The 143,370-nt window shown below is 33.5% G+C and overlaps 18 protein-coding genes and 1 pseudogene across 23 annotated transcripts; 11 read left to right on the top strand and 8 right to left on the bottom strand.

Annotated features, from left to right (window-relative positions):
* Nucleotides 1-18,216: 18,216 nt before the first annotated feature.
* LOC131619651 (desmethyl-deoxy-podophyllotoxin synthase-like) lies at nt 18,217-19,912 on the bottom strand. Its single transcript, XM_058890725.1, has 2 exons — nt 19,016-19,912; nt 18,217-18,843 (listed from the first exon to the last, which is right to left on the bottom strand). The coding sequence occupies exons 1-2, from the start codon at nt 19,910-19,912 to the stop codon at nt 18,217-18,219; spliced, it is 1,524 nt and encodes a 507-aa protein (XP_058746708.1).
* A 3,676-nt stretch (nt 19,913-23,588) lies between these two features.
* Nucleotides 23,589-25,115, bottom strand: LOC131615719 (uncharacterized). Its single transcript, XM_058886877.1, has 2 exons — nt 24,585-25,115; nt 23,589-24,436 (listed from the first exon to the last, which is right to left on the bottom strand). Exons 1-2 carry the CDS (start codon nt 25,045-25,047, stop codon nt 24,195-24,197), a joined length of 705 nt encoding a protein of 234 aa, XP_058742860.1. The 5' UTR covers nt 25,048-25,115; the 3' UTR covers nt 23,589-24,194.
* A 931-nt stretch (nt 25,116-26,046) lies between these two features.
* On the bottom strand, nt 26,047-31,036 carry LOC131615714 (uncharacterized). Of its 2 annotated transcripts, XM_058886870.1 has the most exons (3): nt 29,726-31,036; nt 28,336-28,404; nt 26,047-26,629 (listed from the first exon to the last, which is right to left on the bottom strand). In XM_058886870.1, exons 1-3 carry the CDS (start codon nt 30,849-30,851, stop codon nt 26,295-26,297), a joined length of 1,530 nt encoding a protein of 509 aa, XP_058742853.1. In that variant the 5' UTR covers nt 30,852-31,036; the 3' UTR covers nt 26,047-26,294. The 2 variants fall into 2 exon arrangements, with proteins under 2 accessions (XP_058742853.1, XP_058742854.1); XM_058886871.1 differs by lacking the exon at nt 28,336-28,404.
* Nucleotides 31,037-34,229: 3,193 nt separating this feature from the next.
* LOC131615718 (uncharacterized) lies at nt 34,230-38,318 on the top strand. The gene is made up of 5 exons (XM_058886876.1): nt 34,230-34,447; nt 35,679-35,854; nt 35,961-36,083; nt 37,258-37,476; nt 37,688-38,318. Exons 2-5 carry the CDS (start codon nt 35,699-35,701, stop codon nt 38,132-38,134), a joined length of 945 nt encoding a protein of 314 aa, XP_058742859.1. The 5' UTR covers nt 34,230-34,447; nt 35,679-35,698; the 3' UTR covers nt 38,135-38,318.
* A 677-nt stretch (nt 38,319-38,995) lies between these two features.
* Nucleotides 38,996-40,845, top strand: LOC131615717 (2-alkenal reductase (NADP(+)-dependent)-like). Its single transcript, XM_058886875.1, has 5 exons — nt 38,996-39,328; nt 39,412-39,589; nt 39,791-39,957; nt 40,174-40,256; nt 40,353-40,845. Exons 1-5 carry the CDS (start codon nt 39,089-39,091, stop codon nt 40,729-40,731), a joined length of 1,047 nt encoding a protein of 348 aa, XP_058742858.1. The 5' UTR covers nt 38,996-39,088; the 3' UTR covers nt 40,732-40,845.
* A 127-nt stretch (nt 40,846-40,972) lies between these two features.
* On the top strand, nt 40,973-45,194 carry LOC131615715 (meiotic recombination protein SPO11-1-like). Of its 2 annotated transcripts, XM_058886872.1 has the most exons (15): nt 40,973-41,608; nt 41,701-41,800; nt 41,899-41,972; nt 42,081-42,182; nt 42,599-42,672; nt 42,851-42,867; nt 43,314-43,383; nt 43,464-43,500; nt 43,630-43,677; nt 43,780-43,838; nt 43,912-43,943; nt 44,103-44,208; nt 44,380-44,500; nt 44,589-44,652; nt 44,746-45,194. In XM_058886872.1, the coding sequence occupies exons 1-15, from the start codon at nt 41,542-41,544 to the stop codon at nt 44,870-44,872; spliced, it is 1,098 nt and encodes a 365-aa protein (XP_058742855.1). In that variant the 5' UTR covers nt 40,973-41,541; the 3' UTR covers nt 44,873-45,194. The 2 variants fall into 2 exon arrangements, with proteins under 2 accessions (XP_058742855.1, XP_058742856.1); XM_058886873.1 differs by lacking the exons at nt 44,589-44,652; nt 44,746-45,194 and having other exon boundaries at nt 44,344-44,418.
* Nucleotides 45,195-46,361: 1,167 nt separating this feature from the next.
* On the bottom strand, nt 46,362-50,483 carry LOC131615708 (pentatricopeptide repeat-containing protein At3g06920). Of its 2 annotated transcripts, XR_009287909.1 has the most exons (3): nt 50,336-50,483; nt 47,349-50,215; nt 46,362-46,905 (listed from the first exon to the last, which is right to left on the bottom strand). XR_009287909.1 is itself a non-coding variant. In XM_058886866.1 (2 exons), exons 1-2 carry the CDS (start codon nt 50,358-50,360, stop codon nt 47,526-47,528), a joined length of 2,715 nt encoding a protein of 904 aa, XP_058742849.1. In that variant the 5' UTR covers nt 50,361-50,483; the 3' UTR covers nt 46,912-47,525. The 2 variants fall into 2 exon arrangements, 1 of the variants encoding a protein (XP_058742849.1); XM_058886866.1 differs by lacking the exon at nt 46,362-46,905 and having other exon boundaries at nt 46,912-50,215.
* Nucleotides 50,484-55,032: 4,549 nt separating this feature from the next.
* LOC131615705 (receptor-like protein 7) lies at nt 55,033-58,063 on the top strand (annotated as a pseudogene).
* A 2,972-nt stretch (nt 58,064-61,035) lies between these two features.
* Nucleotides 61,036-64,113, top strand: LOC131615707 (receptor like protein 28-like). The gene has a single exon (XM_058886865.1). It carries the CDS (start codon nt 61,036-61,038, stop codon nt 63,997-63,999), a length of 2,964 nt encoding a protein of 987 aa, XP_058742848.1. The 3' UTR covers nt 64,000-64,113.
* Nucleotides 64,114-69,290: 5,177 nt separating this feature from the next.
* Nucleotides 69,291-72,629, top strand: LOC131615716 (receptor-like protein 9DC3). The gene has a single exon (XM_058886874.1). It carries the CDS (start codon nt 71,333-71,335, stop codon nt 72,419-72,421), a length of 1,089 nt encoding a protein of 362 aa, XP_058742857.1. The 5' UTR covers nt 69,291-71,332; the 3' UTR covers nt 72,422-72,629.
* Nucleotides 69,302-71,293, top strand: LOC131615720 (receptor-like protein 9DC3). The gene has a single exon (XM_058886878.1). It carries the CDS (start codon nt 69,302-69,304, stop codon nt 71,291-71,293), a length of 1,992 nt encoding a protein of 663 aa, XP_058742861.1.
* A 2,222-nt stretch (nt 72,630-74,851) lies between the features above and the next one.
* On the top strand, nt 74,852-77,821 carry LOC131615706 (receptor-like protein 6). Its single transcript, XM_058886864.1, has one exon. The coding sequence runs from the start codon at nt 74,852-74,854 to the stop codon at nt 77,819-77,821; it is 2,970 nt and encodes a 989-aa protein (XP_058742847.1).
* Nucleotides 77,822-78,995: 1,174 nt separating this feature from the next.
* Nucleotides 78,996-82,862, bottom strand: LOC131615712 (uncharacterized). The gene is made up of 3 exons (XM_058886869.1): nt 82,161-82,862; nt 81,475-81,668; nt 78,996-80,479 (listed from the first exon to the last, which is right to left on the bottom strand). The coding sequence occupies exons 1-3, from the start codon at nt 82,702-82,704 to the stop codon at nt 79,622-79,624; spliced, it is 1,596 nt and encodes a 531-aa protein (XP_058742852.1). The 5' UTR covers nt 82,705-82,862; the 3' UTR covers nt 78,996-79,621.
* Nucleotides 82,863-89,242: 6,380 nt separating this feature from the next.
* Nucleotides 89,243-90,376, top strand: LOC131619649 (UPF0496 protein At4g34320-like). Its single transcript, XM_058890724.1, has one exon. The coding sequence runs from the start codon at nt 89,243-89,245 to the stop codon at nt 90,374-90,376; it is 1,134 nt and encodes a 377-aa protein (XP_058746707.1).
* A 1,356-nt stretch (nt 90,377-91,732) lies between these two features.
* LOC131615704 (receptor-like protein 7) lies at nt 91,733-94,911 on the bottom strand. 2 transcript variants are annotated; one of them, XM_058886863.1, is made up of 2 exons: nt 94,587-94,911; nt 91,733-94,376 (listed from the first exon to the last, which is right to left on the bottom strand). In XM_058886863.1, the coding sequence occupies exons 1-2, from the start codon at nt 94,876-94,878 to the stop codon at nt 91,897-91,899; spliced, it is 2,772 nt and encodes a 923-aa protein (XP_058742846.1). In that variant the 5' UTR covers nt 94,879-94,911; the 3' UTR covers nt 91,733-91,896. The 2 variants fall into 2 exon arrangements, with proteins under 2 accessions (XP_058742846.1, XP_058742845.1); XM_058886862.1 differs by having other exon boundaries at nt 91,733-94,911.
* Nucleotides 94,912-102,098: 7,187 nt separating this feature from the next.
* On the bottom strand, nt 102,099-106,807 carry LOC131615710 (protein MAIN-LIKE 1-like). Its single transcript, XM_058886867.1, has 4 exons — nt 105,955-106,807; nt 104,668-104,873; nt 103,901-104,578; nt 102,099-103,807 (listed from the first exon to the last, which is right to left on the bottom strand). Exons 1-4 carry the CDS (start codon nt 106,568-106,570, stop codon nt 103,310-103,312), a joined length of 1,998 nt encoding a protein of 665 aa, XP_058742850.1. The 5' UTR covers nt 106,571-106,807; the 3' UTR covers nt 102,099-103,309.
* A 5,512-nt stretch (nt 106,808-112,319) lies between these two features.
* LOC131615711 (uncharacterized) lies at nt 112,320-115,453 on the top strand. The gene is made up of 3 exons (XM_058886868.1): nt 112,320-113,169; nt 113,833-113,996; nt 114,323-115,453. Exons 1-3 carry the CDS (start codon nt 112,560-112,562, stop codon nt 115,166-115,168), a joined length of 1,620 nt encoding a protein of 539 aa, XP_058742851.1. The 5' UTR covers nt 112,320-112,559; the 3' UTR covers nt 115,169-115,453.
* Nucleotides 115,454-123,359: 7,906 nt separating this feature from the next.
* Nucleotides 123,360-126,547, top strand: LOC131615702 (uncharacterized). The gene is made up of 3 exons (XM_058886859.1): nt 123,360-124,335; nt 124,522-125,428; nt 125,987-126,547. Exons 1-2 carry the CDS (start codon nt 123,601-123,603, stop codon nt 125,407-125,409), a joined length of 1,623 nt encoding a protein of 540 aa, XP_058742842.1. The 5' UTR covers nt 123,360-123,600; the 3' UTR covers nt 125,410-125,428; nt 125,987-126,547.
* A 956-nt stretch (nt 126,548-127,503) lies between these two features.
* LOC131615703 (serine acetyltransferase 1, chloroplastic-like) lies at nt 127,504-128,920 on the bottom strand. Of its 2 annotated transcripts, XM_058886861.1 has the most exons (2): nt 128,465-128,920; nt 127,504-128,383 (listed from the first exon to the last, which is right to left on the bottom strand). In XM_058886861.1, the coding sequence occupies exons 1-2, from the start codon at nt 128,834-128,836 to the stop codon at nt 127,802-127,804; spliced, it is 954 nt and encodes a 317-aa protein (XP_058742844.1). In that variant the 5' UTR covers nt 128,837-128,920; the 3' UTR covers nt 127,504-127,801. The 2 variants fall into 2 exon arrangements, with proteins under 2 accessions (XP_058742844.1, XP_058742843.1); XM_058886860.1 differs by having other exon boundaries at nt 127,517-128,918.
* Nucleotides 128,921-143,370: the final 14,450 nt, after the last annotated feature.

Raw genomic sequence — 143,370 nt, 5'->3', positions numbered from 1 at the left:
TATAAATCAAAATATCAAAATATTGGCCACATATTTAATATTTTAAATTATCAAAAATAAAATAATTATGTATATAATGAAATAAATGGGATGGGTACCAGTGTCCCAATTAAAAGAGGAATTATCTCTCAACAGCAGGATGTTGTCTGTGTTTTTTGTCAATTGGTGGAAGAAGACTTGAACCACATTATGCCGTGCTGCCCAAGATTGAAGCCTTTATGGTTGAAGATTTGTCGATGGTTGGAGTTAGACTTGTCTTTAACCTAGGACTGTTGTAGCCATTTGATTATTAGTATTGAATTAATGGCAAGTAAAATGACTAGGAACATGGCAGGTTGCAATTTGGTTAACAATTTGTTGGGGCATTTGGAAGCATAGAAACAATATAGTATTCAATAATGCCGTTGTCGATATTGAAGAATTGTTTGGCATGATCATTTTGTTCTCGTGGTGGTGGTGGTTGGCAATAGAATCTAGGGATAGAATTAAATCCAATTTTTATGATTGGTTCCATAATCCTTATATGTGTTTGTAATCTAGTAGGATCGTTTTGCGTTGCGTTGATCTTGTAAGGGCTGGAGTACCCCTAGTACTCCATTCTTTCTATTCAAGAGTTGCTTATTAAAAAAAACTAGTGTCCTAATTATCCGATCCATTTCCATATTTTGTAATCGGAGAAAATCCAACCCGAACTCAAATTCAATTAAAGAGGATTTTCTCCGTCAACTTTAGGTGGATACTTGTGGGTATGGGTGGCAAAACGGGCCCGGTCCGCGGGGAAAGCTCGTTTTACCCGCACTTTTTCGCAGGGCGGGGCAAGGTTTTAGGCCCGCTCTCTTTAATGTGCCCGCCCCATTTTATTTTGGGCTTTTGCGGACATTTTTTCATAGAATTTTACTATTTTTAGGCCTACAAAGCCGAATGCCCGCGGGCTTTCCCCGCCCCGCCCTCACTTTTTTGCGGGGCGGGGCAAGGTTTTAGACCCTCACTCTTAAAAAAGTTCGCCCCGCCCCGTCCCATTTTTCCCACGGGCTTTTGAGGGGCGGGCCTAAACGGGACGAGCATGCCCGTTTGCCACCCCTACTTGTGGGTATGAGTTTTGTTGTCTTGCCTACATGAAACTGTGATTTGATAGAGCAACATTGAATAAGACTCTATTTAGATAAATATTTGAGTTAAATGTTTATAAAGACATGAATATAATGTTTATTTTGTATATTTAATTAATTTTTCAGATTTGCCCCGATGTAAATGAAGAATTGAGTATTAGCAAAAAATAATAATTTATTATTACTAAAATAATAATTTATTATATCTCTCATTTAGTTCTAAACAATAATTTTTGTTCAATTAAATATCAATAAAGTATTTTAATAAATTTAACATACATTTTATACAAATTCTGAAAAATATTGAGTGCTATTAACTAATATCTTTATTTAATTTAAAATTAATTATTTTTTAAATATTTACTGCAAAAAGTACCCTATGTGGAAAAAAGGTACTCTATGGTGCTGAGACCTTAAGTTTTTAAAATAATTTTTATCTATTTTTTAATTATATGGCTGTCACATGTTATTTTGAATTATTATATTTAATAAAAATTAAAATTAAAAGAATTAATAAAATTACCAATTTAAATATTTTTACATAGTAAATAATTTTTGTATTTTTATATAAATTTTTTTTAAAAATTAATGAAATAAAAATTAATTAAATTAAATGCTTATTTTGTAATTCTACATATGTTTATTTTGTATATTTAATTAATTTTTCAGATTTCTAGAAATATTTATTTTGTGTATTTAATTAATTTTTCAGATTTTCCCTTTATGGTAAATATATAAATAAATTTTTACAAAAAAATTTATTTTGTGTATTTAATTAATTACTAAAAAAAATTAAAATTAAAATTACTAAACATAGAAAATATATAAATAAATTTTATTATAATATTTCAAATTTATTAAAATTATTATTTAAACAATGAATAATTAAAACATAGTTACTGAAAAAATTATAATAGATAATAGATAAGTCATTAAATAAATTATAAAACATATATATATATAGCAATACATAATAGATAAGTCATTAAATAAATTATAAATCAAGTCAACTCATTAAAAAATTATACGTAGTTTGAAATCTTTACTGAAAAAACCTTAAATATTAGGCAATCCATTAATTAATATTGGTATATATCTCATTTAATTCTAAACCAATTTTGTCCAATTAAATATCAATAATTTTTTTTACTAAATTTAATATATATTTTATACAAAATATGAAAACATTAATTGCAATTAACTAATTCCTTTAATTAGTATAAAGTTAATTATTTTCTTTAATATTTATTGCAAAATGTACTATATATATCGGAAAAAATACTCAAACGAAAAACAGTTGTGGTTTGTTAGATTTTTCATTTTGTTCCATTTGTCATTTTAATATGGCTTCTTCATCTTCTTCTTCCATGAACCATAACAACTTGGAAGACAAGTCGATTCAAGATCTAGTCGGTATACTGCGTCGAACGTGTCAATTTTCAACTTTAGAACAAGTTGAAGATGTTTTGGTGAGTAGAGATATGAGACTTAGACAAGAGATTCATCGGTTGCAACAGAAAGTTGACATAGAGAGACAAAAGCTTCACTTTGAGAGTCTCTCGAGGATTCAGACCGAGGAAAAATTTAGGAAAAGGGAAGAGTTTTTCGAGAAAGAGAAAACAAGATTGGAGGAAAGTTCTGAATCTTTGTTGAAAGAAGTTTTGGAGTTGAGGAAGATGAAGGAAAAATGGGAGGAAGATAGGAATGAAGTTGGTGCGTTGAGAAAAATGGTTGGTGATTTTCATAACGAAGTTATGGAGTTGAGGAAATTGAAGAAAAAATGGTTAGATGATAGTGTTGCGCTGGACGATCTTAAAAGGAAGGTTCGCGCAATGGAGGATGATAGAAAAGATGAAGATGCCCACCATTCTGTTGGAGTTGCTGCTGGTATTCAGCTGCAGAACAAAGGAGATGCATCATCGAGTATGAAAATTATGCATGACATTTATTGAATGCTAGTACTTTATAAATCTTTTTTGTGATTTCTTCTTGATGTTATTTGACAATGTTATGTAAGCTTAAATATATATCTCTTTTGTGTCAGGTAAGGGAACAATGAAACCAACAAAGAATATTGAGATCATAAACCTTGAAGATGACGATGATGAGTGCATGCCTCGAAGAGTACCTGAAAAGAAAGCTGTTTCTGGAATTGCAAAGAAGATTCAGGATCCAGCTCCAAGCTCTTCAGTAGCATGGCAGCATGCAAATCCAATTGACATGGTAAAAAGAAAATTTTCTTTCAGCGACAGTGAAAGCTCTAGTTCTTCTTCCTCCGATGATTCATCGTTTCTTGATAAAGTTGGAATATCACATGCTAAAAAGAGAAAAATGTAGCAGGATTAAACTACATATCCCAGTCAGCCATGACCTCTTCTTGCTAATATTTTGTTTGGTTTAATCAACAATGGACTCATCTTTATGTTGGTTCTTAGTTTTGAATCTCATCTTCCTATATTGTACTTTCTCTAAAAAAATGAATGTTCTCAATTATGTTTGTTTGATTATGTTATGTGTATAGTTTTATTTTATCCACTTTGAAGAAACCAAATTCTCATTTTATCAACACTTGAAACATATGAGAATGAAGTAGAATAGACTCTCATTGCATAAGTACAACATAATGCACACAACACATATATTACAGAAATATAGTAGTTATCCTCTATACAAGTAAATCAATATATAGCCGTGTTAATGAACTTAACAAATTCAACGGTTCGCATTGAAAGTGACTCCTGGAAACACCACTGCAACAAATCCAAATCCCTTACAAAGCAGGTACATTATTGTAGCAAGAAACAGGAACTAGTATCAGATCAGTTTTCCTTCTTGACGAAGAACTTAAAGATTCGGTCATTTCTAGATTTTCCTTAGTTACTCCACTAGGAAGTTCCCAATTAAAATGATAAAGAAGCTCTGCAAGAGACAGCTCAATACTCGACACACTAAATAAACGTTCCTCAGTGTTACAAGACTAGAGCATAACACCGACACGACCGAACTAAACGAAGTAACTCTACGAGTTATCCTCACCAAGCACAAGCCGCTACTCCTTAACAGTATGGATGAGTCTCATTCACAATTAATCAATGTTATAAATCCACCAATATCAAGATATCATGCATACTATTCACCCAATCGAATATATTCAGGCATTCCATAAATAATACATCAAACACAACAATTAAATCAATCACACCACATTATAATATTGGACAACTTCCATTCATGTTATAATCATACATACAACCTAACGCAATGCAACTTTACATGCATGTGGTACCAATCCATGGGATTAACCCATCTCACCGATCCACCATCGTTAAGGATACGACTACTTCCACTCACTAATTCCGCACAATGGGAATTAGCTACCGCTGACCAACACCACCAGGACAGTCACAATTATAATTATGTATGCATGCACCATCTTAAGCATGCTAATCATCAACAATAACAATAAATGTACACCATTTATCGCAATTCAACTCACCTAGTTAACAACGAATAATGCATCTATCATTTAACATTATTCAACCATCATGTATTAATTATGTCACGCCAACCACACATCAGCAGAGCAAATATATTGCCACAACACCGATACATAAACACATATATTTCTTGTACATACAAGTATAGTTCACCACCACAAAATACCGAGTTTTTGAAATAAAATTGAGCTACTGCTCACTAAGCCATTTTATTAGATAGAAAATTAAATTAGATTTTCAACGCCCAAAACGGCATCCAAAACGGACTTACGGTTTAAAAGATATGAGTTTTACAAAAATAATTTTTCTGAAAGTTGTCAAGTGTAACCGGTTACAGTAGGGTTGTTACCCGGTTACACATCACCGTCACTACATTCGCTATTTGTTACGTTCAGCTTTAACCGGTTACAGCAGGGCTGCTACCCAGTTACAGTACCCCAGAATACCTAATCTGCCTATTTTACAACGCTGCAACCGGCTACAGCAGGGCTGCTACCCGGTTACAGCGTAACCAGAACCAAAAATTACAGTTTGACAGCATTTCAATTCCTCTACTCATTACCCATTCATTCCAATACGAATCCACATCAAAACATGACCAATTTCAATTACCAAACACCATCATAACACACTATAATTCATATCTAACAACATCCATCATTCGCAGTAACCAATTGCATCATTAATCATGAATTGAACCTAGAGTTTCAAACCTAACCTATATCCCAATTGAATCAAACAATATACAATTCAATCCTACTACTCATGAATCGGTAAAAGAGAGTAATCGGAAGAGTACCCCCCTTACCTCGAAGTTGATCTTGGGTTCTCCCTCTTCTTCGCACTTTCGAACTCCTTCAACTTTTACGTTCTTCACTTTTCTCCAACAACGTTCTTTCTCTTCTATTTTTCCAATTTCTCTAATTTTCCTTCTTTATGAAAAATAAACCCACTTTAGTAAAAGACTCAACAAATGACACCCCCTCTTTACTAGCTACAACTCTGACCCAATTATGCTATTTCTCAATTTCTCCATTTAATTTAATTAAAATACTAAACAACTCCAATTAATTAATTTAAATTTTTATTAAATTAATATAAAGAAAATATGGGGTGTTACAGTACCAACTCTGCCTCTACCTTTCTATAACAACCTTGCCTTCGCCTCCAAAATGAGTTGGAGGTAACGATTTCCATCCACTCCCACTCTTTTCCATATCACTAGCATAAATTATAATTTTTTAAAATGCATGTTTTTTTATAGTGACAAAAATCAATAGTTAAATTAAATTCTTTTTTATTTTAAGAATAATCATAATACTTTATTATTTTAACTTAATCTATATTTAAAAAAAAATTCTAATAAATTTGATATCTTAAGGTTAAGAAGGATAAATAGATGTTAAGAGTCTCATATCGGATAATATATGGCATGCACATGTGTTTATAAGTAGGGACAACCCTCACTTTACAATAGTCAGTTTTGTAGGGATGAGTTAGGCCCAATCCAAATTCTAAGATAGTGTCAGAGTCTCATTTAAGATCTGTTGGGCCACCGACTATTGGGCCACCCACCATTTAGTTCCATGTTATCCTAGGCGTGAGGGCATGAGCATATGTTTATAAGTGAGGACAATCCTCATCTTACAAGTCAATTTTATTGGGAAGAGTTAGGCTCAACCCATATTCTAAGAATAGGTAATAAACTTTTTAAAAATAAGAATAAAAAATTAAAAAGCTGGTCCTATTTTTCCTTTTAATCAAAAACCATGGAAAATAACTTAACAGCTTAAGATTCTACAAATCGAAATTGAAACCCTAAAATTATTTCACAAATTAAAATCGAAATCGAAACCTTACATACAAATCAAAACTGAAGTCCAAAAGATCAAATTGAAACTGAAATCTTAATCGAAATTGAAATCTCTATCGAGATTGTTCATCATCATCCCCAAAATGCTTTTGCTGAAATTACCATCGCAACACTGATTGTATCTGTTATGAACATTACATAATCGGGAGACATGATTGTTGTTCATTAATTTGAGTTGTTTTGGTGAGATGAGGTTCTTCAATAGAGATAAAGGTGGAACTTTTTGGTCAATTATGAGAAAAGGAAAATGAACAAGTTAATGAAGACGAACATTGAAGCTGAAAGGAACAAAATTGGCGATGAATTTGAAGAGCATTGAAATTTCAACTTCACAGATTAAGCTTCTGGGTCATAAAATTGTGATTTGGCATAGCAACATTGAAATTTCAACTTCACTGAATCAGCTTTCGGGTCATGAAAATGCATGGCAATGGGCGGGTTGGAGACGGTTATTACCTCCCTAAACCCAACTCGAATCTCCAAACAACCCCGTTCCCCGCCCAAACCCAAACAGAGATGAAGAATTAAAACTCAAACGAGTTCGGGTTGGATTCAAGTATCTCCGCTCTGCCATAATCCATTTAGTGAAATCAAATTTTTAAATAGAAATACTTATTTTTTCCAAAATAAAATTACATTATAAAAAGTAAAATAAAATAATTTCAAAAAATTCCATAAATATATTTCAAATATATTAAATAATAAATATAAATCAAAATATCAAAATATTGGCCACATATTTAATATTTTAAATTATCAAAAATAAAATAATTATGTATATAATGAAATAAATGGGATGGGTACCAGTGTCCCAATTAAAAGAGGAATTATCTCTCAACAGCAGGATGTTGTCTGTGTTTTTTGTCAATTGGTGGAAGAAGACTTGAACCACATTATGCCGTGCTGCCCAAGATTGAAGCCTTTATGGTTGAAGATTTGTCGATGGTTGGAGTTAGACTTGTCTTTAACCTAGGACTGTTGTAGCCATTTGATTATTAGTATTGAATTAATGGCAAGTAAAATGACTAGGAACATGGCAGGTTGCAATTTGGTTAACAATTTGTTGGGGCATTTGGAAGCATAGAAACAATATAGTATTCAATAATGCCGTTGTCGATATTGAAGAATTGTTTGGCATGATCATTTTGTTCTCGTGGTGGTGGTGGTTGGCAATAGAATCTAGGGATAGAATTAAATCCAATTTTTATGATTGGTTCCATAATCCTTATATGTGTTTGTAATCTAGTAGGATCGTTTTGCGTTGCGTTGATCTTGTAAGGGCTGGAGTACCCCTAGTACTCCATTCTTTCTATTCAAGAGTTGCTTATTAAAAAAAACTAGTGTCCTAATTATCCGATCCATTTCCATATTTTGTAATCGGAGAAAATCCAACCCGAACTCAAATTCAATTAAAGAGGATTTTCTCCGTCAACTTTAGGTGGATACTTGTGGGTATGGGTGGCAAAACGGGCCCGGTCCGCGGGGAAAGCTCGTTTTACCCGCACTTTTTCGCAGGGCGGGGCAAGGTTTTAGGCCCGCTCTCTTTAATGTGCCCGCCCCATTTTATTTTGGGCTTTTGCGGACATTTTTTCATAGAATTTTACTATTTTTAGGCCTACAAAGCCGAATGCCCGCGGGCTTTCCCCGCCCCGCCCTCACTTTTTTGCGGGGCGGGGCAAGGTTTTAGACCCTCACTCTTAAAAAAGTTCGCCCCGCCCCGTCCCATTTTTCCCACGGGCTTTTGAGGGGCGGGCCTAAACGGGACGAGCATGCCCGTTTGCCACCCCTACTTGTGGGTATGAGTTTTGTTGTCTTGCCTACATGAAACTGTGATTTGATAGAGCAACATTGAATAAGACTCTATTTAGATAAATATTTGAGTTAAATGTTTATAAAGACATGAATATAATGTTTATTTTGTATATTTAATTAATTTTTCAGATTTGCCCCGATGTAAATGAAGAATTGAGTATTAGCAAAAAATAATAATTTATTATTACTAAAATAATAATTTATTATATCTCTCATTTAGTTCTAAACAATAATTTTTGTTCAATTAAATATCAATAAAGTATTTTAATAAATTTAACATACATTTTATACAAATTCTGAAAAATATTGAGTGCTATTAACTAATATCTTTATTTAATTTAAAATTAATTATTTTTTAAATATTTACTGCAAAAAGTACCCTATGTGGAAAAAAGGTACTCTATGGTGCTGAGACCTTAAGTTTTTAAAATAATTTTTATCTATTTTTTAATTATATGGCTGTCACATGTTATTTTGAATTATTATATTTAATAAAAATCAAAATTAAAAGAATTAATAAAATTACCAATTTAAATATTTTTACATAGTAAATAATTTTTGTATTTTTATATAAATTTTTTTTGAAAAATTAATGAAATAAAAATTAATTAAATTAAATGCTTATTTTGTAATTCTACATATGTTTATTTTGTATATTTAATTAATTTTTCAGATTTCTAGAAATATTTATTTTGTGTATTTAATTAATTTTTCAGATTTTCCCTTTATGGTAAATATATAAATAAATTTTTACAAAAAAATTTATTTTGTGTATTTAATTAATTACTAAAAAAAATTAAAATTAAAATTACTAAACATAGAAAATATATAAATAAATTTTATTATAATATTTCAAATTTATTAAAATTATTATTTAAACAATGAATAATTAAAACATAGTTACTGAAAAAATTATAATAGATAATAGATAAGTCATTAAATAAATTATAAAACATATATATATATATATAGCAATACATAATAGATAAGTCATTAAATAAATTATAAATCAAGTCAACTCATTAAAAAATTATACGTAGTTTGAAATCTTTACTGAAAAAACCTTAAATATTAGGCAATCCATTAATTAATATTGGTATATACGTCATTTAATTCTAAACCTATTTTGTTCAATTAAATATCAATAAATTTATTTTACTAAATTTAACATATATTTTATACAAAAAATGAAAACATTAATTGCAATTAATTAATTCCTTTAATTAGTATAAAATTAATTATTTTCTTTAATATTTATTGCAAAATGTACTATATATCGGAAAAAATACTCAAACGAAAAACAGTTGTGGTTTGTTAGATTTTCATTTTGTTCCATTTGTCATTTTAATATGGCTTCTTCATCTTCTTCTTCCTTGAACCATAACAACTTGGAAGACAAGTCGATTCAAGATCTCGTCGGTATACTGCGTCGAACGTGTCAATTTTCAACTTTAGAACAAGTTGAAGATGTTTTGGTGAGTAGAGATATGAGACTTAGACAAGAGATTCATCGGTTGCAACAGAAAGTTGACATAGAGAGACAAAAGCTTCACTTTGAGAGTCTCTCGAGGATTCAGACCGAGGAAAAATTTAGGAAAAGGGAAGAGTTTTTCGAGAAAGAGAAAACAAGATTGGAGGAAAGTTCTGAATCTTTGTTGAAAGAAGTTTTGGAGTTGAGGAAGATGAAGGAAAAATGGGAGGAAGATAGGAATGAAGTTGGTGCGTTGAGAAAAATGGTTGGTGATTTTCATAACGAAGTTATGGAGTTGAGGAAATTGAAGAAAAAATGGTTAGATGATAGTGTTGCGCTGGACGATCTTAAAAGGAAGGTTCGCGCAATGGAGGATGATAGAAAAGATGAAGATGCCCACCATTCTGTTGGAGTTGCTGCTGGTATTCAGCTGCAGAACAAAGGAGATGCATCATCGAGTATGAAAATTATGCATGACATTTATTGAATGCTAGTACTTTATAAATCTTTTTTGTGATTTCTTCTTGATGTTATTTGACAATGTTATGTAAGCTTAAATATATATCTCTTTTGTGTCAGGTAAGGGAACAATGAAACCAGCAAAGAATATTGAGATCATAAACCTTGAAGATGACGATGATGAGTGCATGCCTCGAAGAGTACCTGAAAAGAAAGCTGTTTCTGGAATTGCAAAGAAGATTCAGGATCCAGCTCCAAGCTCTTCAGTAGCATGGCAGCATGCAAATCCAATTGACATGGTAAAAAGAAAATTTTCTTTCAGCGACAGTGAAAGCTCTAGTTCTTCTTCCTCCGATGATTCATCGTTTCTTGATAAAGTTGGAATATCACATGCTAAAAAGAGAAAAATGTAGCAGGATTAAACTACATATCCCAGTCAGCCATGACCTCTTCTTGCTAATATTTTGTTTGGTTTAATCAACAATGGACTCATCTTTATGTTGGTTCTTAGTTTTGAATCTCATCTTCCTATATTGTACTTTCTCTAAAAAAATGAATGTTCTCAATTATGTTTGTTTGATTATGTTATGTGTATAGTTTTATTTTATCCACTTTGAAGAAACCAAATTCTCATTTTATCAACACTTGAAACATATGAGAATGAAGTAGAATAGACTCTCATTGCATAAGTACAACATAATGCACACAACACATATATTACAGAAATATAGTAGTTATCCTCTATACAAGTAAATCAATATATAGCCGTGTTAATGAACTTAACAAATTCAACGGTTCGCATTGAAAGTGACTCCTGGAAACACCACTGCAACAAATCCAAATCCCTTACAAAGCAGGTACATTATTGTAGCAAGAAACAGGAACTAGTATCAGATCAGTTTTCCTTCTTGACGAAGAACTTAAAGATTCGGTCATTTCTAGATTTTCCTTAGTTACTCCACTAGGAAGTTCCCAATTAAAATGATAAAGAAGCTCTGCAAGAGACAGCTCAATACTCGACACACTAAATAAACATTCCTCAGTGTTACAAGACTAGAGCATAACACCGACACGACCGAACTAAACGAAGTAACTCTACGAGTTATCCTCACCAAGCACAAGCTGCTACTCCTTAACAGTATGGATGAGTCTCATTCACAATTAATCAATGTTATAAATCCACCAATATCAAGATATCATGCATACTATTCACCCAATCGAATATATTCAGGCATTCCATAAATAATACATCAAACACAACAATTAAATCAATCACACCACATTATAATATTGGACAACTTCCATTCATGTTATAATCATACATACAACCTAACGCAATGCAACTTTACATGCATGTGGTACCAATCCATGGGATTAACCCATCTCACCGATCCACCATCGTTAAGGATACGACTACTTCCACTCACTAATTCCGCACAATGGGAATTAGCTACCGCTGACCAACACCACCAGGACAGTCACAATTATAATTATGTATGCATGCACCATCTTAAGCATGCTAATCATCAACAATAACAATAAATGTACACCATTTATCGCAATTCAACTCACCTAGTTAACAACGAATAATGCATCTATCATTTAACATTATTCAACCATCATGTATTAATTATGTCACGCCAACCACACATCAGCAGAGCAAATATATTGCCACAACACCGATACATAAACACATATATTTCTTGTACATACAAGTATAGTTCACCACCACAAAATACCGAGTTTTTGAAATAAAATTGAGCTACTGCTCACTAAGCCATTTTATTAGATAGAAAATTAAATTAGATTTTCAACGCCCAAAACGGCACCCAAAACGGACTTACGGTTTAAAAGATATGAGTTTTACAAAAATAATTTTTCTGAAAGTTGTCAAGTGTAACCGGTTACAGTAGGGTTGTTACCCGGTTACACATCACCGTCACTACATTCGCTATTTGTTACGTTCAGCTTTAACCGGTTACAGCAGGGCTGCTACCCAGTTACAGTACCCCAGAATACCTAATATGCCTATTTTACAACGCTGCAACCGGCTACAGCAGGGCTGCTACCCGGTTACAGCGTAACCAGAACCAAAAATTACAGTTTGACAGCATTTCAATTCCTCTACTCATTACCCATTCATTCCAATACGAATCCACATCAAAACATGACCAATTTCAATTACCAAACACCATCATAACACACTATAATTCATATCTAACAACATCCATCATTCGCAGTAACCAATTGCATCATTAATCATGAATTGAACCTAGAGTTTCAAACCTAACCTATATCCCAATTGAATCAAACAATATACAATTCAATCCTACTACTCATGAATCGGTAAAAGAGAGTAATCGGAAGAGTACCCCCCTTACCTCGAAGTTGATCTTGGGTTCTCCCTCTTCTTCGCACTTTCGAACTCCTTCAACTTTTACGTTCTTCACTTTTCTCCAACAACGTTCTTTCTCTTCTATTTTTCCAATTTCTCTAATTTTCCTTCTTTATGAAAAATAAACCCACTTTAGTAAAAGACTCAACAAATGACACCCCCTCTTTACTAGCTACAACTCTGACCCAATTATGCTATTTCTCAATTTCTCCATTTAATTTAATTAAAATACTAAACAACTCCAATTAATTAATTTAAATCTTTATTAAATTAATATAAAGAAAATATGGGGTGTTACAGTACCAACTCTGCCTCTACCTTTCTATAACAACCTTGCCTTCGCCTCCAAAATGAGTTGGAGGTAACGATTTCCATCCACTCCCACTCTTTTCCATATCACTAGCATAAATTATAATTTTTTAAAATGCATGTTTTTTTATAGTGACAAAAATCAATAGTTAAATTAAATTCTTTTTTATTTTAAGAATAATCATAATACTTTATTATTTTAACTTAATCTATATTTTTTAAAAAAAATCTAATAAATTTGATATCTTAAGGTTAAGAAGGATAAATAGATGTTAAGAGTCCCATATCGGATAATATATGGCATGCACATGTGTTTATAAGTAGGGACAACCCTCCCTTTACAATAGTCAGTTTTGTAGGGATGAGTTAGGCCCAATCCAAATTCTAAGATGGTGTCAGAGTCTCATTTAAGATCTGTTGGGCCACCGACTATTGGGCCACCCACCATTTAGTTCCATGTTATCCTAGGCGTGAGGGCATGATCATATGTTTATAAGTGAGGACAATCCTCATCTTACAAGTCAATTTTATTGGGAAGAGTTAGGCTCAACCCATATTCTAAGAATAGGTAATAAACTTTTTAAAAATAAGAATAAAAAATTAAAAAGCTGGTCCTATTTTTCCTTTTAATCAAAAACCATGGAAAATAACTTAACAGCTTAAGATTCTACAAATCGAAATTGAAACCCTAAAATTATTTCACAAATTAAAATCGAAATCGAAACCTTACATACAAATCAAAACTGAAGTCCAAAAGATCAAATTGAGACTGAAATCTTAATCGAAATTGAAATCTCTATCGAGATTGTTCATCATCATCCCCAAAATGCTTTTGCTGAAATTACCATCGCAACACTGATTGTATCTGTTATGAACATTACATAATCGGGAGACATGATTGTTGTTCATTAATTTGAGTTGTTTTGGTGAGATGAGGTTCTTCAATAGAGATAAAGGTGGAACTTTTTGGTCAATTATGAGAAAAGGAAAATGAACAAGTTAATGAAGACGAACATTGAAGCTGAAAGGAACAAAATTGGCGATGAATTTGAAGAGCATTGAAATTTCAACTTCACCGATTAAGCTTCTGGGTCATAAAATTGTGATTTGGCATAGCAACATTGAAATTTCAACTTCACTGAATCAGCTTTCGGGTCATGAAAATGCATGGCAATGGGCGGGTTGGAGACGATTATTACCTCCCTAAACCAAACTCGAATCTCCAAACAACCCCGTTCCCCGCCCAAACCCAAACAGAGATGAAGAATTAAAACTCAAACGAGTTCGGGTTGGGTTCGAGTATCTCCGCTCTGCCATAATCCATTTAGTGAAATCAAATTTTTAAATAGAAATACTTATTTTTTCCAAAATAAAATTACATTATAAAAAGTAAAATAAAATAATTTCAAAAAATTCCATAAATATATTTCAAATATATTAAATAATAAATATAAATCAAAATATCAAAACATTGGCCACATATTTAATATTTTAAATTATCAAAAATAAAATAATTATGTATATAATGAAATAAGTGGGATGGGTACCAGTGTCCCAATTAAAAGAGGAATTATCTCTCAACAGCAGGACGCTGTCTGTGTTTTTTGTCAATTGGTGGAAGAAGACTTGAACCACATTATGCCGTGCTGCCCAAGATTGAAGCCTTTATGGTTGAAGATTTGTCGATGGTTGGAGTTAGACTTGTCTTTAACCTAGGACTACTGTAGCCATTTGATTATTAGTATTGAATTAATGGCAAGTAAAATGACTAGGAACATGGCAGGTTGCAATTTGGTTAACAATTTGTTGGGGCATTTGGAAGCATAGAAACAATATAGTATTCAACAATGCCGTTGTCGATATTGAAGAATTGTTTGGCATGATCATTTTGTTCTCGTGGTGGTGGTGGTTGGCAATAGAATCTAGGGATAGAATTAAATCCAATTTTTATGATTGGTTCCATAATCCTTATATGTGTTTGTAATCTAGTAGGATCGTTTTGCGTTGCGTTGATCTTGTAAGGGCTGGAGTACCCCTAGTACTCCATTCTTTCTATTCAAGAGTTGCTTATTAAAAAAAAACTAGTGTCCCAATTATCCGATCCATTTCCATATTTTGTAATCGGAGAAAATCCAACCCGAACTCAAATTCAATCAAAGAGGATTTTCTCCGTCAACTTTAGGTGGATACTTGTGGGTATGGGTGGCAAAACGGGCCCGGCCCGCGGGGAAAGTTCTTTTTACCCGCACTTTTTCGCGGGGCGGGGCAAGGTTTTAGTCCCGCTCTCTTTAATGTGCCCGCCCCGTTTTATTTTGGGCTTTTGCAGACATTTTTTTCATAAAATTTTACTATTTTTAGGCCTAAAAAGCCGAATGCCCGCGGGCTTTCCCCGCCCCGCCCTCACTTTTTTGCGGGGCGGGGCAAGGTTTTAGACCCTCACTCTTAAAAAAGTCCGCCCCGCCCCGTCCCATTTTTCCACGGGCTTTTGAGGGGCGGGCCTAAACGGGACGAGCATGCCCGTTTGCCACCCCTACTTGTGGGTATGAGTTTTGTTGTCTTGCCTACATGAAACTGTGATTTGATAGAGCAACATTGAATAAGACTCTATTTGGATAAATATTTGAGTTAAATGTTTATAAAGACATGAATATAATGTTTATTTTGTATATTTAATTAATTTTTCAGATTTGCCCCGATGTAAATGAAGAATTGAGTATTAGCAAAAAATAATAATTTATTATTACTAAAATAATAATTTATTATATCTCTCATTTAGTTCTAAACAATAATTTTTGAGTATTAGCAAAAAATAATAATTTATTATTACTAAAATAATAATTTATTATATCTCTCATTTAGTTCTAAACAATAATTTTTGTTCAATTAAATATCAATAAAGTATTTTAATAAATTTAACATACATTTTATACAAATTCTGAAAAATATTGAGTGCTATTAACTAATATCTTTATTTAATTTAAAATTAATTATTTTTTAAATATTTACTGCAAAAAGTACCCTATGTGGAAAAAAGGTACTCTATGGTGCTGAGACCTTAAGTTTTTAAAATAATTTTTATCTATTTTTTAATTATATGGCTGTCACATGTTATTTTGAATTATTATATTTAATAAAAATTAAAATTAAAAGAATTAATAAAATTACCAATTTAAATATTTTTTACATAGTAAATAATTTTTGTATTTTTATTTAAATTTTTTTTGAAAAATTAATGAAATAAAAATTAATTAAATTAAATGCTTATTTTGTAATTCTACATATGTTTATTTTGTATATTTAATTAATTTTTCAGATTTCTAGAAATATTTATTTTGTGTATTTAATTAATTTTTCAGATTTTCCCTTTATGGTAAATATATAAATAAATTTTTACAAAAAAATTTCTTTTGTGTATTTAATTAATTACTAAAATAAATTAAAATTAAAATTAATTACTAAACATAGAAAATATATAAATAAATTTTATTATAATATTTCAAATTTATTAAAATTATTATTTAAACAATGAATAATTAAAACATAAAATGTCTATATATATATATATATATATATATATATATATATATATATATATATATATATATATATATATATATATATATATATATATATATATATATAACTCATTAAATAAATTATAAATCAAGTCAACTCATTAAAAAATTATACGTAGTTTGAAATCTTTACTGAAAAAACCTTAAATATTAGGCAATCCATTAATTAATATTGGTATATATCTCATTTAATTCTAAACCAATTTTGTCCAATTAAATATCAATAATTTTTTTTACTAAATTTAATATATATTTTATACAAAATATGAAAACATTAATTGCAATTAACTAATTCCTTTAATTAGTATAAAGTTTATTATTTTCTTTAATATTTATTGCAAAATGTACTATATATATCGGAAAAAATACTCAAACGAAAAACAGTTGTGGTTTGTTAGATTTTTCATTTTGTTCCATTTGTCATTTTAATATGGCTTCTTCATCTTCTTCTTCCATGAACCATAACAACTTGGAAGACAAGTCAATTCAAGATCTCGTCGGTATACTGCGTCGAACGTGTCAATTTACAACTTTAGAACAAGTTGAAGATGTTTTGGTGAGTAGAGATATGAGACTTAGACAAGAGATTCATCGGTTGCAACAGAAAGTTGACATAGAGAGACAAAAGCTTCACTTTGAGAGTCTCTCGAGGATTCAGACCGAGGAAAAATTTAGGAAAAGGGAAGAGTTTTTTGAGAAAGAGAAAACAAGATTGGAAGAAAGTTATGAATCTTTGCTGAAAGAAGTTTTGGAGTTGAGGAAGATGAAGGAAAAATGGGAGGAAGATAGGAATGAAGTTGGTGCGTTGAGAAAAATGGTTGGTGATTTTCATAACGAATTTATGGAGTTGAGGAAATTGAAGAAAAAATGGTTAGATGATAGTGTTGCGCTGGACGATGTTAAAAGGAAGGTTCGCGCAATGGAGAACGATAGAAAAGATGAAGATGCCCACCATTCTGTTGGAGTTGCTGCTGGTATTCAGCTGCAGAACAAAGGAGATGCATCATCGAGTATGAAAATTATGCACACATTTGTTGAACGCTAGTACTTTATAATTTTTTTTTTGTGATTTCTTCTTGATGTTTGACAAATGTTATGTAAGCTTAAATACATATCTCTTTTGTGTCAGGTAAGGGAACAATGAAACCGGCAAAGAATATTGAGATCATAAACGTTGAAGATGACTATGATGAGTGCATGCCTCGAAGAGTACATGAAAAGAAAGCTGTTTCTGGAATTGCGAAGAAGACTGAGGATCCAGCTCCAAGCTCTTCAGTAGCATGGCAGCATGCAAATCCAATTGACATGGTAAAAAGAAAGCTTTCTTTCAGCGATAGTGAAAGCTCTAGTTCTTCTTCCTCTGATGATTCTTTGTTTCTTGATAATATTGGAATATCACATGCTAAAAAGAGAAAAATGTAGCAGGATTTAACTACTAGCCATGGCCTTTTGTACTCATCTTTAGGTTGGTTCTTAGTTTTGAATCTCATCTTCCTGTTGTACTTTCTCTAAAAAAAAGGAATGTTCTCTATTATGTTTGTTTGATTATGACTATGTTATGTGTATAGTTTTATCCACTTCCAAAAAACCAAATTGTCATTGCATAACAATGCAAACATATACAACATAATGCACACAACACATATATAACAGAAATATAGAATAGTGCATTAAAACTGACTGTTGGAAACTCGACTGCAACAAAATCCAAATCCCTTACGAAGCAGGTACATTATTGAAGCAAGAAACAGGAACTAGTATCAGATCAGTTTTCCTTCTCGACGAAGAACTCAAAGATTCAGTCATTTCTAGATTTTCCATAGTTACTCCACTAGGAAGTTCCCAATTAAAATGGTAAAGAAGTTCAGCAAGAGAAAGTTCAATACTCGACACGCCAAACAAAATCCCCGGACAAATTCTCCTTCCAGCACCAAACGGTATATATTCGATATTCGAACCTTTATAATCAATTCCAGAATCCAAAAACCTCTCTGGAAAAAACATCTCTGCTTCAGTCCAATACTCAGGATCTCTTCCAATCGCCCATGCATTTACTATAACTTTGTTTCCTTCAAGTATTGTGTATCCATTAATCTCACAAGTTTCTCTGCATTCTCTTGGGAGAAGAAGAGGGAAAGGAGGGTGTAATCTAAGTGTTTCTTTGATGATTGCTTTTAGATATTTGAGTTCTTGAAGTGATGTTTCATCTATGTAACCTTTGGTGCCAAAATGTTGTCTTACTTCTTGTTGAGCTTTGATCATCACTGTTGGGTTTTTCAGCATTTCTGAAATGGCCCATTCTATGATTGCAGATGATGTATCACTTCCTGCAACAAACATGTCCTACACCATAGAAATGAAAAAACATTAGTATTTATTATAAACTAAAAGTTTGATGCGAAAGAAGAAAACATATAATCAGCGCCCTCTCAAACTTTTAAGAGGCCCTGTGACGCTCTGTATGTCGTTCTTGCACATCCTCAAAGACGGTCTGCATGTAATTCATACAACTTACCAAAATAACAGCTTTGATGTTATCGATAGTTAAAGGACACTCAAGAGCATCATCATCATCTTTAATCCTAAGAAGAACAGAAAGAAACCCCTCTACTGTCTCTCCTTCATCATAACTCTTTTCCACAGCCTCTTTGATAATATTTTCAATAATATTATCAAATTTTTTATGCAACTCCTCCAACTTAGGCTTCATTCCACTAATCACATGCAACCACTTTTGAGAAGGAAACAAATCAACAACAATAAAACCTTCAGCAAGTTTTATAAGTTTCTTAATCAACAAAAGAAACTCTTGTTGATCTTTACATATTTTACCAAAAGCAGCTCTTGAAGTTATTGCACTTGTCATGCATGTAACTTTTTCACTTACGTTAATGCATGATCCAATGTTGTTAGAAATATATTTTATTAAATGAGATACTTCTTGTTCTCTAATTGATTGAAATGATCTCACACGTTTTGTACAAAGAAGCTCTTGTGAACATATTCTTCTTAGTTGTTTCCAATAGCTCCCGTAAGGTGCCGTCGCGATGTCGGTGGAACCGTAACACATGATGTCTGCTCCTATTTGATGTGGTCTTTGAGCAAAGATGGAGTCATAGGTTTTGAGAATCTCTTTGGCATATTTAGGTGAAGAAATTACTATGGTTGATACTTCACCTAGTTTAAGGTGCATGATAGGGCCATGGATTTTGGAGAGATGTTTCAAACGGTGGTGAGGTAGAGAGCCAATAAGGTGGTGGATGCTTCCTATGATTGGAAGGTTCCATGGACCAGGTGGTAGGATTTTGTGTGTCTTGTTTGTGACCTTTGGTATTCTTTTTCTTGCTTTTAGAATTTGTATGAGGAAGAGAATGAAACTAGTTGAAAATAAAAGGAAGGGTAAGAATTCCATGAGGGAAATGTATATAGGAGGAGAGAGCAAATGGTGATATGCAAGAGATTCATTGTTGGTTATATATCTATAGATATTAGGAAAGAAAACAAAAGGATAAATGCATAGTACAAAAATAATGTATTATATGTATAGAGTATATACCTATACATTTGAAAAGAGAAGGAAGTTATTGAAACTAAGTCAACTTATTCACTAAAAATTGTGCCAAAGATGGTTTCATTATATGTAGCCTAGTTATTAATTATTTTAATATAATATCGAATGAACATCTAAATATGAATGTGGAAAGGTTTAACATTATCAATATTAATTAAATTTCTATGCAAGACATATTAGTTTAGAGGGCCGGTTTAGATCTTCAAAGAAAAATGTGAGTAATTTATATTAGTGGAATGTTCAATAATCGTAAAAAAAAAATGGAAATTCTCAAATCTAATAAATGATGTTTTTAATTTTATTTAAATTTTTTATGATTTCAATTTTTAAAATATATCTTTTATGTTTTCAACCAAATGCTCATATTGCAGTTCTTAACCCGACTCTAATACCATGTTAAATATGCTTGAATCTCAACCTCAAAAGCTAGCTCAAGAGGTGAGGTTGCCCTCACATATTTATACACCCAACAGTTCAAAAACCTAAGTAATGTGAGACTTCAAACAAACTTTAACAAATACAAATACCAACCTCAACAACATTCATATCATTGTCAAAAAATTTATGTCATTCTTGTAATATTCATACCATTTTCCAGAAATTCATCTCATTTCCAAAACCTTTTTTTTAAAACTACAACAAACTTTATAGTGTTGACATGGTGGAAACAACACATCTTCCTCAAACCCATCTTCCTACGGTAACTTTTGGACTAGGCGTAGGTTCTTTAATATGATACCTTCTTGTATTGAACCTTGTTTGATGAATGAAATGTGTTAAGTTTGATTATGTAAAAAAAAATTCACTTAATGGATTAAACTCAAAAAAATTATATGGACAATTTGTGCAAAATAGTTGAAGAAAAAGTGTTTGTGCTTGAGTATTGATGTTTAAATATAAATAAATTGGATAAAAATTCCAATTGGAACAATGAAGGATTGCTCAATGGGACAAAATATACAAAGATTATAAATAAAAGTAAAATAAATTGAATGCTATGATTAAAGAATTGCGAAAGGGGCACAAATTCATACATGTTAACAAATTCGTTTCTCTTTGTGATTTGGATACTTTGAGTTCTATAAGGATTAATGATAAAATTTGCAAATTTTGATTACACAAATTTAACTAAATAGGTTTATAAAAAAAAATTAGGTCTTTTCTACTTAAAAAAAACCTATGTAGGTTAGGCTGTAAGCTACAGTTAATTGGTCTGACATGTTCCCACCATTACTCACCATCCTAGTCAAAATAATCATTATGTCAAAACTCTAAGTTGATCATCTTATACTTAGCAATTTCACTCATTTCTTGCATTTTCTATACCGAAAATTGAAGTTAAATTTTCAGACCAACGCATTCCTATGATACTATAGTTAAAATCAATAAAGATTTCTAGCTTGATTTGAAATGTTTTATCATGTGAGCATGAAATCCGATGATGTATTTCATAAGTCATATAAAATATTTATATTGTATGTTAAACATATGTGAAAGCCGTACGATTTAACTATATTAGATTCTTCAGAATAATAAAAATATATATTTTTAATGAAAATCTATGTTAACCATTTTTAATTTGATATACATGGTGGTTGTACATGTAGACTTAGTATTCATTTGTATTATTGGCATGATGCCCTTGTCTTGATTATTGAGAGAAAACATTTAGAACCAGCTAAAACACTTAACTCGTATGATTGTAATTAAGTGCAATGTTAAACCTTTCATTTTCATTTCATATGTATTACCGTTGCTTATGCTGCCGGCTCTAATCTTAACATTGCAAATGTCTCTTATTAGCTAGCATTGGATTTATATTTGTTCATAATTCTTTCTTCTCATATCTATAGATACAAACAAATATCTCACATTTCTAAAAAGAAGTGTTATATTGACATGCTGTCCTTTTGTTTTCTTCTCATATGTGTATTTTTGTTAATTATAAGATAAAGAAAATACCACAGAGTAGATATTTACGAATATATATATATATATATATATATATATATATATATATATATATATATATATATATATATATATATATATATATATATATATATGGTGTTATTCAAACGTTCAAACACAAGATATTTAAAAAACAAAAAATCATAAATGTGTGTTTGATTTTAAACTTCGTATTTTGAAAATATACTTTTGGGCAATACAAAATATATGTGTTATTTGTTTTAAAACGCAAGGGTCTATTGAATGTGTATTTTTTATTTCCACAGAAAAGAGGTGAATTCTTATTTACCCACTTCAAAAAGGTGGGTAAGGTTACCTTTAGTGTAAATTGCATTGAAAACATCAAACAATTGTTCTATATGATAAATAATTAAATACATAAAAATTAAATGGTGTCATTTAATTGGTGGAATGTACACTACCCATCTTTTTGTGATGGGTAGAGAAGTTGTCCCCCAGGAAAGATACTATTAATTTATTGTTAGATGAAATGACTTGGTCCAAGTTTAAAGAATGAAAGCCCACCTCGAAACGGAAAAAAAATTCATGATTTGCTCACACATATAGGAGAAATTACAAAAGTGTTTAATGAAGATGTATTGACAGTGCAAAATTTTTTTACACTGTCATCTAATAGAAGTATATTATTATGGAGCAATTCTTGCATGGACACGGTCATAAATCTATATTCTTAGGCACAACCAATAAGAAGAGAGTAATTTTTAATTTATTTTTATTTTAATTTTGTTTTTAATTGGATTCATGGGGTGGTTGAGATTATGAAGGAGAGAGAAAATTCTTAATTTATTTTTAATTAATTAAAATTATGTGATTGGTTGTGTGTAAAACAATTTCTTAGGTCCGTGTACACCTAAGAATTTTCCTATTATTATGTCATGACATATAAGTAATTTAAAATTTTTTAGTCTGACTTTGACTTAATAGTAAGATACATGATCGTTATTGATTGACATTGTAAAATTAATTTACACGATAAATGCATCATCCATTTTCTTAGTACGAAAATATATTGCAAATTTAGGATTTTAAAATTTAGTCACCATATATTCAATCTCAAAACCATGCATTTTAAAACAAATGTGAATTTAAACACAAAATTCTTACTAAGATTGAAATTCAAATGCGTCTCATTTCACCACATATATGCCCGCCTAGTCTCCACGCATTGAAGAACATACAAATTTCAATATTCAAAATATCCACTGTCTTTAGAATATAGACTCTTTTGTTATCTTACTTTGTATTTTAACATTAACATTTTGACATTTTGTATTGGGATTCGTTGTATTTTATATACAGTGATATGTGATTTACTAAATTTTTTGTTTAAATATTTGATTTTATCATTAAATAACAAATGTGCATGATTTATTGTGAGATTGGTTTATAAATGACTTATAAAATAAGAGTTTTTAAAAAATATTAAATTTCTTCTACTTTAGTGTCTAAGGATGCAAAATATTGTCATAGGGAGACGCCATATCTCAACCTAAAACCTTAAGGTGTTAGGTGAATGGATCTTCTCTCTTAATATCCAACATTCCACCCATTCATAAGCAATGTGGGACTTTAATCACTCACACTTGCACTCAACATTCGGACCTTGTCTGAAATCCCGTTTGATATATTCATGGTTTCAAGATTACTCCTGTTAACTCGTATTTTAACACTAGTGATGCAATTTGACACTTTCCACTTCTTACTGGACGTGTTTATAACTTTGGCTCATAAATATCTCCCATGTGTTCCACGACATAGCATATTTGAATGGATGTGTGCATATGACCACATAAGGCGCATATTTAGATTAGCATTTGCTAGATACTCGGCTTGCCTAGATTAGTAAAACAACTTGAAGGAAGGTTATTTATTTTACCAAAGGAATTAATGTGTCTATCCCTACTTCAATCAGGAGCCTCATTACTAAACTTCAATCATGTGTTAATAAAGTGAAAATTTTACATGCATGACAAGTGCAATAAAGTGAAAAACCACAATAGAAAACATTCATTTTTTTTAGTGGAAATACAATAGGAAGATGAGATACAATCTAACAATTGTTCATATTTTCAAAACTAGGAACCAACCAACATTGTTCATTAAACCTAACAAAAAGGCCATGGCTGTGTTGCTACATTTTCATCTTTTTAGCATGTGGTACTGCAGACCATTTTCTAAGATTATCAAGAAACGATGAATCATCAGAGGAAGAAGAAGAACTCGAGCTATCACTGTCGCTGAAATCAATTTTTCTTTTTACCATGTCAATTGGATTTGCATATACTCCTCGTGCCATACCCTGATGCTCATCATCATCATCATCTTCAAGGTTTATGATCTCAATATTCTTTCCCACTTTCATTGTTCCCCTACCTGGCACAAAAACATGAGGAGGAAATCACAGATCTGACTCAACTTTTATTCAACAATTCATATTTAATTTAATAATTATATAAAGTACTAGCATTCAATAAATGCATATGTTTTATATGAATAAGTGATGCATGCATAATTTTCATACCTGATGATGTACCTTCATCAACCTTTTTCCCTTTGCTCTGTGGCTGAATACTGGCACCAACTCCAAGAGAATGCTCAGCATCTTTCCCATCATTAACACATTTTTCCTTCAACTTTTCAACTTCCTTTAACAAAAATTCATAACTTTCCTGCAGTCTTCTTTTCTCTTTCTCATGCAATTCTTCTCTTTTCCTATAATTTACCTCAGCCTGACTCCTTGAGAGTCTCTCAAAGTAAAGTTTTTGTTTCTCCCAGTCAACTTTCTCTCGCAACCGTTGAATCTCTTCTCTCAGACTCGTATCCCTACTCACCAAAACACCTTCAACTCGATCAAAAGTTTGATATTGACGCGTATTGCACAGTATACTGACTAGATCTTGAATCGTCTTATCTTCAAAGTTGTTAGGGTTTGTGGAAACGAACTTCGGTGATGAACCAGATTCGATTTTGGATTGAATGTTCATGAGATTGGGTGAAGATGGGACAAAATAAAAATCTAACAGTTTAGTTACAAAATAATGTTTTTTTGTTTGTACTTGTTTTGGTTATAAATACTAGAAATAAAATTTTAATTTTTGACTAATAAAAGAAATTAGTTAATTGCAATTAATGTTTTCAAAATTTCGTAGAAAATAAATGTTAAAATTTAGTAAAATATTTGTGTTGATATTTAATTGAACAAAAATGGTTCAGAATTAAAATATGGATATATTAAGAATCTTGATAGTAATGTTAAATTTATTAATTTTTGTCTAATATTGACTAAAATTTAAGAGATTGCAAACTTCAATACATTGAATATATTGTTTTAATAAATTTTCTTAGTTTATTATTTACTTAATGACTTACTTTATATGTATAATTATATTTTTACTATAGCTATTTTAAGTATTGATTTTATAAATAATTATTTTAATATTTTTTTTTTAAATCAAGATTTTATTAATAGAACCAAAAGTTCTAACAACACGATTACAAAAGACGGGGCATAAGACAAAAACCCCGAGGAAAATTACACACCAAATACACCCTATGAAAAATACAACAAAAAAGCATTGTTAAGATCATTTAAATTATAGTTGGTGCGAGTAATTTTCTTGATGAAAGACTATTTCTTTTTAATAAATTAGTAACATTATAATTATTTTTATTTTTATATATTTGTTATATTTAATAATTAATATAGGCTGTATGTTATTTTCTTATTTAGTTATTATTTAAATATGATAGCATTTTAATTATAATACTTTAACAAATACTAATTAATTATAAATAAATAAAAATATGTTATGTTAACTTAGTCCTTTGTTAAAAAGAAATGGAGTATAAAAAGTATGTGTTATGTCGCAAATGTTTTAATTCTGATAAAATGAGAGTCTATTCTGCTACATTCTCAAATGTTTCAAGTGTTGATAAAATGAGAATTTGATTTCTTCAAAGTGGATAAAACTATACACATACCATAATCAAACAAACATAATAGAGAACATTCATTTTTTTTTTTGGTTGAAGTACATCTACTAGATACAAATGTACCATGACTCCCATGTTTGCAACATACAATCTAACATTTGTACATATTTTTCAAAACTAAGAACCAACATAAAGATGAGTTCATGGTTCATTAAACCTAACAAAAGGTCATGGCTGAGTTGGATATGTATTTATGTAATGTTATAGGCTGGTTACCTTGGCTAGTGGTTTTATCCTGCTACACTTTTCTCTTTTTAGCATGTGATACTGCAGAGCTTATTGCAAGATTATCAAGAAACGATGGATCAAAGGAGGAAGTAGAACTAGAGCTTTCACTGTCGCTGAAAGAAATTTTCCTTTTTAACATGTCAAGTGGATTTGCAGGCTTGATTTGTTGTTGCCATGCTACTGTAGAACTTGGAGTTGGATCCTCAATCTTCATCGCATTTCCAAAAACAACCTTCTTTTCATGTACTCCTCGAGACATAGACATACACTTATCATCATCATCATCATCATCATCAACAAGATTTATGATCTCAATATTCTTTTCCAATTGCATTGTTCCCTTACCTGGCACAAAATATTTGTCAAACATGAGGAAGAAATCACAGAAAAGATGTTTACCAGTTTTCGAAGAGAGCAAGAATATAAAGACACAATCAAAAAGTAGATGCTTTAGGCTAAGAGAATCAATAACATCTTCCTAAAACATTTTATTCACTGGCGCTATCAAACCTCAACCAACAATCCAAAAAGAGCAGAAATGGTTTTGTATTATTTTATTAGAAAAGCAAATGCAGATGGGAACGCACTTACAATCCACCCTAGAGCTGAACACCTCAGAGAAATCACAATTCTCTGCCAACAAACAGAATAACAACTTCTGCCTCCACCTCTCACCTCCTCCTCACACCTCTTATAACAGAATTCATAACTAAATCATGCCTCTCACACTGACCCTACTGCCACATCAGCATTGTTATTGTCTATTCTTTCTCACAAAGACTTTTCACACTTTGGGCTCACTTTGCTGATCCAATACCCTTGCATCTCTATCAATACTCCCTCCTGCAGAATCAGACTTGTCCTCAAGTCTGAAAGCCGTGGAATTGACTACACATAATGAATTCATCCTCTCAAGTTGCTTCTTCAACCGGTCTGTCCTTCCAGTGTATCAGCAGTTGTTTCACAGTGTCACCTTCCTTGATCACTGCTCTGGTAGCCAGCACTTCAATGTTGGACGGATAACGTTACAGCCATAAGCTCTTTCTCATAAGCTGAGTTTGTTAAATTGCTCTCCGCTAATGCTTTGCTGAAATAAGCAATTGGTCACCCCTCCTGCAAAAGAATTTCCCCCAATAGACATGTACAACCAATCCACATCATACCTCGACCTTGTTAAGAAGCTTTGTAAAGCGCCTTGTTGCTCCAATTTACTACTAGCTCCACTCAACTCCACCCACTCTCCATTAAACTTAAAACGCATCAGTTGTTGCATTCAGTCAACCCGCACACATCTCACCCAATTTAGTCAACCACGCCATTCCCAAAACCACATCTATGTCATCCAAGTCAAATAACAGAGCTGTTACTGTTAATTTCACTTTTCCATCCTCGATGATAATATCCCTGCATTCACCTTGAGTTTTGGCTTGAAACTCATCACCCATTTTCACAGGTAGTGGAATTGTATCTTCCACCTTTCCATCCCATTGCATGAACTAACTTCTTGGATATAAAATTGTGTTGCTCCACTATCAACTAACATTAGACTAGGTACCCCTTGAATTTCTCCCTTCAGCTTCATGGTACATAATTTTGAATTTCTTCCTCTTCAATCTCCGTACCCACAAGCATCTCGTGTATCGCTCCTTCCTTACCCTCATAACCCTCCGTCACCATGACTCAAATCACCTTCCGGACTTCCTCTTTTCAGCAACATTTATTACAGTAGTGATTTTCACATTACAGATACAACTAAGTTCCCTTTTTACCAATGGCCTTATTGGTCTTGCTTCTTCACCAAGTGAGAGCATCCACAATTAACAGTAAAAATCATTTAAGGAAATGCAGAGTATTAAACAATATATGGTTTCCGAAGAACAAAAAAGAATAGAAATACAAAAGAGCTACTGTATGATAAGTGCTAACTAATAATTTCCCAGACAAAAGCTCCAAAAGAGTACTACATATTCACACTGTCTCTTCTTTGACTAACCTAAATAACTATTCTAATTCCACTACGCCTGCCTACTGTATGCTACTAAATAACTTACTTTCGCTAGACCCTGTCATCTTAATTGTATTCTTGGGCCTTCTTGTGTATACCATCCAACTATTTTCACCTGCAGAAAATGTTCCAAAAAACTGTCTGAAGGAACAGGTGAGATGAAGCAAAAATACAGGTTTAGAATCACTCAATTATCCTATAAAAAGTCTTGGATTATATCTCTACAATAGGAAGTACAAAACTGAAGAACATACTATTATATTCTAAATAAGCTTCAAAGTAATAGCTATAATTGGTTTCAGAAGAGAAAAGAACAAAAATAGAAAATAGCTGCTATATAATGTATTCTAATCACTCAGAAAATAGCTGCTATATAATGTATACTAATCACACAGACTGTCTCTTTCTAAGTTATAAGTAACTCGCGTTCCACTACTCTTTCTCGACACTACTGAATAACTAGCTCCCACAAGACCTGACCATCTCAACCACTTCCTTGGGCCTTATTGCGTATACCATCCAACCCTTGACCTGTGATCCTGCAATCATGACACAATCAATCTTAAATCCATTCTCTAGGATCATGGCTCTCTCTTATTCTAGTTGCTAAAATTTCCGGGTTCTTATTGCACGGCTCTGTCCTGTCCTCAAGGCTGAAATTAGAGCTTCGCCTCATGAATTTATCTTCCAAAGTAGCTAGCTTCCGCAGCATGTCTGTTATGCAACAGAATCAATATCATACCAGTCTTATCAATTTATTATCGCGAAAGAAAAACCTCCCTAGAACCAAGATTTGTTTGAGGTTCCACTGTTCCATTTCCATAGGAAAACCACTCAGCAAAAGGTAATAGCTTGCTTGGGCTGAGAAACATGGAATAAACATGAATCCGGGCGAGGAAAAAAGAAGCTTCAAAAGCCACAATTCAAATTCCATCAGGAGAGAACCATAATATTTTGGTTCAAATTGAGTTTATGTAATAGGAGCCAAGATGAGAAGGTGGACTCAAAGAGACTAGTAGTCACTGCTAATTACTACAATACCTCAATAATAAACTTAGTTATTACTAGTCTCTTTGAGTCCACCTTCTCATCGTGGTTGCTATTATTATGTTGGTTATTGTATACTCGTGTTGCAAAATATGATGATCAGTTATAGGTATTTCAATGTGGTTTGGTTCAATCCCTAGTAGCCCAACTAGTTCAAAGAAATTATAAAACATAATAATAGCTACTCTTGCTTCATTAAATCAGGAAAATTAAGGTTCGAGGGCCAATCTACCAAGCAATCTGACCGAAAATTTATTCCACCACCCATATTTAATTCAATAACTATAAAATAACAATCAATAAATGCATATCTTTTAAGCGAATAAGCGATGCAATCAATAAATGCATATCTTTTAAGCGAATAAGCCATGCATGCATAAATTCCTTACCTGGTGATGCACCTTGAGCACCCTTGTCCCCTTTGCTCTGTGGCTGAGTACTAACAGCAACTTCAGGAGAATGGTGAGCATCTTCAGCCTCCTCCCCGGTGTCATTTCGGAACTTGTTGTCACGAACATCTCTATCTTTGTCTTCAAAATCAGCAACAACAGGTTTCACAGAAGGTCCCCCCTCATTCTTTCTATCACCAGAAGCATCAACACTCAGCAAAGGGATAATATCATTCTCCAATTTTCTAACTCTTTCACTCAGTCCGCGAAACCTCGTGTTCGAAGACTCGAGCAATTCCTCAACTCGTCTCTTCTCATCCGCCAATTTACCATTTTCCTTCCTCAACTCACTTATAGTTCCCAAATTCTTCTTCACTGATCCCTCCAATTCATCTTTTTTAACCTCTAGTTTAACCAACTCATTTTTATCATCCTCCATTACACGAACCTTCCTTTTAAGCTCATCGATCGCAACACTATCATCTAACGATTTTTTCCTCAATTTCCTCAACTCCCTTACTTCATTCTCTAAATCACCAACCATCTTTCTCAACACACAAATTTCATTGCTATCTTCCTCCCATTTTCCCTTCATCTCCCTCAACCCTAAAACCTCAACCTCTAACCCATCATTCTTCACTCTTAACACCTCAATTTCCTTCCCATCTTCAACACATTTTTCCTTCAAGTTCTTAACTTCACACTCCAACTTACCATTCTTCTCTCTCAGCTCTCTAACTCTAACCCCTTCAGCTAACCCATTTACCTTAACTTCCCTCATCAAAGATTCATAACTTTCCCTCAATCTTCCTTTCTCCTTCTCATAAAATTCTTCCCTTTGTCTAAAATCCACCTCAGCTTGAATCCTCGAGAGTCTCTCAAAGTCAAGATCCTCTAGAAGCTTTCCTCTTTCCAAATCAACATTCTCCTGCAACAGTCGAATCTCTTCTCTGAGACTCGAATCCCTACTCAACAAAACACCTTCAACGATATCAAAAACTTCAAATTGATACGTTCCGCGCAAAATGCCGATAAGATCTTCAATCGACTTGTTTTCGAAGTTGTTAGGGTTCGTGGGAATGGACCACGGTGGTGAACCGGGTTCGGTTTTGGGTTCAATGTTCATGGTTTGGTGTGGAGAGAAACGAGTGAGAAAAGAGAAAGAAGATGAAAATGGCGCTTAGAGAAGAAGAAAGAGGGAAAATAGTTATAATAGAGTGAGGAAGAAGAAGATGAAAACGATGTCGTATCGAAGGCAAATGGGACAAAAATGAACATGAAACAAACAACGACTGTTTAGTTATAAAGCATGTTTTTCGTTTCTAGTACTTTTTCTCACATGAAGTACTTTTGCAATAAATATTAAGAAAAACATTTAATTTTACACTAACTAATCAAAGAAAGTAGTTCGTTGTAATTAATTTTTTTGAATTTTGCATAAAATATAAGTTAAGTTTAGTAAAATAATTTTATTGATATTTAATTGATAAAAAAATGTTTTTGAATTAAATGATGGATATATAAAAGAAGGGTCATACTAACATGTGCCTTAAGGGCATATGTTAAGGATACTATAATTAGAAAAAGTTAAATATAATTAAATGCAATAAAGTCATATTTAAAGTTTCGATACATTGAATGCACAAGTTCCAAAAAAAACTTTCTATAAATATTTTATTAACTTGTGCCCTTGGGGCACATGTTAGCTTTTCCCATAAAAGAATACTAATATTTTCTCCGTACCAAAATATAAGTAAAAAAATAAAAATCACACTTATTAAAAAAAATAAAAACATAATATTTTAGCTTGTGATTTTATTGAAATAAATTGCTTAGGAAAATGTGAAAACAATTCTAATTAACGGTTGGTTATATAAAAGGTAAGAGAGAGGATACATTAAATTCAAGTTACATTTAATTTTATCTTGGAAAAGATTAAAGTTGTTTTTTTTTAATATTTTGAGACAAAGCAAAATACATTTTTTTTTCTCTTATCTTTTAGAACGAGGGAGTATTAATTAATGTAAAAGATATTATTGTAATAAATGTATTAAAACATACTCCAATCCATTATTTGAATAAATTTTCTTAATTTATTATTTACTTAATGACTTGGAATATGTATAGTTGTATTATAATTATGTATAGATATTGTTATATTTTAATTAATAATTTTGATAAAATAGTAATATTGTGATTAATTTTATTTATTTGTAGATTTTCTATGTTTTGGTAAGTTTATGTAGATTTATTATATTTAATAATCAATATAGAATGTTAGTGTTAAAAAAAAATTGAAGCAAAGAAATATTATTATTAACCAAAAACAAGTAAATACACATGATCGCTAAGATTTCGAGAATATACAAGAAAGACAACAACTAAGCAAGATTCCTTATATGTATGCCTTGGAATAATTATGCAGATTTGAGTCCTATTGCTTTAGATTGTCAAACTTTAATGTCTGGATTCAAAAGTGTTGGTATTATGTTTATTAGTAGAAATGAAAATGGAGATGCCCATCAGCTTGTTGGTGTTGGTAGATCCTTAGGATCAAGAACCTGGACAGGACATATTCCAAACTTGAGTCCTGTAGTTTGTAATTTTCCTTTGATTTCCAATTAATGAAATCTGTCTTAACATCAAAAAAAAAAAAAAACTATGCATATTGCATCTAACTTTAATGGTTTGTATAATTACAACTTTTATTTTATGCTCCATGTTCTTTTGAGTGAAAATCATCTCATTTCTAGTTCTTCTAATTCCTTATTGTTTCCACTAAGGCAATCTTTAACACTTGTGTTTGTCAACCTTTCTTCTTTGTCTCCTTGTTTGTCACATAACCTCTTTGTTCCAATCCATTGGACACCTAGTCAGTGGCGAAGCCAGAAAAGTTATAAAGCCTGGGCAAAAAACATTTAACTACCACAAATTCATTATATATAATATATAAATAGTTATCAAACAGAATCTTTGCACCCATAACTTTGAGGCAATTTTACAAATTAATCAGACATTATATCAGATTCATTGTAGTAACCCCTAAAAATGCAAGAACCACTAACATATAACTAACCCTCATTTGATACATTATTATCACCAATGAGCATTACATCACAGTTAGTAAAATGGAAAGGAAAAACAAAGGCGTGATTGGTATTAGCCCATGACAGTGATGGAAAAGACTAGGAAAGTGCAATATATGAACAAACTTTCTCTCCTTATTTTCACAACAAAAAAAAAAAGACCAATCACCCTTCCTCTTCACTGCTCACGTAGCACCACACAATTTTCAAGCTCTCCAGAACAAGTTCATAACCATCTTCTTTTTCTCTCTTCATCAACATAATGAACAAACTTTTCCATACTTACACTTCACCCTGCACCATTAAATCTTCTTGAAAAAAACCATGCTACCACTTTTCATACTCACCTTGCAGCAACAAACATGACTACTGTCGAAATCGGCTGCTCACATCCAAACCGCAAATGTTAACAACCATAACATAAGCTTCATGTTTTCCATTTCATCGTTAGAATAACCAGATTCATTAGTTTCCTCCGTTCAACACCAAATATCTCACGGTTACACCATACACTTAAAACGCCCCACAAAAACTAACCTCAAAGCCGGTTATGTTGCCATCACCACCACAAACATAACCATATCCTCCATACAAACCTTCTTCTCACCACTGTTAATCTTCTTCCACCATTAAATAACAACACCGTAAGCATCACCATTCCACGACAACATCAAAACTGCATCACCATGAACCAACTACGTAACACCGCATGAAATCCACCATGACAACATTCTAAAACAACCACGTAATCTGCTGCCACAACAACAAAGCATCCACCTCAAACACTTTCAGCCTCTCATCATCTCACCATACGACACAACAACTTCAAAACCGCTTCACAACAACAACACGGTGACGCTTCGTAACAACAACACCATGATATTTCGCAACAACGTCAAGCCTTATAACACATTAACATATGAATTTAGTTCAGTCAAAAAAGATTTCAACACAGATAAACAAAAGAAATTAGTTCATTCATTCCACCGAACACTTGGCATGCAAGTATGAAACGGTAAATACGTTAGAAAATTTGGCACCGATTGACATACCAGAATTGAACAACAATCACACAACATCAATCAAAGAAGATAGAAGAAAGAAGATTGCAACCAATAGGATCTTCTACTTGGCGATGGTGAATTTAGCGGTAACAACTTTCGAAAATGGAGTTAGATGGAGAAGAAACCAAACCACAATCATTTCTTCCACCGAGATAGAGGAAGGAAGAGCCCGGGCAGCCGCCCGTCCTCGCCGTTCTAAAATTTCCAAACAATGGAATGGTACATTCGTTCCGCTCCGTTCCACTCCGCTCCATCCCACTCCGCTCCATTCCATTCCGCTCCGTTCATTTCGTGATATCCAAACATACCCTAAGTTTAGTTAATAATATAAAAATCATAGAACAAATATTTGCAACATAAAAATCAGTAAAAGTTAAGATTTTCCCCCTTTTCATGTCTGTGATTTCTAGGTTTTCTATTCCGCCATTGCCGAGCTCCCGCGAACTCTTCTCCATTGGCTCTGCTCTTAGATAATCTCAATCCCCCAATCAAACTCAATCCCTCGATTTCTCCACCCTTCAATTGGAAATATTGTGGCTTTCTTGCTGAATCCGTTTTTGTAGCAGTTCGAGGTAGGGTTCTTCTACTTTTCGCGATATCTTTTCAATTTTCGACTGGTTATTGTTGTAATGCGTGTTGTTTCTTGTGCTCGTGCTTCCCTGGTTGGCATCACTCCCTTCTCATCTGCCGCATTATTTGAGTATTACCCTAAATTTGTGTACGTTGCCTCGATTTTTCGCATGTTTACTTCATCATTAGTTCGAATTATTCATCTTTCTCGTAGCTTCTCAGTTTAAATTCTATATGAAGTTTTCAGACAAGCCCTGTTTGGATAAACAACTTTTATGTGGCTTACAGCCCTTATCACAATAAGTGTGTATGTATAAACTATTTCTATAACAAAAGATTAAGTTAAATTGTTTTCGTGTCGTGCTATAAGGCTTAAGCTGTTTTCAATTAGCTATCTTGGAAAAGTTATAAAAATAGCTGAAAACAACTTAAGAACAATCTCATAAGCTGTGTATGTTTGGTTTGCCTTTTGGAAGAGCCTAAAGCAATTCTAGAGGTGTCGAATTGATTTTGGAATGATTTGTAGGTGTTTGATTCTTCTAAAGTAGAATTGAGTCGGCCTCCAAAAATGATTCTATTTGAAACTAGAATTTTTAGCTTTTGAGTTTAAACGTAATTTTTACATTGACATTTAGTATTCAACTCGATTTTGCATAAAGTTTTCCAAACATAATTCACTTTACATTCGACTCACTTTTAACCAGAATCAATTTTACATAATCAAATTCACTCAAAATCATTTTTTTTTTCAACGCAGAGCCAAACATATGCTTCATAAATTTCCCAAACAGTCTTTCAAAACTTATTATGATAGTAGATAAACTCAAATAAGTCAATTCAAATAAGCCCTTAGCCCCTTAGCCATTTGATCTTTTGCATCACCAAGTTGTGTGTTTTTGTTTGTTGAACTTGCTTGAATTTCATAAGGTTTCAAACCTTTGTTGCCGATATTATTAATTCTAGGGATTTTATCTGTTAAACACCGATGGAATATTTTTAAATTTTGTTTTCATATTTACTCTGCTGTTCCGGCTACTTAAAAAATTTGGCCACAACTAGGTTGCTACATATAATCTGATGCTTAAATGCACTTATATTGCTAGTTGCTTGCTGGCTTCTTGTTGTTATTTTTGTGTTAATATATTTCTTCAATGATTGAAACTAGTTGCTTTCATACTAATAGAATTGGAATGATACAAATAATGATTGTTTGACGTTGTGTTAAAATTGCAGTGAAGAAGAAGCTGGTTCAAATGAGCAAGTATGGCTTGAATCTCAGGCCAGCAAAGCCTAAAAAACAGCTTCTAAGGCCTTCAATTGCCCTTCCTTTTGGCTTTAATGAAGACGATGATAATAATGTTGAGAGAGAAATCGCTATCCAAGCTAGCAAGACTAAAAGTCTCAAGGATGTACGTTGACCTTACATTTTAATCGTGTGGTGGTTGTTATGAATATTGTGTTTTTACAGATTATAATCTTACTTTCCGTTGGTTTGGTTTTTTATTCCATTTTAAGGTCGAGGAGCAGCAAAAGAAAGCCTTGGAAGAAGATCCAACCATATTTGACTATGATGGTGTCTATGACAAAATGAAAGAGAAAGTTTCCCGTCCATTGTTACAAGATCGTGAAGAGCGAAAGGTACGGTTGCAGTTCTTAGCATTGTTTTCAAAGTTCATTCAACCATTTTATCATGATTATAGTTTTAGTAGAGATAAATAATTTGGATAGAAGCATGGTCCTTGAAAGAACATTATGATGAAAGTTGATCCATGTAGCCGACCCACTTAGTGGGATAAGACTTAAATGTTGTTGTTGTTTAGTTCAATAGAGAATAATTAAGGACAACCTATGCCAAGTTTCATAATAGTTGTGTCTCATGTGATTTGTGATACTGGCTGGCTGGATATTAGAGAGATTGTCGGGGTAGCACACATAATATAAAAGATTGTGGAAGATAGATTTAGGTGGTTTGGGCATGTAGAGAGAAGATTGATAGATTCTGTAGTAAGGATAAAACTTAATTGTTGTTGTTGTTGTTGTTGTTGTTGTTGTTGTTGTTGTTGTTGTTGTTGTTGTCGTTGTTTAGTTCAATAGAGAAAATTAAGGACAACCTATGCCAAGTTTCATAATAGTTGTGTCTCATGTGATTTGTGATAGTGGGTGGCTGGATATTAGAGAGATTGTCGGGGTAGCACATATAATATAAAAGATTGTGGAAGATAGACTTAGGTGGTTTGGGCATGTAGAGAGAAGATTGATAGATGCTGTAGTAAGGAGAGTAGACCAGATGGAGAGAAGACAAGCAATTAGAGGAAGAGGAAGACTTAAAATGACTATAAAAGAAGTTACTAAGAAAGATTTCGAGAGGAAGAGGAAAACTTAAAAAGACTATAAAAAAAGTTATTAAGAAAGATCTCGAGATAAATGATTTGGGTAGAAGCATGGTCCTTGATTGAACATTATGGTGAAAGTTGATCCATGTAGCCGAGCCCATTTAGTGGGATAAGGCTTAGTTGTTGTTGTAGTTATTGTATGTGATTTGTGATAGAAGGTGCACATTCACATACTTAAATGACGGATCCTAGTAAAATTGATTGTATCTTTCTTTTTGTTTTGCTGTTTTGTTTTCTTTTTGATGAAAAAAATGTTTTCATTGGTCTAGAGAGGGATGAAAGTAGTGAAAATAGTCATGTGTATATTCCTTTCCAATAGCTCGGTTTATCTTTCTTGAAGGGTAATACTGAAATTTGTTCATTTTGGGTCATTTGTAAAATAACATTGTTACTTATTAAACTTTAATCATTTGATGCAGCCAAAGTATATTCAAAACCTGATTCAGAAAGCAAAAGAGCGAGAGCAGTATCGTGAGATTGTATATGAGAAGAAGATTGCCAAAGAGAGAAGCAAAGACGATCATCTCTTTGCTGACAAAGACAAATATATCACAGAAGCATATAGAAAGAAGCTTGCTGAACGAGAGCAACAGATGGAACTGGAACGTCTAAGGGAACTTCAAGAGGAGAGAGAGGATGTATGTTCCTGCTTTTTTAATTAATCCAAAAATTCTTATTGTTTTCATATCTCTTCTTGTTGCTGATCTGATTGGTTATGCATTTTAAAATGGTCTATTGTTTTCCTTTCTTCCTCATTTTTTTCAATTTATTTGGTAAGCTTGTTTATAGTTTAATTCATATATCTATTTTTAAATTGTTGACATCTTTTGTTTTTAATTATTTGCATAGGTTACAAAGAAAAAGGATTTTTTGGTTGATTTTTATACAAACCTTGATAAAAATGTTGCTTATGGTGCAAAAGATGCCCTAAGGAGAAAACACGACAATCGAGCTGAGAATAGAGTTCCAGAGACAACAGAGGAAATGAACCCTGATGCATCAAGTCAGCACCAGCATGGTAATACAGATGAGGAACATTCATTGGCTAAGGAAACTTCACCGGCAGAGTCTTCAGGGAAAAAGATTGAGGACCAGGGCGAAACCTCCCATCTTTCTAATAAAAGTGCCAGTCCCTTGGATATGAAGCCAAATCTTGCAGCTTCTTCAGAAGAAAAAAGTACTGTTGAAGAGCCGTCAGCTTCACAACCAAATCCGGAGCATCACAAAAGAAGTCAAGATGCCGTGGCTGCGGCAAAAGAACGTTTTCTGGCTCGTAAACGAGCAAAGCAACAATGAACATATCCCACCTGTTGCTCAGAGATGTCTAGTTACACATACAAGTCCTTTAGTCTTTTGTATTTGATTTAATACCCATAATGTTATGTTACCTTCAATCCTAAGGAACTTAAAAATCCTAGAATGAACTGTTGCGCCCGGTTGTAATGTAAGATGTTTTGCCAATTTTATGGGTTTTCTCTCTTCTATGGTGTAATTTTTCTTTCTGGAACAAACTCCAAATCCTCACGTGGTTGAGTAACCCGAGTGCATAGTTGAAGGTGCTGCTTATGTCTATTCTGCACTGAATAAATCTTTGGTTTAGAATTTAGGGGTGCTTTATTGTTGTTGACAGGACGAAACTAAGTCCTTATATAACACATAAATACAGAGATGTTCCTGTCATGCCATGTTGTCTTTTACCTTTCTATTTTCAATGCAGAGTTGTTAAGAGTTTCCATAAATTAAGTTCATGCATGTATTTTTGGAGTAAGCATACTCTCCATTTTTCAAAAATGTACAATTTCATTATTTTATGATTATTAACTTGTTAAGGCTGGTTACTATGGTAGTTTATGATTATGCTTAAGTGTATAATTTTTCTTGTAAGGAATAAACCATATGCAACCACGTGTGAACTTATGTTATACTCACTATCCTATAGGAAGTGCACACCAATTTGTTTGTGTAATTTCCTAGCTGTCTTAAAAGTTGTTTATTTTGACTTGATTATTTCTAATGGAGTATGCAGTGACGTATGTGAGCAACAACACTAGAAGACAAGTCTAAGTTAAACAATAATACTAATAATATCTGATAACAATCAATGAGCCAGATATGTTTGATGACCAAAATAAAACTCAAGTTAATCAAAGTAAATTATTCTCATTCTTTGACTATAAATACATAGGCAAAAGAAGCAGCCTCAAATATCTACACAACAACTAGGAACAGAGATTCTACAAAGGAAGAAAAATGGCACAAGTGGAAGAACATGTGAGCAACAAACAGATTCTAGCTTCACGTTACATAACTGGCTACCCAAAACAAACAGACATGTATTCGAAAAACTCTACAATTACTTTACAACTTCCTTCAGATGCTGCTTCAGAATCTGTGTTGGTTAAAAATCTTGTTTTGTCTTGTGATCCTTACATGAGAGGAAGTAAAAGAACAGACAGAAATAGCCTCTTTTCTTCGCTCTCTCCTGATTCAGTAAGTACATATAAGGATTCATTACATATGTTGTTTGTTGTCTCTTCTAAAGGATTAATCTTGTGATAAAATGTTTATTTCAGCCAGTTGTTGGATATGGAGTATGCAAAGTGTTGGATTCTAAACATCCAGATTTCAAAAAAGGAGACTTGGTTTGGGGAATCACCAAATGGGAAGAATATAGCATCATAACAAAAACTGATAGTTTTATCAAAATTGAGCATACTGATGTACCTCTTTCATATTATACAGGATTGCTTGGTAAATTATTTGAGATTTTTATTCTTACTTAGTTGCAATAGTATACTCCATTTGATCTATTGAATAACCATGTATCTCGTCTTTATATAGTCCAGAGACATTATTTATTCAATAAATTTAAAAATAAATTTTTTCTTAGTATATGCATGAGAAGTATATAATGATTTTTAGATGTTATGTTAATTTTATATACATGTGTAGGTATGCCTGGTATGACTGCTTATGCAGGTTTCTATGAAGTTGGTTTCCCTAAGAAAGGAGACTATGTGTTTATCTCTTCAGCATTTGGTGCTGTTGGTCAACTTGTTGGTCAATTAGCAAAATTGTTGGGATGTTATGTTGTTGGAAGTGCTGGAAGTAAATATAAGGTACAGATTTGCATTTTATTATGTTTGTATAGTATAACTACACTCTATGAGTACTAACATAAACATTAGAGAGACATTGACACGTTGACACTGATAATATTTTGAAAAAAAGAATAAATCAAACGCAGTCACATGTGGCAAACACCAGACACACATTTGCTCAGAGATGTATTGAGATCATAATTGATTGTTTTGTTTTCATCATATGTAAATAAGGTTGACATTTTGAAGAACAAGTTTGGGTTTGATGAGGCTTTTAATTACAAGGAGGAACAAGACCTAGATGCAACATTGAAAAAGTAAGTGCATAACTAGCATTTAGCTTAGTTATTCATAAACTAATTATCTTGCTTTAGGTCTCACTCTTTTGTTGGGCCTGTTTTACTTGTTGATAGGTACTTTCCTAATGGGATTGACATATATTTTGACAATGTTGGTGGAGACATGCTTGAAGCAGCACTAGTTAACATGAGACGGCTGGGTCGAATTGTGGTGGCCGGAATGATCTCGCAGTATGAACTTGATGAACCTCAGGGCATTAAAAACTTGGTCAACATTGTATTTAAGCAGATCAAAGTAGATGCATTCACAGTATATGATTACTATCATTTATATCCAAAGTTTTTGGACACAATTTTGCCTTATATTAGGGAAGGGAAGATAACATATGTGGAGGATATAGCTAATGGCATTGAGAGTGGACCAGCTGCATTAGAAGCAATGTTCACTGGCAAGAGTAGTGGCAAACAAGTGATTTTACTTGCTAATGAATAACTTGGTTTTGCCTTAATTCCATTTCATTTTGGTTTGTGAGTAATAAATAAATTGCTATCCCGTGTAAGGCATTAAACATATATACTAATAAACTTATGCTTTTCATTTATTTAAGTAAGTAACTTCACATCATGTTTGAATTTTTGGTGATTGTATATGAGTATTTGGTGATTGTGTAAAAGCATAAGTTATACCTAAATGACAAATGATAATATATCTATATCAAACAACTTCAAACTCGGAACTTCACATCATGTTCGAATTTTTGGTGATTGTATATGAGTATTTGGTGATTGTGTAAAAGTTAGTGAGACCAATGTTTTAAATCTCGGCAAAGTTACGAGATAAGGGAATTGTGTAAAAGTTAGTAAGACCATCCAATTCCATCAATTTACGAAAGTCTATTTGTGTGTTTGGTTTTGCGGTGACGATAATTGATTCTAAATGAATGAATTTGGTATAATTGATTTTGAATAAAAGTGAATTAAATATATAATAATTTATTCTTATTTTTTTATCAAATAATTTATGTTTGAATTCATTTATGTAAAACTGATTTGAATAACAGTTTTCAATATAAAAATCATATTTAAACACAAAAACCACTCATCCTAACTTTATTATAACCCATTCTTAAACCAAAATCACTTCTACTTTTGAAAAAGCAAATATCAAAAAATCAATTTTCACTTGTCTCTTCCAAAATGGAAATGATGTACTAAGTAACGCCTATACAAAAAGAAACGTTATAATTTGCGCGCGCTCGCATAAAAGTTGATCAACTTTGAAGAAGTAAGAGATTGAAGAAAAATGGAGGGAAAGTTGATGAAGTCAGAATCACAACCAGAGAGCACGATTCTACTCACCAAAATCAAAGGTTCTTCTTCTTCTTCTTCTTCTTCTTCACAAAAATCATATATCTAATTTTTCTAACCCTAAAAATTCAAACACATTCGTTTTCTAATTCAGAATTCACTCGAGGTTTACTGGTGAATCTCAGTAACGGAAACTCACCGATCATTCTCATCGATCGATTCAGAAATCACTGTACTCTTCCAGATTCCAACTGGTTAATTCCTTTCGAATCCGAACTCTCTCAATCTTGATTTATTAGATCACATTCTTCTTCATTCGTCATTGTGTTAACTTCTCTGTTCTTCAATGCAGTTTCTGTAGTTCCAATTTGCCGTTTGGCAAGGAAGTTCTCACACTTTGCAAGGAAACGCACGTTCACAGATTAGGTTACTCGCTCTGTGTATTACTTTCATGAATGTGTAACTGAATTTGCTTAGTGTTCTGTTATGATACTGTTCTCTAGTTTTGAGTTTTTGTTGTTTTCTTGCTTTTAGATGTGATGTTGAGAGTTCTGCTGATTGTTCAGAAGCTTTTGCAAGAGAACAAACATAGTTCCAAGAGAGATATATATTACATGCATCCTTCTGTGTTTTTGGGTGAGTCTTCAGAATTTTGCAACATGGATCATATACTTGATAGTTGTATTGATTTTCAATAAGGAATGACCTCTGTAGCACCGACATCTCTGAAAAAATGTGTGTCAGTGTCCTTGTCGACGTGTCAGTATCGGTGTCGTGTCCGGTGTCTGTTTCGGTGTTCGTGCTTCATAGGTAATGACTGTCATGAATTATTCTGATGTCTTATGATAAAATTTTGCAGAAATATTATATTTAGATTCTTCATTGTATTCAGGCTTAATTTATCATAATCTTATACATGAGATTGTTAAAAAATTGGTGCCGTGATTGCTATATTGTTAGTTCTTGAAAGATTTATTTGTAGGTTAAATGTTTATTTTTGGCAGATACTGACTTCCTTTTCATGTACTCTTGTATTTATTTTCAAATTGCAGACCAATCAGTTGTGGACCGCGCTATTAATGATATATGCGTCCTTATGCAGTGCAGTCGCCATAACCTCAATGTGGTAATTTTTTTTCCTTCAATTAAAAAAATTTATTTATGTTTTTCTTTTCTTTTGGTTCTCTTCATTTGATGGATTTTAATGTTTAAAAACTTCATATGATTTTTATGATCTGCTTCTCTGGCTACATATTAATTTCAAATAGGAAGTTAACTGCATATTTGCACTTTGTTTTTTGTAGGTGTCTGCTGGGAATGGGTACTTAATGAGATCACACTTAATTGGAAATGCATTTTTCTGTCAGAATTCGTTTTACATGAATAATTGTGATAGTTTTATTTTCACATGGGATACCTTTCTGTGATATGTACAATTTTGTATAAACAAAGCATCACTAGTGATGCTTTGAATCCCTGCCCTGATGCATCAACAAGTTATGAACTTCAAATGATAGATAGTTTTCATTAATTTCATTGATATCATAATTCATAATGATGTGAGTGATAAAATATTAATCCATTATGATTTCCTTCCTACTCTGTGCCTGGACCATCGACGGGGCTGCCATATGCGGGATTCAGTCATCTAAATTTGTATCTCTGCTGGATTAACAGTTATTAATCACTTTTTTCAAGGCGATGGTGTTTGACTCCTATTCAAATAAGACTAATAAGACTTATGGATCAAATTTGTTTCTGCTACAGGTTAGTTATGGGCTGGATAAGATTCGTCGAAGGAAAAAAGATATTTGACTGCATCAGTTCTCCCAACACTGTAAGAACTAAGAACTAAGGTTAATGTAGTAATTCATTTTTACCTTTTAAATTACATGCAAACATTTAGCTTTTCTGCAGGCTCACCCTATTCCTGTTTATGTCGAAGAAATTAAAGGTATCCTATTTTCTGGGTGAATACCCTGCATCTGTTTAGTTTCCTTCTTCTGATTACATTTTCTACATATTAACTTAAATAAAAAGTGACAACAGCCGAGGATAAACATTGCTTAACTCTTGTCCTTAGATATCGTAAGTGTTGCTCAGTACATATTAGTTGTTGAGAAAGAATCAGGTGAACAAATGCTTTTATATTTTAAGGGGGAAAATGAGGAGAAACCTTGAGGTTTTTTCTTAAGACTTTCTATTGAAAAGATAGTCGATGTTGAACTTGCAGTTTTCCAGAGATTAGCAAATGACCAGTTCTGCAATGCAAACCATTGCATTGTCATCTCTGTAAGCAATTTTCTGCTGACCTTAGCTTATTTTGCTTCCATACTACTTTTGTTTGAATTCTATCTTTGAACAGGGAAGAGGCTACCCAGATATTCCTACAAGAAGGTGTGAAAAATCTCTTCCACTCTCTTAAGATATTATGCTGCCAAGGCATATGCCAGCTTGCCTTTCTGTAGTGCATAATATGAATCTGTCTAGTTGTGTTCACAGTTGGAAATATACATACTTGGCGTTTTTTATTTTATGTATTTTGTATTCTAACAGGTTTTTGCGGCTTCTGGTTGAGAATTTGCACATACCTGCTTATTGCGTGGTGGATAGTGATCCTTATGGCTTTGATATCTTAACCACTTATAAATTTGGCTCAATGGTTAGTATTTGCAAGTTTATTGGATCAGAAGCACTTCAACATGCATATCATTAGCTACAGGACTCCCAATCTGAAATATATTGGATTGTTGAGTGGATTGTATTTCTGTCTAATGATCAAGTTTCCTTTTCGTAGTCTGTTTGACCGATCCATTTCTCACTGATCTTTTAGCAAATGGCTTATGACACGAAACATCTTCGTGTCCCAGAGATATATTGGCTTGGAGCTTTTCCTTCAGATTCTGAGAGATACTGTGTTCCAAAGCAGTGTCTCCTTCCTTTGACTGCTGAAGGTAACTATGGATGTTACTTATAGTGCTTCAGATTTGCATAGTGTCCGATTTTATCTAATAAATTTGGCGTGTCTGATATTCATATTAGATAAGAGAAAAATTGAAGCCATGTTGCTTCGATGCTACCTGCAAAGAGAGGTCCCACAATGGAGGTATATTCATTTACATTCCACGATTTATGTCCTTTTCTTTTCCAACTGGTTTGAGATTTTATAGCTCGTCTAAATTTAATGTTTTTTATGAAGGTTGGAGCTCCAAATGATGTTGGAGAAAGGAGTGAAGTTTGAGATTGAAGCTTTATCAGTGCACGCACTTTCATTCTTGACAGAGTCTTATATACCATCCAAAATTCATGGTCAAGTTAACATCTAGCGTATTCCAGAAATGGGCTTGCGCACAGGTTGCACACATTTCATTATGCTTTTGGGAAGAGCAACTCCCTCCTCTAAATCAGTACAAATGTTTTATTGCATACCACAATCATGAGTTTTCAGAGTTAATATCCTTTTGCAATGTGTAAGTTACATGTCGGTTAGAGAATGGTTTCATTTGGTATTTTAGAGTTGCAGGGGACTAGTCTAGGATCTTTGATCCATTTTTGTCTACCAATTAAAGATACTATATGCCATTGTTACCAAGGGTGTAAGATTGTGACTGCTTTAAGCAAAAAGATATATAAAAATCTTTGAAGTTATTATTCAACGCTTAGTCTTCTTTCATTCATGCACCACATAAATGATAATGAGCATACAATACTAAGAAACACGAGGAAAAATGCGTAGAGAAGTTCAATACCGAAGGTGCTAAACTGCTATAAATAAATTTAACCTGCAATGTAATACAACTAATGGAATGTGCTAAATTGCTAAAAAGAGAGAGATATGAATACAAAAGGATGCTCAATAATTTTGCTTGAAATAATAATTTTTTTTGGATTTATGAGATTGCGATAGGCCCATGACAATAATTCAAAGTTTGTTCTTATAATCAATTTAAGACATGCTGTCAATTTCAAAATATTCACTCATAATAGTGTATAATAAATGCAGATAGGTGATTAAATCATTTCAAAAGTGCATTTCTATAAAGTTAATTTAGTTTATTTATCTAAATCACAGTATCGTATACCACTTGAGCAATTTAAATGTTTTCTCATAGCTATTTTTGTTTTTGAACCATACTACTTTCAGATCATATTCTTGCTAATAAAAAAAGAAGAAAAAGTTAGAAACAAATTAGTTTCTTTACTTTGAGTATATCTCTTATAGAATGATATGTGTTATCAAACCCAGAAACTTTATGTAAATCAAACAATGCACATAACTCTCCAAACTCTCCAAATAATATTGTGAACCAAGACAGCCACAATGATTCCCCTCTTCTCAGAACTCATATGCAACAATTTTCATTCATCAACTAAATGGACGCAATTGATATAACTTTTTTTGTTGCAACGTTTTGCAATTTTTTTCTTGTTAATTATAATTCTAGCAGAAAATTTAAGTCAAAACAAAAGAATAAGGGATTAAGTATTACTCCCTCCGTTCCTTTTTAAGTGTCATTTTAACATAAAGCTTTTCAACCAAGACAGTGAATTGTTAGAATTATTTCTCTATTATACCCTTATTTATTTTCTCTTTCTAAACAAATTCAATCATACTCTCTTTTTCTAGTTCCAATAAATAATTGAAAAAATAAATAATTTTATGGAAAACATGAAGTGGAGTTAATGATAAAGTAAGAGTATAATTGACAGTGAGAATATCATAATTAATTGTGTTCTTCAAATGTGATTTTTTTTATCAAGCATTTATACTCAAATATTAACAATACCAACTTTAGCACAAGTCACTCCATAAAATCGACACGAGACATCTTTGTTTTGTTTTCTTGGTTTCGGGCATTGTATCACATAATCTAATCATCAATAACCACACATCCAAGGTAGATGATGACTGTTGCAAGAACACAAAAAATGTCAAACCTCATTTCCATTTGGTGCGCCAGTCTAAGAAAGGTCGCCAAATATGAACAATGCTGCACATTTGATGGGTTTGGCAAAAACAATCATACAGTAACATGCAAGCCAGATAAGCGATCGAACAACCAGCAAATCCATAAGTTTTTGTTTAATCAAAAGCCAAAAGTGGCCTTACTTAGAGCTGAAGAAGCTACAGTAAATTCCAAAGGGCTGAATCTGATGTGAAAAGTTTTGGCAGCACCTCTGTTGCAGAGGGAGCAGATGCGATGCGACCTTGACTCCTCACTTAGCAAGCTCTCCTCTTTTTCTCTTAATCATCATCTCCTTCATAAGTTACTTTGAGAGTGTGAAATTCAACAGAGTGATGAAAGAAATAGAGAATTAAAATCCATTTTGCTTTGAACTATTGCAACAGAATGAATCACTGGAGAAGTCGCAACAAAAACATGTAAGAAAATTTGGAGGTGAACAGTAGTAGGTCAAAATGACCTGGTCAAAAGTTAATTTGCGCACATATGATCCAATAGAAACCGAAAAGTGGCCATTTCACTTCAAACTCAAACACCATTATCAAACACTTATTCAAATATACACATTCAATTCAGTTACCATGTTGACATAAGAATATGAATCAATAGGGCGACAGATAATGATTGAATATCTCCTATCAGACCTCACATAATGATAAAATATCTAGTGTTGTATTGTCATAAAATTAAGAGAACTTGCCGACAAATCTTGTAGTAAAACAATCCACAAAAATAGTGGCTCACATAGAAAAATGATATGAATGAAGTTATAAACATTCACTTTCAGGAAAACCGTTAGGCATGAAAAAGTCCTTCTCAAACACTTGCTGAAACTCACCAGCAGTCTGAAAGAAATGTAGGATGACACTTCCATGATGCCTTCCAATTATTATGGAGCCTGACAAACTATTGCAATTTGGAAGAATTTCCCGTGAGGCTAGGATTATTAGCCTTATCTAAGAACTGGTGACATTGGAAGGCATGCGTTTACTGCGAAGAAGCCAAGCTTCAGTTCTCAGGGTAACCTTGTAGCATGTTGAGACTTTGCCATTTCCCTTAAGACAGCACCAACAATTGCTGCCTGCTCAAGGCAGTCAGCCTTATGCAACGCATCTAAAAGAACAACACATGTTTTGCTATTTACACGACATCCTTTCATCCGAGTTTCCTCAAAAACTGTATATGCGTCCATTGCTTTATTGGCACTGCTTAGTCCTTCCATCATGGCATTATAGCAAGCAGAATCGGGTATGCCCCCACTTGCCTTAAATCTATCAAATAGGCCTCTAGCCTCCATAACATTCCCAGCCTTTGCAAGTCCCACAATCATTGTGGTATATGTGATAGTATTTGGTTTTAAACCTTTTTTCTGCATTTCTTGCCAAAATACAAAAGCCTTGTTAAATTTTCCAATCATACAAAGACCATTTATCATAATGCTGTAGGTCACTTCATTTGGAGGACATTTTAAGCTTTTCATGTTCTGAAAGCAGACTTGAGCTTCATCAATTTCTTCAGCTTTCACCAATGCATCGAGTAAGCAATTCCAAGTGTATGTGTTTGGAGTCAGACCTTTCTGCATCAACTCCTCCAAAATTAAGTACGCTTCGTCAATCCTTCCCACTTTTCCAAACCCATCAATAAGACTACTGTAGATAACTACATTTAAATCAACACCTATTGATTTTGCTTCTTCAAATAACATATATGCTTCATCAAGTCTGTCAATTTTAGCTAGTCCGTCAACAACAGAACCATAAGTTACAACAGTGGGTTGTAGACCCTTTGTCTTCATTTCCTCCAGCAGTTGGTATGCTTTATCGACCTTGCCGGACTTGCAAAACCCATCGATTACAGTATTGTAAGCAAGGACATCCAAATGTAGTCCTTGTTCCTTCATCTCGTAGAACAACTTATATGTTTCTCTTGAAAAACCTGCTTTCACGAGACCGTGAATTAAAATCGAGTAACTCCGAACATCAGGAACTAAACCCTGAGCCTTTATTTCTTCAAATAAAGCCCTACCTTTCTCAACTTCACCAGCTTTGAAAACACAATCCATGTAAGAATTAAGAAGCATCAGATCAGGAAAACAACCCCTATGAATCATATCTTTGTAAATTTTATGGCCATCCTCCTTCCTACCACACTTAAAGAAGTTCTTAATAAGAGATGTATATACTACTACATTTGGAGTTTGACCAGAATCTAACATTTTTTCATAGAGACTATAAGCATCGTCTACCCTGCCACACCTACCCAAGCCATCAATAAGTGAACAAAATGTTCTCGAGTTGGGAGTGCATACTTTATGATCCAATTCTAAAAATATGGAGCAAGCTTCATCAAGTTTTTGAGCTTTACATAATCGATCAATCATTATATTTACAGTCATAATATTTGGGAATAAGCCAGCCTCTGTCATGGTATCCTGAACTTTCAGAGCAGCTTCAAGTTCTCCTGCTTTACAAAGCATGTCAATTAAAATATTGTAGGTTGTAAGATTAGGTGCGGCATCTTGTCTCATTTCTTGGTGGATCCTCAATGCTTCCTCTACTTTACCCTTTCTTCCTAAGCATGTTAGAATGCAATTGTATGCAATGACACTAGGTATACACCCCTTTCTCTTTTGTCTCTCAAGCAAACTGTATGCTTCATTAAATTTCCCAGCTGAACCATAACCCATAATCATGGTATTATAAGCATAGACACAAGGGACACTCCTGTTGAGATCCAGTTCTTCAAACAACTCAACAGCTTCATCCAATCTCCCAGCCTTGCAAAGAACTCCGATCAAGCTAGTATATGTGACATCGTCAGGAGCCAATCCTTGTGCCTTCATCTCGTGAAAGAATTTCCATGCCATATCCACCTTACCAACTTTACCAAAACAGTCTATACATACATTATAGAGGACAAGGTCAGCAGTGAACGAGTTGCTCTTCATCTCATCCAGCAAGGACAGAGCTGCATCTATGCGACCCTCCCTAGCAAACACACGAACAAGCGTTGTAAAAAGATGTACATTTGCTTCATAACCTATCTCCTGCATTTGGTGAAAGAGAGTGAGCATGGGATCAGGTTTATTTGCTTCAGATAAAGCACCAATAAGTGTCGTGTAAGCCGAAAACGCAGGACGAAACTTGAACTTCCTCATTATTTCAATAACACCAAAAGCTTCTCTTAGCTTCTGCGATTTGACAAAACTAGCAACCAGTTCTATACAAATATGATTGGAGAGTCCAAATCCAGCCACACTCATTTCTTCAAGAATCTGTTCCAGATAGTCCGAGTTTCTAGTCCTAGCCATAACCATGAGAAGTGCATTATAAACTTCAGGGCAATGAGCTTGTTCAGTTTTTCGCTCCACCCACCTAAAATACTGAAATGCAACATTCATATCCTTCACCCTCCTCATCACTCCAACAATCACTTCCGGTTGAGACATTTCATCAAACACGTTAAGTGCATCCTCTACAGAAGGCCCCCATGGCCCAGCATCCAAAACCCCACATACATCATACATTGTCTTTCTCATACCATCAACTTTTGCCGCATTGTCTTGGTAGCTATCACCCATAAATGGATTAACTTTATCATACGTTTCAGAAGTAGAAAAATGAGACCCATTTGAAAATGATGATGAGAACCTCTTGGATAAAGGGCCAATTTTACCGTATTTAAGAAAAAATCGAAACTTTAGAACTGCAATGATAACAAAAAAAAAAAAAAAATTACTATTTAGATTATAGATTGTAACGTTGTAACAAGTGAATGATAATTTGGGAGATAAAAACACATGGAATGAAGGAGAGAAGCAAAAACCTTGAACCCTTGGAAGAATCTTCATGAAGTGGTTGATTATGGAGAATGGAGAATAACAACAAGGTGGAAAAAAACAGAGTTGAGCAAGAAAGTGCAGCTGAGAAGAAGGGGGAACATTTGATTCATCACTTTAATTTCCTTTGTATTTGTAAAATCACAATAAAATTATTTATTCATTTTTTATTGAAAAAATTAATAAAGTCAAATGTTTAATATGAATATGGCCACTACAATTGATTGACAATGTTAATCTATTTATTTGTTTGTGTGATCCAGCGGTGAAACGCTTGTGTCTTTAGAGTGTGCTTTTCTCAAGGTCTCAGGTTTGAAACCCGTTAGATATAAATTGCTTATTAAAAAAAAAATCTATTTACATTGATACTGTATGAATTAAATGCAAAAATTTATATTGAACTTGATTTAAATAGTTTTTTTTATTCATATAAGTTAGTAAGTAGTGTTAGATGTTAAAATACAAAATTTTAAAAATTGGTTTTGGTTTCAAGAGATTTAGAACCCATGACATTTTCACCAAACTACTTCTATTCTTTTATTATAATTTACAATGCATATGTATAGAATGGATATTAAAATAAATATTTATTTGTTTATTATAAAAATTTTGAATCTTAAAGAAAAAGTTCATTTGTATATATTACACAATGAGATATTTTTTTAAATAGATTTTGTTTTGTTTTGAGTTTTGGTATTATTTTTTGTTTTATTTTAATAAATAATAATATACAGTAATAATTGCAGGGTGGACAAAATACCTCTAAAAAATTTTAGTCGCAAACTTTTTGTTAGAGGAAACACACTTCACAAGTTTTTTAGGTGATTTTCACTTTACAATTTTGCCATATGAAAAACATCCCGCAACTCCTTTACCAGAGTTATGAAACTTACAGTATTAAATTCACTTGACAAACTTTTAATATAGATGAAAATTACTGGATGATATTCACCTAGCAAAAGTTTTGAATTTGCCAAATAAAAATAACCAAGCACACAGTAAATAAGCTAATAAAAATGATATATTTATATTATTCTAAATATTAAATTATTAATATTTAGAATAATATAAATATATTAAATAAATTAAATTCAAAAAAATTTAAAAATACTAAATTTATAAAGAATTCTAAATATTTAAATTCATAATTAATTAAAAAAATTCCTAATTAAAAAAATTCATAATTAATTCAAAATAATTAAATTTAAAATGATATTTATGGATCCAAATATTCCTCTTCACTTATTTTTTCTTCATCATTCTCATTCTCGCTTACCGCCCCATGGTTACCAATCGCTCATACTCCGCCGCCACTATATTGTTATTGAAACATTTGTTGCATTTGTAGTTGTATTTGTTGTCGTGTACACATTATTTGCTCTTGTGAAAGTCTCAATATTTTTTCCAACTTAATTTGTTTTTTTTCTTTCTCATTTCTTCCATTTCAACGTTTTTTGAAGCTTCACATGTCGCTATTTCACATGCTGCTTCACTTTGAACTAAATGTAGTTAGCATAAAAGAAGTCATTCAAGAGTTATATAAAGCATCTTAGAAGACTTTTGGACAACTTATGAAGAAGGATTCTAAGTTGTATAAACATTGGTTTGACAAATTTCAGGTATAATATTAAGCAATTGATTTTTTTTTTTTTTAATTTCTAACTATCTTGTTTTAACTATATAATAATTTCTCAATATTGCAGGAGAAGTGCACATGACACACACTAGATGAAGAGATGATTGAGATTAATTTTAAGAAGAGAGCACCGGTCCGACTTTCTGACATACTTAGGCTAGCAAGACTTGGATTTGAAGAAAAATGGATCAGACCTCCATGGATGGGTTAAAAATGTGTTTAAAGAAATGCTTGCTTACTGGTAATCAAACGAGTTTAAGAAAAATCTGAAAAAGCAAAGCAACGTAGAGCATCAGACAGGGGAGCCGCTAACCATAGAGCTGGAAGTATTAGTATTGCCGATCATGCTGATCGGATGATAATTATATTTTCATCTCACTACTTCATTTTAATTATATTCTTAATTGTGATATATTTTTAATTGAAGTTCTATGTGTATTAATTAGGCTATTGAAAAAGGAAGAACTCCATTTATGGAAGAGCTTAATGAGATGACTTATCGGGGAAGAGATGGAGAAGATAGCGACGACCATGCTAGAGATACTCAAGTAAGATGATATTAATATTTAAATGTTACATTAAATTTTTTAACTTAAATAAATTGCCTAAACTCTATTATTTAATTTAATTTTTTGTTTATGTGTAGGTGGAGTACAAAAGATTGAAGACACCATTTTTAGCTAAACATCATGAGTTAGGTGGTACACAGGGAAAACACCCTCTTGATTCAGCTATTGATCAATATCGTTGGTTGAAAGCAAGTAAGAGAAAGAATAAAAATGGAAAAATTTTATGTTACTGGACCTTTAGCTGACAATTACAAAAAAGGGATAGATTTTCTTTATTTAGGAGAATTGTAGATGGGGAAGGGTCTCCGCGTCCTCCGGCATTAACCCCTCAAATGACTGAAATAATTAAGCATTTAGCTCAAAGTGGAGCAGCACGTGAAGCAGCGACAGGTGAAGCTGCAAAAAATGTTGAAATGGAAGAAATGAGAAAAAAAACAAATTGAGTTAGAAGATGCATTGGGACTTTTACAAGAGCAAATACTGTGTACACAATAACAAATTCAACAACAAGTACAACAACAAATGCAACTAGAAATGCAACAAATGTTTCAACAACAATATACTGGTGGCGGAGTTGGAGCGGTTAGTAACTATGGAGCGGTAAGCGAGAATGAGAATGATGAAGAAAACAAAAGTGAAGAGGATATTTGGATCCATGAATATCATTTTAAATTTAAATATTTAGAATTAATTATGAATTTATTTAATTATGGAATTTTTAAATTAAATATGAATTTAAATATTTAGAATTAATTATAAATTTAACATTTAAAAAAAAATTTGAATTTAATTTATTTATTATATTTATATTATACACAGTATTAATAATTTAATATTTAGAATAATATAAATATATTAATTTTATTAGCTTATTTATTGTTTGTGTGGTTGTTTTCATTTGGCAAATTCAAAACTTTTGCTAGGTGAATATCACCCCGCAAGTTTCATCTATATTCAAAGTTTGTCAGGTGAATTTCACCCTGCAAGTTTCAATCTCTTTATGATCTACTTTGAACCATCTTGCACTCCTGCACTCTCTGCTCCGACTTACGTGTAACTCTGGTAAAGGAGTTGTGGGATGCTTTTCACCTGACAAAATTGCAAAGTGAAAACCACCTAACAAACTTGCGAGGTGTTTTGTCCACCCCGCAATTATTAAGTTGCAGAGTGGTATTTGCATTTGCGGGGTGCCATTCACCTAACAAATTGAAGTTTTTTTTTGTAGTGTGTCAGAGATGTGTCATCACGAGATAAAGTATTTATATTAGGTCAAACACTCACCGAAACAAATAAAAAAAAATATCACATATTCACCTAATGAGGAGAAGTAATTTTTTGAGAGAATTTAAAATGACTCGACCAAAATTTATTGTTTGGATAAAAAATATGAAAAATTGTTTAAATCATGTAAATTTATGAACACTCTATTCAAGTTAAATTTAAGAAATTTTAAATGACACCAAAAAGTAAATAATTTGAAATCGCTCATTCACTCTGTATAATCTATATAATGTAAATGTTAAATTGTTTATTGTTAATTTTTAAAATTTTACAACATGGTTATCATATTTAATGAAAATTTTAAATCCATCCCCAAGATTTTCAAAAACTTAAATTCATCTCCAAAATTTTAAATTTTAAATTTTAAATGACTCTAAAAATTTAACAATGAATTATTTTAAGGTTAAATAAATTTTTGCTCCATTTAAATATCTCGAACTTCGTTTTTAGTCCCTCAAAAAATTTTCATCAAAGAAAGATCCTCATAAATTTTTCGTCCACACTTTTGGTCCCTCATATCTAACGTCACTAACAGAAGCTGACATGATACGCCATGTGGTAATGTCAAGGTGGCAAAATGCTGACGTGTCATGTCATGTGGCCAAGATCAACATCACGTTTGAATCCATAAAAATACCAACATATAGCAAAACACTATAAATGTTGTTACAGGGCATCCCAGTACACAAGGCTTCAACTTGTGGGAACAATATTTCAGTTACTTGAATTCAAATTGATGAGTGAAAGGATCATTCATGAAAAAAAAGAGCCATATAAAAATAAAGATATCTTATAAGCTATGCAAAAACTTCCCAATCCGTTTTCATAAATAACGTGGGACTTCCACAATACCTAAGAAACATGAATTGATATGCAAATAAAAAGTAAAGTGGAATACTTTTGTTACCAAACATGTTTGAAAAAGAATTATCATACTACTATTTTATAAGAGATATGCTAGAGAACCTGTCGGAAAAAAGGAGAGAAAAAGCAGGAAATATGAAATGAAAGAAATTTTGAGGAAGGCAGGTTCCAACTTTGGAGAAGACTCCCAAGTCAATGAAAATTAATATAAAAATAATATAAGGAACATCCTTAATAATTTCATGAAATTGACTATAAATATATAATGTTGCCTTGTATATTATTTCATATAAACCTTTAAAACTTGTCACATAATTTGAATCATAACTTCACTATGTGGTTGTTTCTTCTTTGTTTGTTTCTTTTACTTTTGCTTTTCTTTTTTCCGTCATTCTCTTCATCTTCATCTTCTAATCTTTTATGTCATTCTGAAGATAGCTATGCTTTGCTTCAATTCAAGTCCTCCTTCACAACAAATACATACTCTGATTGTCATGAGCAACCTCAGAAAACAGCAACATGGAAAAACGGGACAGATTGTTGTTCATGGCTTGGTGTCACCTGTGATATTGTTTCTGGTCATGTGATTGGTCTCAATCTTGGTTGTGACAGCCTTCAAGGTAAAATCTATCCCAACACTACCCTTTTTCATCTTTCTCACCTACAATCACTCAACCTTTCTCACAATTATTTCCCTGACTCCAATTTGCATGCTCAGTTTGGTGGATTTAAAAGTCTTGTAAGTCTTGACTTATCTTCATGTTACTTTCAAGGTGAAGTTCCTCCTCAAATATCACACCTTTCCGAATTAACTTCACTTTATCTTTCTTATAATGATCAGTTAAGTTGGAAAGGAACCACTTTGAAGAGGCTTGTGCAAAATGCAACATTTTTAAAAGAACTATTTTTGGATGACACAAATATGTCTTCAATCAATCCAAACTTGTTGAATTTTATCTTCAATCAATCTTCGTCTTTGGTTAGAATTAGTCTTCAAGGTGTAGGATTAAGTGGAAATTGGAAAAATAACATTCTTTGTTTACCAAGTATTCAAGAACTAGATATGTCAAGCAATATATATCTTGAAGGTCGACTTCCTGAATTAAGTTGTAGTACATCTCTTAGAATCTTGGATCTTTCATTCTGTCTATTCAATGGGCCAATTCCACTTTATTTCTCTAACCTCACATATCTCACTTCCGTAAGAATCGCAGAGAACGGACTTAATGGTTCAATCCCATCCTCACTTTCAAACCTTCAACATCTCATTAATTTAGACCTTTCGTCCAATTCATTTAGTGGTCAAATCCCGGATGTGTTTGACAGCCTAACAAAATTACAAGAACTCGGTCTAGATTATAATAGATTACAAGGACAAATCCCACCATCATTGTTTAACATTTCTCCTCTTGTTTACTTAGATTGTTCTTATAATAAATTAAAGGGCCCTCTACCAAACAGAATAACAGGGTTGCAAAACTTAGGTTATTTAATGTTAGATAACAACTTACTAAGTGGTAAAATTCCATCATGGTGTTTATCTTTGCCATCTTTGGAAATTTTGGATCTATCAAATAATCAGTTTACAGGAACTATAAGTGCAATCTCATCATATTCTCTGTGGGATATAAACCTATGCAGCAACAAGCTAGAAGGAGATATTCCAGAGTCTATGTTCAACTTTGCAAACCTAATTACACTTTGTCTATCATCAAATAACTTGAGTGGTGTGGTGAGGTTTCAACACTTTTCAAAACTTCGAAATTTATTTTCTCTTTCCCTTTCACATAATAGTCAATTGTCACTAAACTTTGAATCCAATGCCAATTACAACTTTTCTGTCCTATCAATAATGGAATTGTCGTCTGTCGGTTTCATTGGGTTTTCAAAACTACCATTGGGAAAATTCCCTCGTTTGGCATATCTTGCTCTGTCCAATAACAAACTTTATGGAAGACTGCCCAATTGGTTGCTCGAAATAGATTCGTTACAATTTTTGGACCTCTCTCATAACTTGTTCACATCAATGGACCAATTCTCAAGGAATCATTGGGACTCTCTACACGGTCTTGATCTTAGTTTTAACTTACTAGGTGGTGACATCTCTCTGTCAATTTGCAACACAAGTTCACTTGACATTCTCAATTTGGCACACAACAGATTGACAGGTATCATTCCACGATGTCTGGCTAATTTATCATCACTTCAAGTTTTGGATCTATAAATGAACAATTTTAATGGCACTTTGCCAAGTACCTTTTCAAAGGACTGTGATCTTTACACTCTGAATTTCAATGGCAACCAATTAAACGGTATTTTGCCTAAATCTTTGTCCCACTGCATTCAAATGGAGGTTTTAAATCTTGGCAGCAATAGAATAGAAGACCATTTTCCATACTGGCTTCAAACTCTACAAAATTTGGAAGTACTGGTTTTGCGAGACAATAAGTTGCATGGTCCCATTGCCAATATAAATATCAATCATCCATTTCCAAGTTTAATTATTTTTGATATTTCACACAACAACTTTAGTGGCCCACTGCCAAAAGTCTACATACAAAATTTTGAGGCCATGAAAAAAATTATTCAAGTTGAAGAAGGTAGCGGCTCACAATACATGGATACGAAGGAAATATATGATACGACATACTATGATTCTGTGACTATGACAGTGAAAGGAAACATCATTGTAATGGAGAAAATTCCAATAGCCTTTGTGAACATTGATTTATCTCAAAACAAATTTGAAGGAGAGATTCCAAATGTTATGGGAGAGCTTCACGCACTCAAAGGGCTTAACCTTTCTCATAACAGACTCACTGGCCCTATTCCCCAATCTATAGGAAACTTGACAAACATGGAGTCTTTGGATCTTTCCTCAAATTCGCTCACTGGCGTTATTCCTGCCGAATTTACCAATCTGGGCATTCTTGAAGTTTTGAATCTTTCCCATAACCATCTAGTGGGAGAGATACCTCGAGGAAATCAGTTGAATACATTTTCAAATGATTCTTATGAAGGAAACTCGGGGTTATGTGGATTTCCCATGTCAATGAAATGTGGACCTAAACATAATTCTCCTACTACACCTTCACCCGAAGAGAAATTTGGATTTGGATGGAAACCAGTGGCAATTGGATATGGATGTGGATTTGTGTTTGGAATAGGCCTTGGATATTGTATGTTTCTAATTGGAAAGCCAAGATGGCTTGTGATGATATTTGGTGGCCAACCAAAGAGAAAAGTGAGAAGAAGAACAAGAGTGAGGAGGACCCAAAGTTCTACCGTGAATCAGATGGTGCAAGTGTCATAATTTTAATGTTATGGTTATTTTCTCTTATGTTGTTTGTTGTTTACTTTCTGTTTATAATAAGCTTGATGTGAGTTTGTCCTCTGAAATGGGTTCTACTTTGTATACAATGTGCATGCCTTATAATTTTGTCTGTAACTAGCTATTGTCTGAATATTATTTTTGCATCGTCGTCTAAATATTAAAACACGTTCTTTTGAAATTTAATACATCAATTTTACAACATACATTAGTATATGTGAAGGATTTATCTTTAGTTTTGGTTAAACTTTGACACAAAATCAAAGTTTAATGTTCAGATTTAACATCTTTGACATGGAAGTATGCAGTTGTGCTTTAACATCTTGTTACTTTTATTTATCTAGTTTGATTTTGCATTGCAAGCTTGTATAGTGAATGTTTATTATTTACCTCATAGAGTTTGGTCTCCTTAATTTTTCCGCAAAATCTAATGGTTTAGATAAAATGAGTTCTCTCACCAAATATTTCTTGATCATACCACTCATACCTCTTGTATTAAAAAAACAAATCAACATCAAACTCGTCCCTAGACACCCGCTCAGACTTCTTCCTCTGATCACTTCTTTTTAAAGCAATTAATAACAAACTCGTGCATACGCACGGGTTCTGTTCTGTTACACGCATTTGGATAAATCATTTATTTTAAATAAAATGTTAAAAAAGAAAAAAATATTTAGATAACTAATTGATTATTTCGTATATAAAAATATTTAGATGAATAATAGATTTTTTTCCTGTATACCATTTTTTGATAAAAAATGTTTGATCATAAATATCATTTCTCGTATAAAAATATTTAAATCAATAATAAATTTTTTTTCCGTATATAGACTTCATTTTTGTTTAGGTATGTTTTACAAAAATATTTGGATCAATGCTAAATTTTATATATAAAAATATTTAGATCAATAGTAAATTTTTCCTGTATACTATTTTTTAATAAAATATATTTGGATCATAAATACCATTTTCGTAAATAATAGTTTTTATATACGTATATAAATATTATTTTTGTTTACGTATCATTTACAAAAATATTTTGATCAATATCAAGTTTTCGTATATAAAAATATTTAGATTAATAATAGATTTTTTTCCGTATACCATTTTTGGCTCAAAAATATTTGATCATAAATATCATTTCTCGTATATAAAAATATTTAGATCAATAATATATTTTTTTCCTACAGACTTCATTTTTGTTTAAGTATCATTTACAAAAATATTTGGATCATTATTAAATTTTGTATATAAAAATATTTAGATAATAGTATATTTTTTCCCGTATACAATTTATAAATAAAAAATATTTGGATCATAAATACCATTTTTCGTAAATAATAGATTTTTTTTCGTATACAAATATTATTTTTGTTTAGGTATTAGTTACAAAAAATATTTGGATCAATATTAAATTTTCATATATAAAAATATTTATATCAATAATAAATATTTTGAATAAATTTTTTATGTATACCATTTTTGGCTCAAAAATATTTGATCATAAATATCATTTCTCGTATATAAAAATATTTAGATCAATAATATATTTTTTTCCTACAGACTTCATTTTTGTTTAGGTATCATTTACAAAAATATTTGGATCATTAATAAATTTTGTATATAAAAATATTTAGATAATAGTATATTTTTTCCCGTATACAATTTATAAATAAAAAATATTTGGATCATAAATACCATTTTTCGTAAATAATAGATTTTTTTTCGTATACAAATATTATTTTTGTTTAGGTATTAGTTACAAAAAATATTCGGATCAATATTAAATTTTTATATATAAAAATATTTATATCAATAATAAATATTTTGAATAAATTTTTTCTATATACCATTTTTGAATAAAAAATATTTGGATCATAAATACTATTTTTTCTATATAAAAATATGTAGATCAATAATAAATATTTTTTTGTGGAAGAAAGAATTGAGAAAATGATGAAAAAGAAAAAAATAGAAAATGAACAAATATTCGGTAAGTTTTATAAAATATAAGAGTTGTATTGTTTTATTAATAAAATTAAAATTTTTATTGTACAAAGTCTAAATGTAATTTTAATACAATGACAAAAAATCAACTATGAATATATTTTACTTTTCCACGTCCATTAGTTAACTTTCTCATTTCCACTGCATAACTTGAGTCAACAAACGTAAAAGAAGAGGAGTTGTAGGACCTTCCAAACCTATAAAGAAAATCAAATGAGTAATTATTATATAAATTTCAAATAAAGCATTTAGCATCATTTCCAAATAGTGGGGTATACTTTTGAAAGTTTGTAGTTGAGGTGAATTAATATTGGAGTATCTCGGGGGACAATAAACTCAGTGGTCAAATTCCAAATGTATTTCTCCAATCAAACATATTTCAAGAATTAAATCTACATTTTAACAAAATTTAAGGTGAGCTGCCAACATAACATCACTTTCAAGCCTTCAACATCTCATTAATTTAGACCTTTCGTCCAGTTCGTTTAGTGGTCAAATCCTAACGTGTTTGAGAGACTAACAAAATTACAAGATCTCCGTCTAGATTATAATAGATTACCCGAGTGTTGTTAGCATCATTCCTAGTCGTACATTTTCCTCCTTTTTCAAACTGTGGCAAGCCACTCCCTTTGAGTGGATCAAGTGAGGGCCCCGTTGAGAACACTGGTGGTGGTGATTGCATGTTCTCTCAAATCCTAGCAGAGCTTTCCGTGTGTGACTTATACATGTATAAGTTACATCCATACAAAAATAGATGTTGATTTAACAATGTGAACACACTCCACAAATGAAAGAAATTTTGAGGAAGGTACGTTCCATCTTTGGAGAAGACTTGCAAGTCAATGAAAATTAATATAAATTAATATAAGGAACGTCCTTCATAATTTAATGAACGTACTCAGTGCATTTAAAATTGACTATAAATATATAATGTTGCCTTCTATATTATTTCATGTAAACCTTTAAAACTTGTCACATAATTTCAATTATAACTTCACTATGCGGTTGTTTCTTTTTTCTCTGTTTCTTTTGCTTTTGCTTTTCCTTTTCCCATCATTCTCTTCATCTTCTAATCTTTCATGTCATCCTGAAGATAGCTATGCTTTGCTTCAATTCAAGTCCTCCTTCACTATATATACAGGCTATGACTATGATTGTCATGAGCAACCTCAGAAAACAGCGACATGGAAAAACGGGACAGATTGTTGTTCATGGCTTGGTGTTACTTGTGATATTGTTTCTGGTCATGTGATTGGTCTCAATCTTGGTTGTGAAAGCCTTCAAGGTGAAATCCATCCTAACACTTCCCTTTTTCATCTTTCTCACCTACAATCACTTAACCTTTCTCACATTGATGTCTTCTACTCCAATTTGCATGCTCAGTTTGGTGGATTTAGAAGTCTTGTAAGTCTTGACTTATCTTCATGTCAGTTTCAAGGTGAAGTCCCTCCTCAAATATCACACCTTTCTAAATTAACTTCACTTTATCTTTCTAATAATTATCAGTTAAGTTGGAAAGAAACCACTTTGAAAAGGCTTGTGCAAAATGCAACAATTTTAAAAGAACTATTTTTGGATGACACAAATATGTCTTCAATCAATCCAAACTTGTTGAATTTGATCTTCAATCAATCTTCGTCTTTGGTTAGAGTTAGTCTTCAAAGTGCAGGATTAAGTGGAAATTGGAAAAATAACATTCTTTGTTTACCAAGCATTCAAGAACTAGATATGTTTGGAAATGAAGATCTTGAAGGTCAACTTCCAGAACTAAGTTGTAGTACATCTCTTAGAATCTTGGATCTTTCATACTGTCAATTCAATGGCCCAATTCCACTTTATTTCTCTAACCTCACATATCTTACTTCCCTAAGACTCGTAAAGAACAGACTTAATGGTTCAATCCCATCCTCACTCTCAAACATTCAACATCTCATTAATTTAGACCTTTCGTCCAATTCATTTAGTGGTCAAATCCCGGATGTGTTTGACAGCCTAACAAAATTACAAGAACTCCGTCTAGATCATAATAGATTACAAGGACAAATCCCACCATCATTGTTTAACATTTCTCCTCTTGTTTACTTATATTGTTCTTATAATAAATTAAAGGGTCCTCTGCCAAACAGAATAACTGGGTTGAAAAACTTAGGTTATTTAATATTAAATAACAACTTACTAAGTGGTAAAATTCCATCATGGTGTTTATCTTTGTCATATTTGGAAAGGTTAGATCTATCAAATAATCAGTTTACAGAAACTATGAGTGCAGTCTCATCATATTCTCTGCGGAAACTAAAACTATGCAGCAACAAGCTACAAGGAGATATTCCAGAGTCTATGTTCAACCTTCCAAACCTAAATACACTTTGTCTATCATCAAACAACTTGAGTGGTGTTGTGAGTTTTCAACACTTTTCCAAACTTCAAAATTTAGTTTCTCTTTCCCTTTCATATAATAGTCAATTATCACTAAACTTTGAATCCAATGCCAATTACAACTTTCCTGTCCTATCATTATTGGAATTGTCGTCTGTCGGTTTGATTGGGTTTTCAAAACTACCATTAGGAAAATTTCCTCGTTTGGCATATCTTGCTTTGTCCAATAACAAACTTTATGGAAGACTGCCCAATTGGTTGCGCAAAACAGATTCGTTAGAATATTTGGACCTTTCTCATAACTTGTTCACATCAATGGACCGATTCTCAAGGAATCCTTGGGGCTATCTATTCGGTCTTGATCTTAGTTTTAACTTACTAGGTGGTGACATCTCTCTGTCAATTTGCAACACAACATTTGACTTTCTCAATTTGGCACACAACAGATTGACAGGCATCATTCCACAATGTCTGACTAATTTATCATCACTTCAAGTTTTGGATCTACAAATGAACAATTTTAATGGCACTTTGCCAAGTACCTTTTCAAAGGACTGTGATCTTCACACTCTGAATTTCAATGGCAACCAATTAAACGGTATTTTGCCTAAATCTTTGTCCAACTGCATTCATATGGAGGTTTTAAATCTTGGCAACAATAGAATAGAAGACCATTTTCCAAATTGGCTTCAAACTCTACCATATTTGGAAGTACTGGTTTTGCGAGACAATAAGTTGCATGGTCCCATTGCCAATATAAATATCAATCATCCGTTTCCAAGTTTAATTATTTTTGATATTTCACGCAACAACTTTAGTGGCCCACTGCCAAAAGTCTACATACAAAATTTTGAGGCCATGAAAAATATTATTCAAGTTGAAGAAGGTAGCAGCTCACAATACATTGAAACAAATGAGGTGACATACCATGATTCTGTGACTATAACAGTGAAAGGAAACATCATTGTAATGGAGAAAATTCCAATAAACTTCGTGAATATTGATTTATCTCAAAACAATTTTGAAGGCGATATTCCAAATGTTATCGGAGAGCTTCAGGCACTCAAAGGGCTTAACCTTTCTCATAACAGACTCACTGGTCCTATTCCCCAATCTATAGGAAACTTGACAAACATGGAGTCTTTGGATCTTTCCTCAAATTCGCTCACCGGCGTTATTCCTGCAGAATTTACCAATCTGGGAAGTCTTGAAGTTTTGAATCTTTCCCATAACCATCTAGTGGGAGAGATACCTCGAGGAAATCAGTTGAATACATTTTCAAATGATTCTTATGAAGGAAACTCGGGGTTATGTGGATTTCCCATGTCAATGAAATGTGGACCTAATCATCATTCTCCTACACCTTCACCCGAAGAGAAATTTGGATTTGGATGGAAACCAGTGGCTATTGGATATGGATGTGGATTTGTGTTTGGAATAGGACTTGGATATTGCATGTTCTTAATTGGAAGGCCAAGATGGCTTGTGATCATATTTGGTGGTCAGCCTAAAAGAAGAGTGAAAAGGAGAGCAAGAGTGAGGAGGACCCAAAGTTCTACCGTGAATCAGATGGTGCAAATGTCATAGTTTTAATGTTATGGTTATTTTCTCTTATGTTGTTTGTTGTTTACTTTCTGTTTAAAATAAGCTTGATGTGAGTGTGACAATCTTGTCACTCTTATTTGATCTTGATACTTTGATTTTGGGTTATAAGTTTGTCCTCTGAATTGAAATGGGTTCTACTTTGTATGTGCATGCCTTATTGTCTGTGACTAGCTATTGTCTGAATATTATTTTTGCGTCGTCGTCTAAATATTAAAATACGTTGTTTTGAAATTTAATACATCAATTTTACAACATACATTAGTATATGTGGAGGAATTATCTTTAGGTTTGGTTAAACTTTGACACAAAATAGAAGTTAAATGTTCCGATTTAACTTCTTTGACTTGGAAGTATGCAGTTGTGCTTTAACATCTTGTTACTTTTATGGGTTAATACTTATTTTCATCACTGCCATATGGCATTGGTTTGAAAAACCCTCTTGCCAAAAAAAAAGTTACAAGAATTCCCCTAACATTTGAAGATTCTCTCATTTTAAACCTTGTAAAAAATTTGTTTTTAAAACCAACCTTATCATTTGAAGATTGAGTCATTTTAAACCCTATAATCTTGTAGATTATGTCTTTTTAAACCCTCTGGAATATGACGGATAAGGTTGGTTTTACTAAAAAAAAATAATTTATAGGGTTCAAAATGATAGAGTCCTTCAAGTGGCAAGGTTGGTTTTAAAAATAAATATTTTACAAGGTTTAAAACAAGAGAATCTTCAATTGTTAGGGGAATTCTTGCAACTTTTTTTTTACAGGGGTTGTTTTCAAACCAACCACATATGGCAGGGGTGAAAATAAGTATTAACCCTACTTTTATTTATCTAGTTTGATTTTGCATTGCAAGCTTGTATACTGAATGTTTATTATTTACCTCATAGAGTTTGGTCTCCTGAATTTTTCCGCAAAATCTAATGATTTAGATAAAATGAGTTCTCTCACCAAGTATTTCTTGATCATACCACTCATACCTCTTGTATTAAAAGAATAAATAAACATCAAACTCGTCCCTTAGACAGCCGTTCAAACTTCTTCCTCTAGTCTCTTATTTTTAAATCAACTAGTAATAAACCCGTGATGGATTCTATTATGTTACACACATTTGAATATATAATTTATTTTAAATAAAAGGTTAAAAAAATATATATATTTAGATAACTAATTGATTATTTCGTATATAAATATATTTAGATCAATAATATATTTTTTTACATATACCATTTTTGGATAAAAAATATTTGATCATAAATATCAATTCTTTAAATAAAAATATTTAACTCAATAATAGACAACATTTTTAACTAAACATCCTGAGTTAGGTGGTTCACGGGGAAAACATCCTCTTGATCCAGCTATTGATCAATATCATTGGTTGAAAACAAGTAAGAGAAAGAATAAAAATGGAAAAATTTATGCTACTGGACCTTTAACTGGCAATTACAAAAAAAGGGGATATATTTTCTTTATTTAGGAGAATTGCATACGTGGAAGGGTCTTCACGTGCTCCGACATTAACCCCTTAAATGGCTGAAACAATTAGACAGTTAGCTTAAAGTGAAGCAACACGTGAAGCAGCGACAGGTCAAGCTGTAAAAAATGTTGAAATGGAAGAAATGAGAAAAAAACAAATTGAGTTGGAAGAGACTTTCACAAGAGCAAATAATGCGTACACAACAAAAAATTCAACAAGTACAATAACAAATATAACAACAAATACAACTATAAATGCAACAAATGCAATAAATGTTTCAACAACAATATAGTGGTAGCGGAGTTGGAGCGGTTGATAACCATGGAGCGATAGGCGAGAATGAGAATGATGAAGAAAACACAAGTGAAGAGGAATATTTGGATCCATGAATATCATTTTAAATTTAAATATTTTGAATTAATTATGAATTTATTTAATCATGGACTTTTTAAATTAAGTATAAATTTAAATATTTTGAATTAATTATAAATTTTACATTTTTAAAAATTTCTGAAATTAATTAATTTATTATATTTATATTATTCTAAATTTTAATAATTTAATATTTAGAATAATATAAAGGGTTAAATATGTTTTTAGTCCCTATAAATATGCGACCCTGCATTTTTAGTCCCTATAAAAATTTTCTTCAAAGAATGGTCCTTCTAAAATTTTTATGCATGCAATTTCAGTCCTTGTTATTTTCTAAAATTTTAAAAACTGTTTAATTACTCTTTAATTTTTAAATTTTTGAATAATTTTTTTATATATATGTTTAGAATACTGTAAAATATTTATTTACCAACTTTTAGAATTTTTTAAAGCGAGAAAAATTAAATATGAATTTTCCAAATTTCATAAAATAATGATAAAAGTAATGAAAATCTCAACTTAGAAATTAGATTTTGAATTTTTTTTCAGGAACTTTTTAAAACATTATGAACATGTCTGCAAAATAATCCTTCTAAAATACACATTGGTTTGACAGTAGGAACTGAAACTAGGTGCATAATAATTTTATAAGGACCATTCATTGAAGGAAAATTTTATAGGGACTAAAAATGCAGGGTCGCATATTTATAGGGACTAAAAACGTATTTAACCCTAATATAAATATATCATTTTTTTATTAGCTTATTTACTGTTTGCGTGGTTGTTTTCATTTAGCAAATTTAAAACTTTTGCTAGGTGAATATCACTCCGCAAGTTTCATCTATATTCAAAGTTTTTCAGATAAACTATTCACCCATAAGTTTCAATCTCTTTTTGCTCTGCTCTGAACCATTCTACATTGTTGCACTCTCTGCCCTGACTTGCGTGTAACTCTGGTAAAGTAGTTGCGGGGTGTTTCTCACCTGGAAAAATTGCAAAGTGAAAACCACCTGGCAAACTTACGAAGTGCGTTTCCTCTGACAAAAAGTTACGACTAACGTTTTTGTGAGGTGTTTTGTCCACCCCGCAATTGTACAGGGTGATATTTGCATTTGTGGAATGCTATTCATCTGAAAAGTTGGAGTTTTTTTATAGTGGATGTCAGAGATGTATCATCACGACGTAAAGTATTTATATTAGGTCAAAGACTCATCGAAAAAAATAAAAAAGATATCACATATTCACCTAACGAGGAAAAGTAATTTTTTGAGAGGATTTAAAATGACTTGACCAAAATTTATTATTTGGATAAAAAAATATGAAAAATGATTAAAATATTGTAAATTTATGAAGCACTCTATTCAAGTTTAATTTAAGAAATTTTGAATGACACAAAAAATAAATAATTTGAAATCGCTCATTCACTCTATATAATCTCTATAATTTAAATGTTACGTTATTTTTGTTAACTTTTAAATTTTGTAAGATGGTCATCATATTTAATGGAAATTTTAAATTCATCCCCAAGATTTAAAAAAAAATACAAATAAGTCTTTCATAAATTTTAAATTTTACAAATTTGTCTCTTCAAATTTTTTAAAATTGTAAATTGGTCATATATTTTTAAATTTGGTTTAAAAGTTTTAAAATTTATAAAAATGAGTCCAAAAACTTAATAATGAATCATTTCAATACTCCATCTAAATAAATAAATTTTAATTAAATCATTTGAATTATTTAAAAATTCTCAATTACTTCGTCCAAACACACTTTTCAAATTTTAAACATAGGAATTATTTCATTTATAAAAGGGTTATTACCATTTTTGCCCCCTGCCTTATGTGCGACTTTTGGTTTACCTCCCTGTGAAACGTTTTATTTATTATGATTTTAAATTTTCAAAATTTAAAAGATAGAAATTATAAAATTTTGGAGATAGTAGATGTTGAACTCATGACATCCACATACCCATACCAAGTAGAAGGTAGCACCACTAAGCCAACTTATTATTTACGTTATATGTTGCTGGTAGAATGTATGTTACATATTTGCTTTATTTCATATTTCCATTATAATAATTTGTTTAAATTAATTAATTTTACATATTAATCATGAATTAATATGAACAATAATAATGTATTTCATAAGAATATGAATAAATCCGAATTATTGCAATGTCTCAAATATTAATGATTATTATTATAATATATACTGAAATTAGAATAAATAGCATAATTTATATTAAAATATATCAAATAATACATTTTTAATTTATCAAATAATAAACTTTTAACGTATTAATTTAATAAAATATTAAAAAAATTGAATAAACTGGAATTTTTTAATATTTTAAAATATAATATATACATTTATTTATAACTTATTATAAAATAATATTATCTTTTAGTAACTTATTTTTGAAAACAAATTTATTTTTTTAAATCAATTATATTATTTTAAAATTTTATACATTTTAATAGATATTAATTTTATTAGAAAAATTATTATTACAATATATCAAATATTAATTTATAACAACATAATATATACTGAAATGAAAATTAACATCATAATTTATTGTTAAAATGTTTCAAATAATAAATTGTAATATTTTATTAGTAACTTGTTAAAAATACTAAAATTAATTTTTTTAGAATAAACGGGAAATTTTTAATATTTTAAAACATAGTATATACATTTATTAATAACTTATCTTAAAATAATATTTATCAATTAGTAACTTATTTATCTATTAAAGATAATGTATACATTTTAATAGATATTAATTTTATTTGAAAAATTATTATTACAATATATCAAATATTAATTAATAACAATATAATATATATTGAATTTAAACATAGAAATTTTAAACACACTCTTCAAATTTTAAACATAGAAATTATCTCATTTATAAAATACTAAATCTCTATTTTTTAAATAACGTGGGACTTCCACAATACCTAACTAAGTAACATGAATTGATATGCAAATAAAGAGCAATGTGGAATACTTTTTTTACCAAGCACGTTTGAAAAAGAATTATTATACTACTATTTTATAAAAGATATGCTAGAGATCCTGTCGGAAAAAAGGAGAGAAAAAGCTAGAAATATGAAATGAAAGAAACTTTGAGGAAGGTAGGTTCCATCTTTGGAGAAGACTTCCAAGTCAATGTGGAATACTTTTGTTTCCAAATATGTTTGAAAAAGAATTATTATACTATTATTTTGAGGAAGGTAGGTTAGATTCCATCTTTGGAGAAGACTTGCAGTCAATGAAAATTACTATAAAATAATATAAGGAATGTCCTTAATAATTTCATGAACGTACACAGTGCATTTGAAATTGACTATAAATATGTAATGCTGCCTTGTATATTATTTCATGTAAACCTTTAAAACTTGTCACATAATTTGAATTATAACTTCACTATATGCGGTTGTTTCTTCTTTGTTTGTTTCTTTTGCTTTTGCTTTTCCTTTTCCCATCATTCTCTTCATCTTCATCTTCTAATCTTTTATGTAATCCTGAAGATAGCTATGCTTTGCTTCAATTCAAGTCCTCCTTCACAACAGGCTATGACAATGATTGTCCTGAGCAACCTCAGAAAACAGCAACATGGAAAAACGGGACAGATTGTTGTTCATGGCTTGGTGTTACTTGTGATATTGTTTCTGGTCATGTGATTGGTCTCAATCTTGGTTGTGAAAGCCTTCAAGGTGAAATCTATCCTAACACTTCCCTTTTTCATCTTTCTCACCTACAATCACTTAACCTTTCTCAGATTGATGTCTTCTACTCCAATTTGCATGCTCAGTTTGGTGGATTTAAAAGTCTTGTAAGTCTTGACTTATCTTCATGTCACTTTCAAGGTGAAGTCCCTCCTCAAATATCACACCTTTCCAAATTAACTTCACTTTATCTTTCTCGTAATGATGACTTATATTGGAAAGAAACCACTTTGAAGAGGCTTGTGCAAAATGCAACATTTTTAAAAGATCTATTTTTGGATTACACAAATATGTCTTCAATCAATCCAAACTTGTTGAATTTGATCTTCAATCAATCTTCGTCTTTGGTTAGAATTAGTCTTCAAAGTGCAAGATTAAGTGGAAATTGGAAAAATAACATTCTTTGTTTACCAAGCATTCAAGAACTAGATATGTTTGGAAATGAAGATCTTGAAGGTCAACTTCCAGAACTAAGTTGTAGTACATCTCTTAGAATCTTGGATCTTTCATACTGTCAATTCAATGGCCCAATTCCACTTTATTTCTCTAACCTCACATATCTTACTTCCCTAAGTCTCGTAAAGAACAGACTTAATGGTTCAATCCCATCGTCCCTTCTTACCTTTCCATACCTAACTTCTTTGAATCTCCAGGATAATGTGTTCATAAGTGGTCAAATTCCAAATGTATTTCACCAGTCAAATAGATTTCAAGAACTATATTTGAGTGGTAACCAAATTGAAGGTGAGCTGCCAACATCACTTTCAAACCTTCAACATCTCATTATTTTAGACCTTTCGTCCAATTCATTTAGTGGTCAAATCCCGGATGTGTTTGACAGCCTAACAATAGAAGAACTCCGTCTAGGTAATAATAGATTACAAGGACAAATCCCACCATCATTGTTTAACATTTCTCAACTTAATTACTTAGATTGTTCTTATAATAAATTAAAGGGTCCTCTACACAACAGAATAACAGGGTTGCAAAAGTTACATATTTTAATGTTAAATAACAACTTACTAAGTGGTAAAATTCCATCATGGTGTTTATCTTTTTCATATTTGGAAGTGTTAGATCTATCAAATAATCAGTTTACAGGAACTATAAGTGCAGTGTCATCATATTCTCTGTGGTATCTAAGACTATGCAACAACAAGCTACAAGGAGATATTCCAGAGTCTATGCTCAACCTTCCAAACCTAAATACACTTTGTCTATCATCAAACAACTTGAGCGGTGTGGTGAGTTTTCAACACTTTTCCAAACTTCAAAATTTAGTTTCTCTTTCCCTTTCATATAATAGTCAATTATCACTAAACTTTGAATCCAATGCCAATTACAACTTTTCTGTCCTATCAGTATTGGAATTGTCGTCTGTCGGTTTGATTGGGTTTTCAAAACTACCATTAGGAAAATTCCCTTGTTTGAAATATCTTGCTTTGTCCAATAACAAACTTTATGGGAGACTGCCCAATTGGTTGCTCGAAATAGATTCTTTACAAGTATTGAGCCTCTCTCATAACTTGTTCACATCAATGGACCAATTCTCAAGGATTCATTGGAACAGGCTAATAGGCCTTGATCTTAGTTTTAATTTACTAGGTGGTGACATCTCTTTGTCAATTTGTAACACAAGTTCACTTGAATTTCTCAACTTAGCACACAACAAATTGACAGGTATCATTCCATAATGTCTTGCTAATTCATCGCTGCAAGTTTTGGATCTACAAATGAATAAATTTTATGGTACTTTGCCAAGTAACTTTTCAAAGGACAGTAAACTTCACACTCTGAATTTCAATGGCAACCAATTAAACGGTATTTTGCCTAAATCTTTGTCCAACTGCATCCATATGGAGGTTTTAAATCTTGGCAGCAATAGAATAGAAGACCATTTTCCAAATTGGCTTCAAACTCTACAAAATTTGGAAGTACTAGTTTTGCGAGACAATAAGTTGCATGGTCCCATTGCCAATATAAATATCAATCATCCATTTCCAAGTTTAATTATTTTTGATATTTCACACAACAACTTTAGTGGTCCACTGCCAAAAGTCTACATACAAAATTTTGAGGCCATGAAAAAAATTATTCAAGTTGAAGAAGGTAGCGGCTCACAATACAAGGATAAGACGGAAATGTATTATACGACATACTATGATTCTGTGACTATAACAGTGAAAGGAAACATCATTGTAATGGAGAAAATTCCAATAAACTTCGTGAATATTGATTTATCTCAAAACAATTTTGAAGGCGAGATTCCAAATGTTTTCGGAGAGCTTCACGCACTCAAAGGGCTTAACCTTTCTCATAATAGACTCACTGGTCCTATTCCCCAATCTATAGGAAACTTGACAAACATGGAGTCTTTAGATCTTTCCTCAAATTCGCTCACTGGCGTTATTCCTGCAGAATTTACCAATCTGGGCAGTCTTGAAGTTTTGAATCTTTCCCATAACCATCTAGTGGGAGAGATACCTCGAGGAAATCAGTTGAATACATTTTCAAATGATTCTTATGAAGGAAACTCGGGGTTATGTGGATTTCCCATGTCAATGCAATGTGGACCTAAACATAATTCTCCTACTACACCTTCACCTGAAGAGAAATTTGGATTTGGATGGAAACCAGTGGCAATTGGATATGGATGTGGATTTGTGTTTGGAATAGGCCTTGGATATTGCATGTTCCTAATTGGAAGGCCAAGATGGCTTGTGATCATATTTGGTGGTCAGCCTAAAAGAAGAGTGAGAAGAAGAACAAGAGTGAGGAGGACCCAAAGTTCTACGATGAATCAGATGGTGCAAATGTCATAGTTTTAATGTTATGGTTATTTTCTCTTATGTTGTTTGTTGTTTACTTTCTGTTTATAATAAGCTTGATGTGAGTGTGACAATCTTGTCACTCTTATTTGATCCTGCTACTTTGATTTTGGGTTATAAGTTTGTACTCTGAAATGGGTTCTACTTTGAATGTGCATGCCTTATAATTTTGTTTGTAACTAGCTATTGTCTAAATATTAAAACACGTTCTTTTGAAATTTAATTCAATATCAATTTTACAACATACATTAGTATATGTGAAGGATTTATCTTTAGTTTTGGTTAAACTTTGACACAAAATAAAAGTTTAATGTTCAGAATTCAGATTTAACTTCTTTGACATGGAAGTATGCAGTTGTGCTTTAACATCTTGTTACTTTTATTTATCTAGTTTGATTTTGCATTGCAAGCTTGTATAGTGAATGTTTATTATTTACCTCATTGAGTTTGGTCTTCTGAATTTTTCCGCAAAATCTAATGATTTAGATAAAATGAGTTCTCTCATCAAATATTTCTTGATCATACCACTCATACCTCTTGTATTAAAAGAACAAATCAACATCAAACTCGTCCCCTAGATAACCGCTCTGACTTCTTCCTCTAGTCTCTTCTTTTTAAAGCAATTAGTAACAATCATGTGCATACGCACGGGTTCTTTTCTATTACACGTATTTGGATACATCATTTATTTTAAATAAAAGGTTAAAAAAGAAAAAAAAAATTTAGATAACTAATTGATTATTTCGTATATAAAAATATTAAGATGAATAAGAGATTTTTTTCCCGTATACCATTTTTGGATAAAAAATATTTGATTTTTCCGTATACAGACTTCATTTTTGTTTAGGTATGTTTTACAAAAATATTTGGATCAATGCTAAATTTCATATATAAAAATATTTAGATCAATAGTAGATTTTTTCTGTATACCATTTTTTGATCAAATATATTTGGATCATAAATATCATTTTTCGTAAATAATAGATTTTATATACGTATATAAATATTATTTTTGTTTACGTATCATTTACAAAAATATTTGGATCAATATCAAATTTTCGTATATAAAAATATTTAGATTAATAATAGATTTTTTTTTCCGTATACCATTTTTGGCTCAAAAATATTTGATCATAAATACCATTTCCCGTATATAAAAATATTTAAATCAATAATATATATTTTCCTACCGACTTCATTTTTGTTTAGGTATCATTTACAAAAATATTTGGATCATTAAATACTATTTTTCCTATATATTTTTTCCGTATACCATTTTTTAATAGAAAATATTTGAATCATAAATACTATTTTTCCTATATAAAAATATGTAGATCAATAATAAATTTTTTTTTGGAAGAAAGAATTGAGAAAGTGATGAAAAAGAAAAAAAATAGAGAATGAACAAATATTCAGTAAGTTTTATAAAATATAAAATATAATAGTTGTATTATTTTAATAATAAAATTAAGAATTTTATTGTAGAAAGACCAAATGTAATTTTAATACAGTGACAAAAAAATCAACTATGAATGTTTTATACTTTTCCACATCCATTAATTAACTTCCTCATTTCCACTGCATCACTTGAGTCAACAAACCTAAAAGAAGGGACTTGTAGGACCTTTCAAACCTATAAAGAAAATCAAATGACTAATTATTATATAAATTTCAAATAAAGCATTTAGTATCATTTCCAAATAGTGGGGTATACTTTTCAAAGTTTGTAGTTGAGGTGAATTAATATTGGAGTATCTCAGGGACAATAAACTCAGTTGTCAAATTCCAAATGTATTTATCCAATCAAACATATTTCAAGAATTAAATCTGCATTTTAACAAAACTGAAGGTTAGCTGCCAACATCACTTTCAAGCAGTCAACATCCCATTAATTTAGACCTTTCGTCCCGTTCGTTTAATGGTCAAATCCCTGACGTGTTTGACAGACTAACAAAATTACACGAACTCCGTCTAGATTTTAATAGATTATCTGAATGTTGTTAGCATCACTCCTAGGCATACATTTTCCTCCTTTTTCAAACTGTGGCAAGCCACTCCCTTTGAATGGATCAAGTGAGGGCACCGTTGAGAATACTGGTGGTGGTGATTGCATGTTCTCTCAAATCCTAGCAGAGCTTTCCGTGTGTGACTTATACATAAGTTACATCCATACAAAAATAGATGTTGATTTAACAATGTGAACACACTCCACAAATGAAAGAAATTTTGAGGAAGGTACGTTCCATCTTTGGAGAAGACCTGTAAGTCAATGAAAATTAATATAAAATAATATAAGGAACCTCCTTAATAATTTCATGAACGTACTGTGCATTTGAAATTGACTATAAATATATAATGCTGCCTTCTATATTATTTCATGTAAACCTTTAAAACTTGTCACATAATTTGAATTATAACTTCACTATGCGGTTCTTTCTTCTTTGTTTGTTTCTTTTACTTTTGCTTTTCTTTTTCCCATCATTCTCTTCATCTTCTAATCTTTTATGTCATCTTGAAGATAGCTATGCTTTGCTTCAATTCAAGTCCTCCTTCACAACAGATACATACTCTGATTGTTATGAGCAACCTCAGAAAACAGCAACATGGAAAAACGGGACAGATTGTTGTTCATGGCTTGGTGTCACCTGTGATATTGTTTCTGGTCATGTGATTGGTCTCAATCTTGGTTGTGAAAGCCTTCAAGGTGAAATCTATCCTAACACTTCCCTTTTTCATCTTTCTCACCTACAATCACTCAACCTTTCTCACAATGATTTCCCTGACTCCAATTTGCATGCTCAGTTTGGTGGATTTAAAAGTCTTGTAAGTCTTGACTTATCTTCATGTAACTTCCAAGGTGAAGTTCCTCCTCAAATATCAAACCTTTCAAAATTAACTTCACTTTATCTTTCTAATAATGTTGGCTTAAGTTGGAAAGAAACCACTTTGAAGAGGCTTGTGCAAAATGCAACAATTTTAAAAGAACTATTTTTGGATGACACAAATATGTCTTCAATCAATCCAAACTTGTTGAATTTGATCTTCAATCAATCTTCGTCTTTGGTTAGAATTAGTCTTCAAAGTGCAGGATTAAGTGGAAATTGGAAAAATAACATTCTTTGTTTACGAAGCATTCAAGAACTAGATATGTCAGAAAATGACGATCTTGAAGGTCAACTTCCAGAACTAAGTTGTAGTACATCTCTTAGAATCTTGGATCTTTCATACTGTCAATTCAATGGCCCAATTCCACTTTATTTCTCTAACCTCACATATCTTACTTCCCTAAGACTCGTAAAGAACAAACTTAATGGTTCAATCCCATCCTCACTCTCAAACATTCAACATCTCATTAATTTAGATCTTTCGTCCAATTCATTTAGTGGTCAAATCCCGGATGTGTTTGACAGCCTAACAAAATTACAAGAACTCCGTCTAGGTAATAATGGATTACAAGGACAAATCCCACCATCATTGTTTAACATTTCTCAACTTAATTACTTAGATTGTTCTTATAATGAATTAAAGGGTCCTCTACCAAACAGAATAAAAGGGTTGCAAAACTTGGGTGATTTAATGTTAAATAACAACTTACTAAGTGATAAAATTCCATCATGGTGTTTAACTTTGTCATCTTTGACAACGTTAGATCTATCAAATAATCAGTTTACAGGAACTATAAGTGCAGTCTCATCATATTCTCTGCGGTATCTACAACTATGCAGCAACAAGCTACAAGGAGATATTCCAGAGTCTATGTTCAACCTTGCAAACTTAACTTCACTTTGTCTATCATCAAACAACTTGAGTGGTGTGGTGAGTTTTCAACACTTTTCCAAACTTCGAAATTTAGTTTCTCTCTCCCTTTCACATAATAGTCAACTATTACTAAACTTTGAATCCAATGCCAATTACAACTTTTCTGTCCTATTAACATTGGAATTGTCGTCTGTCGGTTTGATTGGGTTTTCAAAACTACCATTAGGAAAATTTCCTTGTTTGGCATATCTTTCTTTGTCCAAAAACAAACTTTATGGAAGACTGCCCAATTGGTTGCTCGAAATAGATTCTTTACTAGTATTTGACCTCTCTGATAACTTGTTCACATCAATGAACCAATTCTCAAGGAATCATTGGAACAATCTACTCGGTCTTGATCTTAGATTTAACTTACTAGGTGGTGACATCTCTCTGTGGATTTGCAACACAAGTTCACTTGAATTTCTCAATTTGGCACACAACAGATTGACAGGCATCATTCAACAATGTCTGGCTAATTTATCCTCACTTCGAGTTTTGGATCTACAAATGAACAATTTTAATGGCACTTTACCAAGTAACTTTTCAAAGGACTGTGATCTTCGCACTCTGAATTTCAATGGCAACCAATTAAACGGTATTTTACCTAAGTCTTTATCCAACTGCATTCATATGGAGGTTTTAAATCTTGGCAGCAATAGAATAGAAGACCATTTTCCAAATTGGCTTCAAACTCTACAAAATTTGGAAGTACTGGTTTTGCGAGACAATAAGTTGCGTGGTTCCATTGCCAATATAAATATCAGTCATCCATTTCCACGTTTAATTATTTTTGATATTTCACGCAACAACTTTAGTGGCCCACTGCCAAAAGTCTACATACAAAATTCTGAGGCCATGAAAAATATTATTCAAGTTGAAGAAGATAGCAGCTCACAATACATGGAAAAAATGGGAGTAGATGATATGACATACTATGATTCTGTGACTATGACAATGAAAGGAAACAGCATTGTAATGGAGAAAATTCCAATAGCCTTTGTGAACATTGATTTATCTCAAAACAATTTTGAAGGCGGGATTCCAAATGTTATCGGAGAGCTTCACGCACTCAAAGGGCTTAACCTTTCTCATAACAGACTCTCTGGTCCTATTCCCCAATCTATAGGAAACTTGACAAACATGGAGTCTTTGGATCTTTCCTCAAATTCGCTCACTGGCGTTATTCCTGCAGAATTTACCAATCTGGGCAGTCTTGAAGTTTTGAATCTTTCCCATAACCATCTAGTGGGAGAGATACCTCAAGGAAATCAGTTGAATACATTTTCAAATGATTCTTATGAAGGAAACTCGGGGTTATGTGGATTTCCCATGTCAATGCAATGTGGACCTAAACATTATTCTCCTACACCTTCGCCCGAAGAGAAATTTGGATTTGGATGGAAACCAGTGGCAATTGGATATGGATGTGGATTTGTGTTTGGAATAGGCCTTGGATATTGCATGTTTTTAATTGGAAAGCCTAGATGGCTTGTGATGATGTTTGGTGGCCAGCCTAAAAGAAGAGTGAAAAGGAGAACGAGAGTGAGGAGGACCCGAAGTTCTACGATGAATCAGATGGTGCAAATGTCATAGTTTTAATGTTATGGTTATTTTCTCTTATGTTGTTGTTTACTTTCTGTTTATAATAAGCTTGATGTGCGTGTGTGACAATCTTGTCACTCTTATTGATCTAGTTTGATTTTGCATTGCAAGCTTGTATAGTGAATGTTTATTATTTACCTCATTGAGTTTGGTCTCCTGATTTTTTTTTCGCAAAATCTAATGATTTAGATAAAATGAGTTCTCTCACCAAATTTTTCCTGATCATACCACTCATACCTCTAGTATTAAAAGAACAAATCAACATCAAACTCGACCCCTAGACAACCGCTCAGACTTCTTCGTCCAATCTCTTGTTTTTAAAGCAATTAACTTCCTCATTTCCACTACATCACTTGAGTCAACAACAACCGTAAAGGAAGAGGAGTTGTAGGACCTTTCAAACCTATAAGGAAAATCAAATGACTAATTATTATATAAATTTCAAATAAAGCATTTAGTATCATTTCTAAATTGTGGGGTATATTTTCGAAAGTTTGTAGTTGAGGTGAATTAATATTGCGGTATCTCAGGGACAATAAACTCAGTGGTCAAATTCCAAATGTATTTCTCCAATCAAACAAATTTCAAGAATTAAATCTGCATTTTAACAAAATTGAAGGTGAGCTGCCAACATCACTTTTAAGCCTTCAACATCTCATTAGTTTAGACCTTTCGTCCAATTCATTTAGTGGTCAAATCCTTGACGTGTTTGACAGACTAACAAAATTACAAGAACTCCGTCTAGATTATAATAGATCAGAAGGACAAATTCTCAAGGAATCATTGGAACAATCTATACGGCCTTGATCTTACTTTTAATTTACTAGGTGGCCAGGTGAGACTATGCCATAATGAACAAAAATCAATTTTTGACTTTGCAAAACTAACTTTGTCATGTCTATCATCAAACAACTTGAGCGGAGTGTCAATTTTCAACACTTTTTTCAAATTTCAAAATTTGAATTCTATGTCTATTTTACATAATAGTCAATGATCATTAAACTTTGGACAGTGTTGGTTTTGCGAGACAATAAATTTCATAGTCCCATTGCTAATATAAAGACCAAGTCCTTGTTTTCAAGTTTAATTATTTTTGATACCTCAAGAAATAGTTTTAGTGGTCCACTAGCAAAAGCATATTTAAAAAATAATGAAGCCATCATAATTGACCCTCAAGAGGGAAAGAGTAGCAATTTGCAATACATGGAAATGCATGCATTGAATTATAATGATTCCGTGACAGTGAGGACAAAAGGGATCAATATGACATTGGTGAAAATTCCAAGAGTCTTTCTAAGTATTGATTTGTCAAGAAACCAATTTGAAGGGGAGATTCCAGATGTTTTAGGAGAGTTTCAGACTCACCGGTCATATTCCTCAATCCATGGAAAACTTGACAAATTTAGAATCCTTGGATCTTTCCTCAAATATGCTCAACTGCGTTGTTCCTGCAGAATTAACCAATTTATAAACAATGATATCAGTTTCATCCTATGAATTTGGTTAGGCTATATATTCTCAACAGAATCATTTACTAATGAAGAGAACCTATCAGCTGAAACATACAAATGACTAAGCTTCTGTTAAAAGCAATTATATCAGTTTAATCCTATGAATTTGGTTACAATATCTAACATGTTTATTATATTCAACTAGATCATGTTTTGAATACGTAGTCATTTACAATTCCATGTTCATTATTATATATAGCAAAACTTTAAAAGTACTATTATAGTGTGTATCTTAAATCTCGTAACCATCGTTGATGAACATGCAATTTACAAGTTACTGTTAAATCTTTTCTATCCATTGCGCGGTGATTAACAGGGCTGGCTTCACCATTTCCTCATCCTTTTTAGAGTACACTCCCACCCTTTCACAAAGCTTACTGATCAATGATGCATGGTTGATGTAGCTTGTGGGAGAAGAATAGTTCGCTGTGTCCCAAAGATCATTTGCTAGGATACGGCCGACATTGACCGGCTCTCCCTTAAGGATTGCAGTCAGCAAGTTTGCTCTCTGAATGTTTAAGCGTGACGTATGTGAGCATGGGAGCAAAGTATGCAAAACAAATGATGCCCATGCTTTAGGAACGGGTGTGAGGTCACAACAGTGAAGTCTTATTGGTGTTCCACAATTGTTCCTAACCCAATCCTTCTTAGGTCTGCACAAAGTGCTAAGAATCTCCTGATAATCGATGTAAAAGCCCTTGGCCTCTCTTGCTTCAAAGGAACACTGCTCGAAGTTCTCAAGCCCAAACAATTGATTGATAATTTTCTCGTCAAATGCTACTTTCTTCCCTCTAACGAAACTAGTGAATTGTATCAGATCATTCTTGTTATTCCCGTCTTCTTTAGCAGGACCCTGATAAGCATTTGCAAAGAACTCTTTAGCTAATGCACCACTAGCCTCTTTTGCAAATGATGTCAATTCTACCCATCCTCTCGCCACTATCATTGCTTGAATATCCAAGAATTTTTTCCCTTCCAAATGGAAATTTTTTTCAGACATAAATTTTCTGTGGGCCAGAAATTTAGAATAACGCTCTTGATGGACCAATGATATGAAGCGGAAATTGTCAAAGGAGTTGGATGAGATGTTGGTGGCAACCATTTTTCTCTTTCCTTTGTTTTGTCTTGCCATTTCTTCCTGCATAACCAGTCAACATCAAAACAAAACATGCATAGTATCCAAAGTTAATTAGAACAAGTACCCATGAACAAAAAAAAAAAAACGATTTCATCACATTCTTGCATCATGCATGATAAATACGTTACTAACTTGGTTATGACCATTAAACAGTTGGTATGCATAGCTCAAATGATTCATATGCTACTCTTTTCGAAAACATTGCAAACTTACCATAATCGGATCATCTAAGATCACAATCTCATTTTCACAAAACAAAAACACCAGTCTTGTTTTCAACAAAAAAAACATCACAATCTCATCCAAATTGTGGGAATGAAAGAAAAACAACAAAGGAAAATATATGTTCTCAAATCATAAGAAACAAAAGGTAAATCTAAAGAATTTTGAAAAAACAACTCAGAAAATAAACTACTGAGGCCTTCTAGCGCATCCCTCCTGCACTCCAGCGCCGAAAGCAGAAGCTGATAATGAAAAGAAAAAGCCCCTCAATCGCCAACCATTGCGCCCAGTGAGTCCGGTATGCGCTCCACAAACTCAAAGAGGCACTTCAGACCAGCCAAGTCAGTAGTAAACAAGTGAAAATGTGCTTAAGTTAAGTGCTCCAAATATGAAATGGGGCGGGTCTGAAACACGCCCATAGTGGACATGGAGGCTCCACAGTGCCTCTGAATTGTGCTCCAGCACAAGATGAACTGCAGACTTCTGTTTCGAATTACAAGACATTGAAACAGCTCACCGTGAGTTTAAATACATTTTACATGCCAACTCCATTTGTCGATGGTGAATGGCGGAGAGCCAAAATCCTGCCATACCGGCTGCTTTGTGGCGGCGCCGTTATAGTGGATTATGGCGGAAAACCCGCAATATCGGTCGATATTTACCATAGCGGCGAGCCCAAAAATAGCCATGTATACTTGCCATAGCAGCCGTGGCGCTACCAATTGATAACACTCATCTAAATTTCCTTTAATTCACTAAGCAACTAGCCATACCTGTGCATCTTGTGGAGGTTCAACAGCACTGTCTATCATAATGACCTCCTCTTCCGGATAAACTTTGTCATTCTCTTGTGATTTCTCTCCTATAGGTGCATATCTAGCTGCGCACTCTCTACTTAAAGAGGCACTAGAATGTCCATGTCCAGAATGGGCAGCATCAACTGCAGCTCCTCTAGTTTGGGCCACCACTGATACAAAATTATATGATTTGATAAATAAATAATTATTAATTATAATAACAACGATTAAATTTCATATATAAGGGTATTGAAAATATTAACAAATGTTGTGAAGTGAACAATTAAATGTTGCTTCCTATTTTAAGTCACAGTAAAACTCTTCCTCTTTCATCCTTAGCATCATATCATTCACTCCCTTTCATTTTTCTAATAATTTTTACTATCTCAAACCGTAGCACAAGCGACATTCTCATTCAAGTGAGCTTTCCTTTAAACAAGTTGGACCAACTATATCAATGGCACATAATATACAAATATTCACATAGTAACAACCAAGGACTAGTATATCCTCACCGGTTCAAACAATTTATAAACAACTATACTTTGTTCTTATAAAGCAGAAAAAACACAATCTAAGGCCAAAGCAACATTCTAAGAAATTTACCAAAGCATTAATCTGATCATTGATTGTATGAATAAACTTCATAACTAATTATGTACCTTGAGCAGTTTTGCACCTTTTGATGGGTGGTTCATTTGTTCGAAAAAGACCTTGCTCAACATTGTCATCGTCATTCATTTCGTCTTTATCTTCAAAATCAGTAATCCAAGGATCAACAGAAGCTTCATTATTCTTCTTCCAACTCCATTGTTCCTTCAACTTTCTCAGCTTAGAAACTTCCAACTCCAGTTCATTGTTCTTCTCTCTTAGCTCTACAATGATGTTTCTGTCAGTTAAATTAGTATTTTTCTTTACTTCCTTTAACAAACTTTCATAATTATTCTGTGCTTTTTTCACTCTATTCCTCAAATCTTCTTCAGCTTGAAACCTAGTTAGTTTCTCCAATTCAACCATCTCTTGAAGATGTAGAATCTCAGTTTGAAGTTTCTTATATTTAGTCACTAAAACATCTTCAACTCTATCAAAGTCTTGTGTCAGAAAAGCAACACGCAACACAGAAACCAGTTCATGAATGCTCATGTCTTCCATGTTGCTATGATCATCTGAACCCAACCCAGGTTCGATTTTGGGTTGATTTTCCATGAGAACCCAAAAAGATTAAAACTTTGGAAGGAAGTGAAGAGAAGGGTTTAGAGGAGAATGAAATGGAGTTGCAGAGAGGGTGAAAATTGGTTAAGATGACACGAAAAAGTTCAAAACCACCATAACCAAAAAAAGGAGAGGACACTGTACATAAGAAAAGTGTGTGTCAAAAACAACCTTAAAATTAACTTTTAGTCCTTCAATTTTTTAAAATGAGTATTTTTTACCCTCTACTTTACTCTTTTCTAAAAAGTAGTCTCTGTATCTAAGTAGTAGATTGTCAAGTGGGTATCGTCCGGATCGGGGATTTGACATAACAATCGGGTGGGATGGAGACGGTTATTCTCTCCTCAAATATATATATGAATCACAAACAATTCTCATTTTCTGTCTGATCCTCAACGACATAGACAATTAAAATTAAAATTCGTCCAAACGGGTTCGGGTTGAGTTTGAGTATCCTCGTCCAAACGGGTTCGGGTTGAGTTTGAGTATCCTCGTCCCTCCACCATCTATTTAGTGAAATTAATTTTTTAATAAAAATATTTCTTTTTTCCAAAATCAAATTATTTTACAAATAATAAAATAAAAAATTTTCAAAAAGTTTCATATATACATTTCAAGTATTTTAAATAATAAATACAAATCAAAATATCAAAATATTATCAGATATTTAATATTCTAAATTATTAAAACTAAATATGGCGTACATAATGAAATAAACGAGACGGGTTCATGGTGGATACTAGTGCCCCCATTACTCAATCCATCCCATATTTTGTAATTGGGAAACACCCAAACTGAGTCAAAGCGAGTCTTCCTCGTTAATTTTGGGGTGGATTAAAGTGAGTATTCGTGGGCACGGGTTATGTTGTCATGTCTATCGAGGAAGCATTCTCATCCTTCAAATCTATTTTTAATCTTCATCTCTAACTTTTGTCGCAAGAAGATTTTGTCTCTCATCTTCGCTCCTATGAATCTCCATAGTCCATACAGATTCTCATAAACATAATAAAATTATACTGGTAAAAAAGTTCATGTGTGCATGTTCCCCCTGCTAGGGTAGGGATATCCAGAGGCCTTAGTAGGTGTATAACACGTTTTATAGGTGATGAATTATTCACGACGACGAGAAAAGTGAAAAGATCAATCAGACAAAGAGGTTTGTCTCCAATACTCTATGATTGTGAGATGTTCCAAAACAACGAAGTCAATGATGATGGTAATTTTGTCTATTTTTCACTTATGGTTGAACCCGTTAAGACGAAAGAGGCCTTGAGTGATCTAAAATGGATTTGTGCTATGAAGGAGGGGCTAGAATCAATTGAGAAAAACAATACTTGGGAGCTAGTTGATCTACTGGAACGAAATAAGTCAATTGGTTTAAGATGGGTCTATATGGTGAAGGCAAATCCATAGGGTGAAATAATCAAGCATAAGGCTCGATTAGTTGCAAAGGGATTTTTGCAAAGAGCAGGCATAAACTGTGAAGAGGTATTTACCCCGATTAATGGAATTGAAAACATAAGGCTAGTTGTTGGTATTACGAATAACAACAATTGGTCCATCTCTCAAATGGATGTCAAATCTGCATATTAGAACGGATCGCCTGAAGAGGAAGTTTATGTAGAACAATTGGTCCATCTATCAAATAAATTCAAGCAATTCTGTAAACAAGCCTTGCATCACTTGTATCAAGATATTTGGATCACAATGCTATAGACATATGCCACATGAAAGAAGAACTAAACTTGAAGATAAAAGTGAACATATGATCTTAGTTGGTTACCAACCAACTAGAGCATACAGGTTATATAATTCAGTCAATGAAAAATTGGTTGTTAGTAGGGATGTGATCATCAAAGAAGCGGAATCTTGGGATATGAACCAAGGTGAATAAGAACAAGAGTGGTTCCAATGCAGGTTTTAATGTAGTTTGACTCTGGTGAGGTGAATCCAGTCATAACTAAGACTCGAGCTGATATAGTGAATCCTACTCAAGCTGACGCAAGACCAGCTAGAAATATACAGATACCTGCAATGCAAGGGTGAATAATTATGAAGTCATGTCTGACAATGTCGTGGATGAGGAAGGAGAAATAATACACTTGGCAATATTGGCATGTGCATAACCATTGGATTTTCGTGATGCAGTGTGAGACAAGGTGTGGATAGATGCATGTGAATGAAGAACTCAGTTCAATTGAAAAGTGTGACACTTGGAAATTGAATTAACTACCAAAAAGAAAGAAGTCAATTGGTGTGAAGTGGATTTTCAAAGTAAATGTGAATCCAAAAGGAACAATAGTAAAGCACAAAGAAAGAATTATGGAAAAGGGTTTTCCTTCAAAGACAATGCCAGGATTATTCTGAGGTGTTTGCACCAGTGGCAAGGCATGAGATTATAAGACTTGTTGTGGCATTAACTTGTAGTAGAATGTGAACATTGTCACACATGGATGTAAAATCTGCCTTTCTAAATGGTTCTCTTGATGATGATGAGGTATATGTGTCTCAACCTCTAGACTTTGAAGTAAAGGTAAAAAAGCATATGATGTATAGATTATATAAGACTTTATATGGTTTAAACAGGCCCCAAGCTAGAACAAGATAATTGATACTTTCTTTCCCAGTCATGGTTTTAAAAAGTGTTTAGTTGAGTATGACGTGTATGCAAAATATAAGTAAGATGAATTACTATTGTTGGTATGTTTGTATGTGGATGATCTCTTTATAATAGGAGAATCTCAAATGCAAATTGAAGATCTCAAGAGTACATTGAAGTAATAATTTGAGATGGTAGGCCTAGGTAACATGTCATACTTCCTTCGTATGGAATTTGTATACAAAGAAGATGGAAATTGCTTGCATCAAGCAAAGTATGCTACTGACTTGGTGAAAAGAATTAATATGCTAGACTACAATGCTATTGTGACTCCTGTTGAATCATGTAAAAAGCTTGAAGAATATGATGATGAAGAAGAAAAATTAGATGCCGCCATGTACAAGCAGGTGATTGGATCATTGAGGTACCTATATAATAGTTAACCATATATCAATTTATTGTAGGAGTATTGAGCAGATTCATGCATGATCCAAAGAAGTCTCATTTGGTGGCTGGAAAAAGGGTACTAAGATACATCAAGGGAACCTTGAGGCATGGTGTATTCTTTTCATATGGAAGAAAGGGAAGCAAGGAAGAGGTCATAGAATTTTATTATTCAGACTGGTGTGGTGACAGACTGGACAGTAAAAGTACCACAGGTTATGTCTTCAAGTTTCAAGGAGCCCAAATTTCTTGGATCTCCAAAAAAAACATGTTGTGACTTTGTATAGTTGTGAGGCAGAATATATTGCTAGTTGTTTTGCATCTTGTCAAGCTGCTTGGATTGGAGTTGTACTAACTAGACTTGGAATAAAGATTCAAGTACCAATCAAGCTTCTTGTTGATAACAAATCTGCAACAAACTTAGCAAACAATTTTGTATCTCATGGAATGTCCCAGCATATTGAAACAAAGTTTCATTACAAGTGAACAAAGGAAGATTGACAATGAGATAATCCTACCAAATGACCAAATTGTTGATATTTTGACTAAAGTTGTAAAAGGAGAATAATTCTCTAAGCTGAAGACAAAAATGGGAATGGTGGCATTTAATTTAGAGGCTGGAACAACCTCTGGACCACTAGCCTCTAAAGCTCTGATAGCCTCTAAATCATCAGCTTTTGAAGGATTCCGAGGTTGGCACAACATCCAGAGTAGCCTTTGAAGAATTTAGTGGTTGGAACAACATCTGGAGTAGCCTCTGAAGCTTTGATAGCTTATGGACTGACAGCATCTGAAGTAGCCTCTAAAAATTTGATAGCTTTTGAACCGACAACATTTGGAGTAGTTTCTAAAGCGTTGATAGGTTCTGAACCGACAATGTTTGAAGTAGCTTCGAATGTGTATGACTTGTTGAAATTTTAAATTAAGGGTGTGTGTTATTTAGTAATTCAAACTTAGTGTTATGTAGTAATTCAAACTTAGTGAGTCTAGTTTAAAAATTCAACTACATGCTGAATGTATAAGTTTGTTACTTTATGTATATATAATAACAGTTTGTGTATTTGTAATACTCTTACTCAACCAATAAACAATAATCTCTTCCTTTACTCTACTATTCTCTCTTAATTACCTTATGCGATGTTCTGAAACACCAACACAGAAGTCAATAATTCCATATCATTCAAAGCTTTTTTTTTTTACTTTAGCAATTTAAAACTTCTGCAAAATAACTTTTATTGAATGGTTGAAATAAATAAAAAAAAATCTTAGAAGTCTCTCACAATGCGAGACCTAGGTGCTTTGCGCAATATAAATAGTCTCGTGAACTAGAGGTGGCAAAATGGATGAGTTGAATGAATATAGATTGGATTGTTAATAATCGATCAAAATAATCTATTAGTCTATTAACAATTAATGAAAACTTCTTTAGATATATCTAATTCATCTTTTAACATCATTTTAATGAATGGATATCCATCTATCCAAAAATATAATTTAAGTATATTCAAATATTCTTTTAAAAAAATTACTTTTCATGGAATTTTTTTTAAAAACAAAATCTATATTTCATATTTTAGGAAAAAAATTCATTTTTTTTGGAAAATTGATTTTTTATATTTTCAAAAAAAAATTATTTTCTGTAGTTTTCGAAAAAAACTCAAATTTTTGTATTTTTGAAAAATTAGATTTTTTAAATTTTCAAATAACTCGATTTTTTGTATTTCCGACAAACTCAATTTTTGTATTTTCAAAAAAATCGATTTTTTCGTGTTTTCGAAAAAACTCGATTTTTTTGATTTTTTGAAAAAAAAATCGATATTTTGTTTTTCTAAAAAACTCGATTTTTTGTATTTTCGAAAAACTCATTTTTTGTATTTTCAAAACCTCAACTTTTTGTTTTCCTAGAAAAACTCTATTTTTTGAATTTCTGAAAAAACTAGTAACAAACCCGTGCATACGCACAGGTTCTGTTCGGTTACGCGAATTTGGATACATCATTTATTTTAAATAAAAATGTTAAAAAAAAATAAAATTAGATAAATAATTGATTATTTAATATATAAAAATATTTGGATCAATAATAGATTTTTTTCCCGTATACCATTTTTGGATTAAAAATATTTAATCATAAATACCATTTATCGTATATAAAAATATTTAAATCAATAATAGATTTTTTCCCGTATACAGACTTCATTTTTGTTTAGGTATCATTTACAAAAATATTTGGACCAATAGTAAATTTTGTATATAAAAACATTTGGGTCATAAATATTATTTTTCGTAAATAATAGAGTTTTTTTTTCCGTATACAAATATTATTTTTGTTTAGGTATCATTTACAAAAATATTTGGATCAATATTAAATTTTCCTATATTAATATATTTAGATGAATAATATATGTTTTTCCCGTATACCATTTTTTGATCAAAAATATTTGACCATAAATACAATTTTTTGTATATAAAAATATTTAAGTCAATAATAGATTTTTTTTCCCGTATACAGACTTCATATTTCTTTAGGTATCATTTACAAAAATAAGGGTATTTTGGACTTTTCCACAACCATTAATTTTCTTATATTATAGATAGATAGATTTTTTTGGAAAAAAGAAGTGAGAAAGTGATGAAAGAGAAAAAAAATAAAGAATAGAGAGAGATTTGATAAGTTTGATAAAATATAAGAGTTGTATTATTTTAATAAAAAAAATTAAGAACTTTATGGTACAAAGACCAAAAAACCACAATTTTAATGTGGTCGCAAAAAATCAAATAAGGATATTTTGAATTTTTCCACAACCATTAATTTTCTTATATTATAGATTCGATTTTTTTGCCTTTTCAAAAAAACTCGACTTTTATATTTCCGAAAAACTTGATTTTTTGAAAGACGACTTTTCGTATTATCGAATAACTAGATTTTTTGTATTTCTGGAAAAAAATCATTTTTTTGTATTCCAAAAATACTCGATTTTTTGTATTTCTAAAAGAAACTCGATTTTTTTAATTTAAAAAAAAAACATTTTTTTGAAGAAAAAATATTTTTTTTTTAAAAAAGTAATTTAATAAATTTAAAGTATAAAAGAAAAATTATCTATTCGATTATCAAAATAATCTATTAGATCCATCTATATACATAAATGGGTGGATTTAATCTATTCAATTAATTTATTTTTTATTAGGTGAATTGATTGAATAAATTTTGTCTTAATGGATCTTGTATACATGATTTAAAAATGCTGACATGTCTCCACAGAAAATAAAATCTCTGAAAAAAAAATCTGAATCTTGAAAAGATATAGTCATAATCACATATATCTTTAGTTCCTATCCATTATCAACTCTATTGATATCTGTTTTAATTTAAAGAGAGAAAAGTAACTTTTATTATTCATTATCTTTTCAGAAAGACATTACAGTATTCCGTTTCTTTCAAAGATTTGTGTTATCTTACCGTTTTGTTATTTTGTTGTTACTTAACTTACAATGTGGAATTGTATGAGTAAAAAGATTCCAAAAACATTGTCTACTGATGATTTCACAACCACTAAACTGCACTATCAAAATGAACTCAGAACCTACAAAGCTATATGCAAAATCGACACAGATTTGCAGGCGTTTGATACCTCACTTCAAATAAGAACAAATCAAGCCATCCGCACACTTTCTTCGGGCGGCGTCGAAGTTCGAGCTCTTTCGTTCGAATCGCTAAAACAAATTATAGAAAGTCTTCTTGAGATGAATAAAGAAGTTGTGAGAGTTATCTTGGAGTGCAAGAAAGACATACGGAAATGTCGAGAATTGTTTGAATTAGTGGAAGAATATTTGGAAAACAGTTTACATACATTGGATTTCTGCACTGCATTGGAAAAGTGTTTAAAAAGAGCTAGGGATAGCCAGTTGCTGATTCTTGTAGCGATTCAACGGTTTGAGGAAAATTCTGAATCTGGAGATAAATGTTATGCAAGAACAATATTACAGGAATTGAAGAATTTTAAATCAACCGGTGATCCTTTCACCGAGGAATTCTTCGAAAATTTTCAGTCAGTTTATAGACACCAGATACTAATGCTTGAGAAGCTTCAGGTGAGAAAGAACAAGCTTGATAAGAAACTGAAATTCATTCATTCATGGAGGAAAGTTTCGAGTATGATATTCGTTGCTGCTTTTGCAGCTGTTTTGATATGTTCTGTTGTGGCAGCAGCTATTGCAGCTCCACCTGTTGCTGCGGCGTTAGCGTCCGCTGCAGCAGTCCCTATCGGTTCGATGGGAAAATGGATTGACTCACTCTTGGGAAAATATGAAATTGGAGTGAAAGGACAGAAAGAAGTTTTTGGTTCAATGCAAGGTGTTACTTATGTAGCTATTAAAGATTTGGACAATATTCGCGGGGTTATCGATCTGCTTGAAGTTGAGATTGAATCTTTGTTGCATCGTAATGTTGATTTTGCAATTGAAGAAGAGGGTGTGAAGATTGGGATTGAAGAGATAAAGAAGAAGGTTGGTGAGTTTATGAAGAATGTTGAGGATTTAGGAATTCAAGCTGATGTTTGCAGTAGGGACATTAGGAGAGCAAGGACTGTTGTGCTGCAGAGAATCATAAAACAACCTGACATTTGAAGAATTATGTTTATTTGTTGTTGTTTTTTAAGTTTAGAAAACACATATTTTTAGTTTATGTGAAGTTTACTAGTCTATAGATCCATGCACATATAGGTTTGTGTTGAAGATATATAATAAAATATGACATATATGTCTTCACACTTGTTTACAACTATTTTATTAGTTTGCTAATGCATATTTATCTTTTAGTTTGAGGTAAGAGTAACTAATTAGAGTCTTTATATATCTTAAAATATATTGAGAAAATTATCATATAGGAGTACTTGCGTGCATTAAGTTGAGGTTGAGTTGTGTTTTTGAGTGAATTAAAAAGTTATCTGGAAGACCTTTTAGTGATAGAATTAACGATAATTTTAATGATATTTTATTATTTAGTGCCTGAATTAACGACAGTTTTAGCAACGATTTTAATATTAAAGATTAAAAGTGTAGAAAGAAATTTTTTTTGAAGGATCTCTTTGAAGGAGATATTTTGAAGAATTAAATATGAAATTTAAAATATTTAAGAGGATAAAAATATATTTAATCCTACAAAGAATTTGAATTCTCTCTATTTATATTTCTATTGATGTCTCTCAATCTTAAATCTTAATTATTTAATTAATTTAATTAATTTAATCGTGAAATAACAAAATTGTGTGTACTAAAGAAAAACATATTAGAACAAAATATTTTTAACTGAAAAATATCTTTATAAAATAAACTGCTACTTATGCAATATTTAATTATAAATGATTTATATCTATTTTTTTAAACACAATCAACAATTTATTATACTAATTGATTAAAAATTATTTTCTTTCAATATATAAACGTGAACTCCCTGCATCAGTTTGTAATATGAGTTCACTTCAAATACTCAACTTGCTGCACGTAATAAATTGACGGGTATCATTCCACCATGGTTTACTAATTTAAAATTTCTTGAAGTTTTGGATTTAAAGATGAATAAATTTCATGGCACTTTACCAAATATATAAAAATAACACAATTTATAAAAACTGATAGCACAAAATTATGATAAGTTTGACAATTCACACCAAAAAAACTGCTAATTAGCTTCCATTCAAGTCCTCCTTCGCTACATTTACAGACTATGCTTGTCGTGAACAACCTCAGAAATCAGCAACATGGAAGTGTCCGTGCTTATAGGTTGTACCAGTTCATAGGATTAAATTGACATCATTGCTTATAAAAGATGTTTAGTGATCAGTATGTTTCGGCTGGCAGGTTCACTTATTAGTTAGTGATTATAACCAAGTTTCCAGGAATTAGTTTGTATAACTGAATGAGATGTGTCATTAAATTTGAGGCATAACTTTAACAGTTAAGTAGTGGAGAGAACACCTTCAATAATGTATAATAATAATTTCCAAGGAAAAAGAAGCATAGTACACTCAAAACACAAATTTAAAACCCAAAATCAAACTAGATAAAATAACAGACTCACATCAAAATTAGTCTAAACAGAGGGCAAACACTGACACACAAAAGAGAAAATAACCATACCAACGAAACTATGACATTTGCACCATCTGATTCATGGTTGAACTATAGGTTCTCCTCACTCTGGTCCTTCTTTTCACTCTTCTCTTAGGCTGACCACCAACCATCACCACAAGCCATCTAGGTTTTCCCATTAGCAACACACAACATCCCAGGCCTATTCCAAACATAAATCCACATCCATATCCAATTGCCACTGGTTTCCATCCAAATTCAAATCCAAACTTCTCATCAGGTGAAGGTGGAAAATGTTGTTCTGGTCCACATTTCTTTGACAAGGGAAATCCACACAATCCCAAGTTTCTTTCATATGAACTATTTGAAAATGTGTTGAATTGTTTTCCTTGAGGTATTTCTCCCACAAGATGGTTATTAGAAAGATTCAAGACTTCAAGACTAATCAAATTGGTTAATTCTGCAGGTATCATGCCGTTGAGCATATTTGAGGAAAGATCCAAGGATTCCAAATTTGTCAAGTTTCCTAAGGATTGAGGAATATGACCAGTGAGTCTGTTATGAGAAATGTTAAGCCCTTTGAGTAAATGAAGCTCTCCTATAACATCTGGAATCTCTCCTTCAAATTGGTTTCTGGACAAGTCAATACTTACAAAGAGTGTCGGAATTTTCACCAATGTCATATTGATCCCTTTTGTCCCCACTGTCACGGAATCATAGTAGTTAGTATAGTTCAATGGATGCATGCCCGTGTATTGCAAATTGCTACTCTTCCCCCCTTGAGGATCAATTATCATGGCTCCATTATTCTTTAAATAGGCTTTTGGTAATGGACCACTAAAATTATTTCTTGAGATATCAAAAATGATTAAACTTGAAAACAAAGGCTTGGTTTTTAGATTAGCAATGGGACCATGAAATTTATTGTCTCGCAAAACTAACACATTCAAATTTTCTAGAGTTTGAAGCCAGTCGGGAAAGTTGCCTTCTATTTTGTTGTTGCCAAGATTTAAAACTTTCAAGAAAATGCAGTTGGCCAAAGATATAGGCAAGCGACCTTCTAATTGGTTGTCATTGAGGTTCAGTGTAAGAAGTCCATTGTACGTTGGAAAGTTATTTGGTAAAGTGCCATGAAATTTGTTCATATGTAGATCCAAAACTTCAAGAGACCATAAATTTACAAGACATGGTGGAATGGTACCTGTCAATTTATTGTGCGCCAGGTTGAGTATTCTAAGTAAACTCATATGACAAATGGATGCATGGAGTTCACCTTGAAGTAAGTTAAAACTTAGATCAAGGTTGCTAAGCCGGTAGTTTTTACTTGAGAATTCATCTATTGACGTGAACAAATTTTGAGAGAGGTTCATGAATCCCGATGAATCCATTGTTTCAAGTAACCAATTGGGCACACTTCCATTAATCTTGTTATCAGAAAGATCAATATATTGCAACTTTGAGGGTTTTCTTGATAATTTGGGAAGTTGAGTTAAACTCAAAGAAGACAAATCCAACTCTGTTAGTTGAGAAAAATTGTAGTTGACATTGGATTCAAAATTTAGTGATAATTGACTATTATGTGATAGAGACAGAGAATTCAAATTTTGAAATTTGGAAAAGTGTCGAAAATTGACAACACCGCTCAAGTTGTTTGATGATAGACATAAAAAAGTTAGATTTGCAAGGCTGAAAATGGATTTTGGAATATTGCCATGTAGCTCATTGTGGCATAGAGAAAGCGTCTCTAAAGAATATGATGAGATTACACTGATGCTTCCTTTAAATTGATTATATGACAGATCTAAATACTTTATAGACTCCAAAGAAAGACACCAAGAAGGAATTAATCCATTTAGTAAGTTGTGACTTAAACTCAAATAAGTTAGCTTTTGCAATCCTGCACTTTTTTTGGGTATAAGGCCTTCTAATTTATTATAAGAACAATCTAATAGAACAAGTTGAGTCAAGTTCAATAATGAAGATGGAATTTGTCCTTCTATGTTGTTTGAAGTTAAATATAGTTTTTGTAGTTTGGTCATCCCAGCAAACATATTTGGGATTTGACCGCTCAATGAATTATATGAAAGATCCAAGAAAATAAGGCGTTGGAGTTTTGAAAGTGAGGATGGGATTGAACCGTTAAGGCGGTTTTGTGAGAGGCTTAAAGATGTGAGATATGTAAAGTTAGAAAAAGAGAGAGAAATTGGCCCTTGGAATTGACAATTTGAGAGATCCAAAATACTGAGAAAAGCACTACAAGTTAGTTTTGGAAGTTGACCTTTAAGATTGAAATTGTATGACAAATCTAGTTTTTGAATACCTGGTAAGCATAAATTGTTATTTTTGAAGTTTCCGCTTAGTCTCGTGTTTGGAAGACTGAGAGTAACCAAGGATGAAGAATGATTAAAGAGCAAATCCATGGAGTTTGGTCTTATTGAAGACAAATCTGCGTAATGTAAAAATAACTCCTTTAAATTTGTTGCATTTTGCACAATCCTCTTTAAAGTGGTTTCTTTCCAACGTAGCTCACTATTCCCTGAGAGATGAAGTGATGTTAGTTTGGAAAGGTGTGAAATTTGAGAAGGAACTTCACCTTGAAAATTACACCAAGACAAGTCAAGATGTGTAAGATTCGAAAATCCACCAAACATAGAATGAAGATAGGACATAGTGAAATCAACGGAAGAAAGGTTGAGTGTTTGGAGATGAGCAAGATGGAAAAGTGTATTGTTAGGATGAATTATACCTTGAAGGCATTCATTACCAAGGTTGAGGCCAATCACACGACCAGAGATGGAGTCACATGTAACACCATGCCATGAACAACAATCTGTCTCATTTTTCCATGTTGTTATTTTTTGAGGTCCATAACCATCACATTCAGAGTACATAAAAAAGGAGGATTTAAACTGAAGCAAAGCAAACCTTTCATCATGATGGCATAAGAAATTGAAAGAAGAAGAGAAAGATGAACAAAAGAAGAGAAAAATATGCAAATAGAGAAACAACCACCTCATGGATGATTGATTTTGCTTCATCAATGCAAACTTGTGAAAAGTGTTAATAACCGAAAGAAAAGAAAGTGTGCGTGAAATGGTATGGAGGAGCATAACTATATATATAGCTAAACGGAAAATACAATAGGTCTGTTTATTTTAGTTTAAAAAATAAATTTTTTATTTCTACTTTTAGACATAAATTTTATATATTTTTTTTAAATATTAAAAGTTTTTTAACTAATTTTTAATAAAATTAAAAAATAATTTTGAGATATAATAATAGAAATATATAGTATTGAAGTTTAAACTATAGTCAAAATCGTATAATTTTTTAAAAATTATTTCTCAAAATTAATTTTTATGAAAAATTATTTAAAATAATTTCAAATTTAAGTGTATTTTTTTTCAAATTTTAATATTTAGAAAAAGCTATAATAAAATAAAAACTATTTAAAATAACAAATTAAGAAAAATATATTTAAACTAATTTTTTATTTGAGATTTTTTAAAATTCTTTATAAAAATTTGTTCATAAAATATTTTATTGAAAAAAGAGATGAAATATATTGCCTTACATTGACTTGAAGTCTTCTATAATGATGGAACGGGTCATAGAAGCATTTATTTGGGTAGTTGGGTTACTACTTTATTTAAGTTATATTTCTACATACTATTGACTTTGTTTGTTGGGATATTATTTTAGAAATACTATTGACTTTGTTTGTTGGGATATTATTTTAGAGTGAAGTTTCATTTTAGTCTCTCATAAAAATTGCAGAGGTTAGATTAGTCCTTGAGAAAAAAAATCCCTATTAAATCTTTTATAAAATTTAACCGAGCCATGTTAGTTTTTGTACTAATATTTTTTCGAATCGGTTTTTTAACTTTTGAACCGTGACTGGACTACTAGTAAAAACTTATTTTAGTCCCTCACAAAAAAGAGAGTCCAAATTAGTCCATGAGAAAAAAAGATCTCTATTTAATCACTTACAAAATTTAACTGAGTCATGTTAGTCCCTCTTTTAATATTTTTTTCAAACGATTTTTTTTATTTTTTAAACTGTGATTGGACCTGACAAGATAAACCTGCTTTCAGAAATTGAGTACGGTCAGAGGTTGAGTTCCTTTGCACACGGTCCTCGGAGTTTGAGTTTCCACCAGAAGTTGGGTTACCTAGTTATGAGACATCAAAATCTTATAATACCGTTTGTATTATTTTTGCCACAAGTATGGTTTACAAAACAATAAATTATCTTAAATCACATTAATAGCATAATCAAATCTTTCTAAAAGATCATTAACAACGGAAACAATAACAACACCTAATACACAAGAATACATAACAAGAAAAACCATAGTCACTCACCCATAAGCCTGATAATAAACCAAACAAATAAAAGAACACTGTGGTATCGCGATGATTTATCTACAATCCATTCATAAATAATTTCAAATCAATAGTCGTAAAATAGTAGTCCAATCACAGTTTAATAAGAAAAATCAATTGGAAAAAAATACTAAAAGATGGACTAACATGGTTTATAAAAATTGCAAAAACTACAGTAATATATAGTATTGAATTTTAAACCATAATCAAATCACATAATTTTTCTAAAAGTTGTATCTTAAAAGTAACTTTAATAAAAAATTATTCTAAATGGCTTTTCTTGAAATTTTTATATTTAAAAAAGTTATAATTAAATAAAAATATTTTAAATAACGTTTTATAAAAACTATTTAAACTAATTTTTTATTTAATAATATTTTTAAATTCTATGTAAAAATTTGCTTAAAAAAAGAAAGATGAAATATATTGTCTTACATTGACTTGAAATCTTCTAAAATGATGGAACGGGTCATACTTGTGTTGATGGAGGAATATGCCCTTGGATGTAGAATGAACCTCAAGACCAAGAAAATAATGCAAATTACCAAAATCTTTCACATGAAACGCTGCTTGTAACTGCTGTTTAAGGCTTTGAATGGAAGCATGATCAGAACCAGTAATAATCATATCATCAACATACAGAAGAAGTAGGACAATTCCAGTAGATGTTCTATGAATAAATAGAGAAGAATCGTACTGACTCTGAGTAAAGGAAAACCCAAGTAGAGTGGAGCGAAATTTTTCATACCATGCTCTAGGCGCTTGTTTCAAACCGTATAAGGAGCGTTTGAGCTTGCACACACCCTTAGATGATAGAAATAAACCTCGAGTAGGAGTCATATAAATATCTTCCGCCAGGTCACCATGAAGAAAAGCACTTTTCACATCTAATTGATGAAGAGCCCACCCGTTAGAAGCAGCTATAGAGAGTACCGTACGAACAGATGTCATTTTGGCAACCGGTGCAAATGTCTCATCATAATCAATTCCATATTCCTGCTTGTTTCCTAAGGCAACCAAGCGAGCCTTGAAACGGTTGAGGGACCCATCAGAATTCAATTTCACAGAATACACCCATTTGCAGCCAATGGGTTTAACATCAGGAGGACAAGAGACAATATCCCATGTGAAATTCTCTTGAAGAGCTTGAAGTTCCTCATTCATTGCTTTTATCCAACTTACATCTTTAACAGCCTGTGAATAGCAAGTAGGAATAGATATGCTAGAGAATGTGCAGTCAGAGAAGTCTGTGAGGAATCATACTTGTCTGGTGAATATCTATCTGGTGCTCGAGATATCCGACCAGAACGTCGCGGTTCAACCGTTACAGGGTCAGGTGGCGGTTCAGCGTCGGGAAGGGGTGTGGAAACCTGCTGTTTGTGTTTTCTGACATATATATGACCTGGTTTATAGCGTTCTATAGATTGAGGCATAATAGAAAACTTAGGAAGAGTAACAATATCATTCATGACAGAAGAAACACATGGAAACATAAATTGATTATCAAAAAATGTCACATTCCTAGAAATGCGAAAACGATGGTTAGTGACATCATAACACACAAATCCCTTATGAGAGTGACTATACCCCATAAACGCACATTGAACAGACTGCGCTCCAAGCTTATGCCTTTCAAATGGAGGTAAGTGAACAAAACAAACACATCCAAAAGTATGTAAATCATTATAATTAGGCTGAACTTTTAAAAAACGAAAAAAAGGAAAATCGAGATCAATAACCGTAGAAGGAAGACGATTGATCAAGAAGACAGCTGTGGAAAGAGCCTCCACCCAAAATCGGGGTGGTACAGAAGCTTGAAGAAGTAAAGTGCGTGTCACATCAAGCAAATGACGATTCTTGCGTTCTGCCATCCCATTTTGTTGGGGGGTATTGGGACAAGATCATTGAGACAAAATGCCTTTTTGTTGAAGAAATTCTTGAAACTCACGAGACATGTACTCACCACCAGAATCAGAGCGAAATTTTTTAACACTTTCATGAAATTGAGTTTCAACATATGTCAGAAATTTCTTAAACATAGAAAACACTTCAGATTTAGATCGAAGAAAATATATCCAAGTAAAACGACTATAATCATCAATAAATGTGACAAAATATTTATAGCGAGCATGAGAAACTACAGGAGACATACCCCATACATCACTATGAATCATTTAAAAACAAGAGGAAGCTCGATAAGCACCAGACGGAAAAGGAAGTGTTTTACTTTTAGCTAATTTGCAAACAGAACATGAAAGACAGGCATTAGAAACAACATTTTTATTTCCCAACAAACCATTTTTAAATAAATGAGATAAAACAGCAGAGTTAGGATGACCCAATTTTCTATGTCAATCCTCATAAGAATTCAAGACATTATTACAAACAAGAGATAAATGACTAGAAATAAACTGAAGTGGAAACAATCTTCCCACTTTAGGCCCCTTCGCAACCACCTTCCCCGACACCTGTTCCTGCACAAGGCAACCATCACGAGAAAAATTTACATTACAATTATTATCAACCAATTGACCAACAGATAATAAATTGGAAGCAAGTCCAGGTGATACAAACACATCCCGAAAGTCAGAGTTAAGGTCACCAACATTAGTGATAGAAAGAGCATTACCATCCGCAATTTGAATTTTCTGATTACCATGGTAAGAATGTAAATTGTGCAAGTATTCAGAAGAGGCTGTCATGTGATTGGATGCACCAGAATCAAGAAACCACAGACAGGAAACATTCGAAGACTTACCCTGAATTCCCAAGGTTGAAAGAGCGGAAAGTACCATCTGTTGGATTATTTCTGGTTGGAGAGCACCACCATTAGATGGATTGGTGATGGAAGGACCAACTGCAGAGCTTGTACTAGCAGGAAATGCTTGCACCGAACGTTGTGCTGATCGTGGAGGACGGATGGGACAATCAGAGATAATATGGCCCCGCTGCTTGCAATAATTACAAAACTTCTTACTGCAACTCTGAGCAAAATGTCCAAATTGTTTGCAAGAAAAACATTGGACATGTCGAATATCACGACCTTTACCTCTACTCTGAGGAGCATATGCAAACATAGCAGACTCAGAAATGACAACATCATGAGACATGGATCCTTGAGTAGCAAGACGTTCTTCCTCTCTGAGAAGTTCACCAACACATGTATCTAAAGAAGGAACAGGATTCCTATTCAGCAAAGCACATCTGACAACCTCAAATTTTGCACGAAGCTTCATGAGAAATTGATCTCGCCTACTACTATTATAGACCTCTTGGACATCCGCGAGAGAACTCTTGGGAACCTCAACATATATAATCGCAGAGTGTTCTGTCCACAAATTCAAAAGACCAGAATAATATTCTTGAATAGACAGATTGCCTTGTTTGTAATTGGCAATGTCTAGCTCCAACTGAAAATGTTTGGCCGCATTGTCTAGGTTATAGATTCGCTTCAAGTAGTTCCACATTTCTTGGGCAGTGGAAAAAGATCGCAAATTATTAATCATGTGAGGATCAATAGTACCGAGAATCCAAGTGATAATCTGAGCATCTTCTATTTCCCATGCATCTAAGTCAGTTGTCTCTAACGGTGCCAAAGAGACATCGTCCAAGTGACTCCGTAATCCTTTCTCTTTGATGTACATCCGAAACTGAAATTCCCAAACAAGATAATTCTTTCCGGTAAAAAGAACACAAATATGATCTATCTCTTCTTCGGAAGCCATAATATCAGAGATGACTTAAGAACAATTTTGTTAACGTAACAATTTTGTTAACGTGAAACAAGAAACACCTACGGAACACTGAAGAAAATACTTGCCGACACCAAATCAACACCCCAATTCAGGATACTCGCCGACACCAAATCAAAACCCTAATTCAGAATACTTGCCGACACCGATACGATAACACGATCAAAGCAAACACGATTTGCAAACAAGGAGGAATAACAAAATTGTAACTTATGAGCACTACCAGAAACACGATTGTAAGCACCCGAGATTAGAATCGCAATCTTGGAAGAGATTACCGAGAACCGAGATGATTTCAATTACCAAGAAACGAGATCTACCGAGACGATTTCAAGAGTGACCCTGTGGGGTGTCGCTGAATAAAACCAAGATTAACCTAAAACTTACAGGTTTGATCGAAAACCTACTCATTATTATTTCTCATTATTATTGTTGGCTCTGATACCATGTCAATAATTGTTGGCTTAATCCTTTTCTCATTATTATTTCTCGTATATATAAAGGTTACACTGGTTGTTAAGATCTCGATCTAGATCTTAAAATCTTAAGATTTTACGATCTCACTCACCCTCAACGATCCTGATCTCAAGTAGAATCGCGTGTTGTAGTCAAATTGTAAAAAAATGTCCCTAATGTCTAGTAATTGGCCAAATATGTCCCTAATGTCTAACAAATTGTCCTTGTGGTAGTAATATCATATAAAAACTCAACATACATGTCTAAAAATTTTGAAAAAGAGTCATTTTATCACTAGTACACTTGTCTAGTAACATATATCATGCAATTTTATGTTTTACGATCTAGTTACTCTCTCCCGATCTTACAAATATAATTAGGTAGGATCTTCCGATCTTAGCTACGATTTTATATTCTACGATCTTGCTATTATCTTCCGATCTTATGTAAGATCTCGATCTTGACAACCTTGGGTTACAGGGCTATATCGGTAATTACACTAAATAATTACATTTAAACTAATTCCTATTCACACAAAAAACCTATGAAAAAGATTGAATATTCACAGAAGCACACCTCTCGTCGCTTCCACTAAATAAAGAGCGACTGCAATGGCTTCTCAGCCAGAGACAACTGCAACTGCAGCTTGTGCCACCGCCACTGCAGCAGAGCCTGGATCCATGGGCTTCACCAGCTCTGATTCTAATCTCAGCAAGAGCATTGCTATCATCCTCACCATTTTCTTTCAACTTTCTCAGCTCACAAACTTCCAACTCCAATTCATTGTCCTTCTTTCTTAGCTCTCAAATAATGTCTCTGTCTGCTAAATAACAACTTTGATTTGAACGCGCCTTCTGGATGATACTGAATAACTAATTCCTACAAGACCCTTCCATCTCAATCATAATTCCTTAGGAGGACTTTCCTTAGATGACCTAAAATCAGAGCAAGCATCAACTACTACTTCTAGGCTACATAACTGAATGGTTTGACGAGGAAAGTAAACGGATCGAGAATTTTTTTAGTTTAGTTATAAAAGGGACAAGAACAAAAAGATGGTTTAACCAGGGCCATGTCATCTATTATGGTTATGAAACTCGCTAGAATCAACAATATTTTGAAGCTTCAGGGATCCTACCAATGATACTGCCATTCCCAACTAGAAACCAGACTCAGCTAAAAGAGAGCCAATGGCTGAATACAACTAATATACATTGCTAGATTTGATTAGTTGTTGAATACAACTAAGTTAACTTGTAAAAGAATAAAGTCTGGGGGTGTTTGGAAGGACACTTCCAATATGGCATGTTCTATATGGCAAATATGGAAGGCCAAAATAACATAGCTCTATATGAATCCTTTTGACACACCTCCATTATGTACATTTTTACAAATTAACTTAGTTACATTATCATATAAAGTATATTATAACTTATATCAACTCAGATATATAAGATATAAAGTAAGTTTATTATAGAGAACAATTAATAGAAAATGTAGTTAGTTTATAACTAATAACTCAGAGTAAAAGTAGTCATTATAAATTTAAATGATAGTGTTACGTAGACAATAAACAGATAACATCAAATAGTCTAACTACTGTGTACGACACACAATCATGCCCCTCCTATGTCTACTATACTATATTCTATAGTGCACTCCGTGCCTCTCCTAGTATCTTATGCATTGTGTCCAATATAGGGGTACATTTTTGTACCTCTCCTTTGTCGATGGCACCATCAACTAAAGAAACGATACGAACGCATCTAGGCAAAACAACAACAGTATGGTCCATATCTTTACGAAGGAGCAAGCTCTACAGTGCCATTGCCAATCTCATAATCTCCAACATTCTCTTCTTATTTATCTTCATAAGCATTTTTGTCATTCTCCAAGACACTAACTCTAGTTCTAAGCTCAGCAAAAGCATAGCTATTATTCACCTATTTTTTCTTCAACTTTCTCAACTCACAAACTTCGAACTCTAATTAATATGGCCAAGAACCTTACTAGAAACCAACGTTATTTTGAGGTTCCATAGGAGAAAGGAAGAATACTTGCTTGAACTAGGCAATGTAGAACCAAGATGAACCCGAGAGAAAGGAAGAAGCTTCAAAAGTAATATTTTATGTTCTTACGTTATGCACATATTACAACTGCAAATTATGATGATGGGTGATCACCGGTGGAACAAGTTGGACCAACTATATCAGTGGGACATAGTTACACATAAATATTCACACATAGACACTGCATTCAAATCACAATACACTATACTTCATTCAAATCACAACTATATATAAATTCATGGTACATCTACAGCCTTTTATAGGCAAATACTATAAGGACTTAATCATGAAGGGTCCTAAAAACCAAGTGGTACTTGATATAATTTCTAGTAACAACCAATAACTAATAGCCTCACTGGTTCAAAGAAAATTCATACCTGATGAAGCACCTTGAGCATTCTTGCTCCTTTTACGGGGTGGTTTATTTCTTTCCAAAGAATTTGGCTCCACAGTGCCATTGCCAATCTCAGGGTGACCAACATTCTCCTCATCTTCTTCAAAAGTATAGTTCTATGTAATATATTGTTGGATTTTAATGACATTATATTGTATGCTATTGAGTTAATATGGTCTTAAATTAAAACATAAGTCTCAAATTAACACTTAAGTCTCAAATTAATACATAAGTCTCAAATTAACACATTAAGTCAACTATGAACTATATGTAATGCTTCAAATAAATCAAAAAACTGTAGGTCTTCCTCATCAGCACCAACTTGCTGAAGATAACGATGAAGTAAGGTAGAAACACGTGAAAACTTCGGATCGGACAATCCTTCATCATAAAGGGGAATTGGCACCTCTCTCTACTCATTCTGAGAGGGTGGTATCAACCGTGGATGTGAAACACGATAATACCACTCCAAATATCCAACACTAGCATCATATGGAATGTTAGCCACATCTGTCAGACGAATCACATCAAGGACGCTGGAATGGTAAGTAATCCACTTAACGTCTACATCATGCGTGTTACAATCAGGAGGTGGGGGCGGAATATACTGCCTAAATCCAAACTGGCGTATACATCTATCAGGCAAGTATGGAACAACTGTGTCACACCATTTCAAACACCCTCTATACAGACATATATCATCAAATGGACGTTCCACCCTATGATTCTCGAATGGGCGCCATATGACATCAGTAGGTGTAAGCACGTCCAATACAAGTCTCAGCTCATCCACCTTCAGTTCTCCTTGCTTATACGCCCATCTCATAGCTCGCGGAAGTCCACCACCACTAGTTGTAATTCGAGTCTCTCTTCTTCTTCCAACCATTGGAAAATACTCATGGATCCAACACTATTACAAAATTAATACTATCAATAAATAAATTAATAATAAATATATATAAATAAATAAATAAATAAATAAATAAATAAAATAAAAATAAACCTGTAGCAGAGTGGCATATCCGCCGAGCTGCTTGCAAGTAAACATGGAAGCATCTCCTAAATGTTTATAGAGTGTGACCAATGCAGCTGCCCCCCAACTATATCTACTACATCCAGCCAAGTCCCTAAATAGTAGTAGATACCTTGCCTCGACAAGAGTAAAAGTCTTGTCAGCAAAAATTGTGCAACCTACCAGCATCATCATATAAGCTCTGGCAGCACAATCGAATCTAGAAGCAGCGCGATGACGTGTAAATAAGGTGTGCATCCATTCCAGCTTATAATAAGCACCTCTACAAGCACGGACCTCTAGTGCTGCTTCCTCAAATGGCACTCCCAACATATCAACAGCAAGAGCAATAGCATATTCTTCAGTGATATTTGATGGAGGGTCCCAGAACTCACCCTTGATCGGAAGGTGAAGTAGACAAGAAACATCGTCCAATGTAATGGTCATCTCACCAAATGGCATATGAAATGACGATGTCTCTGGATGCCATCTTTCTACAAATGCTGATATTAAGTTTGGGTCTATCCTCGACAAACTAGTTCTTTGTAGTGAAGATAGACCAGAGTCACTCAACCATCTCTCTATCGTAGGTGGGAGAAAATCTGGAACCCATGCTATCAGCTTGCTCCCGTGTGCAACAACCTTGAGTTCTTTCTTCAGTCCTCTCTCCTGAAAACAATTTAAAATATAAATTAAAATAAAACCACTGGAATTAAAATAAAAAATTATTCAAAATAAAATCACTGACATTTACTTACCTCGCCGTACCATAAATGGCGAGCAACATGATGCTCGTACTTTACGAGAAGAGACGTATCGTACGGTCCTCCTGGAAACTGTGACGACTGTGGAGCAGATGCAGTTGCATCTACATTCTCACCCTCTACATTCATTGTCTGTCGAGCTCTCCGTCCTACACCTCCACAAGATGGAATCCAATCGTCACGTCCTCGAGTTTTCACCACTACCAGGAAAAAAAAATTAATAAATTTTGAAGAAAAAACTCAAATTGGATGTCTATCACCAAAGACATACGGTGGCTACAATTTTTTTTGCCTCGGATAACATGGGCAAAGACATCCGGTGATCTTTTTCTCTTCACTGAATGTCTTGTCTCAATGTTCTCCATTAGTCTTATTTTAAAAACACTATCGGATGACTTGCAAGACTTCTGGTGATATCTTTGAGGATCAGAGAACTTGGATGTAAATTTTTCGAGTGACAATGAGTGTATCGAATAACTTGGAAGTAAGACTTCCGGTGGCTTTTTGTGGATTGGAAATTTTGGTGCAAAGACTTCTAGTTCAGTTTTTGTGAATCGGATAACTTGCTTCAAAGACTTTCGGTACGGAAAAAAACCACACTCTCAATTGCTCGGAAAACTTAAGATTAGAATGATGATAAAAGTAAAAAAAAAAATAAAAAAATAAACTATTTATAAGGAGACATTTTTGTCAAAATTCGCTTATTATAAGAGTAGTAGGAGGATAAATATTGAAGTATGGGATAAAATTTTCACCAGAAAGTTGATACTGCCCACTACAATTATGCAGCAACCAATTTACAACATAAACATCCATCTCATATTGTCCAGCCAATTCAATATCATTCAAAAACAATATAACAGTATGAGCCTAACAAGTGTTGGATTATAGATTATAAAAACCTAACAATGTGGAGTATAAAACTACAAATGATATTAGAAGAGAAAAAACACATAAAAAAACAACTATATACCAATAGTTTTTGAGAAAAAAGCAACAAAAAAAAATGAGAACACATTTCTTCCATTAGCTCATGTCTAAACAAGTCTATAATTTGTCTTCTGGGATTAATGTATAAACGCTTGAGTATACAATTGGGTTTCTCCAAGTCTAGTAATAGTTAGATAAAGATGTTCACACGAAAACACTCCAAATTATTACCAATATCGATGTGTCAGTATCGAATTTGATCAACAAATTCATGATGCACCTACAAGGCTACAACCCCTTTTATAGGCAAAATACCATTACTAATAAGAAAAGCATGCATATTTTTCATACCTGATGAGGATGCACATGTAGCATTCTTGCTCCTTTTGCTGGGTGGTTCATTTGTTTGCAAAGTAGCACATTCCAAAGCGTCATTGCGAATCTCATAGTCACCAACATTACCTTCATCTTTATCTTCAAAAGCATTATTGTTATTCTCCAAAACACCAACTCTGATTCTAAGCTGAGCAAGAGCATTGGTTTCATCCACCCATTTTTCCTTCAACTTTCTCAGCTCGCAAACTTCCAACTCCAATTCATTGTTCTTCTTTCTTAGCTCTCCAATGATGTCTCTGTCTGCTAAATTAGTATTTTTCTTGACTTCCTTCAACAACTTTTCATAGTTATTCTGTGCTCTTTTCCCTTTCTCACATAGTTCCTCTCTATTTCTCAAATCTTCTTCAGCTTGAAACCTAGTTAATTTCTCCAATTCAACCATTTCTTGAAGACGCAGAATTTCTGTTTGCAGTCTCTTATCTCTACGGACTAAAACCTCTTCAACTCTATCAAAATCTTCCGTCAGAAAAGCTGTTCGCAACACTGAAACCAGTTCTTGAATACTCATGTCTTCCAAATCCAAATGGTCACTGGAACCAGAACCAGTTTCGATTTTGGGTTGGTGTCCCATGAGAAGCCTTGAAAGATGCAAAGTTGGAAGCTTTAAAATGTGGGTATGTGAGAAAGGAAAGGAGAGAGTTATAAAGTTAGAAAAGGGGTATGAAGATTGTGGAAAACACACACGGAGAAGAAAGAAGGAAACGTTTTCGCATAGAAGAAACGGAGAGAAGAGTGAAACGAAGAAACCAATATCAACATGTGTGTTTCCAAGGCACACAATAAATTTGAAACAGAGAGAGATTTTGTTTGGAAGAGGGAAGAAAAGGAAACGTGATTAATAATTTTCAACTTTATGAAAAAGTGATTTTGTATAAATATGTTAATAATTTTAAATTATTATAATTTAAGGCTATTTCTTAACACATCCCATGGATATCTTACACATCACGCAAAATTTCAATTTTGCCTTAAGCTTCTGTAGATTTACGTCCGTAAGCACTCCATATTTTGAAAAAATTTGATTTCTTCCGTAGATGCATCTACGGAAGCGTAATAAACTAGTGTATATGGAAAACAATGCACATAAAAATCAGTTAAGGGAAGTTTCCGTAGATGCATTTACGGAAAAGCTTAGTGCCACATTGTTCTGTAGATGCATCTGCGGAAGTGTCTGACATAGTTTGAACCAGAATGATCACTCCCCCCATTGTTTGAACCAGAATGATCACTCCCCCCATTGTTTCATTTCTTCAAACTTTTCATACTCCACGCCCTAAAAACCCTACATCATCAATACCCTATTTCACTCCAACACTCAAACTTTTTGTGCAACAAATCAAATGGAGCAAGAAGAGTCTGAATTTCCGGTAAATAGTCACTTTCAACCACTACATTGTTCACATTGTCAACGATTTTTTCTGCAAAAAAGTTATGTAGCTTACGTAGATGCATCTACGGAATAGTCCCTACAGTTTTTTGAAGATGAACACTTTCGTAGATGCATCTACGGAATAGTCCCTGCAGTTTTTTCCATCATTTTGTAATTCTGCGTGATTTTGACAAAATAGTTATGGTGCACCCCGATAATATTTCAAGAGAATTAGCTACTTTAGTCGATGTTTGTACGAGTATCAATGGGGTAGTCACAAATGTGGTAGATGTCGGAGGTGACTTTCGCAGCAAGCAAGACTTTGATGATCGTGAAAGCATGCTAACATGGATTCGTAGGAACGCAACTTACCTTGGTTTTGGTATGGTGATAGGAAAATCGAATAATGGTACGACAAGAAGAAACCCGTTTGTAACAATATTGTGCGAAAGAAGCGGGAAATATTCATTGCTTCGACCAACTCAAGAGGACTATCATGTCTTTTTTTATAGGGGGTACAAATCCGGAGAAGAAATCAAAATGATCCAGAGGCTTAGAACAAGGACCTCGTTTGAAACCGGAAAAACGGAACGTTGGTGGGATGAAGTGAAATACGACATTGATTCCATTCAAATGATGCATGGAACAGATGACATTGTCTTAACCGTTGTAATTTGTTAGATCTCTTAGTTTTTTAATTTTCTCTTTAATGCCGATTAATCAATAAATCAATGCAATGTCTTTTATGGTTAAAAATGCTTCTGCTCTGGTTTTCTGGGTCTGGGTTGATTCCGTAGATGCATCTACGGAAGACTTTCCTAGGTGCATATACGGAACAGAACAACGTTAAATAAAAAAAAGGTCCTTCCGGAGATGCATCTACGGAAGCGCGAGGGCAAAATGGTCAATTTGGTTGTACATAAGAAGGGTATGGGGTTGGTTGAGAAATTCTCTAATTTAAAACATAATTAAATGTATTAAAAAATTTATCTAAGTTTTCCGATTTTTTTTAGAATAACCATTTTTTCTCCAAATAATCACTATTTCAAATTAAATATTAAATTAATCACTTTTCAAACAAAATTTTCGCCTCACAGAGAAGGTGTCACTCAGCTTGGTGCATGCATTAAAATTAGAGAGGAGGCGCCACACTGCATGGCGCATGCAGTGTGGCACATGCACTATACTGATAAATAGGTCATGTCATTCAGTGCATCTACTCCGTTGATTTGGTTTTTTTATAAATACACTCATTCATCTCCACCATTTCACATATTCTCATTTCACATTTACCACAAACCTTTTCATTCTACTCTTGAATATGTCTTCCAGTATACTTCAAATGTTTTCAATTACCAAAAGAAAAGTCGATTTTATTTTTTCGTAATAAAACCTCCGATGAAAATTCAATTGTGGAACACAAGGACATTTGAGCATTTTCAGAGGAGCTTGATCCACTAGTTGGGCGGAGAAATTGTTGATGGTGAAAAAATTATAAGAATTGATAGGCTTGTTATGTTGGTCAATGAAAATGGAGAAAGTCCTCCTAGAAGCCTGTTAAAACCGATTGGGATGTACACGCTTAATATATTATTGACTTGTAAATGGGGGATATATGTGTAATACCCAAATTCTACCCACAATATTTAAATAAAATCAGAGTATAAAAATTCACAACGAATCAATTGAGGTATCACATATTCATTCTCAAAGACAATTCACTTATGAAGTAGATACATTGTATTCACAAGATACGGAGGAACCGATAACATCAAATAATAGTCTTTAACATGAATCAACTTCCATAAAAGTGCAACGGAAATTCAACAACCAGTTCAAGGATTCATGGCATCTTAATTCAACAATTAACACAATTTAAAATGACAATCTCAAAAAGACAACTCAAGTATTCGTCAAGACATAATAATCCAAACACAAATAAATCAACGCGTTCTTCCCCCCAAGTGCTACGTATCAGAGCGACAACGACTCAAGACCAAATCAGATAATCTCTCCCTCAAAGCGGATTACCTGCACGTTACCAATATAAAGGCAATGGCAAAACAAAGAAAGAGTGAGATATCAATTCATATAATTGAGCGCATGATAAATTGTAGATCAGAAACTAGACATATTCAGTTAATCGCATTCACAAGTATTGGTATCATCATACTATTGGTAAAATCATTAATTCACATCTTCACATACTTCCATCATTTAACAAGTCACAAAAATAGAATCACAATATAGTAACAAAACGTCACAACTATGAATCACATAAGACACATGGGACATGACTCATGCATATGCATGTGGTACCAATCGGAGCTTCAGCCCCATCACCAATTGCCTAATTCAGAGGCACAAGGCATAAGCCTTCATCACTAAATTGCCAATCCAGGACGTCACTATATATATATATATATATATATATATATATATATATATATATATATATATATGCGACTCAATGAACCGGACACCACACAACATCATCATCATCATCATCATTTACTTCACAAAATATTCGTCACAAGGCATACGTCTATATCACAACTATTACTGATTATTAAAGGTAATAACACTTCACACATATTCCAATGACTTCATAAAAACAACGGAACAACACCGATGATTCATATAATCAACGGTCGATATCATTAACAAATAATCACAAAGATATTTGCAATAATCCATAAGATATAATACCGGTTAATCGGACACAATTCAATTAGTTTCCGGTTATACGTTCATAAGATAATCTGAACATTTCCTGTCATTTAAGGATACTAAATTCTGCTACTGCATTGTTTCATTTGCTACTGCTACTAAACATGTTATTCCAGTCATAAATATGCAAACTGCTACTGTTTCTGTTTTCTATTAAATTACTACTGAGTTATATACTCGCTTTACCAACACTACTCTTATCCTGATTCTGTATTATACAAGTAACAACAAAAAAAGAAAAACAAAATGAATGGAACAGGGCAATGTCGGCCGTCATACATTTGCATCATTCACCTAATAATTCTTACTATTATAAGACTAGTGGGGCGGTCACCCCCACATGGAGACCAGCGTCCCCAAAACAAGAAAAAAGAACTACTAGGACGGCCATCTCCAACATGAGACCAGCGTCTCAAGCAAGGAAAAGGAACAAGGGACTACAGCGTTACTAGGGTGGGCATCTCATAGTACTTCAGTAATAGATTTGTGGGAATGAAAATGCGGGTTTGAGGCGGCCATCTCAGTAAACGGGGATTCATTCATTTCAGTTCCATTTCTAGGTCTTCATACGATAAGTTATAACATAGAAATCATTTTTGTACAGTAATTTAGGAACACGGCAGCTTGGATTCAATCGATTTCATGGAAAAATTCTACTTCAAACAATCAATTAACACAAGCAATTGCAACAACCTAAATCCCTAATCCCCAACATCCAATTGCTCATAGGCCCCATTATAGGAAGAGAACCTCACACTTACCTTATTCAATTTGAAGCAACTCGATGGGTCTCCGATTGCACTTCCGATTTGGCACCATGGATGGAAATCTCTAAGCTTGTTCCTCTTCTCTAAGACTTGTCTCCTTCTCTTCAAATCTTGTTTTCCTTCTAAATGATAACACTACTCTTCTCATCCTCTAAAACCCTATTTTTAACATTCCAATTGGGCTTAGTATTTAACACCTCATTTTTACTATTCTTTACAAACCAATTTAGACCCAATAAGTTAAATAACCCAAAATAACCAATACATCACTTTTAATAATATTCCATTGATATAATAATCCATTTGCCGACATAACCACTTATTCACCAAAATAAACTTCTCAACCGATAATTTCCGAAAATAAAATAATAATATTTAATTAAATAAATAATTAAATAATCGGGGCGTTACAATATGTCCTCTTGGATCCAGGAGAGCATTTGAACATGTCGTTATGACATGAGATCAAGGCATACAAAAAACTTAAGACTTATCGCAATCGCACCAACTTTTATCTAGTTTGACGCGATAATATCCCCTGGGCCTCCCTTCACTATGGTCCAACGTCTCATGCACACTGAACAACCTTTAATACGATTAAATATTGTAACACTATATGTTTTATATTTGGCAGTTTCTTCTTGAATAAATTTCATGAAGCTTTCACTAAACAATTGTCCAAATTGTAACACTGGCCTCTATTTTGAACCCCTAATATCGAACACTAATGACCCAACCTAAAATATGTTGCTCTAACCAATGCAGTTATTGGTAGGGTTTTTTATGCCTTTGAAGATATAGTTCATCGATTCCACTAGATTTGTGGTCATTCGGTCCCATCGTTGACCATTGTCAAAAACCCGAGTCCACTTCTCCATAGAAATGTTATTAATCCACCTTAATGCTTCCGCATTTGTTAGCCTGGTCTCTTCGGGGTAGTGTTGGAACGATGGTTCTATTAAGGCATACGCTGCATTAGTAACCTTTTTTCGAAGCGTCTTATCTTTGATCTAGCTCCCGCATGAAGTTTTATGTGATATGTCTAATGCAATAGACATGCCTAGATGGGGGATCTTTCCAGCCGTTATCACTGTTATTGAATTTGTAAGCACTCTCTATAGATGGATTTCTGTCTGAAATAAACACAGGTTGGATTGAGGAGCAACGTGTAATCGGAGACGCTTGGGAAAGAAACTCCAGGTACCACCTGTCTCACCTTCAAGCAAAGCGAAGGCAAATGGAAAAATATTACATTTGTCATCTTGTGTCACAACCATGAATAACGTTCCTTTATACTTACCGTACAACCATGCATATTCCATCAACTATAGTCTACCCACTATTAATCACCGGCTATCGAATATAAAGTACCCCTACCATATCAACTATTTTTACTAAACTAAGGTAAAAACATTGTGCTAGACATAATTGGAAGAAGGAAAAAGAAACAATTATTATGCATATAGTTATTGCTATTATCGTTGGAAATCCACAGGTTGATATCGGGACTATAACCTTGAGATAGTTGTTCACTTCACTCTTCCCGCTTCGCTTCTTCTATTGGTTTTTGCCGGTTTTCAACTTTTTGGTGCTACTTTCACAATCTTTTTTACTCTCACTACAACTCCATTTCTATCTCATTTTATTCAACACCAATCCAACCCCTTTTTTCCCCTTCAAAGTCTGCATTTCTCATGGAATATCATCAACCCAAAACCGAACCTGGGTTGGGTCTGACTGACCACAAGAACTTGGACGACATGAGCATTCGTGAACTGGTTTCGGTGTTGCGTATTGCGTATCTAACGGAAGACTTTGATAGAGTTGAAGAGGTTTTAGTGAGTAGGGATAAGAGACTGCATACAGATATTCTCCGTCTTCAAGAGATGGTTGAATTGGAGATACTAACGAGACTTCAAGCTGAGGAAGATTTGAGGAATAGAGGGAAAAGAGCACAGGATAATTATGAAAATTTGTTGAAGGAAGTCAAGAAAAATACTAATTTATCAGACAGAGAAACTATTGTAGAGCTAAGAAAGAAGAAGAATGAATTGGAGTTGGAAGTTTGTGAGCTGAGAAAGTTGAAGGAAAAATGGGTGGATGATACCAATGCTGTTGCTCAGCTTAGAATCAGAGTTGATGTTTTGGAAAATGACAATAATGCACTTAGGGTGAAAAATAGTGAGTTGGAGAAATCGATGGAGAAGAATAGTGAGGCTCTTGCGGACACCGATGAGCTTTATCATTTGGAAAGAAATGAACCAGCCAGGAAAAGGACTAAGAGTGCTCAAGGTGCTTTATCAGGTATGAAATTTCTTTGAACTAGTGGGGCTATTAGTTATTGGTTGTTACTCTTAGTTATATCATGCAGCACTTGGTTTTTAGGATCCTTCTTGATTAAGTTTTTGTAGTGTTAGGTGCAAGGAAGATAGGACTATCAAAAGAAACTGTCAAACCAATTGGTTCCAATGAAACGAACTGAAGTTAAAATAACCAAACTATTATAGTTGGTTAGTGAACCGGACCATATTACACAAACAGTTCTAGAATCGAATCAAATGGTACATAAACCAAACTGAAACAAAACCAAACAAAACCAAATGGTAAATTATCCTAACCGAAATACAAAACCAATAATTTTGGTTCTGTTCGGTTTTAAATAATTTGCAACGGTCCAATTGGTTTCTAATTAACCTTTTATTTTGGTTCTCTTTGGTTTTCTAACTGAACTTACCATTGAGTGAAGTATAGTCAATAGTGTGTTGGTATTAAAACTTTTCCTTTCACATTCTATCTGAGGTGTCTATTTGTGACCATTTGTGTGTAATTACTTCCTACAGATATAGTTGGTTCACCAGTAATCACTTATCATCATAATTTGCAATTGTAATATACAACAATTCTTATGAAATCATTTATAATTTTACATACTTTGAAATAATTTATCAATTAATACAATTTCTTTAGTGACAATACATACTAGAGGGGCTAAGGTTGATGCTGCCCATTCTGGACATGGACACCCTATTACCTATTTATCTAGGGAGTGTACAGCTAGACATGAACATACAGTAGAGGAACGACAAGAGAATGACAACGTTCATATGTCTGAGGAGAATGACAACGTGCAGGTATGAATGTATGATGAATTTCATTACATCTTGATTTATGGATCTTGCTTTGAATGATTAACTACTTAGTGAATTGAAGAAATTTAGATGGAGTTGAGCAGTAAACACATGGTTGTTTTCTGCATTGTGAAGTTATGAGCTATTTCAATGGCTTATGGTTTTTGAATGCTCAAAGAATGAAGAGAAGCTTAAAACAAATATTTTGAAGTGTTTTTCCAATAAATGTGCCTCAAGCAAAGGTTTTCTCTTTGGTGTTATTGTTGAACTTATTGGATTATAATTGCAAAACCTGTGTTTTTTATTTTTATTTGTGATTGTTTTTCCAGGAACTAAAGGGATCACAAAGCAAAGCAAAGAGAAAAATGTTTGACGACTTCCACTTTATATCATCGGTTCATCAAGAGCGATATTCTAAGTTTTTGGTCAACAAAAAGTTTGTGTTAGAAAAAAAATTTCAATTGGAAGGGGACAAGTTCTCGGATATTCATGCAATGATAGTATCGAGAGGATGGGTGGAATTGACATCGTTTGCAAAAGAGGCTAGTACGAAATTAGCTAAAGAGTTCTTTGCAAATGCATATCAGGATCCTGCAAAAGGTGGTAATAATAAGAATGATCTAAGGAAATTCACTAGTTTTGTCAGAGGGAAGAACGTTCCATTTCATGATAAAGTTATCAACCAATTGTTTGGGCTTGAGAACTATGAGCTCTGTTCCTTTGAAGCAAGAATGGCCAAGGGCTCTAACATCAATCATCAGGAGATTCTTAGTACTTTGTGCAGGCCTGAGGTCGATTGGGTTAGGAACAAAGATGGAATACCAAGATATCTTCGCACTTCTGACCTCACTCCCATTGCTAAAACATGGGCAACATTTGTTTTGCATACATTGCTCTCGTGTTCTAATCGGTCAGAATTAACCGTTCTAAAAGCAACCTTCTTAACTGCAATCGTTAAAGGAGAACCTGTCAATGTTGGCCGTCTCCTAGCAGATAGCCTTTGGGACACGGCAAATTGTTCTTCTTCCATAAGCTATGTCAACCATGCATCATTGATCAGCAAACTCTGTGAAAGGGTGGGGGTGTACCCTAAAAAGAATGAAGAAATGGTGAAGCCATGTGGGCCAATCACTGCGAAATGGATAGAGAAGAATTGCCTCGTAGCTTATAAATAACTGTGGATCCGCATGTGCAGCACAACGTTGGTTGTGATATTTAAGGTATACAATATAGAGTACGCTGCTACTGATATTGGATAGTGGATCTGAGATAGAATTTAGTGCCTGAATTTTGCTCCAAAATGGTTCTATATCTATTTGTATTATTTTCTTGGAGTACAGTAATTTGTTCCAAACATGCTTTTGCTGCATTATCCATCATCATGGTAAAGTTGAATGGTGCAATGTTTTTGAATTATATCTGATTATAGATGTAACATACAATATCCTGTATATAACTTACTCAGGCATTGTTAGATATTGTGTCACTATCTATAAGCGAAATGGTTACAGTTGTATTGATTATGAAGTTTTTAGTGCATGCAAAAATTAAGTCTCCTATTCCGTTCAATCACGGTTGAACCTATATATTGGAAGGTGATTTGATTTGGCTAATCACCAACTTGATTTAATTTTGAGGAGTGATAATATTACATTTTCAGATAACGAAATTAAGGATGGTGTGAAGTACTACTATAATACTTGGTTTAAAAAATTAAGTAGAAATTTTTCTTATCCAATATAAAATCATCATAATAAAAAGTCATGATCACCTAAAGTGTAAGTTTTCTCGTTAAAAAGCTTGAACTTTTAGATGGAAGCTTAAACTCTATATAGTCATAAGTTTGTCACCTTAAGGAAATGGTTAACATAAGTAGATTCTAGAGTCAAATATACAAACGGTTTATTTAAATATTGATGATTTTGTCTAATGTTTTTATATTATATTTATTTATCTTCCAACAATAAACTATTGTTTTGAATTGGTCAAAGACCGATAAAATTGAGCCAAAATACTCCACTGAATACTAGATTCGAGCATTACATAAGAGCATGCTTTTCATTCTCATCTGAATGGTTGATATGCATCTAATGGTTTTTCACAATTCAAGCCCGATCAACTAAGGCGATTCTGTATAAGTGTGATTCTAAGTTAGTTTTATTATTCTTAAATTCTAACTTAAATATTAGAATGCTAATCTTGTAGGTACTCCATGTTTATCAGAAAATTCAACCACCTTGCTGAAAGCCTTTTTACGACGATCTGTTGGAATTAGACTCTCAAACCTTTGAGTAATTCCTTATCGTTAAAGATGACAATGAAGAAAATAGGAACAAAACTAGGATTAGGGTTTGCGGAAATTAAAAGAGAAGAAGGAAGTATTTTCTGCAGAGTTTCTCTCTGCCCACAAACTGTGGAAATTCTGTTATTCACTTGCAACTGCAACTTCTGTGAATACAAGATTAATGACTTGATTACAAATAATGAGGGTTACTCCCTATTTATAGATTTAGGTTTGCCTTCTCCCTAAGCCAAAGCCCAAAACTATAAAAGCCCAAAATACCTATTTTGGAGCTAAATCAAATCTAATCTATTTTAAATCTAAATCAAATCTATCTAGATTTAAAACAAACTTATGTGTAACAAACTGTTACACACTTCGACACATCTTGTGTTCGAGTAACAAACTACCTCGACACAAGGAATTACAAATTAACACACCACCTAATTCATTGTGTCTAAGCTATCCACATTCATCATAGCTCTTAGTCTTCTGAATATTTCGACCAGCACTCCCTTCGTCATGATATCTGCAATCTGATTCTCAGTTCTGCAGTGTTCCAAATTCATCTTCCCTTTAGCTACCTGCTCTCGAAGATAATGGAACCTCATTTCGATGTGCTTGCTTCGACCATGTGCTATCGGGTTCTTCGCCAGATTGATAGCTGACATGCTGTCGATCTTCATGGTAATTGCTCCATGATCTTTACCTGTTATCTCTTCGACCGTGTTCACCATCCATGTTGCTTGACATGCACAAAGAGAAGCAGCTATGTACTCTGCTTCGCACGATGATAGTGCCACTACTGGTTCCTTTCTCGAACTCCAAGCAACTGGTGCACCACCTAGCATAAACACATATCCTGCTGTGGATTTTCGATCCTCAGCATCACTACACCAACTCGAGTCGGTGTAACCCACTAATTTGCATTCTTTTCCCTTATCAGCTGCAGGAAACAGAATGCCATAGTCGAGAGTTCCTTTCAGATACCTCAGTATCCTCTTCGCCGCTGCTAGGTGTGATACCTTTGGCTTCTGCATGAATCTACTTATCATACCTACACTGTATGCTAAGTCAGGCCTTGTGTGACAAAGGTATCTCAATGACCCAATAAGTCTCCTGTATTGGGTTGTGTCGACATCTTCTTCATCCGGGTTCTTCGACAGTTGCAATCTTGTTTCAGCAGGTGTCGAAGTCGAATTGCATTCTTCCATCTCAAATCTCTTGAGAATTTCACTTGCATATCTTCTTTGATGCATCATCAATCCTCTACTACTCTTGTGGAATTCAATACCAAGGAAGTATGAAATTTCGCCCAAATCTGACATTTCAAATTCCTTGCTGAGATCACCTTTAAAGCCTTCGATCTCTTTCTTGCAGCTACCTGTTATCAACAAGTCGTCGACATAGAGACATAGTATAAGCAATTCACTCTTGCTTCTTCTTACATATACTCCATGTTCAGTTGTGCACTTCACAAATTTTTCCTCCCTTAGGAAACTGTCGATCTTCTTATTCCAAGCTCTTGGAGCTTGCTTCAGCCCATACAGTGCTTTATGCAGTCTGTACACTTTTTTCTCTTCTCCATGTTTCACAAACCCAACTGGTTGTGCAACATAGACTTCTTCGTCCAAGGGTCCATTCAGGAATGCACATTTAACGTCCATCTGACACATGTGCCAATTGTTCATGTTCGCCAGACCAACAACCAACCTGATCGTTTCGATCCTGGCAACAGGTGCAAAGACCTCATCGAAGTCAATTCCTTCCTTCTGAAGAAATCCTTTTGCCACAAGCCTTGCCTTGTATCGAGTCACTTCACCTTTGGGATTACACTTCACCTTGTATACCCACTTCACATCAATTGCCTTCTTGCCTTGAGGCAATTCGACAAGTGACCAAGTATTGTTGTCTTCGATGGACTTCAATTCTTCATTCATAGCTTTCACCCACTTCGAATCCTTCAATGCCTCAGTTGCATTGACAGGTTCTACATCTGCATAGAAAGCATAATGTACCAGCTCACCTTCATCGTTGACTACATCATCTGATGTAATTACACATTCTTGCAACCTTGCAGGCATGTGTCTTGTTCTCTGAGGTCTGCCTGGGCCTGCATCACCTCTGACTTCTTCTTGTCGAACTTCTTCTCTTTCGACTTCAGTAGTTGGTTCGTCATAAAGAATTCTCACTGAATCCTTCTTGACATTTTCAGTCCAATCCCATTCTTTAAGCTCATCTATGATCACGTCCCTGCTGATCACTACTTGCTTGTTCACTGGGTCGAACAACTTGTATCCTCCAGTCGAATGATATCCTATAAGTATCATTTGACTCGACTTGTCATCAAGTTTTCTTCTCAACTGATCTGGCACATGTCTATGTGCTATAGATCCAAATACCTTCAGATGGCTCAAGCTAGGCTTCACACCAGACCAACATTCTTCTGGAGTAATTCCTTCTAGCTTCTTTGTCGGACATCTGTTTAGAATGTATGTTGCAGTCGACACTGCTTCTCCCCAAAATTCTTTAGGTAAATGCTTGCCTTTTAACATACTTCTTACCATATTCATGATGGTTCGATTCTTCCTTTCTGCAGTTCCATTCTGCTGTGGAGTGTAGGGTGGCACCACCTCATGCACAATCCCTTCTTTCTCACATAACATGTCGAAGTCTTTCGACACATATTCTCCACCACCATCAGTTCTCAAAACCTTGAGCTTTCGACCACTTTGTCTTTCGACCATAGATTTGAACTTGACAAATACCTCGATCACTTCACTTTTCTTCTTGATCAGGTAAGTCCATAGTTTTCGACTGAAATCATCTATGAATGTAACAAAGTATTTGTTACCTCCATTCGAATCCACCTGGATTGGTCCACATACATCAGAGTATATGATTTCGAGAATAGCCTTCGACTTACTTCCTGCATCCTTGCTGAAGCTATTCTTGTGCTGCTTCGCCTGCACACATTCCTCACATACCTCGTTTGGAATGTCGATTTCTGGCAGTCCTGAAACCATATTCTTTCTTTTCAAGTCTCTGATGTCATTGAAGTTGAGATGCCCTAGTCGATAGTGCCATATCCATTCATCTCTGCTAGCTGCAGTTGCAAGGCACTCGTGCTCCATCACATTGAGTTCGATCTTGAAGGTTCTATTCTGTGACATAGGAGCCTTCAAGATTAACCTCCCACTTGCATCGACAACTCTCATCATCTTGTCTTCGATCGAAACTTTGTAATTCTTTTCGACCAACTGCCCAATGCTGAGTAAGTTGCTCTTCATGCCTGGTATGTACAACACATTGGAAATTACTGACCTCTTTCCATCTTTCCTCGTAATCATTACATCACCAATACCTTCAGCTGCTAGAGTATTGTCATTTGCAAATTTCACCATATTTTTCATCGAGGGTCTTATGTTGACAAACCAATCTTTTCTTCCAGACATGTGTGATGAGCATCCTGAATCCAAGTACCATTGGTCCTTGAATTTATGTTCATCTTTTGTTGTGACCATCAACAACATCTCTTCTTCTTCTTGTTTTGCAAACTTTGCATCACTTTCTTGACTTTTATTCTTTTCTGGACAAACTGTCGAATAGTGACCATACTTCTGACAGTTGAAACATTGAATGTGACTCTTGTCAGGCTTTCGACCACCACCTCTTCCTCTACCTGCAGCACCACCTCTTTGGTTGCCTTGATATGAGGGTTTTCTCTGATTCGACCAATTTCCTTCTTGCTGATTTCGACCAGTCGAATTGTTGTAGCCACCTCTACCTTTATTTCCAGCCCAGCTTCCTTTGCCTTTCTTTTCGTTTGCTGACTGAGCCTGCAGAGCCACATCGCTCTTCGACTTGCCCGCAGCTCTTTCAGCCATTCTTTGTTCATGAGATTCAAGCGTCCCTTGAAGCTCTTCTTTTGTCAATTTCGACAAGTCCTTCGACTCTTCTATGGCTACCACGATGTGGTCGAACTTAGGAGCCAAAGATCTTAAAATCTTTGAGACAACAGCTCTTGTTGTTAATACTTCTCCACATATCTTGATTTGATTCACTAGTTTCGTAATCCTAGTGAAGAAATCAGTTATGCTTTCGCTATCTTCCATCTGAAGTAATTCATATGTTCTCTTGTGAGTTTGTAACCTCACCTCTTTCACCTTTTCTGCACCTCCAAAAGATTTTTCAAGAATCTCCCAAGCTTCTTTTGAAGATTCTATATCACTAACCTTTTCAAAATTATCTGGACTCAGACATTGATGAATTATAAAGAGAGCTTTATAATCTTTCTTCTTCAATTCTTTATAAGCAGCTTTTTCTTCCTCCTTCGCACCTTCTGCAAGCGGTTCTACCCCTTCTTTTACAAGATCCCAAAGATCTTGACAACAGAATACAACCTTCATCTGCTTGCACCAATTCTCATAGTTATCTCCTTTCAGAATTGGTAGTGTTGCTGGAAAATGCCCATTCGGATGATTCATTGCCATCGCCATTCTTCTTGCCTTGAATCGATTAACCGGAGCTCTAGATACCAGATGTTGGAATTAGACTCTCAAACCTTTGAGTAATTCCTTATCGTTAAAGATGACAATGAAGAAAATAGGAACAAAACTAGGATTAGGGTTTGCGGAAATTAAAAGAGAAGAAGGAAGTATTTTCTGCAGAGTTTCTCTCTGCCCACAAACTGTGGAAATTCTGTTATTCACTTGCAACTGCAACTTCTGTGAATACAAGATTAATGACTTGATTACAAATAATGAGGGTTACTCCCTATTTATAGATTTAGGTTTGCCTTCTCCCTAAGCCAAAGCCCAAAACTATAAAAGCCCAAAATACCTATTTTGGAGCTAAATCAAATCTAATCTATTTTAAATCTAAATCAAATCTATCTAGATTTAAAACAAACTTATGTGTAACAAACTGTTACACACTTCGACACATCTTGTGTTCGAGTAACAAACTACCTCGACACAAGGAATTACAAATTAACACGATCATCTTCAACCTCTCATTCATTCTTTGTTTTGGTACAGAATAATGGTGTCATCTTGAAAATAGTCTTCAACAAAATTTCAATTGAATTTCTCGAATCTTCTTTATTGTGACGTCACACTTGCTTTTTATCATCACTTCTATTAACAATTTCAATCATCACTTCTATTATCTCTTCCAATGACCATGCTAGAGTAACTCAACCCTGTCATACCCCCTAATTTTGTCTGAGCTGTTTTTAAGTTTATATGATACATGTTCAGCATGTGCATTTTTAAAATCAAATAAAGTCATCATAATTATACACACATGCATTATATTTCATTTCATTCAAAAATCAAAAGTCAACCAAAAAGTCAATATTTCATGTTTTGTGAAATTTGACTAAAAATTCATGCATTGTTGAAAAATCATTTAAATCATCACACTATTGATTAGGAACTAGTAACAAACCCGTGCATACGCACGAGTTCTGATTTTGTACGCGCATTCATTTACCTAATATATTTATTTAAATCAAAAACAAAATTTGAATCAAATTTTTAGATCATAAATACCATTTTTTGTATATAAAAATATTTAGATCAATAGTAATAAAAAATAAAAAGTGAAAAAGTGAGTTGGAATGTGAAAAATGAGTTGGAAAAAACCAACAAAAGACATTTTTTGCTCCCAAATTATTAATTTAAACTAAAATAACAAAAGGGTATTTTTGTGATTTCCAAAACAATAACTTTTCTTATAGTGTACTATGGATATTCATTAATCATATCATACATTATAATAAAATGTCAAAGAAAAATTAACACTTTACATGTTGAAAGAAATTGACTAAAATTACATTATTTTATTTTGCATTTTAAAAAATATATTCATGATCATTTGATTTATCATCATTATATCCATTTGAAATTTATTAATCATTTTCATACATCTGTTGGCTGAGATTTTCGACAAAGACTAAAGTCAAGCCAAGAGAAAGGAATCCAAAGGGTTCGACTTTAAGAGAGAAGTATCTTAGTCGACCATAGCTCTAGTTGACCAAGAAATACTCCATCAATAGTCAATTGGGCCTGAAAGTGCCAACAACCCAAGTTTAAACAAACAATCCAGATCATGAGAGTAATGATTTTTGGAGGGAAAAGGAAATACAAATGGAGAACGTGGGTCTTCATGGAAGGAAGTTAGAAGGAAGAACGTGGGGTTCCAGCAGGTCGAAAACCACCATGAAGTAGTTATTTTTCTGTATTATAAATAAAGAACTTTGTACATAGTTTTAGGAGTTCAAATTTATAAACACCTATACGCAAAACACTCATAGTACCCAAGCCAACGAGCAAAATGAGTCAAGGAAGGGCTATGTATGTTTGAATCACCTACTTTTCTGTAAATTATAATGTTATGTCATTTACATTCAAACTTTGTTATTTTTTTTGCATGTTTATGTTTAACTTTTCGTTTTGATCTTTCACAACCATTTATAAAAACACCAATTTCGACGTTGAGAGTGTTTGACGTCGTGTCAAACACCTCCTTTTCAAACAACAATATTTGAAAACTCTTGCAAAAACACGTTGAATCAAAAGCACTGTTTTGAGATTTCCTAGTCGATCTCGCAAAGTAACCTTTTACCAATATCGAAGGTAAACAACATCATAAACAAAAATCAAATTTCTATAAAGCCTAAAATTTATTGTTTTTCTATTTTATTTGATTTTTTCTTCATATTTTTTAAAAAATCCAAAAATAAAGACTTCTAATTAGATTTAATTTAATTTTTAATTATATTTCAAATTTTTATAATTTTATTTCAATGGTTTTTCTATTTTTCAATAAGGATATTATGGGTATTATAAACATTTATTTAATATTTAAAAATTGTATTAATAAAAAGAGAATTCTCTTTCTCTTATTATATTTAATTTTGTCCCCGTAACTATTTCTATCATATTTAATTCTCTTATTTTTAAATCACTCTTCTGTTAATTTAAATTTATTTTCAATAGTAATATTATTCTTATTAAAAAAAAAAACTATAAAGATATTCAGATACTTCCACAGTTCCACACTTGCTACTTCACTTCACTCTCTCTTCACTCTTGATGCTGTTTCTTCTACACAGTGATCGTTTCTTCTACTTTTTCTCGCTTTCTCACTTGATACTTTCTTTTTCAACCATTTCTATCTCATTTCATTCAACACCAACCTAACCCTTTTTATCTTCATTACCTTCCTCATCATTTTCACCAACACTAAAATAGTAAAACCCATTTCCCGCCAAACCCTCTTTTTCTTCTTCTTCAAAAGTTTCAATCATTTTGGGTTATCATGGAACATCATCCCGAAACCGACCCTGGAGTCGGTTCAAGTGACAACATGAACTTGGAAGACATGACCATTCAGGATCTGGTTTCTGTCTTGCGTACTGCATTTCTGACCGAAGACTTCGATAGTGTTGAAGAGGTTTTAGTCAATAGAGATAAGAAACTGCAAACAGATATTCTACGTCTTCAAGAGATGGTTGATTTGGAGAAGTTAACGAGGTTACAAGCTGAGGAAGATTTGAGGAATAGAGAACAACTATGTGAAAAAGGGAAAAGAGCACAAAATAACTATGAAAAATTGTTGAAACAAGTCAAGAAAAACACTAATTTAGCTGACAGAGACAATAATCAAGAGCTAAGAGAAAAGAAGAATGAATTGGAGCTGGAAGTTTGTGAGCTGAGAAAGTTGAAGGAAAAATGGGTAGATGATAGGAGTGCTCTTGCTCAGCTTAGAGTCAGAGTTGATGTTTTGGAAAATGACAATAATGCACTTAGGTTGAAAAATAGTGAGTTGGAGAATGATAAAATTGCCTTTGGGTTGAAAAATAGTGAGTTGGAGAAATCCATGGAGAAGAATATTGAGGCTCTTTCTGATGATGTGATTGCTGATTCTGAAGATAGTGATGAAGAGAGTGACGGGGACTACGAGCCACCCAGCAAAAGGAGTAAGAATGCTCAAGGTGCATCATCAACAGGTGTGAAGAATATCAATGTTGTTGTCCCTCCAACAAATGTGCAGGTTTGTGAATCTTCATTACATCTAGAATTATGAGTCTTGATTTGAATAACTGCTTAGTGAATTGAATTATGGGTCTTCATTACAACTTCATTGCATGCTTGTGTGAAGGGGATGGTTACTTGTTCACATATACTCATTTTAACTTTGGAAACAACGTGTGTTTTGTTTTGTTGACTATTATTGTAGAAACAAATTGTAACACAAAACAAACCAAAGAGAAAAATTTCTGCCACCAATGCCACATCTAACTCCTTTGATAGCTTCCGCTTCATTTCATTGGTCCATCAAGAGCGATACTCTAAGTTTCTGACCAACAAAGAGTTTTGGTTAGAAAAAAATTTCCAGTTGGAATGGGACAAATTCTCGGATATTCAAGGAATGACAGTATCCAGAGGATGGGTGAAATTGACATCGTTTGCAAATGAGGCTAGTAAAACATTAGCTAAAGAGTTCCTTGCAAATGCGTATCAGGATCCTGCAAAAGAAAATGGTAATAATGAGAATGATCTGATTCAATACACTAGTTTTGTCAGAGGGAAGAAGGTTCCGTTTGATGGTAAAACTATCAATCAATTGCTTGGGCTTCAGAACTATGAGCATTGTTCTTTTGAAGCAAGAGTGGCCAAGGGCTCTACGATTTATGGTGAGGAGGCTTCTAGTACCCTGTATATGCCCGTGATCAATTGGGTTAGGAACGAAGATGGAACACTTAGATATATCTTATCTTCTAACCTCACACCCATTGCTTTTGCATGGATACAATTTATTTATAATACCTTGATTCCATGTTCAAATGTGTCCGTCTTGAGAGGTAACAAACTAGCCTTGCTACTTGCAATCATTCGCGGTGAACCAGTCAATGTTGGCCGTCTCCTAGCAAATCACCTTAGGTTCACAGCAAACAGTTCTTCTCCCACAAGCTACATCAACCATGCATCATTGATCAGCAAGCTCTGCGAAAGGGTGGGGGTGTACCCTAACAAGAATGAAGAAATGGTGAAACCATTATGGCCAATCACCGCGAAATGTATAGAAAAGTATTCCATATCTGTTGATCCGCACAGGCAGTGCTAAGTTGGTTACAATATTCAAGGTATGCATTATAGAAGAAGTGAAATGCTTAGAAATTTGACACACATAAACCCAAATAATACTAAACGTGGAATTGTAGTGACTACATTAAAAAATTTATATAATTGCATATAATAAGCATGTTATTGAATAGAAAATAAATGATGGTAATGAATCAATTCTCATGACACATTTTCTTTTGATTGTATACTTATGAGCATTTGGCTATTTGGCTATGTATATTAGAGTGGAATCTGGTATCTAGCTGTGGCCTGTGGGCTATTCTACTTTCCCTAACTGAGTACTATGCTACTGATATTATAAAGTGGATTTGAGATAGAATTTTACTGAATATTTTTATAACATGGTTCCACATCTCTTTGCATTCTTTTCTTGTAGTAAAGTAATTCGTCTCAAACACACATTTGCCCTATTATCCTTAATCATGGTAAAAAATTTAAACAATGTCGGAGGAATATACAATGTTATCTATATAACTAAGTCAAATATTGTTTCATATTTGTATAAAGATGACTTCTTTTTTTTTATGATATTGACAAATTTACAAATTTTTTTGAAGCTCCATATCCGACTCCGACTCTAGGACCGACTAATCCGTGGGGACAAATCCCACCATCCATTAGCGGGTGGCCCAATCCGACTCCAGGACCAACTAATTCGTGGGGACAAATTCCACCGCCCATTAGCGGATGGCCCAATCCGACAGGACCGACTAATCCGTGGGGACAAATCCCACCGTCCATTAGCGGGTGGCCTAGTCCGACTCCAGGACCGACTAATCCACAGGGGCAAATCCCACTGTCTAATAGCGGGTGGCCCAATCCGACTCCAGGACCGACTAATCTGCGGGGACAAATCCCACCGTCTAATAGCGGGTGGCCCAATTAAAGACATAGCAAAGATTTGTATGGACCGACCAGTGAGATTTGAGATCTCAAGCACCAACCGGCCTATTTCAGGAGCTTGACATCTTTACAATTGCTACCTAGTTTGATTAGTTTAAATTTATTTACTTTTGCAATGTAATCCTGTAACGAATGAGGTACTTCCTCTACAAATACCTTTGAACCTATATATTAGAATGTCCTTTGGCTAATCATCAATTTGCTGTTAATTTTAAGCTGTGTAGTCCTCCCAGCACAAATAATTTGAAGTATACATTTTCTGATCTTCTTGTTGGAGTTTTGAAGTCTCATAAAGAAAAAATTTATTTCAGTTTTCATAATTAAAGTTCAGGGTCACAAGGGTATACAATTTCTCTTTAAAAAGCTTCAACTTTTAGGTAAAGAGGATAAATTGACCTATTCCCATCTCTATTAACAGTTCAACGCCCAAATCAATAAGTGATTGAGTAGTATAGTGTAAATGGGAAATGAAATTCATACTCGAGAAATAACACACTAACCCCTTTAAATAAAAGAGTTAGTTAGCAACTGATTGCAAATGTGAGTGTAGGATGCGCGTGACCGTCAGATGGATCTAGACGTTGAGGATGATTTTTATGAATGAGTTGATCTGACTGACGCGAGTCACATAATTCATTCACCATTCACCTTTTGCATTCTTCCTGTATTGAACCTTTATACTTTTTGGAGACTTTCAGTCGGCTCAATACAGTACAAAAGAAAAAGAAAGTACAAAGGAAAAAGAAGTGTACCATAGTTTTATGTGACTTAACTATTTTACCCAAAATGTGACCCCGACTCGCCATATTTGGGATATATGACCATTCTAAAAATCATAATTACATAGTGTGCATAAACAAAACATGGCAGGTATCCAAGATAATTATAAATATAAATTGTATTTATCTTGTTTAGACAGGAAAATGTGCTGGCTATTTCTACTATGATGATGATGATTTGAAACTTGAAAGGATTATTGATATGTATATTTCTTGTTTTTGTACTAAAATGTTAATCTCATTTTTCTATGCTTTTCTCACTTACTTCATATACTCTTTCCTTTATTTGGTCTAATACTGCATTTTTTGGAAACCCTTGCATCACATATGACAGAACTTCTGCAACTCCATTTAACAACCATGATACTACAGAGTCTCATATTTATGTGAAAAATTCAATGAACTGTGAGGAACATCAAGCCTTTTCTTCATTATCTGTATAATTGTATCACTCTCTCTTGCAATATGGCATGTGAAAAGTGTCAGGATAATGTTGCTAAAGTAAATGCAGCTATTATCAGCTAGTACAAAATAACAGTTTTTTGTAGTATCAAACAAAGAGTGCTCTCAACTTCACTTTTATTATTGCTACCAGGAGAACCAAAATTCTCTCTTACATAACAAACAAGAACCCTGAAATTTAAATTACTTAATCCAAAACTCTAAACATAAAACTCCAAAAACTAAACTCTAAATAACATAATCATAAAACTCAGCAATATTTGAAACATGATCCATAGTATGGCTAGGAATCTTATCAAGCTTAATAGGATTGTTCTTCCCTCCAACCAACTTCGCCGGATTCCCAACCACAGTAGTCCTCGGAGGCACGTCCTTAATCACAACCGAACCAGCGCCAATTTTCGCACCTTCACCAACCTTAATATTCCCCAAAATACAAGTCCCAGCACCAATCAACACTCCATCGCCAATCTTCGGATGCCTATCGCCATGAGCCTTACCCGTCCCACCCAACGTCACACTATGCAGAATCGAAACATCGTTTCCAATCACAGCCGTTTCTCCAACCACAATCCCCGTCGCATGATCAAACAAAAGTCCACTTCCGAACCTAGCTCCCGGATGAATATCAACTCCGAAAACTTCACAAACTCGATTCTGAATTATAACAGCCAAAACCTTCCTTCCACTTGACCACAACTTATGAGCTATTCTATGAGCCTGACATGCTAAAAAGCCTTTGAAATTCAAGAAACAATGAACATGAGTTATACAAGCAGGATCTCTTTCCTTGACTGCTTTCATATCATTCTTCACAGCATTCATAATATCTTTATCAGATTCCAAAACTCCAACAAATAAATCAGAAAGAGTTGTACTAGGAAGACTTACACTGCTTAACTTAACAGCTAAGTGATTCGCCAAAGCACTTTCCAATGATTTATGAGACAGAACTGAAACATGATAGTAACCAGACAAAATAGGTTCAACAGAAACATCAACTTTAGCTTCTTCTTTCATCTTCATCCACATGGAATCTTCAACCTCTTCTTTTTCTGAGTGTTCCACAACTGAACTAGTAGTATGCAAGGTGTTGATTCCATATATGAAGATGAAACTTGGTGTGAAGATTTTTCCATTATCACGAGGTAAAAGGTTCTTTGAATTTGCTTCAACGGAGATGAATTGGTGAGATTGAGAAAGAAGAGACCATTTTTTTGGTGATGGATTGAGAAAGAAATTGAGGAATCGTCCTCTCATCATAGTAGCTTTGATTGATTGAAGATCCAATTTTTTTTTTGTCTATGGTTAGCACTTTGAAAAACCACATCTTAGTCCTATATATTTCAACTTATTATAAAGTATATACTATATAGTTTAATTTAATGATTATAATAATGTCTGAGTGTGAGACCCTAGGTCGAATCAAATACCAATCCCTTTTTTTATTGAGCATAACTTTATATACCTTCATTTATTTTAAAATAATTTTAATACTAATTCTTAAGAATGTAACGCACAAAATATTGGTGAGCAGAGTATCCTATAGCGTCGGCGTCAAGACTCTTTTCTTCCCATCAGTAGCAGTAGCACACCATTCTATGTAACCAATGACATCATTTCAATTTCAATAATTGAATTTAATATCCATTGGCCATCTCAATATGTATTCTAAACGGTACACACAGCAACTTTATAAAATTTTAAAATGTTTAATTAGATTTTTGTACTATAAATTAATTTAAGGTCTTAGTTTGATTCTATAGTTAATAGAAATTTCTTTTTAAATTTTCAAAAATTATTTTATTAATCAATTTGATTTTTTTTAAAATAAAATAATAAGTATGAGAGGTACTCAACTCTACGAAATGACAAGATCTAAACAAACAGAAAAATAATCAATCAAAGAAAAAAAAATCCTAAGCCATAACTTTACAAACAAGAAAGTTTTTTTATACACTTTCTATTTCCCCATGTGTAATCTATGGATTTCTTGATAAAATTTGAAAATTTTAAGGGTCTCACATAGGATAATATATGACCTGAACATGTGCTTATAAGTGAGGGCAATCCTCACCCTACAAGCCGGTTTTATAGGGACGAGTTTGGTCAAACCACATTTCTTAACATGATATCAAGAGTATAGTTTAAGAGTCAGTGGGCCACCTACTATCAAGTTTCTACTATTGGCTCATCCACCATTTATTTCCACGCTTCAGTTGTCTAGTCCTGAACGTGAGAGGATGTGTTAAGAGTTCCACATCGGACAATATATGATCGGAACAAGTGCTTATAAGTGGGGACTTATCCCTACAAGTCGATTTTATAGAGTTGAGTTAGGTCCAACCACATTTCTTAACAGAAATCATTCCCATGAAATCAATTTAATGATTTCCATCATAACAAAATCTCTATGAATCCTCTTTGAAACATAATGGTGTTCTTGTTAATCCAAAGAATCCAACGGGTAGCTGTTAGCTGAAGATTTCGTTTTGTAGTATTTGTCCTTCGAAGAAGTAGAAAATCGAAGGAAAGATGGTTACTGATAGTCATCCCTTAAAAATAAAAGAATGGCTACTGATGGTCATGCTTCGAGAATAAAGATTTCTAAGTTCGCTATGAAGATAATGAATACTGAAAGCTAGTGAAAAGTATGTATCTTCGGGGACTTAGACAAAATTTATAAATATATTCAAGTATTACTACTTAGCGTGTTTTCGTAGTGTTTTAATACACTGCCACGCGTCGAAGACGGACTCAGGCGGGAAGATTTGAAATTCGAAGACGGTTTCGTAACTGTCCAAGTAACAGATGGCGTCGCTAGAAGTTCTTATGAGAAACGTGGCAGCAGATTAGTGTAGGACCGTTAAGGTCGAAACTAGTATAAATAGGAGTCTTAATGTTAGGATTCTGTGTGTTCATTTTGTACAAATCACTCACATATTTACTCAAGTATCAAGCGTTAAGAGAAAGAGTTCGCTGAGAAAATGTACGTATGACACCACCACTTTAATACATGTGTATTATCTTTTGTTTTCAAATATCTTCCAGAATTACTGCATTTCGTTTACTTCTTGCCATTTACATTTCTGTATCTTTACTTTAATGTCATTTACTTTCGAATTACTTTCATGTTATTTACTTTCAAAGTCTTTAACGTTTCTGCAGTTTAAGATTCTTTACGTTTTAATAGTCCTTTTAATTTCATATGTTATGTTACTTATCTTTTCGTTGAAGTCACATTTATATATAACAAAGTGATTATCAAGACTATTTGTTCTTTAATCGAACAACGCTTATTGAAGAAGACAAATCATGAATATGGTTCGAATGAACGTTGATAACAATCTTCTTGACTATGTGTCCTAGGATCAATCTAGTCGATCCTGCGAGTAACCAAATCATATTTATTATAGTTTGGAAGACTAGCGGTTGTTTACCGGAAATCACCGTAAACAGTAGCAGACCAAAAAAGACAGTGCAATTTTGCTACATATATATTTGGATTTGATTCGCCTGCAAGATAGGGAGAGGTGAGACGTTATGGACATAGCATTCTTCACCTATGAGATCCCAAGCCAATCACTGACCTTTCTCTAGATTTGATTGTTCTCCCTACAAGTTACAAACAAATGGGTTGCATATTCTTCTTTATTTAGACAAAGAGGGCAAACAAAGTTGTATCTTCCTTCAATAAATTCCACATTTTGCTAACTGAGTCTAGGTGGGAAGTGTTGAAACAAGCATAGCGGCAAGCAACAAAAGTTTTGGAAATATTTATCCGGGATTTATCGTGTCCACAGAGATGGTGAGAATGCCATTCAACAGTTTCTACGGTTTCGAACTTGGGTTTGAATGACAAAAGTATAAGAATGGAAAAGTAAAATATATGAACAGAAAAGAATTCATTCTTCGGAAAGATAAGACTTATCAAGCTTTGCATAGGATCTACTTCTTACAAACTTAAACTTGTCGACCAGTTATACTCAACCCACGATATTCGTCTATGTTATCACGTATCTCTCACATGAGTGTTCATCTCTGAAGCACCTACGAGAAAATTAACAACTAAGGTTGTCTCTAACGCAAAGTCGCGAGAACATCCGTATTCTCGCGTTGACGATCTCTCGCACGCCGCTCAAACACAAAAGCATTAAGTACAAATACCCACAATGATTGTTAGCTCTAAATCTATCTCTAGAGTTCAGAAACTAACAGATAATCATCCTAGATAAGGATTTAAGAAGTTTATCTCTAAAGCAACCCAAATCCCAAGCACAAAGCAAAAATCCAAGACAACAATCAACACAGATTTATAAAGCAAGTTTTATATAACGCCATGGGCGACAAATATACATGAGTTTAAAGTAAATACATACACAAAACCCAACTATAAGAGAAAACACAAAGAAAATGAGAAATGAACCGAAGATCTCCCGGGTTGTCAGCTCCAATTGATGAGCAATTCACCTCTGATCATCCAAATGCAAGCTCCATAGTTGTTTTCTAAGCTAATCTAACCAAAAAAATGATGTTGATGGTGTTGGGACTCAAAAATACCCAACCCAAGACCTAAAAATGTGATTTTTTTTCCCTTTTTAACAAGTCTGAAAATCTTCAGCTCGCTTAGCGGCACAGAGATCCGCTTAGCGGAATCTGCTGTCATGAAAAAAAAACAGATTTTGTTTTCGCCATAACTCGAGAACTTTAACTCCGATTTGCGCCCGGTTCGAAGCGTTGGAAAGCTTATTCAATGCTCTATCTAATAATGACTAAATGGTAATCAAATTTATGATTTTTATCATCCTTATTTTGAGCCTTATTCTTTCATGAATTGGTAAAATTTGCATTCTTGAAGCTTAGCCTTTGGTCTTTATTACTCGAGGCTCCAATATGCATGAATACCTATAAAAATAAAGGAAAACTATTAATTGGTATAAACACGAATAAAAAACACAAGTATGCACATATTTACACAAAAGTTAGGATTTTATTACAAAAACCATAAGAATAGAATCGATAAGTGCCACAAATATATACTCAAAATATCGACATTTTGGCACGTATCAGGAAGCTAGTTGTGAACGAGTTTCCAACAAAAAGATTAAACTTTGCTAGGCATCTTAGTTTTCGAAACCTTATCCATCCCTCTCAAATTATCATCATATAGAACCAATTTCTCCATGCTTAAATCTGACAGGAACATGTAATTGTTCTTAACAAAAAATCCACGACCTCCTCTCCACCATACAAAGGAGTCCTCAACCTCAACATCGGGCTTGACCAACCTGTGAATTAACATAATCAAGAATAGTTGCTTGGATGCCTCCTCAGACATATCCTCCCAAGGACTCAAACCAACTATCTTTGGTTATGTCAATTCTCAGGTCGGTCAAGCCCGATTTTGAGGTTGATCACTTATCGGGTGAGATCCTAACCATTTGAAATTCCAAAAGTTCGCTACTTTACCGTTTACTAACTCACAATTAATTGATTTAGAGATCCAACACAAATCTAACAAAGAACATGTACCCCTCCACCATATGGAGTCATTTTTATGATTAGGAGGAGAGATAAGAACCATAATTTTAAAATGCAAATCATCATATTTGAATTTTAAAAGATCATACTAGATAAAATGTTTCTTTGTGATAAATATCCAATGCCATATGCTTATCAGAGACAAATAAAACCTTTCACACTATTTAACTCTCAAACCTTCCTCTTTCTTAGATCTACAAACTATTGACCAAGAAATACAATTGATCTTCTGCCTCTCTTCCTGGCCTCCCAATTGAAAAGTTCTTTGAAGTTTGATGATTTCATTTAAGACTACCTTCTAAACTTTGTAAAAAAAGAAGAAGTAAATTGGTATATTTGTCAATAGTGCATTTATTATGACTATCCTGCCTCCTAAGGACAACTGATGGCCTTGCCAAGAAGAGAATATTCTTCTAAGTTCTGTGAGTATAGGACTCTACACTTCATTTCTTCTAGGATTGACACCTACCTGAATGCCTAGAAAAGAAAAGGGAGTAGAACCATTGAAATTGGTTTTAAAAGATGAAGTACTATCATGAAATATTCTTTGATGTTGATGCCAATTTATCTGCTTTTGGAAATATTCACACATAGGCCTGATACCATTTCTAGACCCCTCAAGATACCCTTTAAGCTCCAAATATTTTTCCAAGACACATCACATAGGATAATATTGTCATTTGCAAATTAGATTAATTTAAAGTGAATTTCCTCATTTACATGAAAACCAGAAAATTCTCCTAAGCTTTAAGCTTTGTGCATCATTCTAGCAAGACCTTCCCCTATTAGTTGGGCTACCATTCACTAAAACAATGTCATTCTTTTTATTAACCAAAATACAAAAAATCAAAGAAGGAAAACCAATGGAAAGTTTCACAGCATAAGACTTAACATGCTTCACAAATTATTAAAAAATGAACTCTACAAAATCAAAGGTATCACAAGTTCCTACTTGATACATCAAACCAACAAGAATAAGGGTGATATCTGACCCATGAGAGGATGAAGCCTAGTTAGATACTCCAATTTTTTAAAGGATGGAATACTTCACATTGAGGTTGGAGAACACTAAAAGACCCTCTGTTAGCCAATCTTTATGAACATTTCTAGTGATATCACGAGCAATCGTCTTAAGGAAGAGAAGAAAATCAACAATTTCCAGTCTTCCATGAACAAGGATCTCATTTATGATATAAGAAGAGAAAGCAAAGTAGTGACCTCGATCGTGAACCTTACAATAATCTCTAATGTTATTCTTTTTGAAATCACTTGGAAGATTAACAATAAATTCCTTCACAAGCTTTGGATAGTGGGGTCCAATATTAATCAGATTCTTCATCATATGAGCATCACTAAGGAGCTTTATGATTTGACTGCTTATAAGCATCAATAGTGAGTTCCCTTTTAGGATACAACCTTTGATTATAGACAAACTTTCACTTGTGAACACTTCCCACTAATCGTCATTTTAACAACTTTAGCATGTTTTGTCGCATGCTCATCAATATCCTCTTATTCTTCAATGTCACCCCATCATATTCATAGTGATATGTTCCACAACATTATGCTCAATGACATTTAGAGCAGACTTCTTCCTTTTTCACAGACTTCACAGTCTTAATTTGTTCTTCTTCTCAACACTTTTCTTCTTCTTTTCATCATTCTTCTTCTTCTTCTTCTTCTTGATTACCAAAAACTTCTTCTTTTTCTTTTTAGAACCAAATAAGGAAGACAAATGTATATCTTCCTCAGACACATTCTTCCCTTTTCTAGTGGACTTTTGAACAATAGGAGAGTCTTGGACAATATCTTCACTGACATCCTCATTGACATCTTCAGTGACATTACTATTGACATCTTCATTCACATCATTATTGACCTTCTTGTTGACATTAAATTTGACATATTTAGTGACATCCTTATCAACCACCTGGTTACTGGGTCTAGTTTCAATGGTAGGAACATCAATAACAATAGTAGACATGTTAATAATATTCTTAATCACATTCTCACTAGGGGGATTATCACACTCAATAAAAGGCTCTATTGTCTGGTCCAAATTTCTAGGATCATCTAGATTCTAAATAACATTGTTTATATCCTCAATTTTGAAGGTGCGAGAAACACAAGAAAAGGGGGTGAATTGGGTTGCACCAAATATAATCTTTTCGCAACTCAAATACAAAGCTAACAAGTGAGTACAAATATATGGACACAATTATTTTTATCTTGGTTCACTATTAATGAAGCTACTCCAGTCCACCCGCCAAGGTAATTTTTCCTTATCAACAAGGACTTAATCCACTATAATCCATTGATTATAAACAACCACAATAAGTCTGATCAAACTTGTTGACAAGTCTAACAAGTCCGCTGATCCTTAACATCAAGCTACAGACGACCACACTAAGTTCGATCAACCTTGTTGACAACCACAACAAGTTCAGTTGATCCTTAATGTCAAGCTGCACACAACCATACTAAGTTCAATCAACCTTGCTGAGAACCCCAACAAGTTCGCTAATCCTTATTGCCAAACCACTATGACCGCAATCAATATCTTCTTGAGAATTTTGACTACACCTAGTCTCTCAAGGAACCTATCAATAACCATTGATTACAAAGATGTGTATACAGAGATGCTTCTAATAAGAAGACTCCATAATGTTTAAGTACAACAACATAAAAATGTTAAAAGCAAGATATGAGCAAAATCTCCTTGTTATAAATACAAAACTATCCAAAGAATATCTCAACATAGTTTGTGCAACGCTTTGGTGTAATTTTGTATAACTAATTAGTTAATTTTAAATTAATCCAAGTCTTCCTTTTATAGCTGAATAAGTATATCCGTTAGAGGGTAGAATAGGAAATACAAATCCAGTTGTAATGTTCCAACGCTCATGATGGGAATGGTAGATAACAAGTACAAATAGGATTGTCCTTACGCCACCCTATAAGAGTAGAGGTCACAATGTACGTTGTACTTCTATACTCACCATCTCACACAAGCCATTCTTGATCTTAGTCTTTTATATCTTCAGAGGTTTCTCATGTAAGTTGATTAAAGCATGTTGTAGAAGGATCAGAACTTAAGTCTTCTTAACTTAAGTCTTTGAGTCTTCAGAAGCTGTTCAGCAGAACTTTGTCTTTAGAGTCTTCAGCACTTGGTCTTCAAAAGTGATGTCTTCGGATCTTCTGAGCCTATTCAGCAGAACCTTTTCTTCAGCATCTTTAGAACTTGGGACAACAAAAGCAAAGCTTTAGAAGGCCTCTAAATCTTCCTTGCAAAGTCACGATCAGAAGCTCTTGTACTAACGTCCCTCAAAACCGTTGTATGAGAAGCATTCTAGAATCTTGACTTTTTTTGTAACACATCAAAGGTATTCTTTGTCGCACGCTCGCGAAAAATGAACAGAGTCGCCACCAATATATTTATCCCATAAGGGAAAGGAATATCAGAAAACCTAGCAAAGGAAGGAACAGGGTCTTGCGACCAGAGAATCAAGGTACGGGAGTCGGTTACGCGAGGGGAAGGTATTAGCACCCCTCACGCCCATCGTACTCGATGGTATCCACCTATGTTTGTTTCTATCTAAAGGGTGTGTACTATGTCTATGTCTATATGAATGCATGCAAAAAGAAATACGGGGAAAAGAAGGAAATATTTACAAATGTGCTCGTTCAAGCCCCGCGACTTGATGCCTACGTATCCTTTTCAGGAATCAGAGCGCCGTAGTTCGGCTCCATAGTTTTGTTTGTTTTTGTGTTTTTTAGTTGGGCGGCGTTAATGCTCGCGCTCTTGCACAAGGGGACAGCCTAGGATGCAATGGAGCGGAAATAACGGTGCCCTTAAGAAAGCGAGAGAAGAGAGAGAGAGTTTGAGTGTTTCGAGGAAATCCCTTAAGCAAGGGAAACTCGAGTTACTCTTTGGTTTGTGTTTTTTAGAGGTTGGGAACTTACGCCTGAATGGAACCCTTAAGCAAGGGAGCTCCAAGCACTCGAACATCCCTTAAGCAAGGGAAGTTACAAGCTTCCATTCCCTTTTTATTAGTCAAAGTATTTATTAGTCATTTTTTATGAGTTTTCTTGGTATTTTTTATGGGAAATTTATTCAAGTATTTTTAAATGGATTAAAGTTGAAAAGAAAAAGAACTAGCCTAAGAAAACTAGCCTAATATGAATGGGGAATTCTACTTATTATTATCATGGTTTCTACCTAAGGTTAGGATTTAAAAGAAGCATGAAAAATAAAGCGCTAAGTGGAATATTGAAAATGGCATGAAAAAGAACAAGTCAAAATATAGCACAAAAGTGAATTAAAAATACTACTATTTTTATGGTTTTTTTATGAAAGAAAAATGAATTCTAAATCAAGCAAAAAAGAGACTAAAACAATAAGCCTAAAACCAATATTTTTTATTGACGTTTTTTAATCACTTAAAAAATCGAACAAAATTTTTAATGGATTTTATTGCTTCTTAGAACCTAAAAATAATAGGAAAAAAACTATAGAAAAAATCTAATTCTAGCAAGAAACATGGTGTAAGTCAGGGGGTGAATTATTGAAATAAGGGTGTGAAGAGCAAGGCGCTGGGCCCAAAGAATTGCTGGCCCAGCAGAGTTTTGTTACAGCTTCTCTTATGCAAAAAAGGAACCGTAATTGAGCCAGAGGGGGTACGGGATAGCAAATCAGGCCCAGTGCTTATGATTCAGATTTCCATTATTTAATTAAAGTAAAAAAAGAGATTAAAAAGAAAATTAATTAAAACGGTGCGTTTTGGCGTTTATGACTATCAGACTTCTTATCTCTCAACCTCAATTCCTTCCCTCTCACTCGCGAACACCAAACGGTGTCGCTTCAAACTCCTTCTCCGGCGAAGCAAAGCACGACGCCGTCATGGACCAAACGCGCCTCTCTCCCTCGCCTCTCATCTCCGTCCCTCACTCTCTCCAATATTCTTCTCCATCCCAGTTAAAAACCCTAGCTCATAAGCATGAAATCAAATGATCTACTCGCGGAATCAGGGTGCGAAATCTTGGGGGAAGTATCCGCGGAGCCTTGCTCCTTACAACAACATTAGGAATCGGCGAAGAAGATGAAAAGTGAAGGTTCACCGGACATACCTGAAGTGAGAGTCACGATGGCACCGATGGCGAAATAAACGCGAGAAAAACTTCACGTTAGGTATGCTTGCATTGCTCTATCCTTTCTTGCGCTATCTTCTTCTTCAATTTCTGTTCTGAGAGTTTCCTGAATTTTGTTGTTGTTGCGAGATTGATGGAGAATCGTTGATGATTGCGTTGAAGTGGTTGGTGAAGTGGATCGATTAAGGATGTGGATGGAATCGGTAATGATATGAAGAATTGAAGAAGTGTGTGTGCGAAGCTTGTGACGATTCTTCCTGTTTCTGCAGATTGTTGAAGATTTTCTGTTACAAATTTTGTTGAGTTTTGTGAAGGAGATGAAGATGGATTTTGCGGTGATGAAGATAGATGATTGAAGGTTGAGGAATGGTGAAGATGATGAATGTTCTTAGATGAAGTGGTTGAAGAATGTGGAGTCGCAGAGAGATTGAGAAGCAAGAGGTGAATGGAAAATGGTGGAGAAGTGGCGAGAGGTTGAAGAACGTGAAGAAGGTGGTGGAGAGTGAATTATGGTTGAGAATTGAAGGTGGGAGTGTGGTGGTTATGGTGTGTTCGAACTTTAGACTTAGCACTTCTTCTCTCAAAGTTTGCAAGCGAAACAATGACGAAGATATGTGATCGTGCTTTCTAGGTGTCCTTTCCTGAATGATGGCACTGACTTTTATACAGCAATGATTGGGTAATCATTGTGAGTTCTTGAATGTGGGACTCAGAATTATCTTGCAAGGTGTTTTCTTTTTCAATTTCTTGAATGTGGGACCTGTGTTATTTCAGCATAGTTTTGATCCTTTGGATGTGGGACTTGATAATTGCCTAATTGTTTTTTCTGATTTTCTTTGGATGCAGGGCTGAATCATAAAGGGACTTGCAGCATTGTTCTGCTGCAGAGTTGCTGCGGAACCTTGTGAGGTTGGTGGCTGCATCTTATTTCCTGACTGTTGTTGATGTATATTCATGGATTTTTGTCTTGAATTTAAGTATGGATATGGTACTGATATGGTTTTCTCTGGTTTTTGTAGGTTTAGTTTTCGTGAGGTTGAATGATGAAGTGCTTTTATGCTAGTGCTGCAGGGTTTTGATATGAGGCAAGTGGTAAGTTCGAACACAACATGACTGATGTTTGTTTGTTTGAAACGGTTCACGAATGTACACAATGGTAATATATGCAGTGGTTGGTTGTTTGAATGGTAGGTTATGTTGTGAAATGTGTGTGTATGGATTTTTGTAAATTGTATGCATAGTGAGTGTATAGGGCTGAATGTAAATGTTAGTTAACAAATGAACTGAAGTTAGAGAAATTAGTTTGAAGTTTGGTTTTCTGGTTTTTTGTTGGAACTGTCATGGACTGTTTTATATCTAAATGCGGGGCTCTGTTTGGTAAAGTTTGCAGGGTTGTTACAAGGAAAGAGTTAGAATATGTCGGCTTTTGAACATGGCAGAATGAGGTAACTTGTAGGTGGTTGATATTGGTGTGTTATTGTATGGCTTTTCTGTTATAATCTGTAGCTAGTGAAATGTTGGGTTTAGTATGAGGATAGAATTTGGATATGTAGTTTTATGGTTTGACTGTTTGTGGATCTTTTATGCAGGGGACTTTCCTCTTTTCTTCTTTGTGGCTGAATGTATGCAGGTTTTGAGTTGCGGTTCAGTCCATTTTCTTCCGGCGCCGACTCAGCTTATTTGTATGGCATAGGGGCTAAAAGGTGAAGGAATACAAGAGATGGAAGCAGCGGCATGAGGGATGAATTGAAGGAATGGAGAGGAATTAGTTTTTTTTTTTTTGTGTAAAATTGTGAATGTGAGGACATGTACTCGGATACGAGTTGTATTTTGGTATGGCATTCTGTAATGAACAAGGCTTTGAATTGAAATTGAAATGGCTTGAAAGGTAGTGGTTTTATGACTTAGGCTTGTAATATATATTTGGAGTGTGTGGATTTGGATTTGGATGAATACTTGAATGATGGTTCTTGTCTTATATTCTCAAATAAAATTTGAATTTTCCATCATTTGTTATTTTGAATTTAAATCTCAAACTTGAACCGATCTATCAAACCTTCAACAAATTTAATCCATCCTTTTTGTGCACCCATTTGAACGAAGCCGTTTGATTACCTTAACGATCTCCACAATATCCACAACATTTTGCCCATGTCCTTCACTGAGAATTCCAAGCAGACATTAATTGACCTATACAATTCGCCCCACAAGTGGACGCTAACAGAGCCCTAATTTATGAAGATAATGATATCTTGTCCAATAGCATCCAACAGAGGAGTAGAAAAGTCCAACTTCTTGTATTATAGATAGCAACAGCGAACTGTTACTCAACAAGACCCTTGATCCTAATACCTTGGATGTTTGCTTTGATGGATGCAATTATAAGGAAGTAAATTCTGATTCTTGATCCTTAATTCAGTGATCCTTGATCCCGATGCCAATTAGTGATTAATGATGCATGATGTGTTAAATGACCTAGTGGAGGTATGCAAATGAAATGGGAAGTCTAAGCCAGTTAAAATTGAAGGGTAGGACAAATTTGGGGTATGACAGCTGCCCCTATTTAATCATCTTAAACCTGAAAGTGAGATTGGCGCTAGCCTTTCGAACATTCAAGGTAGAAGAAGATTAAATATTAAAGTACCAGAAATTTGTCCTAAAGAGGGGATGGTGTAAGTGTTATCCTTATTTTTGTTTTGATATCTGCTGGGGAAAGAGAGGAATTTGTTTTTCTGGTGGATATATTTACAGTGAACAATGGATTTGGATGGAGATAGCATATAACGTGGTAGCGGTGCCGACACGGGGTTTTCAAAGAGAATGGTTGTATGAAACAATGACCGAAAGGAAAAAGATCTCGTACGATCTATGACTCAACATCGACTCGACATCAGGAGAGGATCTCGTACGATTTTCAGGACTGAAAGAATAAGATCTCTTACGATCTATGACTTAACATCGACTCAACATCAGGAGAAGACCTAAGCATGATCTTCAGGACTGAAAGAATAAGATCTCTTACGATTTATGACTCAACATCGACTCAACATCAGGAGAAGACCTAAGCATGATCTTCAGGACTGAAAGAATAAGATCTCTTACGATCTATGACTCAACATCGACTCAACATCAGGGGAAGACCTAAGCATGATCTTCAGGACTGAAAGAATAAGATCTCTTACGATCTATGACTCAACATCAGGAGAAGACCTAAGCATGATCTTCAGGACTGAAAGAATAAGATCTCTTACGATCTATGACTCAACATCGACTCGACACCAGGAGAAGACCTAAGCATGATCTTCAGGACTGAAAGAATAAGATCTCTTACGATCTATGACTCAACATCGACTCAACATCAGGAGAAGACCTAAGCATGATCTTCAGGACTGAAAGAATAAGATCTCTTACGATCTATGACTCAACATCGACTCAACATCAGGAGAAGACCTAAGCATGATCTTTAGGACTGAAAGAATAAGATCTCTTACGATCTATGACTCAACATCGACTCAACATCAGGAGAAGACCTAAGCATGATCTTTAGGACTGAAAGAATAAGATCTCTTACGATCTATGACTCAACATCGACTCAACATCAGGAGAAGACCTAAGCATGATCTTTAGGACTGAAAGAATAAGATCTCTTACGATCTATGACTCAACATCGACTCAACATCAGGAGAAGACCTAAGCATGATCTTCAGGACTGAAAGAATAAGATCTCTTACGATCTATGACTCAACATCGACTCGACACCAGGAGAAGACCTAAGCATGATCTTTAGGACTGAAAGAATAAGATCTCTTACGATCTATGACTCAACATCGACTCAACATCAGGAGAAGACCTAAGCATGATCTTCAGGACTGAAAGAATAAGATCTCTTACGATCTATGACTCAACATCGACTCGACACCAGGAGAAGACCTAAGAATGATCTTCAGGACTGAAAGAATAAGATCTCTTACGATCTATGACTCAACATCGACTCGACACCAGGAGACAAAAGAAGACATTGTGTCAGACACTCATCAGAGATTGAAGATACCTCGCCTCGGCACCGTGGTTGGAAGAGATTTGAAATGTAGTAGCAGATATCAATCAGAATTTGTAAGGACAACCTTTTGTGTGGGGATGTATTATTGTCTTGACTGGGTGCGGATTTGTATTATCTGGCTTATGCTTTGTATGCATGTTTGGATTTTTCTGTGGCGTAATGCTCCATTTTGATGGATATGCTACGCTTTTGAGGATGCAATGTTATATGCAGTGAACGTTATATGCAGAGTGCCAAATAAAGGCATTAGTGAGGTAAACACCAGGGAAAATCCCCTTAGTGTTAAGGACCATGTGGAGGTGCCAATAGATATTGGACTTTGATTTGTAAGATGCACTTTTCTTTGACTTGAAGAATGATTTCTGACTTCTCACCATGTGCCACTGGTTGGAGGATTCTCAGTTTGAGGAGATTCCCTCGATTCACCATGTTGGGGATGAGAAATCCAGATAAGGAGCTTTGATTAGGGAAGTAGAACGACTCCTAGGAGGAATAAACCCTTATGCTTGAGGAGAGACCAAATTTCTAGGAGAAATAAACTCCTATGGTCATGGAGCGACAAAAAAAACTCAGAATTGTCCCCCATGCTTCGTGACTTATGGAGGGATTTGCCCCAAAGGATCCTTGGAGAGATTTGTCGGATCTCGACGTAACTGCCCCAGATTGGTTGAACTCAGGAGAGATTCCTCGACTTGATTGCCCCAGATTGATCAAGACTCGAAGAGATTTATCGACATGATTGCCCCAGATATGCTGAATTTGAGAGGTCAAACCTCGACTTAATTGCCCCTGATTAGGTATACCTTACTAGAATCCTCAAGCTTTCTTTGTTTTGAAGTCAACAAACATGGAAACAACTTTACCACGCTCAACAAAGTCTTCAAACTCTTCCCCTCAAAGGTAATCAAGGAAGGCATTAACTATTAATGTCCAACGGAGTTTTTAGAGAGCATGCCCCTTGATGGTCAACATTAGAAATGATTAGCTTTTACTCCTCGGAGTTCTCGAGTCTTTTGTACTTTGACATGATCAAGTTGCTCACTGATTC

This window comes from Vicia villosa, linkage group LG7 (genome assembly GCF_029867415.1).
Source record: "Vicia villosa cultivar HV-30 ecotype Madison, WI linkage group LG7, Vvil1.0, whole genome shotgun sequence".
Taxonomy (NCBI): Eukaryota; Viridiplantae; Streptophyta; class Magnoliopsida; order Fabales; family Fabaceae; genus Vicia; species Vicia villosa.
Note: the sequence above shows the minus strand (reverse complement) of the source record. Positions and strands in the feature narration are given on the sequence as shown.

Bases quoted from the DNA above. Each gene is read 5' to 3' on its own strand.
- LOC131619651 (XM_058890725.1), bottom strand. From the start codon at position 19,912: ATGGAATTCTTACCCTTCCTTTTATTTTCAACTAGTTTCATTCTCTTC. The intron at 18,844-19,015 runs GTAAGTTGTATG...TCTATGGTGTAG, and splicing joins ACATCAAAGCTGTTATTTTG to GACATGTTTGTTGCAGGAAG.
- LOC131615719 (XM_058886877.1), bottom strand. From the start codon at position 25,047: ATGAACATTCAATCCAAAATCGAATCTGGTTCATCACCGAAGTTCGTT. The intron at 24,437-24,584 runs GTATGAAAATTA...TTTTTGTGCCAG, and splicing joins TGATGAAGGTACATCATCAG to GTAGGGGAACAATGAAAGTG.
- LOC131615714 (XM_058886870.1), bottom strand. From the start codon at position 30,851: ATGAACATTGAACCCAAAACCGAACCCGGTTCACCACCGTGGTCCATT. The intron at 28,405-29,725 runs GTAAGGAATTTA...CATTTTCTGCAG, and splicing joins TGCTCAAGGTGCATCACCAG to GTGAAAATAGTTGGATGGTA. The intron at 26,630-28,335 runs GTAAGTTATTTA...ATTTTGTGCCAG, and splicing joins GATGACAGGGTCTAGCGAAA to GTAAGGGAACAATGCAATTG.
- LOC131615718 (XM_058886876.1), top strand. From the start codon at position 35,699: ATGAGCAAGTATGGCTTGAATCTCAGGCCAGCAAAGCCTAAAAAACAG. The intron at 36,084-37,257 runs GTACGGTTGCAG...CATTTGATGCAG, and splicing joins AAGATCGTGAAGAGCGAAAG to CCAAAGTATATTCAAAACCT. The intron at 37,477-37,687 runs GTATGTTCCTGC...TTATTTGCATAG, and splicing joins TTCAAGAGGAGAGAGAGGAT to GTTACAAAGAAAAAGGATTT.
- LOC131615717 (XM_058886875.1), top strand. From the start codon at position 39,089: ATGGCACAAGTGGAAGAACATGTGAGCAACAAACAGATTCTAGCTTCA. The intron at 39,329-39,411 runs GTAAGTACATAT...TGTTTATTTCAG, and splicing joins CTTCGCTCTCTCCTGATTCA to CCAGTTGTTGGATATGGAGT. The intron at 39,958-40,173 runs GTACAGATTTGC...TATGTAAATAAG, and splicing joins GTGCTGGAAGTAAATATAAG to GTTGACATTTTGAAGAACAA.
- LOC131615715 (XM_058886872.1), top strand. From the start codon at position 41,542: ATGGAGGGAAAGTTGATGAAGTCAGAATCACAACCAGAGAGCACGATT. The intron at 43,678-43,779 runs GTGAACAAATGC...TTGAACTTGCAG, and splicing joins AGTTGTTGAGAAAGAATCAG to TTTTCCAGAGATTAGCAAAT. The intron at 43,944-44,102 runs GTGTGAAAAATC...GTATTCTAACAG, and splicing joins CCAGATATTCCTACAAGAAG to GTTTTTGCGGCTTCTGGTTG.
- LOC131615708 (XM_058886866.1), bottom strand. From the start codon at position 50,360: ATGAAGATTCTTCCAAGGGTTCAAG. The intron at 50,216-50,335 runs GTTTTTGCTTCT...TTATCATTGCAG, and splicing joins GATTCTTCCAAGGGTTCAAG to TTCTAAAGTTTCGATTTTTT.
- LOC131615707 (XM_058886865.1), top strand. From the start codon at position 61,036: ATGCGGTTGTTTCTTTTTTCTCTGTTTCTTTTGCTTTTGCTTTTCCTT.
- LOC131615720 (XM_058886878.1), top strand. From the start codon at position 69,302: ATGCGGTTGTTTCTTCTTTGTTTGTTTCTTTTGCTTTTGCTTTTCCTT.
- LOC131615716 (XM_058886874.1), top strand. From the start codon at position 71,333: ATGAATAAATTTTATGGTACTTTGCCAAGTAACTTTTCAAAGGACAGT.
- LOC131615706 (XM_058886864.1), top strand. From the start codon at position 74,852: ATGCGGTTCTTTCTTCTTTGTTTGTTTCTTTTACTTTTGCTTTTCTTT.
- LOC131615712 (XM_058886869.1), bottom strand. From the start codon at position 82,704: ATGGAAAATCAACCCAAAATCGAACCTGGGTTGGGTTCAGATGATCAT. The intron at 81,669-82,160 runs GTACATAATTAG...ATTTTGTATCAG, and splicing joins AAGGTGCAAAACTGCTCAAG to TGGTGGCCCAAACTAGAGGA. The intron at 80,480-81,474 runs GTATGGCTAGTT...CTGGTTATGCAG, and splicing joins AACCTCCACAAGATGCACAG to GAAGAAATGGCAAGACAAAA.
- LOC131619649 (XM_058890724.1), top strand. From the start codon at position 89,243: ATGTGGAATTGTATGAGTAAAAAGATTCCAAAAACATTGTCTACTGAT.
- LOC131615704 (XM_058886862.1), bottom strand. From the start codon at position 94,878: ATGAAGCAAAATCAATCATCCATGAGGTGGTTGTTTCTCTATTTGCAT.
- LOC131615710 (XM_058886867.1), bottom strand. From the start codon at position 106,570: ATGGGACACCAACCCAAAATCGAAACTGGTTCTGGTTCCAGTGACCAT. The intron at 104,874-105,954 runs GTATGAAAAATA...TTTTCCTGGTAG, and splicing joins TACATGTGCATCCTCATCAG to TGGTGAAAACTCGAGGACGT. The intron at 103,808-103,900 runs GTTTATTTTTAT...ATTTTGTAATAG, and splicing joins GATATGCCACTCTGCTACAG to TGTTGGATCCATGAGTATTT.
- LOC131615711 (XM_058886868.1), top strand. From the start codon at position 112,560: ATGGAATATCATCAACCCAAAACCGAACCTGGGTTGGGTCTGACTGAC. The intron at 113,170-113,832 runs GTATGAAATTTC...CAATTTCTTTAG, and splicing joins TGCTCAAGGTGCTTTATCAG to TGACAATACATACTAGAGGG. The intron at 113,997-114,322 runs GTATGAATGTAT...TTGTTTTTCCAG, and splicing joins AGGAGAATGACAACGTGCAG to GAACTAAAGGGATCACAAAG.
- LOC131615702 (XM_058886859.1), top strand. From the start codon at position 123,601: ATGGAACATCATCCCGAAACCGACCCTGGAGTCGGTTCAAGTGACAAC. The intron at 124,336-124,521 runs GTTTGTGAATCT...CTATTATTGTAG, and splicing joins TCCCTCCAACAAATGTGCAG to AAACAAATTGTAACACAAAA.
- LOC131615703 (XM_058886860.1), bottom strand. From the start codon at position 128,836: ATGATGAGAGGACGATTCCTCAATTTCTTTCTCAATCCATCACCAAAA.